At 38.1% G+C, this 118,326-nt stretch overlaps 9 protein-coding genes and 1 long non-coding RNA gene across 16 annotated transcripts; 5 read left to right on the plus strand and 5 right to left on the minus strand.

Moving 5' to 3' along the window:
- The first annotated feature begins 1,256 nt into the window (after positions 1 to 1,256).
- On the plus strand, positions 1,257 to 17,531 carry mttp (microsomal triglyceride transfer protein). 2 transcript variants are annotated; one of them, XM_032564205.1, is made up of 18 exons: positions 1,257 to 1,995; positions 3,001 to 3,200; positions 3,305 to 3,448; positions 6,789 to 6,896; positions 6,999 to 7,115; positions 7,208 to 7,347; positions 7,540 to 7,690; positions 9,081 to 9,238; positions 9,388 to 9,556; positions 10,249 to 10,356; positions 10,492 to 10,704; positions 10,798 to 11,009; positions 11,124 to 11,221; positions 12,217 to 12,338; positions 12,431 to 12,658; positions 13,872 to 13,996; positions 15,988 to 16,158; positions 16,247 to 17,531. In XM_032564205.1, the coding sequence occupies exons 1-18, from the start codon at positions 1,935 to 1,937 to the stop codon at positions 16,392 to 16,394; spliced, it is 2,673 nt and encodes an 890-aa protein (XP_032420096.1). In that variant the 5' UTR covers positions 1,257 to 1,934; the 3' UTR covers positions 16,395 to 17,531. The 2 variants fall into 2 exon arrangements, with proteins under 2 accessions (XP_032420096.1, XP_032420097.1); XM_032564206.1 differs by having other exon boundaries at positions 1,261 to 1,996; positions 3,008 to 3,200.
- A 1,919-nt stretch (positions 17,532 to 19,450) lies between these two features.
- On the minus strand, positions 19,451 to 34,352 carry LOC116720197 (uncharacterized protein C4orf54). 2 transcript variants are annotated; one of them, XR_004339348.1, is made up of 3 exons: positions 30,318 to 34,352; positions 23,614 to 24,555; positions 19,451 to 23,430 (listed from the first exon to the last, which is right to left on the minus strand). XR_004339348.1 is itself a non-coding variant. In XM_032563327.1 (2 exons), exon 1 carries the CDS (start codon positions 34,287 to 34,289, stop codon positions 30,342 to 30,344), a length of 3,948 nt encoding a protein of 1,315 aa, XP_032419218.1. In that variant the 5' UTR covers positions 34,290 to 34,352; the 3' UTR covers positions 19,451 to 24,555; positions 30,318 to 30,341. The 2 variants fall into 2 exon arrangements, 1 of the variants encoding a protein (XP_032419218.1); XM_032563327.1 differs by having other exon boundaries at positions 19,451 to 24,555.
- A 147-nt stretch (positions 34,353 to 34,499) lies between these two features.
- Positions 34,500 to 54,762, plus strand: LOC116720198 (leucine-rich repeat LGI family member 2-like). 2 transcript variants are annotated; one of them, XM_032563329.1, is made up of 9 exons: positions 34,500 to 34,626; positions 48,031 to 48,151; positions 48,306 to 48,377; positions 48,528 to 48,599; positions 49,954 to 50,025; positions 50,116 to 50,187; positions 50,790 to 50,959; positions 52,228 to 52,392; positions 52,792 to 54,762. In XM_032563329.1, the coding sequence occupies exons 3-9, from the start codon at positions 48,346 to 48,348 to the stop codon at positions 53,625 to 53,627; spliced, it is 1,419 nt and encodes a 472-aa protein (XP_032419220.1). In that variant the 5' UTR covers positions 34,500 to 34,626; positions 48,031 to 48,151; positions 48,306 to 48,345; the 3' UTR covers positions 53,628 to 54,762. The 2 variants fall into 2 exon arrangements, with proteins under 2 accessions (XP_032419220.1, XP_032419219.1); XM_032563328.1 differs by lacking the exon at positions 34,500 to 34,626 and having other exon boundaries at positions 47,753 to 48,151.
- A 999-nt stretch (positions 54,763 to 55,761) lies between these two features.
- On the plus strand, positions 55,762 to 63,242 carry LOC116720399 (coiled-coil domain-containing protein 149-like). Of its 3 annotated transcripts, none has more exons than XM_032563650.1 (13): positions 55,762 to 55,956; positions 56,943 to 57,104; positions 57,197 to 57,235; positions 57,516 to 57,623; positions 57,755 to 57,871; positions 58,280 to 58,452; positions 58,609 to 58,681; positions 58,805 to 58,889; positions 58,995 to 59,142; positions 59,282 to 59,358; positions 59,467 to 59,502; positions 61,240 to 61,314; positions 61,415 to 63,242. In XM_032563650.1, the coding sequence occupies exons 1-13, from the start codon at positions 55,906 to 55,908 to the stop codon at positions 61,921 to 61,923; spliced, it is 1,653 nt and encodes a 550-aa protein (XP_032419541.1). In that variant the 5' UTR covers positions 55,762 to 55,905; the 3' UTR covers positions 61,924 to 63,242. The 3 variants fall into 3 exon arrangements, with proteins under 3 accessions (XP_032419541.1, XP_032419542.1, XP_032419543.1); XM_032563652.1 differs by lacking the exon at positions 55,762 to 55,956 and adding an exon at positions 56,012 to 56,032; XM_032563651.1 differs by lacking the exon at positions 59,467 to 59,502.
- Positions 63,243 to 63,494: 252 nt separating this feature from the next.
- On the minus strand, positions 63,495 to 65,599 carry LOC116720401 (extracellular superoxide dismutase [Cu-Zn]). Its single transcript, XM_032563653.1, has 2 exons — positions 65,464 to 65,599; positions 63,495 to 64,413 (listed from the first exon to the last, which is right to left on the minus strand). Exons 1-2 carry the CDS (start codon positions 65,475 to 65,477, stop codon positions 63,780 to 63,782), a joined length of 648 nt encoding a protein of 215 aa, XP_032419544.1. The 5' UTR covers positions 65,478 to 65,599; the 3' UTR covers positions 63,495 to 63,779.
- A 4,720-nt stretch (positions 65,600 to 70,319) lies between these two features.
- LOC116719907 (pre-mRNA-splicing factor ATP-dependent RNA helicase DHX15) lies at positions 70,320 to 81,036 on the plus strand. Its single transcript, XM_032562715.1, has 14 exons — positions 70,320 to 70,484; positions 72,930 to 73,272; positions 73,425 to 73,618; positions 73,735 to 73,894; positions 75,140 to 75,358; positions 75,445 to 75,612; positions 75,699 to 75,785; positions 76,101 to 76,250; positions 76,391 to 76,499; positions 76,585 to 76,776; positions 78,308 to 78,430; positions 80,002 to 80,192; positions 80,315 to 80,484; positions 80,594 to 81,036. The coding sequence occupies exons 1-14, from the start codon at positions 70,420 to 70,422 to the stop codon at positions 80,709 to 80,711; spliced, it is 2,289 nt and encodes a 762-aa protein (XP_032418606.1). The 5' UTR covers positions 70,320 to 70,419; the 3' UTR covers positions 80,712 to 81,036.
- A 295-nt stretch (positions 81,037 to 81,331) lies between these two features.
- Positions 81,332 to 98,456, minus strand: LOC116720851 (uncharacterized). The gene is made up of 26 exons (XM_032564310.1): positions 98,071 to 98,456; positions 97,896 to 97,999; positions 97,224 to 97,378; positions 96,131 to 96,299; positions 95,849 to 95,972; positions 95,671 to 95,780; positions 94,870 to 95,084; positions 94,593 to 94,701; positions 94,233 to 94,439; positions 94,117 to 94,155; positions 93,016 to 93,041; positions 92,141 to 92,334; positions 91,340 to 91,984; positions 90,429 to 90,547; positions 89,911 to 90,113; positions 88,803 to 89,199; positions 87,873 to 87,953; positions 84,271 to 84,670; positions 84,053 to 84,156; positions 83,750 to 83,904; positions 83,451 to 83,619; positions 83,053 to 83,176; positions 82,845 to 82,954; positions 82,522 to 82,736; positions 82,317 to 82,425; positions 81,332 to 81,743 (listed from the first exon to the last, which is right to left on the minus strand). The coding sequence occupies exons 1-26, from the start codon at positions 98,449 to 98,451 to the stop codon at positions 81,530 to 81,532; spliced, it is 4,878 nt and encodes a 1,625-aa protein (XP_032420201.1). The 5' UTR covers positions 98,452 to 98,456; the 3' UTR covers positions 81,332 to 81,529.
- Positions 98,457 to 99,896: 1,440 nt separating this feature from the next.
- On the minus strand, positions 99,897 to 103,810 carry LOC116719908 (solute carrier family 22 member 7-like). Its single transcript, XM_032562716.1, has 10 exons — positions 103,390 to 103,810; positions 103,172 to 103,275; positions 102,719 to 102,873; positions 102,451 to 102,619; positions 102,249 to 102,372; positions 101,947 to 102,056; positions 101,069 to 101,283; positions 100,876 to 100,984; positions 100,579 to 100,785; positions 99,897 to 100,351 (listed from the first exon to the last, which is right to left on the minus strand). The coding sequence occupies exons 1-10, from the start codon at positions 103,765 to 103,767 to the stop codon at positions 100,318 to 100,320; spliced, it is 1,605 nt and encodes a 534-aa protein (XP_032418607.1). The 5' UTR covers positions 103,768 to 103,810; the 3' UTR covers positions 99,897 to 100,317.
- Positions 103,811 to 108,251: 4,441 nt separating this feature from the next.
- LOC116720746 (uncharacterized) lies at positions 108,252 to 109,635 on the minus strand. 2 transcript variants are annotated; one of them, XR_004339456.1, is made up of 2 exons: positions 109,418 to 109,635; positions 108,252 to 109,290 (listed from the first exon to the last, which is right to left on the minus strand). It is a non-coding gene; the product is annotated as an uncharacterized LOC116720746 (long non-coding RNA). The 2 variants fall into 2 exon arrangements; XR_004339455.1 differs by having other exon boundaries at positions 109,387 to 109,635.
- synpo2b (synaptopodin 2b) lies at positions 109,069 to 114,565 on the plus strand. The gene is made up of 2 exons (XM_032564149.1): positions 109,069 to 109,726; positions 111,343 to 114,565. Exons 1-2 carry the CDS (start codon positions 109,069 to 109,071, stop codon positions 113,685 to 113,687), a joined length of 3,003 nt encoding a protein of 1,000 aa, XP_032420040.1. The 3' UTR covers positions 113,688 to 114,565.
- The last annotated feature ends 3,761 nt before the right edge of the window (positions 114,566 to 118,326 follow it).

Consider the following 118,326-nt stretch of genomic DNA (forward strand, 5'->3'; position numbering starts at 1 on the left):
CGCTCTTGGTAATATCTGTACACACATATGTTGGTGTTTTGTTGCTTCTGAAATGGAGCATTCATCAGATTGACCAGAGCTACAGAGGTATGAAAGGTTTGCTCCCCATGGGTGAAAAACTACTAGCTACTACTAGCTAAACATGTAAGGCACGACCTCTCTGTTTATGTTTTTTTGGCACTTCTCTGAGAATTACAAGTTATTGTAAAATATTTGCTGGAGGAACTTGGTGAAGTTCATTGGTGGTTTTCAGAGATGTTCTTTTGACAGAAACTGCTATATGGACCTATAGCATATGAAAATGAACTACAATGGCTGGTTGCAACAAGCAAACCTCACTGATTATATTATATTGTGTTTGTTTTTAATCAGGCTTATTTCAGAGTTCAGCTTAATCCACATCAGGGCTCCCCAAATCCAGGCTTCGGGGACCAGTGTCCCGTACCTTTTAGATGTGTCTCTGGTCCAACACGCCTGAATCAAATGGCGGATTTAGTTCCTCAGAACGCTTCATGATCTCCAGAGTCCTGCTGAGTATTTGACTTAGGCGTGTTGAAGCAGAGACACATTTAAAACTTGCAGGACAATGGCCCTCAGGCCTGGACTTGAAGACCCCTGACCTAGAGGAACTGTAAACTCAGGACAGAGAAAGATAACAGAACAACAGGCAAACACTGACATCTGCTGGCTGACCAGTGTAATTCAAACTGTCTTATTTCTTGGCGTGAATTCAGAATAGTTAAAAAATATTCAGTCATTGAATATGTGTGCCTATTTAAAATAATATCCAATAAATTAGGCAATTTATTTCAGTAACTCAATTCACAAGTCAAACAGATTATATAGATTACATTTTAATTTTAATAAACAGATCAGAATCTGTTCAGCAAAAATGTTTCTTAAGGCAAATAAACTTGAGACAGTTTTCTCGAGGCATGTTTCAGAGAGAACAATACATTCCTTCATCTCAATTCGTTTTGACTGCTGCAATTTTTGTTGGTGTCAGTCATGCGTCCCTTTCGCATAGCTTCCCAATTTTTTATCAAAAGGCAACACAATAAAGAGACGTGGATTATTCATACAAAAACGTTATTTATTTCTGCCATAAAAAAATAGTCACACAGTAAAATATAATCTGTATATAAAATATAAATTACAAAACACATCTAATGAACAATTGACACATTTCGCATTACCCCTTTGACTGCATGGCATCTCAATCTTGGTCAACAAAAACGCAGATCAACACATAATTCATACGTATGATTCAAAGTGCTTGAGACTCAACGCAAATATTGCAGAAGGCAAAACAGGTCAACCCAAAGACTTGACACCTCTATAGTGGGAACGCTGTAATTCGAGCTGGTTTCTCTGGCAGGACTTCCCACTTCCTGCAAACGTAACATGACAAAGTGCCGACTGTTCATCTCCGGGGGAAATTAGGTGAAAGGTGTCTGGCATGAAGACTTTTGCATATCAGCTCCTGGTAACTACAACCATCATAAATTACATTTTAATAACTTTACACAATCTTAGTTCAGCTTTCGAAAATGTGTTCCGCGCTTTAAAGCCGCAAAAATGGTTTGTGATCTCACTCTTATGACAATGCGAATCAATCCGATTAAGCTAAGTGATTGGACTGATTAATCGATCACATGACCTCGCTGTATTAAAATAAATCACCCACCTGGCTGCATGCGCATCTATAGACAGCAGCAGTTCCTGTCAAATCTGTGCTGCCCTGGTTAATGATTTGCGGGTTATCTCGTACTTAGTACTTGAGCGTGGAGTTTGGAGTCTGCCCTCCCCTCAGATAAAGCAGGACACAAGAGCCTCGGGCTCGCTTTGCGTTTTCTTTTTGGCCTTTTCATTGGTGCCACTTCAGCGGCTTTTGGGGTTTGGATCACCTGGCTGCAGGGAGAGGAGGACGCACAATGTTGGTTCTGGCTGTTTTGTTGCTTTGCGCAGCCACTTCTGTCACAGCTTCTACCAAAGGTGAGTGAATTGGTTCTTGAGATGCTTAGACGCCAGCAGTCCTTTAGATGACAGCTGACTGAAGGCAACTGGTTCACCTGGAGCCTGCAAAACTATTGGTTTGTAGTTGTAATCTTAAAACTTGGACACTTTGCTCAGAACTTGGAAGCTGTTGTTGGACTTTCTGAGCAGTTTTAAGATTTTCAGTCTGGATTTGGGAAAGAAGAAGAAGAATGAATGAATCGATGCAGGCTGGGACTTTCCATCACATTCATAGTCAGAAATCATCTTTCAGAAACAGTCAGAAGGGAAAAAGTCAGATGATAACCTCGTTGACAGTTTACTTTTTAAGTCCCTGAAATATTTAAGGCAGTTTGATGCAACAAATTGACCCTGAATTTCATTTGGTGAAAGTTTAGCACAGACAGCCGGTGATGAAATCAGAAAGTGACACGTCAGTGTGTATTCCCTCATGGCCGAATGACACATCTATCAGAGGGTTTGCCATTAATGTAGCAAGCAGAAGATTACTGAAACACACCCAGTTCAATGATTGAATCAGCTCAACACCATGTCCACTATTCACTAAGAAGAATAAGTAGAGATGAGACGATACAAGTCAAAAGTCTTGTAGGAATTGAAATATAATGGGGAAAGTCCATTGATGTCTTTTTATGGCTGCTTAAAAGTTTTTTTTGTTGTTGTTCAGAAAAAAAAAATCTATTGACAACGATTCTTAGTTTTTCTTGCATACTAAGGTTTGCAAAGAAGATTGTTTCAAACCCAGCAACAAAAATATTTGGCACTATTTTGCACTAGTAAGCAAAACTGTTTCAGCTTAATGGGCTATGAAAAATATTTTAAGACAATTCTGATTACAAAACATCTTTAATAAATGACTAAACTGCTTTCAGTTACTTACACTTTATGGTAATTTTACATTGACAATGATAAGTTAGATGAGCGTTTCATTGTAGCGCCTTGTCATCTTGACTTTGCTTCAAGTTGCATTTCCTATTTTACCAGGTGCTGCTGCTGCTGCTGCTGCTGGACCCCGGCTGAACAATAACCAGCTGTACAAATTCAGCTACACCACTGAGCTCCTGCTGGACAAGGCTCAGGGGTCAAAGGAGGGCAGTGCCGGCTACAGAATCTCAAGCGATGTGAACATTAACCTTGTATGGAGAGATCCGAGCAACAAGGATGACCAGCTGATTCAGCTGGCTGTATGTAGGCCCAAAAAATTACTTTTCCAGTTCTCTAAATAAGGTTCTCCTTTAGAATAAAAGTACATTTGATAATTTCCTTAAGAGGTTACTCTCTTCAACAGATCTCAAATGTGAGGATTGAGCCCGTGACTGAGAGGTCAGAGAAAAACAACATCCTTCATGGAGCCACGGCCGAAAGCATCTTGGGGAAAACCAAACTAGCAGCTCTAACAAAACCTTTCCTGGTGCATCTGAAAAATGGGAAGGTGAGAACTTCAACACTACCACTCATTTTTAACATCTGTAGCTACAGCGTCTGCAATTTCTTGCAATGATATTAAGTGGAGTGTCCAGAATAGCTTTTGACCCCAGATATAACACACCGTTTACTATAGCCAGAGAGCAATTCTTGAAAAGGCTATCTGTAGTATACAAGTACTGATATGCAGGCATGTGCAGGAGTGGAGGAAAGCCAGGCAGATGTCTGCAGCGCATTCTAATTTTTTTTTTCTATTTGCATAGTGTTAAAGTGATGATGCTGGCAGGGGAAATACCAGAAATGTGTGTGTGTTTATCAAAGGTCAGCTGATTCAGAAGGTCAATGTCTAAATTTATGAATGAGTCAGGGTAAAATAAATGGTTGTAGGTTGGTGGAAGAATATCTTAGTGAGGTAAACTATTAATGTGAATGATGTCAGTGTCTTTGATAACCTGTTGAGTCCAGATATAAAGGAGACCTCAAATGAAATTTACCTTAATAGAGATCTTAATGGTGTTAGTAGTAGATTTAGTAGTTTAAAAAAAAGAGTTATTTATTGTTTCCATTCCAGGTGTTTAGTAGTGCTGAAAAGGTTTGAGAATTTTTTGAGTCTTGAATAAACTATATTTAAAATGATAAAATGATTAATAAAAAAACACTCACAATATTTTATTTTAGACTTTCATTCTTGAGTATTCAATGATACTATTGTGATAAGAGAGTATGTCAGACTATGTTTATGAGAGAATAGTTGTAAATGACAACAGAGGACATTTTAAGCTGCTTCTAGCATCTTATATTAGCAGGTAGTGCTGCTAGAACAACATTCTGCTGTTGACCTACATCAGTGAAATAATGTAGGCGTTTACATTTACTGATATTTCCAAAAGGATGCCAACATTTCCAAATCCAACATGTTGCATGATAGACAAAGGTTGCTTTTCTGAAGCTTTTTTGTCATTTTACCATCTTTCTCTCCCACATCCTGATTTAATGTGATATGTTTAAAGAACTCTTCTCCTTTAAGCGGCTCCTTACATATTTATGCTTCCAATCTAAAACTGCACTTTCTTTTTTTGTTATCTGTTTTTTGGATCTGCATACATTTTCCTTAAAATACTCTAAAGGTTGGCTGCCATGTTTAAAAACTAATCCACTTTTTCTTCTCTCATTTTTAAGCATGCATATTAATGGAAATGGTTGTATTTTTTTTCTAAACAGTTTATTTAGGATGTGTAATTTACTTTGTTGCATTTTCTTCTCATCTCTCAACTTTGTGTTCACGACAAAACCAAAGTTGGATTCTTCAAAGTACAGTAACATGGTTTAAAATAATGAAGAAAGGAAATTGGCATATTCATTATTGAAAGACTTATCAGAAAATGTCACTTATGTCCACAATAAACTGCTGTATAGCTTGGAAATTTAATTACTAAATGGCTTATAATTTATTGTCAGACAGTTTTCTTCCAAGTAACAATTTGTTCTTTCGTAGCTTAAAGCAGACTTTGAAAATATTTAGATTGACTTTATCCTATAAGAAGCACCTTACTGTAATATAAATTTTATTCTAGGATAAATAAATCCATCCTCTCTACTCAGAAATGTTTCCAAGACATTTTCTTCCTGTCTTTTCTACAGTGCAGACAGAATAAAATTAATTTTAAGGTTTCCAATAAAGAAGAAACATTTTTGTTTGTCAAACGGGTAGACGAGTTTCCACTGGTGTTGTCAGATTATTTATACCAGCCAGAAAGGGGGAGGAATAACACACAGTAGCAGCAGATGGCCTATTTATGGAAGTCCTATCTGATATTATGGCTGAGTACCACAAATAAATATTATACTGTAAAGGAAACATTGTAGGATGATGTAATTGGCTCCGTTCTACATTCATGACCTGGAAACTGTGTGTCATTGAGCTAAACTGAACCCCTGTTTGGAGAAGTTTGGCAGGTAACGTTTTGGTGGCCTGTATAATCTCTAAAGGGATTTGTGCAGCCATTTTGATTTTCAAAAATGTTTAATTCCAGTGAAATCTTCCATTGTACTAGATTAAACATGTTTTATCTCGGCAGTTAATGGTTGGGTTTTGGTTGACATGGCAATAATAGATTGCTTTATTTCTGTTTTAATACAGCAAAATAAAAGTAATTTTCTCTTTTCTTATATGAAAGCATAGCTCTTAAAGAAAAGCTTTACATAGAACTTAGTCAATATTTATATTTTTGCCCATTTCTAATTGGTACAAAATGCACCAAATATTTAACTATATTTAATACTTAAGGTACTCGGTCTCATCGTTTGTTTTTAGATAACTTCCAAAAAAAATTGAATGGTAAAATGCCACACATGGAAAATCCATTCTTGGTACATAAAAGCTAGTTTTTAAAGTGAAAGAAAATGGTAGAAAATAGATCCAGATGCATCCACTTATGGGAAAAAACCAGCAACGAACAAAAGTTTTACGTATGCACTATACCAAAATGTCTCTCCTTTGACTGATCATCAACATATTCCAGTCCTTGGAGATCTAATCTATAGAAAAAGTGAAATTCCACTTGTCTAACTTTTAACATATGAATTTCAACAAATTACCGCATGATTATTCCTAATTTCATATATTCAACACAGCAGTAACATTTTAGTCATTTTTGTGAGAATGTCGGGCACAACATTTCCAGTTTAATCCATTGTTTTATTTTCAACATTTAAAAAAAATTCTGACATTTACTAAATCATCATTAGCCTCATTCACAGTGTTGATAGCTGGCAATAAAAAGTTGGCAGTCAGGTCTATATGTATGTAAATTTGACTAACTCTCAGCACAATTTCAGTGAAATGTCACAAAGCTCACACAAAACTACTTTACTCCATATGCTGAAGAAATGTCTGATGTATTTCAATTCTGACTCTTTAGCATTATCAAGCCACATATCTTGTTACCATCAGAGGTTCAATAGTAAAGTATCACACTAATAATTGCCTTAAACAATCCTTAAATATTATTGTTAGGGGCATCAGAAGGTCAACAATTTACTTCTAACTAAGTAGCTATTAAAAACTCATTCAGTAACTATAGGTGCTAATGCTGTAATAGTCTGAGTGTGGTTTTGATCTGGACTCCAGAGAGTAACATAAAATGTAAATAGTGTCAGATATCATAACTATGCACATATGTTTGTGAACACAAATGTACCATAGGAAACTGACACCCTGGATGCCTTTGTGAAGGCTGCTTTGCTCAGTAGCTAATTTATCTACAGGTCAAAGTTTTGCTGCATATCATTTCAAAGCATATTTTTTCTTTTGACGTGTTGCTTTCTTTCTTACACATCCCATGCAGATAAAGGCATTCTATTCCTACTGGTCAGAACCTGCAACCATCAAGAATTTAAAAAGAGGCATCAGCAGCTTGTTGCAGTTTCAGATCCATACCGGGAAAGTTGTTGAGGTAAAGAGCATTGCAATATTTACTCACCAGAAGTGATTGTATAATTTTTTTTTTTCAATGCTTGCAAATTGGTAAACAAACTCAAACCATGTCGTACAACAGAATGATGTTTCCGGAAGGTGCACAGTTCAGTATCAAGCAACACAAGTTCAAGTTACAAGAACCAAAATCCTGGAGACGTGTAAGACTTCAGAGTCCGGATTTACCACACATAGTACGGTCAGTCAGCTTTCAGAACAACTCGTCATCTTATAGAAGAAGTGATCAGTTGTAAAGTTCTAAAATGTCATTTAATATCTTCTCCCATCCAGGTATTGGGTGTAAATAGGAAGTCCAGTTCTGTTACAGTGTTTAAACTTGAAGATGGTTTCATCCGGTCAGCAGAGGCTGAAGAAACTCACTTTCTGGCTGTTAATGCTCACCGACCCACTGCTGCTAAAATCCTATCCAGGTAATAGGGTAATATAAGGTTATCTACAAAAAGTTGAATGTAATTGTATTGTTTTTTTTTACCCATATAAAAAAATGGGTAAACACATTTTTATATGTTTTATAACCTAAACATATAAAGATGTTTAGGTTTGTTATAACTAGCTCTGTGACTGGAAACTCTACAGTATATGTCCACATTATTGTTTCCTAGACAATCCCTGGTGCTGCTGGGTAAAGAGGCCGGACCATTTGAGGCAGCTGGAAAGGACGTTGCTGGAGTCGTCAAGTCAGTAGATGAAAAACTGGCAGCTGTTGGTGTTGTTCCTGAGAAACTAAAAACCCAATGCAAAGGCTGTCCTTCAGTAAGTACAAATTATTCTTCACACACTATATCTTCACTCTGTACTCATACACAAAGATGGGTTGGTTTTGAAATTACTGTATGGTGGTAGAGATTTGTTTCATCCACATAAGAAAACTTAGAAATTTCCTGAAAGGGTAAATATGATAAATGGTAAATGGACTGAACTGAGCTTTGCAAATGAACAAATATCACATTTTAGAGCCAGAAAAACCTCCTAAAAGTCAAGAAAGTATTCAAAGTAAAAATAAATCACAATCGACCTTTACAATGATTTTTCGAAACAGGCAAGCAATTTTAAAATTCAAGATTTTGAAACGCCTCATAAATTGAAAGGTACTCCCAGATATGGGTAGCGTGTCATTTGAAGCTGCAGAGAGGATGACTATCCATTTTAACATAAATCATGTCAAACTGATGTGCGTTTACTGGCAACACATGGAGCACAACACATTCCTATGCAGAGAATCTTGCTAGGTAGGAAAAGATAAGTTGGGTGATATTTGAGAAAGTGAAGCCAGTGGACATTTTCTAACCCATCAAAGCTAGTCTCTTTGTTAACAGCAACTATTTTTTTCTTAGACTCCAAGCCAAATGAAAGATAGATTGTATTTTGACTTCCTTTCCAACCCACAGAATTAGATTTTTATAACAAGATTCCTGCAGTGCTTTTAAATCCTAATAATTAAAACATGAACTGATTACATGGACTTTCAGCTGCTTTCATTCACTGTTTTTACTTTATAACATGGCCGCATGTTTGGTTAGTTTAACAATGACAGCTGGTTGGAAAATGGTTAGTTCAAACACCCATGTTACTGGCAGGTTATAGTCATGAGAGAGTGCTTTTAAATCTCTGTGTAAGGTGCCAGTTTGCTGTGTCTCCCTGCTGCTCTTAGACAACATTTCTATTGACTTTGTCTTTGAACTCGTACTCGATCTGCAGACATTGCTATCACTACGTTGTAATCTACATTGACTTCCATATGTTCCTATCATGTTTTTTTTTTCTCACACATTTATCAACTTTCAGCATTGAAACAAAATGGAGCATAATTGAAAATGAAGAGTTATGCAAATGATACATGTATCCACTTTAAGTAGTTTCCCAAATGGCTTTTTGTATCTCCACGGTACTCCCAATAAGCAGCTAAACATCAAATTTTTTTCAATTCACTGATTATAAAAAGCAACAGTACAGGATTATAATTCATCCAGTTATTATTGTCTTTTTACACATTCTCTGACAAGTTGGACAAGTGTTTATGACAAAATAAATTTTTTTAACACACCGTAACTAATCGGACTCAGTGTATTTTTGTACTTGAAACACTGACTGAAGATGATATGTCCTCTAATCCTTTTCTGCCCCCTGTGTTCCCCACACTTAGCTCTTCGAACATTGGCAGGCGGCGCAAAAGCAGCTGGAGCCAGCGAGCCTGTCCAAAGCCATGGCTCCTCGCAGCTTCCTGGGCTTCATTCAGAGCATTAGGAAGGCGTCCAAGGACGAGATTCTCAAAGTTCTGAAAAGCGCCAGCAAGACAACCCTGTAAACCAGATCCTACCTTTTATATATAGAGATTTTATGACTCTGCTTCTCACTTAACCTGAAAATGTTACATTCTAAGAATCTGTGAGTGCAACTATCCTACCAAAGTGTTAACATTTGTTGCTTTAATTACTTTCTGCTTCTGTCAGACCTCAGGTGGTAGACGCAGTGACTTCTTCTCAAACCCCTGCATCTCTGGATGCCATGCTTGAGTTTCTTAATTTCACCGACGCAAAGGGTTCCGTTCTGCAGGAGCGTTTTCTCTATGCATGTGGCTTTGCCTCCCATCCCAATGAGAGAATGCTCCAGGCTCTGCTGGTAGGTGTAGTGCAGAGCAGAGCTTTGACATGTGCTCACAACAGACAGAGGATTTTGTTTAGTTTTACACATTTTAGACAAACCTCAAACTGTTTTCTGTAATCACTTGGCAGGTCCTTTACCTGAACGTGGCTTATGGAAATGGTACACATGTAACATGTATGAGTACAAACAGTGCTTTTCCAAAAATGTTCACAGTTGTTAAAATTTCCTCCATTTTGTTTTGTTACAGCCACACACAAATAAAATGCATTTTTATTTATTTTCATTTTTGTTGATGCTCTAAAGCAAAATGGAAAAGTTTACATGATTTTAAAAATCATTTATTTAAAAAAAAGTGAAAAAGCAACATGTTGGCAGGTTTGCTATGATGCCATACATTTTTGGATGATTATTTTAATGCCACTGAATGTGATGTTCATAGTTTGGGACACTGTTCTTTAAACTTCTGAATAGAAATACATCTCACATTTTTCAGACTTTTACTGGTAAACAAATTGAAAATCATGTATCCTATTTCTTTCATGTTACAAATATACGCTTATTCATAATTTATAACACTATTTCCCAAGCAAAATTTATTGAATTTTCTGGTTGACAAAATGTGAAAAAATGGAAGGGGAGTGACAAAATTTCTGCAGTACTGTAAGTGCATTACTTTTCAAGAAACTGTAAAAATTTTCTCTTTGCAGAACATTGCTAAGGGAAAGATCTGCAGCACGGAAATCAAAGAATCTGTGGTGATCATCATGGGAGCTCTGGTCCACAAGCTGTGTCTGAAAGGAAGCTGTAATTTATCGGTGAGCTTCCAGGAAAATCTTTTAAAAAAAGCTAAAGTTACCAGAATTTTATACCTTAATGCACACTTCTGTATGGTACCAGAATTTGTGTTCTCCTGAGAATTGGTTTTGAGATTGAATATTTTTCCATTTCAGACAGTGGTGCAGGTGAAGAAGATGATTTTAGAAGGTCCTGAAAGCACGCAGGTTGAGTCCGAGGTCCAGATGTACCTTCTGGCACTGAAGAACTCTCTGCTTCCTGAGGCCATTCCCATCCTCACAAAGATTGCAGAGTCGGAGGTGGGATCTTACAGCACCATTGCCCTTACAGCCCTGGAGAGATATGACGTCAGCCTCATCACCCCAGAGGTAAACCACAGCAAACATTACAGCTCGTTTAATGGGTTTTACTCCCATGTACATGTAGACTGACTGACCTCAAACTTTTCTCCCACTTTCCAGGTCAAACAGACTGTGAACAGGATTTACCACCAGAACAGGCGAATCTATGAGAAGAACGTAAGAGCTGCTGCTGCTGACGTCATCCTCAGTAGCAACCCTTCATACATCGAGGTGAAAAATCTGCTTCTGTCCATCGGAAACCTGCCGCATGAAATGAACAAGTACATGCTGTCGAAGATCCAAGACATCCTTCGCTTTCAAATGCCAGCCAGGTTTGTTATACAGGAAGCTCAGACTGACAGAGCAGTCAGTCCAACAAACCTAAACATAGACTCATATGTAGAACATAATAAGATAACATTAATTTATTCCTTGCATTTCTGCAGCAAAATTATACGACAAGCTTTGGAGGACATGATTTCCCATAACTATGATCGCTTTGCTAAAGTTGGGTCATCGTCTGCATTCTCAGGATTCATGGCCCGTAAGTAACAGAAACATATTTTTTTCTATCCTGAAAATGCTTTGTATTGCTAAAGGTTTCATAATCCTTGAATGTCTTTCAGTTTTAGTCAAACTTAAATGTATTTTACCAGGAATTTTATGTGACAGACAAACACAAAGTTGAACATAACAGCTGCAACTTTGGACTGCCTCTACCAGCCTTAAGTATGTAGGGACTGAACCTTCTACCCATTCCTCTTTGCAAAATAGCTCAAGCTCAGTCAGATTTGATGGAAAGTGTCTGTCCATATCAGTTTTCACATATTTCAACAGATTTTTAATGAACTTAGGCCTATATTGAATATCTTTATTCGTATTATACACCGTTCCATTGTAGCTCTGACATTCTCTTCCTGTATTGTGAAGGTGGACTTTATTTTTGAGTGTCAGATTGCAGGTTGATTTAAATGCTGCAATTTCTGATTTTTACCTGTCAAAACTTTTCAACTTTGTCTCTTGTACCACTTTTAATTAATTATGACTTTGTCTTGGTGTGTCATATAAATTCCCGATTAAATACAATGAGAGTTGGGGCGTGCCGTGGTGGTGTAGGGGTTAGTGCGACCCACATTTGGAGGCCTCAAGTCCTTGACGCGGCTGTCGCGGGTTCGACTCCCGGACCCGGCGACGTTTGCCGCATGTCTTCCCCCCTCTCCTTCCCCCTTTCCTGTCAGCCTACTTCATGAAAAGGGACTCTAGAGCCCACAAAAAGACCCCCTGGAGGGGTTAAAAAAAAAAATACCATGAGAGTTTTGGGTTTACTGTGGCAAGATGTGAAAAAAGTTCAAAAGTTATGGCTACTTATGCCAGGCACCTGTGATACTATTTCTACAGGCTGCAACTTGGTGAAAATAGGCATGGAAAATCAAAGCTGTTAAAATGATCACTGAATTGAAACATTTTACAGAAGCATTTTATATTGGTCTTGAATAAATAACAAAAAGACTGAAATAAAACAACCCACTGTTTCCACAGAATCTCCTGATGTGACCTCGACGTACAGTTTGGACATCCTGTACTCAGGCTCTGGTATCCTCAGAAGAAGCAACATGAATATTTATGGTGCCAGTCAAGGTTCAATGCTACATGGACTGCAGGTGCACACACAAGGACACACAAGTTTTTATTATTATTACTTTGTCGAAAAAATCTGGCTTATTCTAATCTGATATTTCTTGTTGTCTTTCAGGTGGCGATTGAGGCTCAGGGTTTAGAGTCTCTAATCGCTGCCACTCCCGATGAGGGAGAGGAAGACCTGGAGTCGTTTGCTGGTATGTCAGCTCTGCTGTTCGATGTTCAGCTGCGACCCGTCACGTTCTTCAAGGGTTACAGTGACCTCATGTCCAAAATGTTCTCCATGACCGGGGAGCCAATGAACGTGGTGAAAGGACTCATCCTGCTCACGGATCACTCTGAGGTACACGGCTTAACACAGAGAGCTTTTGCATTTTTTAAAGTGGAATCCTATTTAAAGCTCTTATGGAAAACAGAACAATATTGTGTGTAGAGGTCCAGCTTTTTTGTTTTCCTTTTTTAATAGCTCCAACCACAATGGAGCTAAACTCAACTTAATAAGCACGTTAGCGGATGCTGAGCAGAAAAGGCGCTCGTAAACCATGTTTAACATGTGCGCCATATGGTGTCTATTAATTTACAGATATGGCGCATATATATCAAGCTTCTCTCACCAGAGCTTTGGTATGTCTGTGTCAAGCCCCCAATAGCTTTAGCCTTAAAGAGAACAGTGCCTGAAGTGCTGGATGCCATCACTTAAACAGGTTGATGAAGCCATAATTGTCCTATTTTTGAAAAGGGAGCTGTCCATTTTGACTTCTGTGCCCTTTCTGTTATAATAAATAAAATGCTGTCTAAGGAAATGTCAATCACTCAGTTAAATACTGCTGATTTGATTCTCAGCAAATTCACTGATGCCGCTAATTAAATTGTGGAAAAAGGCTTAAAATAAGATCAGCTATATTAAGAATTTCACACTAAAAGAGAAAAAAAATCTTTAATTTGGTATTTTCAGTGTTGTAAATCTCACTTCAACAAATAAATTGATGCAGATGACAAGTATTGTATAACCCCCTTTTGTCAAAAGGGACTAACTTTTTATTTTTGTTATTTTTACTTTTCAAAAATAGGACAATAATACCTTCATCAACCTGTTATATCATTTTATTTTATTTAATTAATTTATTTATTTACTTTTTAAATTTTTTTTTACAAACATTTTGGTTTTATTTAAATAAAAAATATTTGGGATGCTATTGCTGGCTATAAACAATAAAAAAACAGTAATTTCTTAACATGAGATCCCCCGTCACTGAATAATTGTCCACAAATTTAAAGTTAGATTTCTTTTTTGAGTTTGAGTCTACAGTTTCAGCAATACAGCATTGTCATTCTAGGTTGTTTATCACCAAATATATGACTAATCTAATATATGTAACTTAAATTCAGCAGAGAAATATTGCAATGTTTGCTATGAATTTTGTCTTTGTAGAATTTTATTATGGAAATAATAAAAAAATGCACAAATTTAACAATGAAACATTCTTCCTTACTCAGACAGCCCTAATCTCAAAACTTCACTCTTGTGCATTTTGTTTCGATTTGTCATCCTGCAGGTCATCCAGCTTCAGTCAGGTCTGAAGGCGAATGCAGAGTTTCAAGGAGGCTTAGCCATTGACATTTCCGGAGGGATGGAGATAAGCCTGTGGTACAGAGAGTCAAAAACCAGCGTCAATAACAGGTACCGGTCAAAAACGCTGATATAAACAACTTGCGTCATCAGAGAATATGCTCTCTGCATCTGGGTCCTGGCCAAAGTTCAGTCACGTAAATTTATGGATTAACTCACCAAGTCAAAGAAGTGCTATATGTGCCGTATGACTTAATGCACACGCAGGTCAAAGGCCTGGTTGACATTTACACAATTCTTAGAAAACAATCTTGGTGCCTTGAAAGGAAGATAATTTTAGAGGTTCCTGCCATGTCACTCAGTTTGACAGGATTTCTGTTGATGCTAGGTTTATCTGAACTTTAGCAGGTCTATAAGTACCGTCTGATTCATCCGTTCCATCGGCTCTCTGGCTGTGCTCCAGGATTGCGCTTCACGCCCGGACCCTTTGTCGTGTGCCGGCGACGTCGGGTTGTGTCTGAGTCTCTATTTTAAAAGCATTACAGTCAACACACGACAGTAGCTGCTGAATATGGAGCACGTCATCACTTCTGAATCAGATGGCTCGTGGCATCAGGTGATGAAACGGGGCTTAAAAGGAACGCAAGAGAATTTAAACCTTTAAATATGGTTTTATGGCTGAGCTAACTCATGCTGTCGTGTCACTTTAAGTCAAGTTTAGGTTACACGGTAAATTAAGAAAGACAACTATTTTAATGTTTTAAATTATTGGATTCAGTACACTTCGGAGGATCGCCACTTAGACTAGATGTTATTGTGCTTTTTTTTTTATTTTTATAAATCTCACCTTTTCTTTACAACTGGACTGATCCATGTCTTCAGGATTAGTTGTGTGCATGCAAATGGCAGAGGCAGGTGAATGGCCAAGCATAGCTGCACCTCTCCACTGCTGATAATAGACTGGATGCCATGGATATGTATAGGGCAACACCAAACCACAATAGCCTTGCCAGCTTGCCTGGCTGGTCTCCCCGGGCAAAGTTAGAAAAGTTTTTTTTTTTCTTTTTTGTTTCTTAATTTGAAACACAAGGTAAATAAAATATCTGGGACAGGTAATACTATGTTGAAAAACTATTTTATTGTTCTGTTTTTTAATCAGGAAATGATTTAGCACAGAGAACAATAGAGGTAATGGGGTTTGGGATTTTGGTTAAACCAGTTAAAAATCTGTCTAAAGCTGTGAAGACTCGAGATGTTTCCTTACATCAAAGTGCACAAACATTTTAGACCTTACTGGCACACATGTACGTTCATTCCTATTTGTGTCAGGTCATCTGTATCAGATTGATCATCTCAGGAGTCTACAGTTTTTCACAGCCTAATGGGCGGCAATATTCAAAGTATTTTTTATAGCTTTCTCAGCAGTTATTGTTACTAAAGTTAGGAGTTGACACTTGAAAAATGTTTTTAACCAATGAAAAATAGTAGAATGTGTCATTTGCTCTGGTAGTAGCTGATATTAGAAATTATTTGTCTCAATTATTTGTGTTTAAATACAAAGGAGCGCTTTATCTGATAGATATTTTACAACACAATGCACACTACTTATTTAATAAGATGCAAACAATCAAATGTACTCATTCAGAATTTATGCTGGGAGTTTTCACCACATTCTGCATGTGAGCCGTATTGAATGCAAAACTGGCAGCTGTTCAGCAAGCTTTGACTTTTTCATTAAAGGCTAGATCATTTTGGGAGGCTTTTCTCTCCCCTTCATAAATGAAATTATGATTTGAAAGTTTCCTTTAGCATTTACTGGGATTATCTTTGTGTGTTATTAAAGCTTGTTTGATATGAGACAAATGTAACACAAATAAATCTGGAAAGTACACCTATTCATGATGCTGTGCAGCTGATCTCCATGTGCATAGAAATGATCATGTTTGATGTTTAATCCAACAGTTTTTCAAATAATACCTTTCTTTGGTGTAACTCCAACATGCAACCCTGACTTTAAGGAGCTTATGAACTGAGCTGTTTGCTATTGAACGCTCACTTTTCTTGATCTCATTAACCTTGCTTTTGCTTGGTTCTCTCCCCAGAGGAGCCTTAGTGGTCACTGGCAACGTAACGGTGGACATGGACTTTTTGAGGGCTGGTGTGGAGGTCAGCTTTGACACAGAAGCCTCTCTGGACTTCATCACCACAGTCCAGTTCTCTGAATATCCCTTCCTGGTGTGCATGCAGATGGACAAGGCTACCTTCCCTGTCAGGTAGACTCTATCCCAAATAGTCTGGCTTTCCTTTAGCTAATTCAAGCTTTAACTTTTTGTTTGTGTTTTCTTTTTTCTGTTTTTTTAGTGAATACTTTTCCAGGTATGAGAGCCTGTCATCAGGGAAGAGTATTATGTCACGAAAGGCTAAAAAGCAGCTTGTGCCTGGCTCTGAGTTCCCTCTCCATCAGGAGAACTCCAACATGTGCAAAAGGGTTTTTGAGTCCAGCTGGTAGAGAAGACATCCGGATGTGTCGACTACCAAAGGATTTACTGGATTCGCAGACGGTTGTCACATGCTTACACTGAAAAAGCAGGTCTTGATTTCTCAGGCAATGAAAGATCATCAAGAGTGGAAAAAAAGAGAAATGGTTAATGTTTTTAGTAACGTTTACATTCCTGTGAGTATTTAAGGGGTGCTGGTCATTTTGCTGCTTCATCATTTCATGTTCTTACATTTTTGGCCATATTCTGTCTATCTTTCTTATTTGAATATGTAAATAGTCGTCTTGCCACAGAATATTTTGTTCCGACTATACCTCAAATCGCTCTGGGATGTTTAATGCCTACTTTCACATTTTGAGAATTTAAAGTTATCTTTATATAATTTACTCATTGTCTTCTATTTAAAAATGTGGTTATGTGATGCTTAAAAGAATGATGATGCTTATAATTATTTGGTTTGATCATGTCTCGTAGTTGTAGAATCTCTGAGATCAGAACTACAATAAATGGAAGAAGTTGTAAAATAATACACAATTAAATCAAATATGAGATTAGAGCATATTTAGTATCATTTATCTCCATAAATGCTGAACTAGAATGATAAACTGACATGAAATTATTCTGTGCTAAATGACTACAAATTTAGTACTAAATAATTTCTTCACAGGTAAACAGAAGAAGGGTGTTAAAGTGTTGCTAAAAAAAGAGGACATGAATTGGCGAAGGGGCAAAAATGACCCAGTTATATTTAAATCATTTTGATTTAATGTTTTTGTCAGAAATTGGGAGCTCTCACATTTTGTGTTTTTGGATTACTTTGAAAATGATATTTATGATGGGCACATATAATAAACTATGTGAGGCTACAGTGAAGAAGAAGTTGTAAATACTGATGAAGCTGGAAAAAGTGCATAAGCTTTCAAGACCAGAAAACTCTTTCCTGACTACGATATTGTATTTTTTAAATAAATTTGCTGAATGAGACTGGACATGTGAGATTAACAGAGTAATGTTGTTTTTAATTGTATTTGTCATAATCGAGTTGTTTATAACTCTGACAGGCAAAATAAATATCAGAACATTGTTTTCTGTATTTGTACTTGCAAGAGTAATAATGTAAGTTGAATATTAAAATATGAGCCAATCAACACTTCTATTGACTGAAAATGATTAAAACAGTTTATAATTTTAATGTGATAGAATAAACACATTAGACAAAATCCTTTAAATCCAGTATCCACCCCTCTAAATTTGTAAACAGAGACCATGTCTGTATAATCTGGTCTCTGCATGAATTTAGTTGTGTGAAGACCTCAGAGGATTATTAGAGAACATCAGTGAATAAACTGCATCACTGAGATCAAGTAAAGTAGCAAACAGATCAGATAGCATTCTACAATTTACCAACAATTCATCAAAAGAACCCCCCACTTGATGACTTTGTGTTTCTGTGTTTAATATGATGTAAAGCACTTTGAAATGCCTTGCTGCTGAAATGTGCTATACAAATAAAATTTTATTGAAAACAGACCGGAACAGCCTTGCTTGTAGAGGAAACGGGAGCCATGTAGAGGAAGAATCTCTAGCTACAAGAGACTTGGCCATGGCCACAACTGAATGGTTATAGATTAAAGCATATTTATGTGTACGGCCCAGCGAAGTCAAGACCTAAGTCGATTATAACTTATGGCAAGACTTGAAAATTGATGTTATTCTTTCAATTTGAGGGAGCTTGATGAATTTAGCTGAGAAGGGCCAAACATAATCCAAACAATTTGCAGATGGTGAGGTGAGGTGAGGTGAGGTGTGGGGGCCAGTGCCGGCCACATCTTCAGATTTTCAGGACCAAAATGAGTTGGGGACAATATTTTTTGCTTTCAGTTTTGGCAGTATGAAGATTCAATAATTGTTTAATTCTGATCACAGATTTAACTTTGCATGTGCAGAAATAATTTGAAATAATTCATACACATAGATTTTTACATAGACAACGTTAATGATGGTAGTGTTTTCCTTCTGTCTGTTGAATAAAAACTATTTCAGCATGTAAATGTTATCAATTCATCTGACAGATAATAAATATGTTAAAATCCATGTACTTTGGTTCTTGGACTGTTTCAAGGAAACATATCTCAGACAATTTTAGCAAAAGTCTGCAAAGAGAAGACATACTTTGACGGCTTAAACATGACACTCCCTCACTGATCCAGGTAAGGCCATAAATCTTGAGTCTTCCCGTGTCACAACTGTGACATCAGAGCCCCTGCTGGCATCCAAAAGCAACAACTGGGCCCTAATGTAGATTCTTTAGAAAGCACAGGGAGCAGCTGGGGGCAAGCGGGTGTCTGCCAGTCTCACTGCATCCACGGCAACCAAGTAAACACAGCAGCAAACTGTCAGGTTAAACTTAAGCACCACCGGGTGATGTTTCACTGTCACCAGAAAGCTAACCTCGCACGCACGGCACATGCCAAACGTGTTCTTCTGCTGGCATAAATCTACTTGATTGCCTCTCACCTATGTTATTCTGAAGTTATTTGATCTTATTTTGTGCATTTGTGTTCAAATGTGTTCTTAGTTTTCTTGCCTGAATGATGCCCTGCCCGACCTCCACCCACGGCCTGTTAACATTAGCATAACACTTTACTATTTTTCTAAAAGATTTGGCACAATAAATAAAATTAATTGCAAGTACAATTTATTACAACAAAACATTAATGAAATAAACACATAATATCCTACTTTTGTGGCTTACAATATGAATATGTAAGAATTCCTTTTGTACAACCAGAGGAAAAGTTAAAGTTAAATGAGTAAGTCAGGCACAGTTAGGTTTAAAGCAATTAGACAGGCTTACTTGTTTTTATAAAAGTTATCTTTTTTTTTTAGCTTACACTAGGATTTGAAGAGATCAAGTAAAAGTGAAAATAATAGATTCTGATAAAGAAAAGTTAAACATCGATGGAGCCGGATGTTCAGTTTACTAAAAACAGAAGTTCTTTTTAAGATTGCTCTAAATTACCACCCTGACTAACAAGTGGTAACAAAGGAAAGAAAACAGTTTCAGTGTCTTGCATTTTAACATTTATTGCAAACAAATGTAGATGTATCAGTCTACATTTCATCCAACCATCACACTCATTCTTTTCAGTACAGTGAATGGTACAGTAAATGCAAAATTTGCATTCAATTTCCCCTTTCAAAGTAGTCCCTTTACTTTGCATCCTGACCTTTACCTTCGTCACAGGCACAGACGGCAGTTTTAAATCACTGATGGCATCAATTCAACAGAATAGAGTTCAGTCATGTGCGACTTATTTTTAAACCTTCTCTATGCACATATCTCAGACCATCTCACCTTAACACTTTCCTCGTCCGCTATACAAAACACTGATAGTGTCATTTTCCCATGTTTAATCCTGAAATCCCGTCAGATATCATGACATGGCACATGAATAGTACAGAACACCACCGTCACCATTTATGATTCATGATTCATATGCTGTTTAACTCAGCTATGACACCAATTTCAGACAGATTATCCTCTCTGTATGCCTCATTTTTGAAAGCAAAAAATAAGAAATGCTCCTGCGTTGATGTGTCATTCACACACAATGCCATGATCCTGAAGTTCTCCTTGACAAAGTTTCAAAACATACAGAGCCTTGCAAATGTATTCATCCTATTTTATCTTTTCATCACATCACAACCACATCCTTGAAAGGTTTATTAGGATTTTATTTGATAGATTAATGCAAAGGAACACATAATTGTGAGGTCTGAGGAAAATTAAACATTATTTTCAAACAATAGGAGAGGGCTAAAAGAGGTTATTCAACCAAAACATCCTCATTTGTCCTGCTATTCCTAAGTAAAATTGTTGCTATATTTAATGTTAGTAATGTTAGCCTTAATGTTGTGCAAAATGCTGTGTGATGAAGAACCAACATCATCATGAACACACAATCCTCAACATGACACATGGTGGTGGCAGCATCATGCTGTGGGAGTGCTGTTCTTTCACAACAGGGAAGATGGATAGAGCTAAAGACAGGTCAGTTTGGGAAGAAAGCCTGTCGAAGGCTGCAAAAGACCTGAGACGGGTCAAAGGTTCACCAATAAAAATATTTATTTGTAAAAAAAAAAAAAAGTATTATTATTATTTTGGAGCATTTAATTCCCTTTCACAGTTATGGACATCTTATTATTGATCTATCACATAAAATTCCAACAAAATATTTTGGCCAAAGGTATCAATACTTTTGGAAGGTACTGTATAACATAACCTGCATCTTATTCTTTATATAAAGAATAAAAATGGTAAATAAAAATGTCTCAATAGTGCTTTTGTCACCCACGGTTACAGCCCTTTACATTTAGTGCTGTCATTGTTGGTGACCGCCCAAGTGCAATATTTAGAAAATAGAAAGAAATAAAATTTACATTTCAAATTTAACATGTTCCAGTAAAATAAGCTTAAAAGTTCTTAAAAATTAGAGAAATGCAATTTTTTTCAGTCATCCAACACTGGAAACGCTTTGTCAAGTTTTCAGGTGATCTGTGTTTATTTTCTTACAGGTTGTTTAGGTCTCAGTAGCTTGATTTAAACTGTCCCCAACAGCTTCCGGCTACAATGCACCTCAAATTGCATCAAACATTGCACTGTCAATTAGGCTCTTGAGAGAAAACCCTTCAGAAAAGTTAACAAAATGTGTTCAAAACCTGGACTAATCTTAGTAAAATAAACTTTTAGGGCACGAGATGGGGAAATGATATGTATTTTAAATGGAGGTAAGTAGACTGACCAGCAGCTCCAAATACCTTTTAGTTTGTGCTTAGTTTCGCAACATTCTGCAAATAGCAAATCTACAGTTGGTATTATGCTCAGAGGGATGCTGGTTCATGTTAGCACAAAGACCAATGAGGCCCTGCTGCATGTTCAGTGGGAAACAGGACAGAAAATGTATTAAAAAGAATCAAAATATTATTGTTTAAATATAGAAAAAGACAGGATCAAGGGAGGGAAAAAAAAAACTTAATTCATTTTGGATAGTAATTCTAATTACAGTTTTGCACCAAACAGCTCGCTCTAAAGTGTCTTTAAAACCTGGTATTACAGTGTGTGCTAATCGTAAAGACACGCTTCACACATGTACACTCTGTGTGATCCTGTTTGCAGGGAAGTAACGCAACTCCTCGTTGTGCTCACAGAATGCTCGAATGCCACGCATAGCTCACGACCACAAACACGGACACATTCAGACGCAAGCACACACGCTCCCATCTCATTACACAAAAGTGTAAACTGAACCAAGACAAATAGAGGAAGTTATCCTGTAAATGTCTCAGTTGGCTCCGACTCATTAGGCCCAACACTACTTATAGTGACCTGAGCTCAGTGCTAAATCTGAGTCGTAGCTCTGTTTTCATCTGAGCAACATGCATAGTGTTACTCATCTCACCTCACTAGTAAAAACAAGAGGTGTGCATTAAGGAAATAATATTATTATTAATCATAATAAAACACTTCATTTATACATCATGCTGGTGGGCATTAAGACGCATTTGACTGGATGCGACAAGGAGTTGATGTCAGCAAAAAAGCTGACTGATGCCAAAAAGTTACTGTGGAAGGGTTTAGTGATAGCACACAAAGGAAAACCAGATTCTTTTGATATGACTGTTATTTACTTGAAAATAAATGTAACGATTTTACATTTATGTCTGGTCCATACGTAATGGACCATATGGCCCATTGCATATGGAGTGCCAGTGTGGTGCCAGACACACTGCAGCGGAAGGTCTGGAGTGATTCAGCATTCAGTAAATGGTCCCTTTCCTCAGATAAGTGTGAAAAATCACAAGTATTTATATCCTTTTTAAATGGAAAACTACACTGTTGAAAGTAGTTTAGAGGACTTTTACCCAGCAGTAATCCACACGATCTCATCTTTTATTAAGACAACTCTAACAAGTCCATATCCATTTAGACTTTGCAGTCATTACTTTTTGGGGATTCAAAGTTCATTTTACACTTTGGCATACTGATACTGTATTAGCATGCGCTAATACGAACTTTTCCCCCCTCTGCTGGTCCAGGTAGGCTAGCATGACTCTCTCCATTTAGCAACATTTCCCATTTTTTCCTGGAGGACCTTGAGACATTCCAGTGCAGGACAGGGTATGCAACTCCTTCAGGGTATTCTGGGCCCATCCTCTGATCTTTTATTTCTACTTGGATGTGTCAGGAATGCCTCCACAGGAATCTGAACAAGAGCCCGATAGATATTATTGATAGGTCAGAATTATATTTATCTATATATGTGTGCCAACAGAGAGAGATGATTTGCTTAAAGCTACTCAGCTCAATAAAATAACTTACCATGTCTGCATTAAGCCATTGTGTCACATAAAAAAGTAATAATTGTTGCACATATATACAATTATATCTATGCTCAGTCAACATCAGCCTAAAGAAACAAACTCTAACACCAGCCTCTCTTAATCTTGAAAGACCAGAGTTTTATTTTGAAGGATGATTAAGCTGAGTTTCTTTCAAAAATATCAAATTTATCCTTAATTTATTATCTTTATGAGATTAAACTGGTGCCTAGGCTTATAGTCATCATTCATTAGGTAAAGCTCAAATCACAGAAATGTGTTATGCCAAACCTATTCATAATCAGGTTTCTAGTCTTCACACTAGAAACATTTGTTTATTTAGCATCACAAGCCAAAAAGAACTTATTTCTCAGCATTTAATCTACTTAGCTACTCAGCAAACTTTGACCACATAGATATTAGAACAGAAGTGGCAGTCTTAGTTGGTGAGAAACCTCAAAATGTTCAAGTCTTGGTACTTCAACAATTGTATTTTTGCCAAACAAATGGAAAATACAGTACTAAAATGCTTCCAAACTTGTCAAAACCACCAACAAATGAAGTAAAGATGCTGCACTTGGTCAACTGCTCTGGATATTTTCTACTTATTGGTCAAAGCTAGAAAATACAAACATATGGGTGGGATATAAGGTCTGGTATGCCACCCTACCCAACATTAGAGTTGTCATTGGCTTTCCAATAGTTAATTTTCCACCACACCACTATGATATACCGCCAAAGGCTGCTGGTGCATTTTCCAAACATCCCAGCATTCACATTAAATGCACATCGTAGCAATCTACTGATTTTAGTTATTCCAAAGATAATTAGAATGTTGATAATAAATACCTAACCCTATATCTTTTATTTAAGCCACATTCAAATGGACAATCTGTACTTCATTTAGAATATCCTTGACAACAAATACACAAATTATTTTTTTTTCTAGGTCACTATCAATACATTAAGGCAACAAGGTGATAACATGTGATCGCTCCAGGATGTCAGTAACATCAGACAGCAGGATACCCCAGAAAGAATGTTTACAATTTCTGATTGACTCTGTTTCCCTTGTGACCTTCAATAACGGATCGACCAGGAAGAGAAACATTTAACTTCCAGTTTGCTACAATTTCTCTGCTGAAATCAGAAATGTTTTTTTTTAAATATGTATTTAGCAAACTGTCAATAAAATAGTGATGAGAGCACAAGCTAACAAACAAATGTGTCTCGACAATAAATTTGGTTTGTATTAAGTTATACCTTTGTAATACCTCTATTAAAAGCCATGGCATTATGGCCTAGATAGCTAATATTTATTGTCATCAAGCAGACTCAGTCAGGCGACACCAGACTACAATGTTCTAGAAACAAACATTCTGACTTTAATGATGCTACTTTTATTTTTTTATGTACATAAATTTTACTCATGTGAGTAAATTGTGTTTTATCAAATAAACACAGTCTAACTTTAAATACATATTACCATAAACGTATTAATAAAACAGATTGGCCGTAAATAACACTTTATTGTGACTGTTTCCTTTTGAATAGACTGCAGGGCACACATGGCATTTAAATACAGACCAATCTACACAGCACCTGAATGGAAAGTATCTCTACGATTCATATCTATAAAGTGCTACAATGCATACAGAAAAAACCCCAAAAACAAACAGCAGAACAGAGAGAGACAGGTGAAGGGCTGATGGTGGAAGTTGTCCAGAAAGCGGGTCACAGGATGAAAACTCCACTTACAGTGAATGAAGGCGGATTCCTCAGCGGAGTTATCTGAAAAGGAAAGAAAAGAAAGAATTAATGAGTTTAGATGCCAAAATACAGTTTTCCTAAATTGTTCATTGTATTGATATTCAAGTGCCTTCCAAAGCTATTCACAGCTCTTGACCTGTGAATACTTCTTTACGTATTTTTGCATCAAAACCACAAGTTTTAATGAGTTTTATTGGGATTATTGTGATACAGCAATCCTGCAAGTAGTTCATAATTATTAGGTGAATCATTTTTTAATTATATAAATAATGAATGAATATATAAAACAAATAAATATATAGAATGTCCTGTTGACATGAATGTACTCCAGATGTTACATTTTTCATACAAATTAGTCCACCAATAACTAGCAACAAAATGTTATGGGTAAACATTCAAATGATACAGGGCATTAAATAGTTAACATGTTTATAGAATTTTATTTACTTTGTAGATAAAGACTTTTCTTGGTAATGGTAACTTCAAGACATCTATATAAATTAGTGAATTCATTGTTCAGGTGTAATTTTGATCCATTCTTCCACATAAATTCTTTAAATCTTGAAGATTTCGGGCGATATTTCTTTCCTCTTTCAATAGAATTTAAATTTCTTACAAGTGAAGTGATTAATTGGGCCATTTAAGCAGCTTTTAGGTTTGTTGTGCAGAACTATTATGCAAATATGGTGTGTACGCTGACACCCAAAACGCTTAGCTTTGACCTCATCTGACCAATGACCAGACCATATTCTCCCAGAGTTTCACTGGTTTGTTCAAATCTTCTGTAACTTTAAACAATCTTCATCATATTCTGTCTTCAGCAGGGGAGTCTTCTGCAGTGAGTTGACAGAACTCAAACACAGCATTGAAATAACCTCCAACTATGAAGCACAGAGCTAAAAGTAAATTTGATGTGACACTTTGGTGCATCAGGATCAAACCACCAATATAGAATTCACCATGAATTGTACTATCAGAGATTGCTTGAGGAAAATGGGAGATCACCTCTGATATTAAATGTAAACCTGCAAAAGGACAGTGATTCAAAACAAACCCCCACATCCACAAAAGATTGGCTGAGATCTAGATCTTGATTTCATTGAGATGCGAGTTGAAATGGATTGTTTGTGGAAGAAACCCTTAAATATCTCCCAGCTGAAAGTGAAGAACTAGAAAAGCATTCTTTGGACTGATGTCAGAGACTGGTAGATGAAGAAGCAACTCACTGAAGTTATTTAAATTAAATGATATAAGATTAATTATTAGGAGGGAGGGTGTTCTGATTTTCACTTAGAATACACATTTTTCTTAATATCTCCTGCTTGATTAGTCAAACAAGTTAAAGTAGGAGATAATTAAGAAGACATTAGATAAAGTCATATAAACAGAAGACGTTTGTATTTTTTTACATTTCTCCTTCCAGCTCACAGTTATCCTTGCCTGTGTTGGTCTATCACATAAGCCCCACTAAAACACAAATTGAAGTCTGTGCTTCTAATGTAACAAAACAGAAAAAAGAAAAGCTGTACGATATTGTAGTTAGCCTTTTGGCTCACTAAATTTAACCAATCATGGTTATGTTGAAACTAATTGATTAGTTTACCCAGAGGGAATGAAGGTCAGCAGTGATTTCTAACTCCTTCTCCGCATTTAGTAATAGGCAGTGGTGTAGGAGGGGGGCTGGCACGGTGTAAGGAGAGGGGGGGGGCTATAAAAAGTTGACCCTCTCGCAGTCCAACAGACTCGCTCCCAAGCCAGAGCTGCAGCAGCATCTGATCTCTCCAAGCAGCTGTCCTCTCCCTGCATCAGCACAACAAATACTTTGCATTGCCTGACCTTTTCCTCCTGCATCACTATTCCAGTCATGCCCCAGTAGCCCCTCCCGAATCCCCCCCAACCCAACTGCATGTGAGACCAGAGCCAGCTCCACACATCTCATGTAGCCCTCACACCACTACTCAACCCCATACTAGGCCTCTGGCTGCCATGCTCTCTGCTGACATGTATCCCCCACACTCATGCAGTTGTGTTCTTGCTCTGACACATTAGCTGCAAGAGACCTCTAGAAAGGTGTGAGTGTGTACATCTGAGAAAGAATTACAAATTTAAATGGTTCAGAGGATAATCTTGACAATGGCTCATTGTTTAGTTTTAAGGTCCAATTGAAATAAAGTCAAACCGCTATTATAGATCTAAAAGTTTTGAAGGTACTTACTCACACAGTTAAATAACTCAATGATAGACTTGGTTATATTTCAGCTCAAGATACTGTCTTGACATCACAGTGGTGAGAATAGCAGCAATAATGATGAAACCCACAAAAGACAGGAGGTCAATCATATGGGACAATAATCAGGTCCCATAAAGGAATGAAGTCCACATTGTGGATTTTAGGAAGCTGAGAATGTATCTACTCTTGATTAATGACCAGAGGTGGAAAGGGCAGCTTTGTCTTGGATTTAAAGACTTCACCAGGATTTTTGAACCCCTCCTGCCTGGTAAAGGGAACTCATTGGAAACTTTTTCTTTTTGAAGGGGTTAGTGTGAACTGTTCTGTTGTGGGTACACTGAACTGGTGGGAAGGTTTTAGGAGCTATACTCTATATCCTGTATCACTTTGGACCAGGCTCACTCTGATTACTTCTTGTTTTATCCCCTTTTGTCAGGGAAAATGTACTGAATACCTTAATTAACAGGATGAGTAACAGCTTCTTTCTGAGGGATTTGACCACCAGCCCAGAACACACATAAATGCAGACACATGTACAACACAGATAAGGGGCATAACATATGATATTGATAACCTATTTTTAATTTATCTACAGTCTTATTTTATTAGTAGTAACTACTTTATTTATTTTAACAACAAAAAAAAGTTATGTTACATCATGTGACTAACTTTGTTGTTTTCCTTTATGTTGTCCTGTTCCTTTACTTTAGGGAAACTAAGTTGTTGTTTTTGTATCAATCACAGTGATGTACAGTTGGGCAATTGATCATAAAACATACAAAACTGTCTTACGGGACCAAAACAGTTGTATGGCGGTGGATATGGTCCACATCTGCCTTCTTGCACCTGGGAATTGTACCCAAGTATGAACGAGATTTGTGGAGGTCCAAAATTCTCTTCCTGGTATCTAGATTGATTTCTTTAGATTTTTTTTTCCATTATGGCATTTAAGGAAGCAGTATGTTGTGGTGTTGCCATAAATTGCATCCCCAGTTATGCCTCCAATGAACTCAGATGTAATATATCAACTTATCAGGAGCTTATAAAGCCATGACATCATCATCTTATCTTAGCATAGTCATCTAAATGAATCTAAACTTATGACTCTAAACTAAAACGCTTTCTAAAAATCTCATAATTTGGCATGTAGAAGAGAAAAATACTTTTGGTAATCCAAAAAGACATGAAGCTTTAACTGTGGATATCTGATCATTAAAAACTAAGGCTCTGTCTTCCAGATTCGTACAGTAGCAAGAGTGCCTGGGACATACAGAGAAAATAGTTGTTGAAATTTAACATCTATTATGTGTAAACCAGTACAGAAGAATAGGTTTGAGCTGCTTCCTATCATTGCCTCATTTTGCTTTTCTAATAAAATGACTCTGTCTAACATAATGCTTCACTTCAGGCTCTAGTAAACCTTCCTAAGGGATGAACAGAATAGTGATCTGTAATGCTATATAGGAAATTAAAAACCTTAATGGCTGATTAAGAATAACTTAATGTTAAGGCGTCACTAACTGGAATAGTTTCCAGCGACACCCTGAGAATAAACGGTGTAAACAAACTCGCCTCACACTATTAAAATAGTCCGACGATGTGTAATGCAGAAAAAAAGAAAGGGCTCATGGATGAAAATCCAATCTCTCAGGGGAGTCAAGTTACCTGTCATGAAGCTTCTGCAAGTCTATTAACACTGTCAGAGTGCTGCTAAAGTGCTACAGTAGGTTATATTGCTGCTTGGAGAAAACGTGGAAAACTCTAACAACAGCACAATAAGCAAAAGTAAAGAGAAAATGTCCTGCCAGGATTTGCCATTTTCTCCTCTTAACTGTGATCTCAATGCTTATTGGTAATATTGCCTCGATATTCAGATTTTTTGCTTGTGCTGAAGTTGAAATTCCAGTGTATTTTGCGCCTTTTGGTTTTTTAAAAAATATGTTTTGAGCCTTTATTTGTATTATTTAGTTTTGCCTTGAGATATTAATGCTTTGCAGTTATTACAATTTTGTCATGATTTGTTGTTCATTTTTATTGCCCTATAGATTAATTCATACTTTTTATTGCAACCTGTGGGAATAATAAAGTACTTTTGAACTGAATTTAAGTTAAATGAAGAAAATTTCTGTACATATCACAAACTGAAAACTTTGCACAACCAATTTTGCTAACAAGACAATACAAATTTTCAGTAACCTTTTTGGGCTTTTCATATTTTCTTTACAATCATTCTCATTGTGCAAGACGGCAAGATGACCTTGGGTCTTCCAATCATTTTTATTGCATTGCTATTCACATTTACACACTTATCTATTTCCCCACACGTTTCCCTGCCTTTCCAATTTATAAAATGATCAAGAGAACTGTGTCAGGTCATATTGATATACCAGAGAGACAGGAAGTCACAGATTACTAAATAAACGTTTTTTTCACAACCTGATAAGCAAGTATTTATTGTAATAAAACTGTTAGGAATCCCAATTTCTTAATGTGGTTTTATTAATTTGTATTCAAATTATAGGGTGGATGTTGACCAAATGTTTAACTGTGAGAATATGTTATTGGAATAAAGTATTAATTTTTATTTTAATCTGTTGCATGTTTAATCTGTGGACTATGATCACCAGCAAGCTAAACAGGTTCAGTAAAGACAGTTTTATGTGTGTTTGAAATAAAAATGTTTACAGAACTGTGTCTATGTTGAGTATGTTTCTCTCACAGGTAAGTTGTTTCTAAAATGAAAACATGGAACTGTTCAGCGCAGAGCTTCTTTGTGATACCCCAACGCTGCTCTGACTGGTCAGATCCACAGTTAATAGGTAAATATGAGTGCCACGATGCAGCATAAAATATCTTGATTTAACTGGATCTCTGTCTCGGCCCAGTCTTTATCCTCCGGTTCCAGTGCATCAGTGGCAAATCTTTCCAGTATCAGTTTCCACATTTGTACTTTAGAGCTGATCTTCAAAGCTCAACTGTTTTGTCCCCACCAGGACAAAGAGCCATGCAGCACTGGGCTTTCTCCTCTGCTGCTCCATTCCTGTTCAATTCCCATTCTGACAAATGGAGGACCTCACAAACATGGGGAAGCTTCTAAAAAAAAAGACTAAAAATCTTCCAATATAAAATACATTTGAACTTTTATATTCTCTTTGTGTGTGTTATTTTTCTTTTTCTTTTGCTTTTACTACCTGCACGCTGGAGGGTTTTTTGTGTTATGAAGTCTGCAAACGGTTTTTACTTTTTAGCATTTAAAGATTATTTTACAAAGTGTTTTTACATAGAAATAAATTATTATTATTATTAAAAAAAACTGAATCAAGTTTATTGCAATTCAAACATGTCGCTTATATTACTATCCTCCTCCTTGACTCTATGGTTTGTTTGGCTTTTTTCCCCATCTGTCTGCAGGAGGATCTACAGTATGTGACACATGACAGATTTATGAAAGCTTTTCCATCTAACACCTGGTCTGTTAATACTTTGACATTTAGACTAAAATCCTTACTCAGATCTGGATTAGTTTGATTAATTTATGTTCATGTTAACTCACATATTTGAAGAGAAGTCCTCTTGGTCACCGATGCTCAACCACAAAGCTCATAGTTTTCCCATCAAACGAGGGTGGAGCGATGATTCTTGGACCCTGCTGTGTTGTGATGCTAATAAGTGCCTTTTTGTCAGAGCTTCCAGGCCCTCCTTTAGTGGACACATATCCCAAACTCAGCGGCAGATGAAGCGGCCCCTGCTGAGCCTCTGCCGTCGCGCTGTAGTAAGCCTTCTCTGTACCTGGGCTCATCTGATTACTTTTGATGCTTTCTCCTGCTGCATCCTCTGAGTGACAGGGGGACTGTGGCATTACCGCCTGGGCTGCCAACGTAGGAGAGATGAAGCCCGGGTAGACCAAGTAGGTGGGGGCGAGAGCTAGGGGGGGTAATGAAAAAGGTACGGGTGTGACGGACGCGATGGGTGAGTGAGGCATGGGGACATCCACGTACTGGCCTGTCTCTGGATCGAAAAGTCTCTTGGTGGTGGCCAGTATGGGCGTGTCCACCAGGTAATAATGTCCAGTTGTGGGGTCCAGGAGCATCTTGCGCTGGGTTTGAGGGACTATTTCTCCTCCAGACGGGGTTGGGGACATATTGATGGAGGGGGAGAAGCGTAACACTTGCTGCTGATTTTGAGGACTTGTCGCTGCTGTTGGAAGGTGGTAGATAGTTGCAGGTGGACAGTCCGTGGTTACATTTGACCTGTTTTGCTCTGGCACCTTGCTATCACCTGAATTTGTTTTGGTAAAACTTGAATCCCCCTTCTGATTGAGCAGCTTGGTTTCATTCGTGCAGCCAATCCCTGGCATGGTTAGGTAGTTCTCAGAGTCCAGGAAACCCTTTGTAGTGGTGGGATCTGTGAAACTGGATTTGGCCTTATCCTTACCCACCATTTTTACAGATGCTGGTTTAATCGTCGACGTTTTGGAGCTTCTCACTACCGAGGATGCTTGCAAAGCAGAATCTTGTGCATTTATGCTGCTGTGTTCCTTATTGGCAAAATGCAGGACACTTTTGTTGGTGAAGGTTTTACTTTGTGGTGATTGTGTTTTAAAAGCGTCATGGTTGTATGGAACATGAATGATATTCAGAGATCTTCTATCTCCTTGGCTTTTCTGAATTTCTTTGCCGTTTGTGAGAGACTGAGGTGTCCTGCCACTGTTTTTCACCTCCTGCTCATCTGCAGCTCCCTGATCCTGCATGGTGAGGAGAGGCAGCACGTGGCTGTCTGCGACAGGGTGAGAGGCTTGGGTTTTACGCTTCCATTCATTCCTGTCAAAAACATAAAGCTGCTCCATGGTTTTAACTGCAGCCTTGAGCTTTTCTAGGGCATCCTGTTTTGGCATTGTGGGGTCATTTCTCCTTTCATTTGTCTCCCCAGTGAACTTATCCTGCCTCTGTTTTTCCAGTTTGGCCTCAAGATTTTGATGCGTCTCAAGTTGATCGGGATTTCCTTGTCTTGGCGTAACAGTGGCAACTCTACAGGAGGTGTCAGGCCTGGTGTCTACCTCCACTTGTGCCCGTGTTGTGTCGTCTGAATCTGGTTTAATGTTTGTATTAACAGAGTTGCATTTGATCACAATGGGGGATGGTTTTTCTGGATCCACTTTAGTTTTCTCCTCGGCCACTGTGGAACATCTACGGTCACTTCTGTTCAAAGAGACAAAACGATACGAGCTTTTCACTAACTTACGCACATCCCTGACGTGATATATTGGTGTCTGAAATTTGCACTTTGTGTCCCTGATGTCTCTGACGGTGAAACTCGGAGCCTTGTCTCCTGAGGATAAAATGTGACACCTGCCATTGTCCGCTGCCCTGTATTTGTTGATGTTGCTACTGATTTTGGGTGTTAGGAGATTTGCAATATTCAGAGTGCAGCCTTTGTTTTCTTTCACGTTTCTCAGGCAGATTTTGATCTCAGGTGCTTTCCCCACCCTCTCATGTTTTTCTTTACTTTCTGCATTTTTATCATCCAACTTTTGCAGGTCTTTCTCGCATGTCTTTGCACCTGTGGCGGGTGTGCTGGGGGTTAAACCCTCTGCCAGGTTTCCGTCTTTTGAAAGAAGCTGGCAGTTTGGAACAAACAGAAGCTTCGTCAGAACGCTGCTGGAGTCCAGTCTTTCTTTTGCTGAGTCTGTCTCCTTCCCAGACTGTGGCTCCTGTGGTGTATCCTGATGCTCTCCTGAACAATCGGCAGCCTTTCTGTCACCCTTTGTCTCCTCTGCGGGCCCACAGGAGCTGGCTCTGGATCTGTGATCTTCAGGGGAGTTCATAGAGTTTCTTAATTCTGAGGTTTGCCCATGCAAGCCTCTGCTCTCACTCCTCTCCTTCACGCCCTCCAGATCTCTAAAGTGAATACAGGGAGAGCCTGAGGGGTAAGTGTCTGAGATTTCTCCCCTCTCCATTTTGCGTTCCTGTTCAAATTGCATTTTTTTGGAAATGACATTTTTCAGCAGACTCGAGGCAAAAATAGCCCTCTTGTGTGTGTCCCCCGAGGTATCTGTGTGATGATACTGCATCTCACACCCCGATCTGGCCAACATTTCATTGGGTCGATCCTTTTGGAAGCACTTGGAGCCCTGGGGAGTTCTGGATTCAACATTACAGTGAAAATTTAGTGTAACCCCTTGCTGTGCTGACTGTTCCTTCATTTGGAGCGCTCTGCCTGAAGATGTCTGCTGTGAAGTAATTCTCTTGTTCAGGGCGCAGATTCTTGTCTGTTGATCTTTCATGCCAGTTTTGCATCTGTTGTTCCTCTTACTATCCTGCACTGTCTTATTCATTTCCAGTGGGAAAGTACTGGAGGTATTGTGTGAAATGTTTCCATAATTCCAGTCCACATAAGCTGACCACTTATTCAGGCCATATTCTGACATGGATGACTCACTGGAAGTGCTGAGATTGATGGCATCAAAGTATGGACATGCCAAGCTTCGGAAAGACTTGGCGGTTAGGTTACGCACCTCTTTATCAGCGTCGTCCAGCTCACTGATAGAGCTGGACGCTCCGCTGGAATACTCATTAATATCTTTCCGTCTCAGTTTGGTTGCAAGGTGCTGACGGCCCGGAGCCGGGATGAAATATTGACTCCTATCGCACGGGGGCCCCGCTCTGGCGCCAGGGTTCACAAAAGAGAAATGGCTCCCATCTCCAAGGTGTTTGGCGCACCACTGCGCGCTATTGTCAAACACGCCTGCGGGGTCGTTCACCGCCCTGGAGGAGGTTTTAATCGACAGGTGGATCTTCCCCGCAGACGGGTCACCGCCACTCTGGGTTCTGCACAGGCTCTCATCCGAACTGGCGCACAGATCACTCTCCTCCTGCTCGGTGCTGACAGCCGCCCCGCTAAGATTAGACTGCGCCTTCGGCTGGCTCCGGCCGCGCTCCACGATCAGGGTGCCCTCCCGGGTGTCGTCGCTCTCGAAAGAGGCGTAATCCACAAAGGCGTAGACCAGGTTGCCGTCCTCAAATTCCCAGCGGGTCCCGCGGCCCAGGTCGTAGTCCACGTCGTGGTCGAGCTCAGTGAGCTGGATCTCGTGCGTGGTGATGTAGTGGGACTCGGACAGCTCGGGGTCGCTCTTGCCGTTCAGACACATGTCGGTGTAGCGCAGCTCGTCGCTGTCGCTGCACTCGCTGGAGTCCAACTCAGCCTGCTTCTCGCTCTCTGAGTCCGGGTCTGCGGTGGGGAGTTTGGTCAGGGTTTCCAGCAGGGACTCGGCCGAGGCGGTTTTGCTCTCTTCCTGCTTCGAGCTGTCCGCTTTGATCACAGACAGCTGGTTCCCCTCTCCGGTGAAAGTCACTTTCACCGTCTTCAGCCCGTCGGGTCTCCTGTCCAGATCCACATAATTAGACTCCTCGCAGTTTGTCTCCGTGTGCTGGTCCTCGCTGTCCTCCTTTTTAATATGTTTAAGCAGCTTGTTGCTGTGAAGTCCGGTGTCATCTCGGTAAGTGAGAGTTTTCTCCGCTGCTTCCATTTAGTCCGGACTTACCGTCAGGTGGTCCTCGTTTACGATGTTACTCCGACACTGGACGGAAAACTCTGCAGGCAGGAGCATGGGGGCAGCCGGGAGGGTGTGTGTGTGTGTGGGTGTGTGTGGGTGTGTGTGTGTGTGGGGGGGTGTGTGTGTGTGTGTGTGTGTGGGTGTGTAGGCGTGAGTGGCTGAGAGACAGGATGGAGGGGTGTGTGTTGGGGGGAGTCCCACAGAAATTCCCACGACTCTGTCAGACGTCTTTTTTTGTAACTCTAAAACAAACCTCCAAAGTTTTCAGCACCTCTCCTAGAAGAACAGCTCCTCCTCAGAGGGAATGAAAGTAAGAGTTTTCATCTTAGCTGCGACATTATGAGAAGTAGATTACTCTGAGTCTTTATTAGTTGTTAGACATTCTCTGCTTTATCCTTTTTTAGTTTTTATTTGTTTGGTTTTTGCTTTGTTATTTTGGCATGAGAGGGAAAAAATCGCCCGTTTCTTACTGCAGCTTTTGTAAAAGTCTTGGCTGTTTTCAAATAAAACCAGTAACGCTTTCTGTTTAAAGGAGGCAAATTTTCTTAAAACGTTTCCAGCAACAGGACGTTTTCTGCACATCTGGTCGGTTCCAGCTGGTGGCCACATTTTCTTTCACCCCACAGACCGTAGCAGCATCTCTACTGCATGGTGCCATGACCTCAGATCGGCCAGTCTGATGCATTCTTAGATAGATACAAGCAGCCTGTCCCAATCTTATAAAGCAAAGAAAGAAAGGAAGAAAGAGGACAACATGCCAACGAGAAAGGAAAAAGACAGGGCTGAAAATTTAGAGAGAAAATTAAGAAAAAAATGCAGGATGAATTTTTCTTCATAACACTGTATGCTGTTATTGCTTCAGACTTTTATTAAACTCGAATAAAGACGGTTAATAAATATCACACATAAGCTTGATATAAGATGAGCAAAAAATGGTGACGTTTATTCCCAAAATAATATGTAATTTGATATAAAGTGAAAAGAAAAAAAATGAAGCACTCAGCTGCTTTGATTTATCTCTATCCACAGCAGCACATATTGGTATTTATAACATAAGACACAGCAACGCCCAGCCGATCAACGTTCACTTGCCGAAACAGCTGCTTACAAAGAATTCTCCTTCAGATTATCTTGGACGGACAGACAGACAGACAGACAGACAGACAGACTCATTCTTATGCAGATGTTATTGTCCCAAACATTTTTAGTAGTGAAGCTCTCTCCCTCCTTAACATGACTGAATTGGGATGCCCTGCATATCAGGGATCCAGTTGTCAGACGTCTGTCTACACTGTAAAAAAAGTCAGTAAATTTACGGTAAAAAACTGTAAAAAACCAACAGTTTTTGACCGTCGTATCCAAAAACATTGCATTACCGTAGAAATTACATGGAACTACCGTAAGTCGAAACTGCAAAGAAAGTCAGTAAATTTACGGTAAAAAATTGTAAAATGCCAGCAGTTACTGACCAGAATATTCACAGCATTATACTGCCGTAGAAAATACATGGCATTATCATAACTGAATAAACATATATCCTAAATAATTGTGACAGTCACGAATGTAGAAAATACAGAAATATAGTGTAAAAATATAAGTAATTGTAAAGTTCTTAAAAAATTGTAATATTGCCAGCAGTTAATTACCCTAAACTTAACAGTAGCAATCAGCCAAAATTACAAATTTTGCTGATGTTTAGATCTACAATGTAAAAGCGTAAACAAGACTGCAAAATAATTTTTTACAAAGAACAGAATGCTGGTGTGATATTTTGGTTTCTTTTTTAATAATGCCTTTAATACACCAAACTGAAATCTCAGCAGTAGACCAGGCATCGATCTGGCGATCCACCGATTGCAAAGCAAACTCCTACAGCCAACGCCACCATCATTTATGAGAGCATTTGATCATTAACATTAAGAGAACTGTATGTTAGCCCCTCTTGCTTGAATGAAGCTGAAGTTGGTTTCCAATTGCTGCTTCCAATTTGGGAAATGGCTAAAGGGCAATTCCACCTAATTTTTCACTGCAATCAGCATCTTTAATTTACTCTAGCTAAAAAACTACAACACCTAGACTCTTCAAATCTGGACTAGATTATTCTCAACTCATATCAGAATATTTAGAACCAAGTGTGGGATTTGTAAAACCTTTATCTGATTTGTGAAACTTCAATAAAGAACAATTCTAGTGTTATCCAAAATCATACAAGTTGTAAAGTCACCCATCATTGAAGTTTCACAAATCCCACACTTGGTTTTAAATATTGTGCTATTAGTAGAGAATAGTCTAGAGCAGGGGTCCCCAAACTTTTTCCTGCGAGGGCCACATAGCTGTTCCTTTCTCTGCTCGGGGGCCGGTCTTAGTTTTTGGAGAAAGATACCTTAGAAACTTATTGTCGGCGGGGGGGGGGGGGGGGGGGCTGTTCTGTCTTTGAAACTGTCGACGGGGGGGGGGGGGGGGGGGGGGGGGGGGTTGCTGACTACGACACATTCGCGGTCGCTTTTAGATAGATTTTTACCCAGAATGGAAATGGAAAAAACCGTGAGTGAAACGGTGACTGGGACTGACTAGTATATATTTGAGGGAAAGTTAGTTTAACATCTGCTCAAGAGCCCCCTGGTGGTTGAAGAGAAATCCACAAACCAGAAAATACAATATATGAAAAAATACACTGAATGCTCTCTGGTATGAGGAGGCGGGCCAGATCCGGCATTGCCAGACCAAATGACGCAGGCCGTAGTTTGGGGACCCCTGGTCTAGAGAGTTTTTCATTTTGTTATTGTGATAAATAGTAGGGTTTACAGTAAATGGAGACTGTTATTTGTCATGTAAACAAATAATTATCTAGTTTGCATTGCTGCTTGATCCTTCAGCATCAGCAGCAAGATTCTTTTAACTCTGTTCCTGTAGTGGTGTCCTGAACTCAACACAGTAAAGTCACTGTGCTAACTAAGGTTGCTAACTAGGGTGCTGAGAGCCCAGTAGGCCTGGTCCTTGTCAAGATGCTGCTACTGTCTTTGAAATCAAATTTCTGCTATTTTTGCACGTTCAGGAGGAGAAGGGCAACACATCACAGGTGAGTCCCTTTCACGGTTTCAACTGAAGTTAGCTAACTTTAACCAACTGACAAAGAAATGTGTAGTTTCTGAGCCATGCTGTTTATGTACATGCACTGCAGCTAGATATTTTTACTATATGGAACATTTAATCTTCACAGATGCAACACTTCCATTAATGTTTCTGTAGGAACGGCTGCATAGATTATATTTCTGGTCTACTTCAGACTACATGTGCTTAAAGTTATTGTTAATGGCAGAAGCAACTTTTTCCAAGTTTGGTTCAATAATTAATTTGAATTACTTTGAGTGTGAAATGTTCATGCATGCAAGTTAAATCTCTGAAGAACATGTTAGCTTTTGTTTCAATATTTTGGTAATACTTAGAAGTATAAAGCTTGGCATCAGAGATATTATTTAATATTTTCCTTTGACCTCTTGACTCTCACACCCAAAATACTTGCACTAAAGTCACTGGGTCCATGACAGTTGAAGGATTTGAAGATAAGAGAATTTAAATATTAATATTTTACAGCTTTTCTCAGTTTGGGTGCATCTCTCAGAACAGAATTGAAATTCTTAAAACTACCTGTTCAATCTTCAAATTACTGTGTCACTTCTGCACATCAAAACAATTAGTTTTGCAAGTTTTGCTTTTGTACATCATGTAGCTGGTTATGTACACTTCTATGCTTTTATAATTGTAATTTGCTTTTATCGTCTTGATCAAAATATGTTAACCCTCCTGTTGTCCTCGGGTCAAAATGACCCGCCACTGTGTTAAACCCCCCCCCCCCCCCAAAAAATCCCCTAAATGTAATTTTTTTAACTTGAGATTTTAAGACTTTTCCTAGATTGGCCCAGACAATAGAAAAAGTTCAGTGTTGCTTTTATTCTCATTTCCATGTAAGCTGTACAAAAAAAGGTACAAAGATGGTCTTCAGGTCAAAATGACCCGTGAGGCAAATGGAGTTGAAATCAAGGTCACAGAGTTATTTACAAACCATAAAATGTTACAAAGTTTTAGTTGTGTCTCAGATCAATCAGTAGCAGAAGTGAGCAGAGAGTGGAAGGCCAATTTTCCGAGCCACAATGCCAGTCAAACTCTTTCACACCTACTCAAGACTGATGCGATTTGATGACCGTGAATCAAGACCAGCAAGACGTATGACAGACAAACTTGCAGCCATAAGAGAGGTATGGGACAAGTGGGTGGAGCGGTTGCCCTACCTCTACAATCCAGAGCCTGATGTAACAGTGGATGAGCAACTGGTTCCATTTAGAGGTAATCTGTTTTCATATTTGTAATAAAAGTGATTTTCACTATTGATTTCTTTGACTGTTTTCTGTGACACTGATACTAATCACTGATGCTAATGTCTTTTGTCCAAAGGTTGTTGTCCTTTCCGGCAGTATATGCCCAGCAAGCCAGCAAAATATGGGATCAAGTCATGGGTGGCTTCTGAATCAAGCTATGCTTGGAAAATGCAAGTCTATACTGGGAAGTCAACCAGTGGATGCCCAGAGAAGAACCAGGGGTTGCGAGTTGTGCTTGATGTGACAGAGGGACTGAGGGGTCACAATGTGACATGTGACAATTTCTTCAACTCTTATGAACTCGGACAGCAGCTCCTGAAGAGGAAGATCACCATGGTTGGTACAGTTCAAAAGAACAAGCCTGAGCTCCCACCTGCACTGCTTGGGTCAAAGGAGAGAGAGGTCTTCTCCTCAAAGTTTGCCTTCACACCCACCACCACTCTAGTTTCCTACCTCCCAAAGAAAAACAAGAATGTAGTTCTTCTGAGCACACTGCACAAAGACGGCGACATTAGTGACCGTGAGGACAGGAAGCCAATCATCATCCTGGAATAAAACCGAAACAAAGGAGGTGTGGACAACCTAGATAAGGTGATTGGAGCATATAGCTGCAGAAGAATGACTGCCCGCTGGCCCCTGGTCATCTTCCACAACATCATTGATGTGTCCTCCTACAATGCCTTTGTGATTTGGATAGAGATCAACCCAACCTGGATGTCTCATAAGCACAACAAGAAGAGGGTGTTCCTGGAGCAGCTAGGAAAGGCACTTGTAACTCCACTCATTGAAAGAAGGAAGCATGTCCCCCCACACAGAAGCCTCAGCAGCAGTTGTGAAAGCTATTCAGAGTGCAGCAGCTCCTGATCAACCTGAGGATCCATCTACCACAGCCACTTCCTCAGCTAAGCCAAGTAAGAGGAAGAGATGTCAGTTCTGCCCTCAGACTGTAAAACACATACTGTGTGCTGCAGGTGTAAGAAATATATCTGCAAAGGCTGTGCACTTGCATACTGCCCTACATGTGCCAATTAGTTGAATGGGTTATGTTATTTTTCATATTTTTGTATTGTACATCCTCTTGTTCACTGGAGAAAAGTAAAAGAAAATTAGTCACTGTGATGAATAAAAATGCATTCGAAACTCATTTTGCACATTTTTTTTCTTAAGCTATAGAAATTCAAGTGGAGAGGGAAAAGTCAAGTATTCACACATTTTGTGGTGAGTGACAATATACAAGATAGAATTTGGTGTTTAAAATTCAATTAAGCTGCTTATATTGGGGGTTTATTGAAGACGGGTCATTTTGACCCGGAGGATAAAGGGTGTATACAGAAAATGAGGACAACAGGACAACAACGTGTCTGTGTTGAATTCTCAACTTCCAAAATAGCATCAGTTCATTGTGTAAGTCTTAACATGCATAAGTCTTAAAGTTGTCATAATGTGAATCATATATTAATTAATTTATATTCTATTATTTTCTAAATCTGTCCTGAATTGGTAAATTGCTCCCAAGTGAGTCCTGAGTTTCTCTAACAGGTCAGTGTATGAACCATTAGCTCAACCAACGATCAACCAGTTTTCTGAAACAGATTGGAGGTGCATCTTGTGAACCATCAGTTGGCAACATTATGCTCTATATAGTCAGAACACAACACAATGTTACATGTCTGAGAACTGATGAACAAGTATCTGGGCAGAGTGAACAGCCAGAGAGAAGAAGAGGAGTGAGGCTGAGGAGGAAATAGTTGGGAGGAAAGCAGAAGAAGAGTCAGAAGAGGCTGAGGACATCTGCCAGTTTCCATCAGTCCAACATCAGGACATGGCTGAGACCCACAACATGATGCTGATGGAGGTCCTCCCACCCTACTGTTCATTCCTTAACCCCACTGAGGAAAAAAGATTCCTCAGTGGAGTTAAGGAACAAAGTGACTATGGAAATTAAAATGTAATGTAATTTCTACAGCACTGTACAGTTTTCCTTGAGGAGATTGTCCTGTGGCTCCTTTTCTACTTTTTTTGTTCTCTGCATTTCTGTCTTTTTCTTTCTGAATCACCATGGCATGGTCCATGAATAAATTATAGCAAAAGCGTAAATCAGTGTTTCTCAATCCTGGTCTTCAGCGTCACCCTGTCCTGCAGGTTTAGGTATTTCCCTTCTGCCACACACCTGAATTGTATCTCTGGATGATTAACAAGCTTCTGCAGTACTTGATTGTCATCCAATCATTTGAATCAGCTGTTCTGGAGTAGAGGCACATCTAAAACATGCAGAGCAGGGGGGCGTTGAGGACCAGGGTTGAGAAACACTGGCGTAAATGATCCTTTTGTAGTCTCTTCTCATGACTAATCGATTTGACTGTCTTATCTGTACATAGAGAGACTATAACTTATTATTTTGAGTCACTGATATGTTAACAGACAGGATTTTAAGAGCTGAACTAAGGATTTTGAAAGCAAACAAATGCTATTTTTCCTGTTTCTACAAATTGTTTTGAGAAATGCGCTTACTGTTTTGTAAATGCCAACAATGACTCGAGAAATGCACCAAAAGTGACTGAGAAAAACTAACCTAGCATAAATTGTCTCAGCTGTATCAATTTGTTTGCCTGTATGAAAAGTGTTCACATTTACAGCTTTGTTTCTGCTAGCTTGCAGGAAATGTAACTTACATAAATGGTTGAAGACAACCTATTGGCCTTCATGAGACTCAGATAAATGGTGAGTATCTATTTCATAAATTGCCTAAAACAGTTATATTTGTTTTTAGTTTGTGTATTTTGTCTGGTTGCAGACCAGAGGATCACACCTGTTGACAACAAACAAAGGTTTAACTACTGAATTTTCAGTCAGAAATGATCACACCACCTGGTTGAAGTACCTGTGTCCATATGCAAGTCAACAAAGGTGAAACAAACATTTAAGCGAATAAGATGTTCATGTAGTGCATCTTTCTAACTTTTTCTTTTTGTTTTCCAGCAGAGAGGAAACACCCGATTGACAACATGCGAGTCTCAATTTCAACCTGTGACTGGGAAGACTACAACCATCCTGAGCAACGTCTGATCTCAGCGACTTGTGACTCTCAACCCAGAACAAGAATCCTTTTATCACCATTTTGTCTTCTACAATATGTTATCTCTTATGTGGACACATACTGTTTGTTTTGTTTTTGTTTTCCAGATCTCAGTAATACCGTGAGGAAACTGGACATAAAATAGAATCAGTTCTTTTTTTAACTTGACTTTTTAAATAGAAATTGTTTCTTTAAGTGGATTACTCGTAATCTGTATTTTTGTTTAATTAGAAATTATTTTCTTTATAACTTTCTGTATAGAAATGCTTGACAAGTTACACTTCCTTGGTTGTTGTACTATAATTTGTATGGTAAAATTCTGGTAGGAACAGAGACCAGTAATTTACCATAAGTTTTTTTTGGGGGGGAGGGTTTACAATAAAATGTCAATATATCATACAGTCTGGATGTGTTTTTCACTCATGTAGATATTATGCCTCAGTCAGCATGACCGTATTTACTACGGCAAAACCACATTTTATTTTTTTTAAAATATTTTAGGAAGTACGGTATTTTACCGTATTTTAAAAATACGGTAGAATCCTGCATTTACAACATACGGTAAAAAACTGGCAGCTGTGGTTGCCAGAATTTTACCGTATATTAAAAATACGGTAAAATCCTGCATTTACAACATACGGTGAAAAACTGGCAGCTGTGGTTGCCAGAATTTTACCGTATTTCAAAAATACGGTGAAATCCTGCATTTAGCAAATACGGTAAAAAACTGGCAGCTGTGGTTGCCAGAATTTTACCGTATTTTAGAAATACGGTAAAAAACTGGCAGCTGTGGTTGCCAGAATTTTACCGTATTTCAAAAATACGGTGAAATCCTGCATTTAGCAAATACGGTAAAAAACTGGCAGCTGTGGTTGCCAGAATTTTACCGTATTTTAGAAATACGGTAAAAAACTGGCAGCTTTGGTTGCCAGAATTTTACCGTATTTTAGAAATACGGTAAAAAAATGGCAGTTTTGGTTGCCAGACTTTTACCGTATAAAGACGGTAAACTTCTGGCAACTCAGCTGCCAGTTTTTTACCGTAAAATGAGGCCGTTTTTTTTTACAGTGTAGGTTTTGAAGACACAAGTGTTGTTCCTGGACAGGGCCCCAGATTTGTGGTATGCAGTGGGGAGGGAGTAGGCCAACAGTTGCTGCATGTGGAGGGCACACCGACAGCAGTATCAAGGACAGAGGCCACCGGTATAAAGCTTCTGACACCCTCAAATCCCACATTTAGTCTCATTGTCGGTAACATGAAGAAGGTGTTATGGTGCAGCTATGGAGGCAGCAGTAGAAACCTTAAAAAGGAAACCCCCCCCACTGCTTTTGAGCAACGCCACAAGCACACTGTTTGAAGTTTGCAGAACTTAGCCCGAGTATTTCATTTACATGGCCGTTCGAGCCTCTGCAGCCTGTCGTGTTATAAAATGTAACCCGTCACATTCACTCAACAGCTGTAGTTATTTACAGATTAATATTTTACATAAAAGCAAATCTAAGACATCTGATCAGCTAATAAAACTGTCCTTAACCTTTTTAACATGTGACCCCTCATAAAATGCTGCTGTGTCAGGTTTAATATAAAAAGACTGTGGGAGTGTCTGTGACTTCTAATTATAAAATTATTTTGTAATCTCTGAGTGCACGCTAAATTAACCCTTACATGTTTTTTTATATCCTTATAGAAGCAGAATTACTGGGGGATTTGTGGTCTTAACTGTAATGTTTTCGTGAGGTTTTCCTTATGTTAGAGGCATCACAACATGTAAACAGGTTGAAGTGGCTTACACAAAGCTGACAAACTTAGGCTGCTATTTAAAATGGGGGCACAGCTCATGCAAGCAAGTTGAGATCAGATTCTTACTGTGGCCACATTAAAACAGCAGGTGCTAAATCATGACTGCCATTAATCAAAATAAGGAACTGAGTGTATGAGGAGTGCCCTGCTCAGCCCTCAGCCCCCACTGGCTCTCACAAATATTCATACAGAAGTAGGAACATCGACATTCAGCCTATAGGAGACAGTTTAACGAGCAAAAGCTGCAGAATTGGCAGTAGGAATCAGGAAGTGTTGCTCAGATGACATGTTTCCTTTGCAAAATAGCTGAAGCCCAGTCAGATTGGATGGATTCTTGTCTGTGAACAGAAATTTTGAAGTCGAAATTTTGAAGCCTCTATTTAACTCAGCACATCTCATCAGATGATGAGCTTCTCTGTCCCTGCTGAAAATAAGCAGTCCCCAGCACGATGCTGCCGATTCTTTTTTCTGGGCTTTTACCTTGTTCATGGTTTAGGACAGGGCGCTAAAGGTGTACTTTGTTAGGTGTTGCTGACTACACACAGATCACCTGCCTCTACATGCTTTCCACCAACATAAATTAATTGCAAAAATGTAAACAGAATTTCCTTTCTTCTTGCCATTGTATCACAAAAGCCAGATCAGTCCATGATTTGGAGTTGGTACCAAATCATGGACTGATCAGTGCTCTGTGAGAAGTTTTAAACTTTGGATATTGTTTTATAAGACTTTACAAGACTTTGTATCAAGAATAACTTTTTTTTTAAAACTATTTTGACAGATTTCTGTACATAATAGGCTTATTATTTATTTTATTTATTTTTTATTTTTAAAATACAGAAATAATATCACCAGTATTATATACATATAAGTAAAATTCTTAGTCAAATGTGTTGAACTGTAATAGTTTAAATTATTATTTTAAAGCTGAAGTAGCTTTAAAATAAAGAGTCTGTATTAGAAATACGTAATTAAAACACTTTCTTAAATCAGCAGGGTCCAAAGTCCCTGCTGATTAAGTCCAAAGAAGTGAAGTAAAAATTGGCAGAATATTTTTGTCTAAAAGATACTGAAGGAAAATCAGAAGACTGTCATTATGTTATGGTGTTAAGAAACTAACAGAAATGTGAGAGTTGTTCTTTTTATAAAATGATTCAATAGTTCTCAACACAAACTGTAGCATCGAACACAGCATGCTAGCATGACATGTAAAAGTCTCTTGTAGCGCGCATCAGCATCAGTGACTTTCTGGCCCTGGTCGCTGAGCTGTCTGTACCTCCTAATTGGGAAATAGAGAAGACAGAGTGTGCTAACACCTGCTGCTAAGTAGTCCAGGTTACGCACATGCACATAATCCTTCAAGGTTTTATGGAGCGAAGGGTGAAAGGCTAATTCTAGAACAAAAACAACTTCCTAGATTGTCACCATCCAGTGATGAGAGTTTACTTATCGAAGGTGGTTGTGCAGCTCATCTAGTTCTAAGCTCTTTAGGAGACATCAGGTTCATCAGTATGGACATGGGCGGTTCTAGACAGGGGCAAACAGTGGGCCAGTCCCCCTGAAGAGCTGGTCATGGCCACCTTTGTAATGCCCTGTACTTATTGATCGATTGACATTCACAGAAGGATGTTTGAACTCTGTTAGTAGATTAACCTCCACATTTATTGGGACTTATGGTAAAGATGAGGAAAAGGCAAGCATTTTTACACAGCAGTATTATCTCACTCTGCAAAATTTGCTGCAGTTTTATAACAGCATTGAGCATTATAGGATATGTTTCCTCCTTACTGTGCAGGGTGCCAAGATAAACTCTAGTCCTCCTCTGCCCTCATTTAAGACAGCTCCAGTTATTTTAATCTTCTCCAGAATTTTTCTGACAATAGATATGAGGAGAGGAGCTTTTTTTCCTTGATGCCATTTTCTCTCTTATGAAGATCTTGATGTGAATTCCTATGTATGTGGATGATACTGTAACATGTAATTAACATCTCCCAGGGATAAAATATAACATTTTAAGACTGTTGAAAAGCAAAACCTTTATCTATAAAGTGTAAATTATGAAAGACAAAACACTTCAACGATAATCTGAACTATTGCAGATTAGAGATCACAACGGACAAAATGCCACTGGAATTTTCCAAGAAGAAGAACACGCAGATTTGCAGATTCGCAGATTCGCAGATTCTTGCCATTTCATGAGAAATTCCCTAGAAAATAGACTTGCCTCAAACATACATATGATCATTTAAACACACCTTTACTGACAGTTCTTGAGAAACATGCAAGTGAAGCAGCTTTTGCTGAGCATCATCTGGTTTCAGCTCGCATGTTGCCTGTAAGTGTCTAGGGATCCTAAAACAGCAATGCAAGAGGCAGAGTTGTCATGAATCATGCCAGCTACTGCAGATATGTTTGGTTGCTCCCAGTTATTTGGTTTCACTCATATTCACAGGCTGATGGAGCTCCTGCAAAGGTTAGCACCTTGTTATGGCTTAATGGGACATTGGATATCTTTATTGTTCTGTGAATTATTCATTTTAAGAACAATGCACAGATGGTGAACATTTTGCAGAATTTTTTGGGTGCAATACACATCCGATATTTTGGATGCATTTTATGTATTCTGTACTTCATTTTGTGTGACAAGTCAGTAAAGCAAAAACAATAAGAAACAAAGACAGAAAGGTGTCTTTGTTTAAATTTTGCTTCTAACTTAAATGATTTTTGATAAAATATTATTGAATTGTATGCAGTGGTACTTAATACTAAGTCATACATTTTAACAATCCTGGTAAAAGAACTCAAAATACTGAGTCATGGAGAATAGGTGACTTCAAGATGACACTCTTCCCTAACTTAACCTTCCCTAACCTAACTCCAGTAACTTCTCTAGCTTTGGAAATGTCTTTAACACCCTTACCATCTGCATTGCTATGTGTGGTGAAAAATAAAGTCATTCAAACTTGCTTGTCTCTGTTCCAGTCGGTTTAAACATTCTCATTTTTGCTCTGTCCATACATATAGGTGTGTATAGAGAAGCTACTTGTCATATCATGGCATAAAAATATCAGCGCACCTCTGCTTACTTGAATAGGAATAGGTTTTCTTATCTTTCCTATTTTGAAGAGTGTTTATGATAGATGACTACGTGTCATCTCATACTCATAATCTAGGGAACATTTCATTATGGATTACTAACTAAAATTAATCAATAAAGTACAAAAATCACAAGTCTGCATTTAACAAAAAAATTAAATATCTACAATACAATAAATACTATATTTGCAAAAGATAAAACCACAACGACAGTGATTGGTTTTTTGTTGTTGTTGTTGTATTTGTTTTTTCTAAGACAAGTTGCTTCTTCTCATTTCTCTATTAAAAGCTTCCCTCTAGTGGTGTTCTCATGTACCTGCACTCATAGCTCCACTGCAGCACTTGACTTTTTCTGTCTTTTGAAACAATGCAAGGACCAAAACTGAGATAATTAAAAATAAAATTCCTTTTATTTGTACGGTATTGTTGTATAACATCATACGATGTTTCTCTACTTAAAATGGATAAGTATAGTTTTAGTTTCAGTTTTAATGTTAAACTACATTCAGAATGGAGAGATTTTCATGATTTGATCTAAAACTCTATGGGTTCCTCTTTGCAGCTCACATTTACATGCAAGATGATTTTTAAAAATCATCTTTTCAAACTTTACAAAATGACACGTCAAAAGTTTGTTTGGATTGAAATTTTATCTTCACTGCCAGCTCAGAAATTTGTGGAGTAAAAGTAAAATTCTAGAAACCAGAAAGAAAAATTATAAACATGATACTACTGATGCATGGTTAAAATAAAATCTGACTCATAAATACTAAATAAGATACAGGTCTTAAATAAATACATGAATCAAATTAGGTTTAACTACTGGAATACTCAAATATATAATATATTATAATACATGGTACTGAAACCCTACAAATATTCTGAACTTTTTTTTTTTTTTTTTAGAAATACGCTCTTGCAGCTTAAATTATATATATATATATATATATATATATATATATATATATATATATATATATATATATATATATATATATATATATATATATATATATATATATATATATATATATATATATATATATATATATATATATATATAAATTTTTTTTTTTTTTTTTTTTTTATAAATTATCTTATAAGCAGTTTCCCCTGAAAGCAAATATAATTACTCATGCATTGATTGTTATTTTTTGCCAAAGCTCAGCAGCCTTCCTGTTCGCAGCTGCGGCCGTAACAGTCTGTGTCAGGGCTTTTCTCTGCGCTGCTGCTGCATACTGATGTCGCGCATCAGCGGCTAAACCTGATCACCGTCTCTTCAGTCTTTTATTCCCAGCTTGAAGGAGCAAAATGGCACATGCTGCGCGTTGGTCAGCGGTTGTTTTTGTGTTGTTGTGTTTTTTAGGAGCAGCGGAATCCAGAAGGAACGTTAAATGTCCTTCAGGATGCACCTGCTCCAAGGAGACTCTCATTTGCGTCGGGGCTTCCCAGATCCCCCGGACCATCCCGACGGAGATCAACTCACTGTAAGTAAACAACCGGGGAAAATAGTTTCAGTCAAAACGAAATAGCCCGTGAAGGTAATAAGATCAATTGTGCTTAATGTGGGGAATAAATATGTCTTGGCTCTGGTTTAGTTTGTGTTTGGTGTTAAGATGTCCTCTCTGTGCTTCTTCATAGAAGCGTAGTTAATGGATCCGTTGCGGAAATCACAGAGGGGATGTTTGCTCTCATGCCTTCTCTTCAGTTGCTGTAAGTGCCATGAAACGCAGAGGATTAGTGATTATGTTTAACTTAGTAGCTTTCCTGTGTTTAGTTGTCCTACTAATGACTGAGGTATGCACAAAGAATATAAACTTTCAAAGACAAGAGGTTTCTGCTTTATTTGTGCATCTTTTGCAGGCTTCTCAACTCTAATTCTTTGACCGCAATCAAAGACGATGCCTTCTCTGGTCTGTCTCATCTAGAGTATTTGTGAGTATTTCAGACATTTATTTCACTGTATGTTTTCATAATTTTGCATCTTTCACTTAGTTTATCAGTAACATTGGAATTCAATATTTCTCTAAATCTGACACAATAAAACACATGTCAATTTATTTTCTTAGCAGTTAACAAATTAGACTAAAGAAATTAGTTTAAAATGGCTAAAACAAATGGTATATGGTTTTTAAACATAATATTGTGTGCATTACTAATTATTCCTGTTTACTCCCTTTCCCTATGAATAAAATCAAGTGCCTTTAAAAGTCACCTAAGTAATAAGCAGTCAAGCCATGTGTGGTAATCTCAGAATGAATATGGTTGTTTTCTTCAGCGATTTGTTAGAGAACATTAGCAAAGAACATAAGCGTTGGGTTACAAAACAATACCCCAAGCTTTAATTATGTCATTTGAAAATTGAAAGAGTATGTTTTGCTTTGTACAGAAAGTCTGGGCTCTCCACTGTTGAGAATACTTCCTGGAGGTGTGGACTCTGTTAAGGTTTTAAATGTTATCTGATTGCTAACGTTTGTCCGTGACATACAGTACAGACCAAAAGTTTGGACACACAGTTGTGTCCAAACTTTTGGTCTGTACTGTATAATGCGCCAGTTTGAGGCTATGAATCTTTTTTTTTTATTATTTTTTTTATACCCCTCCAGGGGGTCTTTTGTGGGCTCTAGTGTCCCTTATGTGATAGTAGGCTGACAGAAAACAGGGAAGGAGAGGGGGGAAGACATGCGGCAAATGTCATCGGGTCGGGGAGTCGAACCCGCGACGGCCGCGCCGAGGACTCAAGGCCTCCAAATACGGGTCGCGCTAACCCCTACGCCACCATGGCACGCCCCGAGGCTATGAATCTTACCGGAAATTGCCGGCTCTATATACAAACATCCTTTACTGCAAAGAGAGAAATGCCAATCCAAAGAAATCGGCTGTTAATGTTAATTCACAAATCTTTAGAGATCGCTGAAATCTGTAGAAATATTCAAAAGCTATTTTTCAAACAAGCAACATTTTATTTCTAGACAAGCAAAGGTGGTAGAGACATACCCCTAAAGACTCACACCTGTTGTTGCAGTGAAATGGTGTTATACCAAGTATTGATTTACAGGGGCTGAATAATAAGGAATGTCAGAATTTTAATAAAGTATTTGTATTTTTTTCACTTCTCAGCTATGCACTATTTTGTGTTGGTTGAACATAAAAATTCAAGTAAAATGCATAGAAGATTGTTGTATGACAAAAATAGCTAAAGGGGTATGCACTATGTGCTTTAATTATTAAATCATATCCCATGAATTACCATTTATGTCTCACCTGGTCTTTTGTGACTAAATCACAGATTCATTGAACGAAACAAGATCGACACAATCACCAAAAATGCCTTCAGAGGTCTGCGAACCCTGACCCATCTGTAAGTCCTACGCACCTGTCTCTGAAAATCACAGAAAATACTGAACAGGCACAAAAAGGCATTTATTGTCCATCTGTGTGTTTGGTGCAGCTCCCTGGCAAATAACAAGATACGGTTTCTGCCAAGAGATCTGTTCTTCGACTTGGATTCGTTGCTAGAGCTGTGAGTAAGCAGTTGTGGTATCAGCAGTGTGTGTATATATAGCTGAGAGAGTCAGAGACAGAAAGCAGTCATCTACTTTTTCCATAATGTGTTTCAAAGTGAAGCTGATCGTGCTGTTCTGCTTTAAGTCCCTCAAGACTGAAGTAGCACGAAGTCTTGAGTCATCCCTTATTTTTTAATATCCAAGAAGCATGATTTTATTTTTTTGCAAACTTATGTAGTCGTGTTTTTTGGATGGGATTTCTGAGGATCTTTGAAAGTCTTTCCTTTCATTTATTTGAATTATTCTAAAATAGTGATTCCATAGAAACTGAATGATGAGTAATATATCTGTCAAGTCCACTGTTCAGTCTTGGCTAATGTTTTTTTTTTCTGTCCTATGGCACAATAACATTGTGATACTAATTATCTGATGGTAATTTATTTTTTTGTTGTTTTGCTATTGGACCTGTAATATTGCCAAAATGTCTGAGTCATTGCGGTGCAAAGATTGTAGAACACACATGTACACATCTATTACTCAAACATGTATTCTGTCTGTAAGGCTCTGAGCATCAGGGTCATATCTGCCATAAATCCTCACTGTTCCCTGTTTCCAACAGGGATCTGCGAGGCAACTCCTTCCAGTGCACTTGTGAGAACAAATGGCTGATGATGTGGCTGAAAAACACAAACGCCTCCGTATCAGATGTCTTTTGCGCAGGCCCCAGTGACATGAAGGGCAAGCGGCTCAATGACCTCCCTATTCCACCGGGCGAATGCATTTCTACAGGTAAAATAATGGCACTTTTCAGAGAAAGACAGCAGCAAAAGGGTAGCGGTCAGCAAAGAAATCAATAAAAAAAAAAATCAATTAAGTGGTTTAATTATTCAACAGGACATGACAGGATATGGATGAACACATAAAAGCAAGAAACTCAAGGTCAGCGCACATTTCCTTCAAACAGCCTCTGACAAAATAAGATTTAAGGCGGATACCATGATGTTGAGCTGCCCAGTGTCTGCCACAACAAAACATTTCCAAATCCTGACACTTTCACCTTCATGCTTCAAAGATAATACATGAGTCTTTTCCCTGGAATGTTTTTGTTTTATGCTCCCAGCTATGGTGTTCAAATGATTCACTGATGTGTCCTAAAAACATTATTTTCCGGAAGCCAGACTCGTACTAGCATTTTGTAGTTTTACGTTTTACAGAAAATTCTTCTGTTTATGCTGTTCAGTTTGTTTGCTTGAAATTTTATTATTCTTAAAAATCCAAAAGCGCATATGTTTAGAGTTACACTCAAACATACACATAGCCTGTGGGTGACTTCATTTTTTCAAGACTGTAAATCATAAGGAATTTTGAATATGTATGGCACATTTTGAAAACTCATATTTCTTTTCTGTACACCTTATGGGGGAAGTACATTTAGTTTTTGTCATTTTAAACATACTGTTTTACTTTGCAATGAACAAGCAACGTTTTTATAGACAATTTTAAGGCAAAGTTATTAAACATTATATGTTTTGAGGTACGATAACCAAAGATGGTGGCGCTATGAACTATTACCAGCTATTTTAAACATAGTACTTTGCCATATTGTTAAAGTTATGTGTAGGTATAGTGTTAATCCAAAAAGAGATTTTTTTAATTACAGAAGGTATACACTGAACATGGTATGCAGCAACAAAAACACAACTGATCCAGATAATTGCTAAAAGAGTTTTTATAAATAATGAATGATGCACTTGAATGTACCCCTCCCATAAAGTATGTGCGGGAAATTCTTTGCTAGAGAATATCCTGAAATAACTTATACTATGTATAGGATAAAATCTAAAGCCATAAGAACAATTAAAAGCAGGTTTCTGTCTTTTTACTATACTATTGTAAGCATTTATGCTATCAGTGTGTCAGAAGTACATCTATGGCTCTTATTGCTGAATTTGATAGCTGTAGTCCTCCAAAGATGCAGATTGCCACTACTTGACTTGCTGTTTAAACAGTTCTTTGATTCAGAAACTCTTGTTTTTGTCTCTCTTTTTTTTTGCCAGATTTTGTGCGTCATCAGTCTATTCCTATTCAGTCCATGTCGGCAGACATTTTTTCATTTAAAGAGGACATCTTTGTGGCCTTGGCTGTCCCTAACTCCAACAGCTGTGTGATCATGGAGTGGGATCATATCGAAATGAATTTCAGAAAATTTGACAACATTACAGGTATGCTATGGGCTATGGCACCAGAAAACTACAGTGGTTTGATGCCATTTTGTACGAAAATATTACCATTGTCCTGTGTAATCAAAAGCTTGACCCTTTGAGTTAAATGAGATCTCTGGGTCAGTTTCATCAAGGCTGCTCAATTCAGTTCTAAAAAGTTTGTCCACACCAAATGACAAGCGTTCCCAACAACAGAGGACCGTTCTAAAGAATGCACCATGAAGGTCATTGAGAGCTTTGTTTTTTTTTTACTATGTCACACTATATAATTGTTCATTTGCTGAAATGATATCTGGGAGTTTGCACAAACTTACATTTGCCTTAAGGTTGTGCATGGCTAAACAACATGTTACACTTGGAGTGGTATTTAAAACTGACAACCTTTTTTTCTCTTTACAGGTAAATCTGTTGTTGGATGTAAGTCCTTTCTGATAGAAAACCACGTCCTGATTATAATCACTCAGCTCTTTGGAGGCTCCCACATTTACAAGTTTGATGAGCAGCAAAACAAGTTTACCAAGTTCCAAACCATTGAGGTCTTCAACATCTCAAAGCCGAATGACATGGAGGTCTTTCAGATGGATGGGAACTGGTATTTTCTGATTGTGGACAGTTCCAAGGCTGGCATGTCTACACTCTACAAGTGGACTGACCTACCAGACCGCAACGAGACCGGTTTCTATTCCTACCAGTTCCTTCATGAATGGTTTCGTGATACAGACGCTGAGATTGTTGAGGTGGATGGGAAGTTCTATCTAGTTTTGGCAAGCCGCTCCCAGTCACCTGTCATCTACCTGTGGAACAAAAGCACCCTTAAGTTCATCCTTCACAGTGACATCCCAAATGTTGACGATGTAGTGGCAGTCAAAGCATTTCGAGTGGAGGGGGAACTGTACTTGGCCCTGGCTTGCTACATCGGTGACTCCAAAGTCATTAAGTGGGTCAATAAGCAGTTTACTGAGGTGCAGGCACTTCCCTCTAGAGGAGCAATGATCCTCCAACCTTTTACCTTTGCAGACAGACATTATTTAGCTCTCGGCAGTGATTACTCTTTCACGCAGATACACCTGTGGGACACTGAGACAAAAACATTTCATAAGTTTAAGGATATTTATGTGCAGTCACCCCGTTCGTTCACTGTTGTGACCACTGATCGCAGAAGTTTCATCTTCTCCTCCAGCCTGAAGGGAAAATCCATGGTCTTTGAACATGTGTTTGTAGACCTGAGTTTGTAAAAGACCAAGGAAGAGCCTCTTAAACTGAAATGGTGTGAACACTTACAAAAGAGTTTTACATGCTGTATAACCTTACTTATGCAATCAGATTTATGGGTTTGTTCACCATGAAAACTGTCAGGATGGTTCTGCAAATCAGACAAAACTCAAGAAATTTTGGCATAATGGACTACTAAAACTTAAAAAGCAACAGCAATCTTGGAAATTAAGTTGCATGAAGATAATGTTATGGCAAAGCAGATTCTTATTCTGTGTCGGCTTTTATAATAATCCTAGCAAACAAAATAGAGCTGAGCCAGAGAGTGTCAGTTCTGGCAAATAGCCTTTTGAAACAATGACTTGGCCAATCCATTCAGGATTATGTAGACAACATATTATTTGTGTAGCCCATGATTCGTTATGGGATCAAAATTCAGCAAATCCATCAGCCAAAATACACAAATAACAAGACATTCGAGCTGATTATAGTCCATTACTCATCAGGAAAGAGAGTTCAGATACTGTTTATGTTCAGGTAACTTCAGATTTTCCTCTAACTCCACTGATATGACAGAATGTGAGGATTGTTTTCTTGATCAATAATAAACTGAATGCAGTAGATAACTCGCACGAGCTTAAGTTTATAATCATAACAAGCTTTTGCAACCCAGTGCCTGATTGACAGCAAGAAATATATATGTTTTGTTGTTATCTATGCAAAGAATATACATAAAAATGAAACGTTGAGGGCTGCTGCAACTTCAGAAATTGTGAAGAGGAAATTTTCATTATTCCACTAATGTGTGACCAATTTCTTTGCTGAATGGAGAATTATTTCTATAATTTTCACCTGCTGCACAGATCTGACCACACAAATCATGCTATGGTGTAGGACTGACTGTCTGACAGATGAAAGCTATATAATGTTAACCCCTATAAGCAATATGTTTTTATATTATTGTCCAGATCTTTGTCTAGGTAACAAAAAAATCAATATTTTCCTTCCCACAGCAACTTTATCTGAATCTGTGGTTATGTTTATATGTTTTCCTTTTTACTAACCCTAAAGCAGTCAATAGAAACTTTAACATACCTACCACTAGGTTAGTGTAAAAATGAATTGAGGAACTGCATTAAAGATTGTTTGACCAAACTAGATGGAATAAAATGTGTTTTATTGTGTCTTCTATTTATATCCACAAATGTACTAAGTACTCAGGACAGAGAGACAGTGTATTTACAAACCAGTTTAACTCTATCACAGTTTTAGAATAATTTAGAGAAACATTGAAAATTTACATAAATATATAAAACTACATCCCTCATATAGTTTTTATCCCTAAAACAATATTAGAGATGAACTGGCTTTTAAGAAAAAAGATAAATGTACATTTTGTTGCTAAATTGTTGCTTCATTATGCCCTGATTTATGGAGTGTGGAAAGTGCCAAATGACACTTGTGAAATAATTATTTAATTGTGTCATCAATTTATTGAAACAATTCACTCTCCATAAATTCTGGATCTTTTGATCAAACTTTAAATAATATACGTTTATTCATAATTTGTTTATTAAAAATGTACAATAAAGCTTTTTGAAATACACTTTTCTTTATTTTGTCAACAAAAGAAAAAAAAATATATGACTAGAACTTTTTAAGTATTTTGCATGCATTAAAAGTCATTTTGTAATCTAGAAGGTGAAAATTACTTTATACTTTTTGTGCTTAAGTAAATTTCAAAAATTGTACATTTTTACTTTTACTTTAGTAAAACAGTTTAACCTACGGAAGCCCGTTTCCGCAACTCTGTAAAAAAAAAATATCACATTATAATGAGATAGTATCTCAAAGTAATGAGATACTATCTCGAAATGAGATTATTTATTTATTTATTTATTTTTACCAGAGTGGCAGAAACTGGCTTCCATATTAGCCTGTAACTTTGCTTTTAGTAGAATATTTTTTCATACTTGAGTAGAGAATTTGAGTACTTTTGACATCTCTGTTAATGTTTTACGCCCCATTGTCAAAACATTATGCCTAAATATTATTTGAAAAGTAACGCAACAGCTTGACTCAGCCAGAGTCAGCTATAATGGCGCAGCTTAATTTAACAGCGCTCGTGAATGCACCATGACGCAAAAGTGACGTTGAGGTCTTAGCGGAAGTGATGCAGTTCACGTCCTCCATCAGCTAATCCAATTTGATAATGCGAGATGTCTGAACTGTGCCGAACTGACGCAGTGATGCGAAGCTGAAACGCAGGCGGATTTTTGGTCAACTGAATCGGAAGGTGAGATGGATCCGTCCAGGAGGAGTGAAAGCGACTGGCAGGGGCTGCTTAATGAGGTGAGGCTGAGGAGAGAGCATGGAAATGTCCACTAATGCATCCCATTAGGATGGAATAAATGTCCAGCAACACACAGTAAGGTCACTTTATTTAAACTAAAACTAACAGTATTCATGTCACGGGCAGCTATAAAGTCTAATTCAGGTTAACATGATGTGTAAAAATCTCTGTCGCTGTAGTCTCTGTAAAGCTATTTTAGTTTGAGGAAATGCATGTTTATTTCTTCGTGGCTTCATTGACGAGTACAGTGGCAGCACACGAGTACAAGTATTTCCAGCTTGACTTCAATATTTTGTCACGTTACAAACTTATTGGGAAACATAAGGTAACACTATTTGTTTAGTGGAAGAGGAATGATTCATTGTGTTCATTTTTTTTTGAAGAAGTAGTGCTGAAGTGTAGTCAGTGCCTTTGAATCAATGTTTTGCAGAACCACTTTGTGCTGCAATTTGCAGCTGTAAATCTTTAAAGGTATGTCTTTACCAGCTAGAAAATTACATTTTTCTCTATCATTCTCTTTAGTCAGATAAGCAATTTCAAATTACTCCACACACAGTGCCCTGGATTAGTTACAGCTCCTTCAATCTCACCATCATCTTTGAACAGTTTTGCTGTCTGTGCTTAATAAAAGCAACCCCACAGTCTGATGCTGCCACTAACATGTTTCACTGGAGATGGTGTGTTCAGGGGGATTTGCAGTGTTAGCTTTCTTGATGTTTAATGCATCAAGGTCATGACTTGGTAGGTTTGGAGTTGTGCTATATTCTTTCCATTTTTTCATTATTGAACAGTGCACTGCAAGATTTATTTTTTGATTGCGATGTTGTTTTATAACCTAACTTCTCTAAAACTTTCTCTTTGATCTGCCTGTGTTCTTTAGGGTTAGGGCTCTAATAAATGTTTACTTCATGGATTCAGAGATTGTAACTTTCAGGATGCTTAGTTACTGAAAACTAATGTCACGCTGCGTCTTCTTTCTGTGCAGTTCCTGGTTTGTAAGCGTAAGCTGGACAGTAAAAAGGAAGCTCTTCTGATACTGTCTAAGGAGTTGGATACCTGTCAGCAGGAGAGGGATCAGTACAAACTGATGGCCAACCAGCTCCGGGAGCGACACCAAGGGCTCAAAAAGCAGTACAGAGAACTCATTGTAAGCTGAAGTTTAAAAGATTTATTATAAGAGAGAACAACAGAGGATAGAATCAGTGTTTACATTCTATTCTTTACTTTTACAACTAACAGGATGGGGATCTCTCTCTGCCACCTGACAAAAGGAACCAAGTGAGTAATTTCATCCTGATTATATTGTTTGCACGGTGCTCAAACCTTGCTTTAAGTTTCCGGTGACACCACAGACATTCAGCAGAATAATCTGCACACGCAGCATGCGTCTTCACTGACATAGTGGCTGTTTAAGGACCAGATGAGACAGTTTTGATGACAGAGTAGACGCTGACTCAGGCCCTCTCTGAGCGAGCAGCTGTGTTTTCTTATATATAATAATAATACAGAAATCCCAGCTCTTGTTTACATGTTATCATTTGTGCTTTTCGTCACTCAGGTGAATTTAGCTCAGCTGCTGAGGGACTCCAGAGAACGAAGCAGTCAGCTTTCTGAGGAGATTAAAGAGCTCAAACAGCGACTGCTGGAAGCTCAGGGTGACAACAAGGTACGACTTTCATCGCATCAATATGCAGCTTTTACCAAACTGTGAGGGATTAACTCAGAGTTGATTGGAGAAAAACAATGACTCTAACCACAACATAAAATCTTTAGAGCTCTTTTGCTGTCTTCCTGCAGCTTCTGCGGATGACCATCACCAAGCAGAGGCTGGGGGATGAGGAGGTCGGAGCTCGACATTTTCCAGCACACGAGAGAGAAGATCTTGTGAAACAGCTGGAGCAAGCGAGGGAACAGGTGACTGCTTGGTTTAGACTCCTAGCAGGACATTCTCCAACAGCTTTGCCATAATTTAATCAGCCCGCACGTTTTTATAGTTTATGCTGGTTTAGCTAATTTAAAGGCAGCGAGGCTGTACCATTTTAATGACTGAATGTTGGCAGTGTCCTTACCACGACAGAATTGAATGTATGTTTTCTGCTTCGCTTGTAAGCGAAAGTAGTTTTAGGAAACTGTTCTGCTATAATCTGTTTTTGAGCTCCCACGAACTGTATCTGCTTAAAATTAAAGTCAGGTTGTTTTATACTTTATTTATGGTTGTACTTTTACTTTTTATTTTATTAACTAAATATTTATTCAGTCTTTTTTTTTTACGTTATTGTTTATTATTACAGCATATTTTATCATTGAATCTTATTCATGCAGAACGAGGTGCTGGTGCACAGCGTAAAGTCGCTGACGGACGAGCTCCAGGATGTGCGAGCCGAGCGGGACGTGTTCCAGCAGAAGGCTCACCGGCTCAACGTTGAAATGAACCACATCATGGGGAACGATGAGAGCCGATTCCTGGATATAGACGCCCTGTGCATGGAGAACAGGTGGGGCGATTTTTAAAAACCATTTTAATGGACTTCATGCATAACTCCTTATTATCAGTACTTTATTGGTTCAGTTAGAAATATGCTCTCTTTTTTTTCTTGGCTAACTCAATATTACTGAGGCTTTCCTTATGGAAGATTTTTACATTTTTACAGGTACTTGCATGAGCGACTCAGTCAACTTCAAGAAGAGGTAAACCTGCTTAAAGGAAACTTGGCGAAATACAAGGTAGCTACAATTACTTTATTTTTTCTTTTCTATTATTGCTCTTCTTTTACATTCTGTTATAACACAACTTTTTTTACATTTAATTTATTCAGTCCAAACTTTATTCTTGATGATGAATTTCAGAGTGCTCTGGAGAGCAGGAAGAACTCTAAAATGAGCGGCAAACCCAACAGCAGCGCTCTGACTGGAGTTCTTTCTGCTAAACAAGGTCAGAAATCTCACATAAACAGATTTGTTTCTAAATCTTGATTAGCCTTGTCTCATGATGAATGGCCTTCGCTGTGAACTGTAACCGGTGGGGTGGGGATTGCAGTGAAGGAGCTCTTGCTATCTGAGGAAAACGGCTGCAGTTTGCCAGTGACTCCTCAGTCTATCTCAGACCTCAAGTCTCTGGCAACGGCTCTGCTGGAAACCATCCACGAGAAGAACATGGTCATCCAGCACCAACGCCAAATCAACAAGTACTGAAATCATTGCTCTTTTTCACGTCCCATTGTTTATTTAAATTTGTGGATCTGACATTAGCACAAATGTTTTTGTTTTTTTTTGTCTGTGAACTTGATGATTGTGTTTTGGTTTTTTTTCATCCATTGTGATTAGGATTCTTGGAAACCGAGTGGCAGAGCTGGAGAAAAAACTCAAAACTCTTGAGATTTCTGGATTGTGGAGTCTTCCAGGTGGATACACACATCTTGGTTTAGATAACTCAGACATTTATGTCACTAACCAGTAAAGTGAACAATAATTTCCTCTCCTCGTGCTCTTTTTCTCTTTGCTGCCTGGAGGCCTGACTTATAATGTATCTCTTGGAGTATTTGGAAGTATGCTCTTCTAATAGCAACACATTTTATTTCACCCAAGTTTAAATTGAATGTTTCTTGCATTACTTCTTATGTCTGCAAGCATTTACTCAGGGTGTAGCAGTACATGTGTATTTGTAAAACAGCAGTGGTACAAATTTCGTTTTGTGCATTAAATCAAATTAGGAATTGTAAACAAGCTCGTTCCAAGCAGGAATATGTTTTCATTTATTTATGTTTAGTACAACAACAGGAAATAGTTAATGAATCTTCTTTCCGGGACTATGAACATGAAGACAACAATAACAAAACTTAATCTTACCTTGTCGACTTTAACTCAGTGTGATAGGCTAAACGAAGAGTTGATTTACATATTTCTGTCCCACTTAATTGACTGCAATTTGCTCATTTTTTTTAACTTGTGTTGAATCTACTTGACTGTTGTTGTGTTCTATTTCAGCTTATTATTACATTTCTTTCTTTCTTGTTTTTCCAGAACTTTTGTTCAAGTGAGGTTGTTTTATGGGCTCCAAAGATACACTAAACATATTTACATGAAAATTTGCTGAGAAATTTAAAGATGGAAACGTAAATGGCCTATTTACACAGTTGATCAACAACAGCAAAAAAAACAACAAACAGTTGATATGGGGGTTAGTTACCAGATCAACTTTAAACTTTCTAAAGTTCTGTGCTTTCCGCACCAAAGCATTGTAAACATACAGCTGTTGATGTTGGAAGGAGCATAAAGATTTTAAATTATCAGCATTTTGTGTTTCTGGTGATGTACAGCAGAAAATGAGCAGTGGACGTATGGAAAGCCAGAAGGGTCACAACCTTTGTTTTTTATCACCTGGAGCAAATCTAATAAATTCCGTTAAATGCACTAAAAGTCGAGGTTTTCCCCTTGGTGATTAAATATTTCTAAGCCATTTTTTATGCATTTATCTTTATTTGGCAAAAGAAATAAGTCATCTTACTTGAAGTAACACTTATTATATAGTTATAGGTCTTAATCCAACTTTTTAGCAAAGTCGGTTACCTTTTAGTCTGCTCTCATAATAAGTGGATTAAATCAAATGTTCAACATTATTGTTTTTGCTGTTGAATCAAACCTACATTGAACTGTGATTTACAACCAAGTTACTTGATACATGTACTGTTACAGCCCTATTATTGACTCTTGCTTCTCTAATTTAACATGTTTTAATTTGTTTGCTAGTAGGGGAGCACCGATTTATCGGCCAGCCAATTTATTGGTGCCAATTTCCTTAATTTTGGGAGATCGGTGATCGGCCGATTTTTACATGTGAAGCCGATCTTATCCACCGATGCCATCAACCTCCGCAAAGGTCTAAAAATCAACCACTGTGCTTTTCTTTTCTCCCATGAGAGAGGTTTGACTGACAAACCAGCCGACCAGGTCATGTTTGCAAGTTTACAGTTAACAATAGTCACCCCATTATTGCCAATTCAGAAACTTTCTTGATATATTGAGCAACATTTCGGACAAAAATATGGTATCAGCCAAAATCGGAATCGGTAAGTTAGGCTTTTTAAAAGATCGGTAATTGGCGATCGGCCAGAAAACTGCATTCGGTGCACCCCTATTTGCTAGACATTGTTTTCATGATACAGCCTTTATAGCTATTTTGGAATTACACCAAAACTGCAGCTACTAATATAGACTTACGAATAATGCTACGTAAACTCAAATATTATAAAAAACTAACGTTACATAATATTTTGTGGTAATAGGAGGAAAAGATGCTATCATCTTGAACACACATTTACCTGAACAAGTCGAATCACTTGATCCTCCCCAACAGGAAGGTAAATATTTAATTGATGCACTTATCAGCTTTAATTGCCTGTAATTAAACTGTGCCACAGAAATATTACCATTTTTTTGTTTGTTTGGTTGTTTCTGAAGGTGTCAGTGTTTCTGCAAGCGTCAAAAACCAAGTCTGTGCAACTCCAGCTGGGTCAGATTCTCAAGAAGATGCACAAACATCTACCAGCCTGGAAACATCTCATCTCAACCTTTCAGAGCAGCTGCCAGAGGAAGAACCAGCAAGCCCTGAAGCAGAAGCAGCAAACAACGAAGACTGTCGTAAACACGACAGATCACAGACGACAACTTGCACTGCTCTATTATTGAGTGACTGCGGTCCTGAAGTGGCCTGTCTGTGTGAACCCCACCCACCATCTAGTCTCAGTCAACGGTCAGAGAGATCTGAACCAATCACAGGAGGAGACGATGAGTCAGAAGAATGCAACAGGGGGGTAGAAATGGTCCAAATAGAGTCTGACGTGAACAATGAAATCAATAACATTGATAGGCAGCAGAGGGACATCCAGTCAGATCAGGAGGCACATGTGTGTGACAGTGATGATGCACACAGTCTTCCGGGAGATGCTCTCTTGTCTCGTAGCATTTAGGAAAAGATCCTGTGGATCAAAATCAGGTTTCTTAACTTGGTCAGCTGTTCTTACTTTGGTGAGATCTCTGGTGTGTCTCTTATCCCCACCTTTTGCACATCCTAATCGCAGGACTGCCGAGCCATACATCTGTGTGTGATTACTGAGCATCCTGTTTTAAACCGCTGCTATAACAGCGCCTACTGCTGGCTGTAGGGATTTTATTCCCATCTATGAAAAAAACATTACATAAACATGGAAAAACGATTTATAGTAAGACAAAGCACAGAGTGGATTGTGCTCAAAGTTTTAAGCTACAAAACAGTTGCTCTGAAACTAGTTCACAGTGAAGGAAAGTGCATGTGGTAATATAAAACCCACTGTTTTTAATCATGTCTATAATTTTGTGTTAGGAGCACATATCCTATAGATGTTGTCGTCTCTGAAACTATTGAAATAGAGACAGTGCTGACCAACTTTGTTGGCACCCTTTTTAAAGACATCTTAAAATAAATTCACCTTTTATTTCTGTAATATAATCTCTAAAATACATTTATTGTGTAGGAAAATTAAAGCAATTTTAAGTTTTTTTTAACTGAATCACTGGTAGCCTAATGTTAGCACTCATGTTGTCAATACATTGCACAACTGCCTTTTTCTAAAATGGCACACAGTCTTATACATCTTTTCACAAGGTTGGAGTACAGTGAGACGGTTGTTTGACAATTTGTCTTTGCACAATTTTTTCAGATCTTCCACCCCTTATTTAGCTCACCCAGCTGGTTTTCGATATGTTTGTGGACTGCCATGTCCATAGCAGAAGACAACATTTCTGTGTTGATTTGAGCATGCTTCAGATCATCTTTCTAGCAAAGAGCTGTGTTGAATGTTATTCCAATGGGTTCTTATTGTTATGTACTCGTAGCAAAGTTTCCACGGCTTTAAAAAAAGAACCAGGTCCACAGCATCACAGATCCATCACTGTGTGAGGTGAGTTTCCACCTCTCCATTCTTTCAAACTAAACCCACCTGGATTGTTTTCTACCTAAAAGCTCAAGCTTATTCTCAAGCTCTTGCATGTAATTGTAATGGAGACTTGGTAACACTCAAATGCCATTTTATTTTTTTTCTCCCCACCATTGACTTGTTAAATACAAGTATGTTAATTAGTGAATTAATGCACTTTTTAATTTACACTTATCAGTGTGGCTTTTTAATCCATTACCATGGGTCCCTATAAATTTACATCTTTATGTAAGCATTACTTGACCCTGTGCTGTTACATAATTTTGCTCATTTTACAGAAGCACCTTATTGCACAATAAAAACGTCATAACTAATGCCTCCCATCATAATTTATCATAAAGAAAAGATTTGATTTATTCGTTAATTTGTGAGAATAGCATTTAACATGAAAAGCACAATGTGCATACATATGTGATAAGCTGCCGTGGAGGACAGACTAAATACTGTTTCATGAATCTTTGGATTGTTTTCTTAAACATCTGATAAATGTCTGTAAATCTGTTTAAAACAAAAAAATGCATACACACAAGGCCCAGATGACATTTTGTAACAGACTCAATACTCGGTTTTTATATTGATTGGAATGTCTTTTTAATATGTTACAAAATATGATAGTTGCTATCCAATACATATTATCCAGATAATTAGAGTAAATTTCAGAGGAGTAGTAAAGTGATTAAAGTTCAAGTTAAGGTCAGCAAAAGTTCACATATAAATTGTACTATTTATGGCATATTTGGCTTAAAATTGAATTCTTAGTAAACCATGAATTTATCTTCCGTGAGCGGATACTCCCAACTACTTAAAACTTGGATAAATTCTGTGTTAAACAACACTCCTGTATTGTGAGCCTAGTTCCTCCTGACCTGCCTTGCCAAACGCTCATGTTGCATATTCCAGGGGCTGGAGGAGGACATCCCGATAACGCAGCAGGCAAGCCTGCGGCCTGCGTTCCCATGGAGCAGGCTCCCGATGTCTCCGCCGAGCCCCAAGTCGTCTCTCTTCTCATGGATCACCACCGCTCTTCCGAGCGCAGACAGGTTTCCAAACAGGGTGGCCTCTGATTCAATCAGCTCTTTGATTTGTCCTTCCTGTGAGATGAAGTTACCAAAGTCTCCTGGGTGTTTAGGATGGTTCACATCAAACGGGTTGTAGTGACCACCGGTTGAGTCGCATCCCCGGCTCAGGTCTCCGTACTGATGGATGTGCACGGCTCTGGGTTCTGGAGCATCCTCTGTTGGGAAGCCATTGAGCCGAAGGAGGACTTGAAGCTTTCCCTCAGACTGCTCTTGTTTAAACAGCACCTGCCCGTATACCTTGGGAAGCCCCTCAGGAAGTGAAGTGCTGGGTCTCACTTTGCAGGCTGCATACAGAGTGCCATTGTATTGAGAGACCTCTGGAGGAAGGAGAGTATCGCTGTTTGCTGAGATGCATTGACAACTGGCCAGCAGTACCAGCAGAGCAGTTTGCAGTCCACTCGATGACCTGGAACATAACAGGATTAGAAGACCAACTCAGAAGAATGGATTACAAAAACCATGGAATAAACAAACAGCAACTTGAACAACAGATCTTTTTAGAAAATAGCTTCTCCTTGCATAGCGCTTAACAGGTCATTCACACACACATCCACACGCTGATAGTGGCAAGCCACTGTTGCTCTGGGGCGGTTTGACTTGCACTGGGGCCACTGGGCCCTCTGATCACCATATAAGTTGTGTTTAACAGTTTAAACAGTCTTGTGAGAAGAGACTTGCATCACTGACACTGACGAGGTTTTAGTTTAGTCATGTTACACAAACCAAGATGTTTTCAAAAGTAAAAGCATATGCAAATGTTTGCTAGCAGGTATTTTAGGTCTTTTTAGAAACCTAAAAAAAACAACTTGTATTTTAATCTGTTAAATTCTAAAAGCACATGGTTTGTAGAGAAGGGGTAACAAAGTCCAGTCCATGGTATCCTATTAATGATTACATTATTTAAGTTGTGTTGAAGAAGAGACACAAATTACAAAGAAGTAAGCAAAAAAAACAAAACAAAAAAACTGATTTTCGAATATAGTTATTAAAAATTTGTTTTATTTACATGTCCAAACATGGAACCTGTAAGTCAACAAAGATGTCTTTTTTACTTAAACTTGGAAATTACAAGTGAAAATCTTCAACAAGAAGATTGAGTTGTTCTACAAAAAAAGAAAAAAAGAGAGCTTGTCTTGAAGCCTTTCCCTGCTTAAACAAATGTGATTATAATTGATGGCTGATTAAGCTCTTACTGAAGTGCGGTTATCTGAATCTGGCCTGTGAAAACATGCTGTGTGATGTTTGTCTCAAAAATGTTGTTTTCAGCTCTTCATTTTTATGCTGCTGGCCAACAACTTTTTAACATTTTGGAAACTAGTTACGTAAGCTCCCAATGTTGGCATGGTTGCACATTTTCGATTATTTAAAAGACTAAAAGAAATGGGTTTCTAATCAGGCAAATCTGAAGTAGTTATGCAGTAAGCAAAAATATGCACTTGTAGGATCGCACACTTACCTGTAAATGCGCATGGTCAGCAATAAAAACAAGACTTCAAGCTTCAATGTCTTTTTACGCTGTTGAACGGCAATATAGTGGTTCTCTGAAAAAGACACGATGCCACTGTTTCCTAACAGTCCGTGCGCGTCAGTGGGCGTTTACATGCCGAGGGTGGAGCGCCTTTCCCCCATTCTCTTTCTTATTGGTTAGGGGCATGAGCGTTTCTGTCTGTCACGCATGTTTTCTTAGAGGAAAAATATATATAATTACAGGTGTCTTCAATCTCTGCCGACTCAAAACACGATTTATTTAATTACCATAGATTATTGCTTTTGCGCAAGCAACTTGGTGTGTGTCAACAAAAAATGCTTCAAAACAAGAAAGTGTAAAAAAATAAATAAATAAATAAATAAAAAATTGGAAGGAACCAATAATGTCTGCAAGCAATTGCAAGCTGTTAGAGCGCTGTTAACCCATACAGTATGTACTGGATTACAATACAAGATTTTTCATGTGCGTAGTGTTTTAGTAAGAAAGCATGTTTTTATCGCAGGACGTATTGATGCTATTTAAGAGCCCATGACAATAGTCAGGTGACGCTTTTCCAAAAATGATTATGAGTTAGTATGATCATCGTTTTGACAGTTTGCCTGTCTGTTAAGGAGTTTCAAACTTTTAAAATTCCATCATTCTGTTGCTGGAAAAATCATTTATTTTTGGTCAACATTCAAGACCGCTATCAATCTTCCCAGGACTGAACTTCTGCAGTTTACTGTTTAGAGAAGATGCAAGAGCTCCATCTGAGACTGTACAGCAGAGGCCTTCAAATCCAGGCCTCCAGGGTCAGTGTCTTGCAACTCTTAGACGTCTCTCCAGAACCAGAATCAAACATGAAGAAACAGCATTTCTGTTTTTCTGCTCCTCTGATCCAGAGCAAACTTCCTGAAAATTGCAAAACAGCTGAGATACCATTTGTGTCTCTAAACTTGCTTTCAAAATTGACTTAGCAGATTACACCTTGTTGGGAATTAATTTTAAATCTTAGGTTAATGCAAACAGCAATGCTCATTAGAATTACATTTAATGCATGAAGCAAAAGCATAAAACACACAAAGTTAATAGTTGAGAATTTTTATTTTTAAGTGAAAAATGCTTCTTGGTTCATCTCAGTCAGAGCCATCAACGGTAGATGGTCACAACGATGCGTATCTTGAACAGCTGAGAAAGTCTTTCCTGCACCAAGTTTGTGAATCTTTTGAAGCAGCTATGAATGGACCTAGCATTTGTCGGATGAGCATCGGGTTGTGAGGACAACCTTTCAGTAACTGTCTCTGCCCAACCCTCTGCAGAGGAGCTGGTAGGTTCTTTAAGACTCTCGGTGGCTGACTCTGACGAACGTTTCTGCTTCATCTCCCTCCACTGACGCAGGCAAGACTTCAGGTAGACCTCTAAACAACACCTGTATACTCTCTTTTCGAAACTAGAAATGGGATGATTAAAAATGAGTCACAGACATGAAAATGTGAATGAATACCAACGTTTCAGAAAACTGGGTGAAAAAGTCATAGAACATACCTATCAGAGAAATGCTTAAAGCTCAGTTCTGATAAAGCTCTTCTGGGTTGGTTGGGTGGAATAATTTGACGAAGTGTCTCCAGGGGATTAAGGAACAAATCTGAGTAACTTGACGCCTCAGTGATGGACCTCATGGCCTTGAAAGAAATGTGTTCAGGACCTGAAAAATTAGGAGAAAAAAAAAACTTTGTCAGTTCTGCTCTGATGTTCATGGCTTTATGATTTATTCTGTAATATTCCTAATGTTTGTATTATTAGGTGATCCTCCTTTCAAAGTAGATTCCAGACTCACCTTCCTGATCCTCATCTTGCTTGTTCTGTAATCGCTGATCAATTCCTGCACTTTTAGCAGAGATCCTATTAGATGGTGGCATACTTTCTGTACCAGTATCTCCAGAAATGTAGCGTTTCTCTGCACCAACAGCTGGATCAGCATTGCTTTGCTGTTTGTTTTCTTTGAAGGATGGATCCATGTCAAAGAAGAAAACATTTTTCTTAAATCTGTAAAACTGACTGTAGCTGCCAGAAGTATCAGCATTTCCTTTTATAGTTTCCACAGATCCCACGTGATGTTCCAAGGGACCTGGTGAATTGTTCTCCATGACGGTTTTCCCTGCTTGGTGGCAGTTCACTGTTTGGAATGAGCCTGTGAATGAAGACAGATACTTTTAAATGGATAAAACTTATTTCTGTTTTCACAGCCAACCCAAATGTCTTCAACAGAGCGGAATGTTTGACAAGACGTCGGCTTGACACATCAAAATAACAGCTAGATTCAGCTTGACTTACTCTTTTTTGCTTTTTCTTTCATATTTTTAAAGGTTTCACCTGGTTTCATCTCACATAAATCTTTTCCACTGGGCTCAATGGCAGTTTTTATGCTGTTTTTTGCTTTTTTTTCTGTATCAAAACAATTCTTCTCAACATCAGAAAAACTAGGTAGCATATTTGGGGAGGAAGCTGACACAACGTTATAGTCAAACTTTTGATTTTGGTCCAAAATATTGGACCACATTGAGCTGTGTTCAAGAGAAGTATGAACAGATTTTGTGTTAGTTTGTTCTGCCTCAACACCCAGCTCTTGCTCTGCCTCCTGACCGTCCTTTTCTGCTGATTTAATGTGCTTTCTACTTTTTGGTTTATGAAATATCCTTCTACTAAATTTTCCTTTCTTCTCAGCAGATTTGGGCTCAGATTCATGTGGAGGTTCGCTCACTGTCTGTTGGTGTTGGTGAACAACTCGCTGGCTTTTAAAAAGCCTTTTAAATGCTGCTCCTTCTTTTGGCTGGTAATGGGAAGCCTTTGTTCTTGCAAAGTCTCCAGCTCCATCTTGATGATCTTTAGTCTTTGAGCTAGAGGTTGATGGCAACAGCTCATCCAAGTCAGCAGCAAACTGTTTAGGTTGTCCCGAACCTAATATGGACATGTGTGCAGGGTCAGAAGCTGCAGTTGTGTGAGGAGACAGAAAGGAAACAGCTTTGCTGCTTCTCTTAGTGGGAGGCCCCACTCTTTTGCTCTATGGAAAGAAAGAAAAATACTTCAGTGTAATTAAGTACGTAAAAATACTTCCTGTAGTAATTCAGATTATAGCAAAAATGTTTTATCTATCTTAGCACACATTTGCAAACATGAAATAAAACATTTGAGATTTTAAGACACTTTAGGTGTCTTTTGTTCTCCACAAATCAGAAAACTGCAAAATAGATGAAACACTGACTTAATTTAATTCAAGGCTAAAAACCGCCTGTTTAGAGTTGCTTTTGAACCATAATGGCAACATATTTGATATGTATTGATCATTTTGATCATGTCACTCAACAAAATGTAATGTTTGTTTCGCATTTCCCAACTGGTGACTACATGATGTTTTTATAAAAATAAAAACATAAAATGTTTGGATAAAACATTTATCCAAATATACAGTTCGGATGACTTCATATTTTTGTTTGTTTATATGTATGTTTGCTTTTTCGTTGGTTGGTTTGTTTGTTTGTTTGTTTGTTTGTTTGCTTGCTTGTTTGTTTGTTTGTTTGTTTGTTTGTTTGTTTGTTTGTTTGTTTGTTTGTTTGTTTGTTTGTTTCAACCTGATTTCAATTTACATCTTTTGGGTGACCTCACAAGCTTAATGTTAACAGTTCATTTGGGTGAGAACACATGCCTGTGTTTATTTTAGCTAAAGGGTGCCACACAACTGAGCCATAAAATAAATCCAGATTTTTGTAAATTTTGTACAGCAAATTATAGATGATTTTAAGGTCAAAGTGATGGTGACTTTACTAAGTTTTAAATTAGATATATGCTTTTTTTCATCAGCAATCATTTTCGATAAATGCCTTTTACATTTATCTAAAATGTACAAAATACTGAGAAATTATGCTGAGAGGCAGAAAATAAAAACATGACCTATAAAAACCAGCAATATACAAGTACAACTGACCATTCAGTCATCCATCAATATATATATATATATATATATATATATATATGTTTTACCTTTCTGAAGGGAAACATCACAAGATTCTTGTTCTTGCTCTGTTTGTAAGACAGTTGTGATCAGTTTCAAACTTCTTCAAACTCTGTTGGATGTGGATTTTCTGCTCTCCTGAGTGAAAATGAGGACGGAAGAATTCTGCATCACTGAAAAATTCTCTCCTTACTCTTGAAATTATAATGTCACAGATGAGTGATGTCACGACTGATTATGACATCTAGAAGAACTAGATTAAATCTAGAACTAGATTGATTCACTAAATGCTTTGCAAGCATTTATATATATATATATATATATATATATATATATATATACAGTATATATAATGTTCATGCATGTCCATATATATATATATATATATATATGGACATTTTTTACCCTGAATTTCTGTTTCACTGTTATTTAGTTTGTATCAGTTCTGTTTTAAAGTACTAGCTAAAGTACTAGCTGTCAGGAAAAAATGAAGAAAAATTAGAAAAATAATTGAAAAATAAAACATTTATAATCTTAATTGTGTATATATAACAGATAAAATCTCATCGGCATTTAATTAATAAGTTCTCCGGCTTCAATGTGCAAAAATTAGTGAGATTTGAATATCTGTAAGGTAATGTTATAAATGATTTGAGTCAGCCATTGCATTATCTGACATAATTTTATATCTTTCTGAAATTGTTTTATTTAAAATGTGGCCATTTAAAAACAAACTGTACTCCACTATTGGTGACTTCAGAAATGGAGACATGTGAGATAAATCATGCAGTGGGATCCAAACCAGCAGGTGGCGGTGTTACAATCTGTAAAACAAATGTGGAAAGACACAGCGCAGGAATCAGGAAACTGGTAGTTGCATTTGGCGCAGCACTGTTGTGTTGGCGGTATAGATAAACTACATTTTCCTAACCAATATGTCCAAAAGACACCGTTTGGACTTGGGCGATGAATACTCCTCCAGTAAGAAACGGTCTGACGGGTAGGTGAAGCTGCACAGCGTGTTTATCCCCCTGGAACAATGAGGCTACGAGCTAGACGTTAGCCGGTGCTAGTTCAGTAAGCTAAGTACCAGCCAAAAAGCCGAAACAAAAATAACCTCTGCTGTTAGCGATGCAGCTTATTTTGATTTGCTTCCTCTCCTCGGCACATGAGCGCTCCTCTGATACAGGACTACAAGTGCTTGTTATTGCTTTAGAGATATCTGAGAGCCAATGGAGGTGAACTTATCTTGAGAAACGAATTATCAACGTTCTCTGCACGTGCGGGGCTAACGGTATTAGCCACATGCTAACAGCTCATTCAGGACATCTTCAAAGTTGCGCAATTGGGATAGCCTTAGCTGCATTGTCAGAGATTGTGGCTTAATGTAACGAAATTGATGCATATTTTAAAATATTAAGTATTATGTAATCTTTGAAGTTAGTAAGTTATGTAGTGTTGCTTTAACGCGATAAGTGTTTCCAGTGTTCAGTGCCATTCGCGCGTCTGTAGTAAGACATCAGGGCTATTTGAGTATCACTTCCCTAGGTACACAGTTTTTTATTCTCACTCAACACTTTTATTAACTACCTTCCAGTTCTAGTTGAGAAGAAAATTCAATCCTTTGTTGTTACGTGTCTTATTTGTATTCAGTTTTATTCAGTTGCGTTTTATTGTCTTTATTATTGTTAATTTTTTGCAGATTAGGTTAAGATCGATTTTATGCGTAGTGATTGACTATTGTTTTGAAAGTATAGAAATGTTCTTTGACTGTATCTTCACAATTTAAAATAGTGCCATAATAGGATTCTGTTTTGGGCTGCACTGCCTTAAAACAAGAAGCGTAATGGTATCAATTTTAAGTGTATGTTTGACATAGAAGTTAAAATTCCAGTTTGGAGAAAAAACCAGAACGGCCCTGCTGGAATTACTTGTAAATGCAGGAATACATTATTAGCTTGCATTGGCCCATTCCTTCTAGGTTTTCATTTTTATATCAGTAGCCACAGCAACGTCAATGCTGTCCACTTCAGTTTCTACAAGGGTTCTTGAAATGTTGGCCATTGCACTTCCTTTGCAGTGGTAACTGAAGCAAAGATCAATGCTAATCTTTTTGACTGCATATGCCTATTAGCGCTCCAATATTCATATTCACCCCTGTATTTCCCACTAAAAGTTACAACTATGGTTGTAAAAACTGTAAATAGCAATTTCTTAGTAACTGTTAGACCAGTGGCCTATGCTATCACTTCAACACTTGTATGGGAGTTTCAGTAACTTGAATCTGAATAACCTTTTACCCAGGTCTGTCTTTATTGTAACTTTATTCTCTTTAGTCTGGCAACCTAACCTTCTCTAGAGCAGGTTAAATGTCCATATGTATCAAAAAGATTGCCCTGGAGCGATTGGTTCTTTTGCAGTGTAAAGAAACCGCAATATGATGGCATGCAGAATGAGCATCTTCTCTCTCTTTTCAATTATTCTTTTTTTTTTTTTGCACAAAAATACAAAATCGCTATTTAAATTTTTAATACACTTGTATGTTTCTTATAATCTGCTGTTTTTTCATGACATTATGGTTTTCTTATATTTGATGTTGCAGTGAAATTTCTATTTTATTTTTAATACTTATTTATGTGGATCTTGGGGCTCTCCCTTTGCCTACGGCTGAGCTGCTGATACACTTGAATCTCCTCAATAAGGACCAATAAATGATTATTCTGTTCCTAAAGTTTACTTTGCACAAGTTCAAAACAGACATAAACCCACTAAAAATTTTCTAACTAATAAATTCAACAATTGCAGAAGTTGTGGAATTGGCAAAATACAATATTGACATAAAGATAATCTCCTGAAATCAAGCTGAATTTAAAAGTGAAAATTTATTGTTCTTTAGGTTTTGCTATCATTTTAACATGTTATGAACCAGTGCTCATAATTGAACAGAAATTGTGCAGTGGTAATTGAGGCTGTTTGTGGTGTTATGATGTCCTTGTTTAATTAGCTTATCAGGAATGTTTTTGTTGAGTCAGTGAAAGTTGTGATCTCATTTTCTCTTTATGTGGTTATGGGTCAGAAATATCATCTTTGAAATCTTCTGATCTAGTATTATTTCTCAGTTTAAAATGAGTCTCCTTTGGATAGATTCTTGTTTCATTAAGAGGTTTGGGCGTTACTGAATGCAGTACTTAAATGCTCATCTGTCACATGAGCTTGATTTTGTAAAATAATAAATATTCATGCTTTATACATCTGTTATTCAGGAGGGCTTTATATATTGATGTGTTGTTAGCGCATTGTATTTCTATTGTGGAAGATTTTAAATATTTTCACAGAAAACCGTAAACTGCTTTTTCTCATACTTTGTTTTTTAGAAATTTGTATTGATAGTACTTGATTGTATCATGACATTGCTGCTGATGAAGCACTATTTTTACTCTCAAAGGAGAGACAGAGACCGCGACAGAGACCGTGAGGACCGTTCCAGAGACAGGGATCGAGACAGAGATCGCGACAGGGACAGAGACCGGGACAGGGACACCAAGTTGTCGGCCGCTCCCTCTAACAGCATGCCGTTGATGTCGAGCATACCCCCTGTCAAGCAGATGAACATGCACCAGCAGATTAACCCATTCACCAATCTGCCACACACGCCGCGCTACTACGAGATCCTGAAGAAAAGGCTACAGCTTCCGGTGTGGGAGTACAAAGAAAGCTTCAGCGACATCATTACACGCCATCAGAGCTTTGTCCTTGTTGGAGAGACTGGCTCTGGAAAAACAACACAGGTATGATATTCATACAGATCCAGCCTAATCCAGTTTAAGAAACAGCTGGGAAAATCTAGAAATTAAGAGTCAAATGGAAGATTTGAAAGAATCCTTTATGAAATAATAATATTCAAAGTTTTCTAAATTGTTGCCTTTATTTCAATCTTCAGATTCCTCAGTGGTGTGTGGACATGGTGAGGGCCTTGCCTGGTCCTAAGCGGGCCGTAGCTTGTACTCAGCCGAGGAGAGTGGCTGCCATGAGTGTGGCTCAAAGGGTTGCAGACGAAATGGATGTCATGCTTGGACAGGAAGTTGGCTACTCCATCAGATTTGAGGACTGCAGCTCTGCCAAGACTATATTAAAGTAAGGGCTGCTTTTCTGAAGAGGGTTTTTTAGTTCAAGGATGATGTTCCACAGCAATCAGAATTGATCTTGCACCAGAAATGTGCAGTTCATTAAAACATTGTTATTTTCTGCAGATACATGACAGATGGTATGTTATTGAGAGAGGCTATGAATGATCCTCTGCTGGAGCGATATGGTGTGATCATTCTGGATGAGGCCCACGAGCGAACTCTGGCCACAGACATCCTGATGGGCGTGTTAAAGGAAGTGGTTCGTCAAAGACAAGATCTGAAGGTGGGTTTTCGTACTATATATACTTTAATGTTATTTTTATTATTATTGTTTTTCAGTAACAATAACACCATTGTTTAAGATATCTAAGATTTGTAATGGAAATCTTAACGTTGGTTTTGATAATGTTTTGACATTCCAATAAGATTTTAGCTAATTCTGAAGTCTTGTTCAGAATTTATAGCTTCCAAAATGGTTTTTCCTAATATTTGTGTCATGAACAAAAAAAATCACTGTTTATATTGTGATGTCACACCACTGAATGCAGAGAGTGGACATCAATATAAGTTTTACTGCCATTTTAGAAAAGGCAGAATTAAGCCTATAGCAATATGCAATTATAATCAATTATTTGCATGATAAATTAAAATGAGCAAAACATTTCCATTCTGATTAATATTTTTTGAAGGGCAAATTTGTTTACAGAGCCATCATAATCATTTTTATATGGTTTTGCTTGTAAGTGGTTTTCATTTCTATTTTATGTTTTATTTTGGATATTTAAAATATCAGTTACACTGTGAAGTGTTCTCTGCAAAATTAAAGTTTGTTTGATCTTTGAGTGAGCAAACTTACATCTCAATTAGCATAGTTAGCATTACATTCCAAGCATAACTTAAATTTCATATCTTTCTTCAGTTCTAAATATTAGTATTATTTTGGTATATTTAAATTGATTTTTTTATAATAATAATCTTCGTGTAATCAAGTGTGTCCAATTGAGATCAATAGATCTCTTTTGCAAGAGAGACCTGGTCAGGAGGCAGAAATAAAAAAACAGCGTTACAACATTATTAATAATAATAATGTTAAGGTCGGCCTATTTTTTGTTTTGTTTTAGAGAGGGTGAGTAATATGATGCATTTTATTTGAGTTTTCAAACAACTTGCTAATTGCTAATCAGGACCTGTCGAGATAAAAATCCTCCTGTTCTGGTCACCAGTTTTCTTTGGAGCATTCATAGTTTATTGAAACATCAACATAAAATAATTATTGTGTTACAAAGTCAACAAATGCAGACTTTCTTCACAAAGTTGTTCTATAAATTGCTGACTACTTTTTTTTATGTGTGAGAAAAGTAGCAGCAAAGGCACCAGCTTGTCAATGTGAAACAGGCCCTTCATCAGTGGTTCCTACAAGATATTCATCTAATGTTCTGTTGACATTAAAGACTCTGAGCTCACATGGCTTCATAATTAGAAGCATAATTTTTAAATAAGAACAGTGATCATATTGTTCTCTGCACAGGTAATTGTGATGAGTGCCACCCTAGATGCAGGAAAGTTCCAAGTGTACTTCGACAGCTGCCCTCTGCTGACCATTCCTGGACGCACACATCCTGTAGAGATCTTCTACACCCCTGAACCGGAGCGGGACTACCTGGAGGCAGCTATTCGTACCGTCATTCAGATTCACATGTGTGAAGAGGATGAAGGTGACGTCCTTCTGTTCCTCACAGGTCAAGAGGTAATGCTTGCAATACTTTCAAGTACGTTATTGAACAGCGTTGTTTGTCCTGAATGAGGAAGACAAATCATTGTCCTTTCTTTCAGGAAATTGATGAAGCCTGTAAGAGAATCAAACGAGAAGTTGACGACCTTGGCCCTGACGTCGGAGACATCAAAATCATTCCACTGTATTCCACGTTGCCCCCGCAGCAGCAGCAGAGGATCTTTGAGCCACCTCCTCCAAGAAAGCCAAACGGCGCTATAGGGAGAAAGGTTTGCTGGCAAAAATGGATGATTCTAAATGCCCCCCACTGTTTACATTCTTGAATGAATATTTAAACTGTTTCTTTCCCCTTCAGGTTGTTGTGTCAACAAATATCGCTGAGACGTCGCTAACAATTGATGGTGTTGTGTTTGTCATTGACCCCGGATTTGCCAAACAGAAGGTGAGTTAAAAGGAACCCTGTTTATTCTATATACAGTACCTTGTAAAAGTGGTCAAACAGGACCAAAATTGCATTTTTTGACCAACATGCATAGACAGACCATGTCCACCTTGTAACATGGACGTAGTGGTATCATGCTGTGGGGTGGTTTTTCTCAGCTTAGCATTGTGAATTGCTTAATTTGGTATTATTCAATATTTATTTCTGAAATATTTTTTCTAAGTCTACTGGTGTTGGTTTAGTTTATCCGTTTTTTGTCCCACTGTACATGCAGCTTTAAACATGTGTGTTACATACTTTATAATATGTGTCTAGGTGTATAATCCCCGCATCAGAGTTGAGTCTCTGCTAGTCACAGCCATCAGTAAAGCTTCGGCACAGCAGAGGGCAGGAAGAGCTGGCAGAACACGCCCAGGGAAATGTTTTCGCCTCTATACAGAGAAGGCCTACAAAACAGAAATGCAGGTGAGTCGCTGCGGAAGTGGGAAGTTGGTTCACGCCCTTCCTTCTTTCCCGGTCTTTTTGATATTGTAGTTTTTCTTGTTTTTCTTTTTAGTATCAAAAATGGACAAGACAAACTTATCATTAAATTTATGCTTTTCCAGGATAATACATATCCAGAGATTCTTCGGTCCAATTTGGGATCTGTTGTGCTGCAGTTGAAGAAGTTGGGCATTGATGACCTTGTCCATTTTGACTTCATGGACCCTCCAGGTGAGTAATGGTTGATTCCGAAGAAAAGTCATGTTGACCAGTTGACTTGCGGATCCTGATCACCCTTCACTCCCCACCAATGCAGCTCCTGAAACGCTAATGAGGGCTCTTGAGCTGCTCAATTATCTGGCCGCTCTCAACGATGATGGTGACCTGACTGAACTTGGCTCCATGATGGCAGAATTCCCGCTGGATCCTCAGCTGGCCAAGATGGTCATAGCAAGCTGCGAGTTTAACTGCTCCAATGAGATCCTCTCCATCACTGCCATGCTGTCAGGTAATGCCCAGGACTGGGCTGACACCTTCTAGCCTTTAAAAGGCCAAGCTTCTTAAGGAAAACACTCGTTTGAAATAACCAGCCATGTTATTTCTTCGCATTATCCTAATAGGTTTGACTCCAATCTTTAACTTTATACCAGTTAAAGACTGGTCGATGATTATTATAAAATGATTGTGACGAGGTACGGGGCAATCGGTATTTCAGAGTACACCAAGGTTTTAATAAGTTTGTTCAAAACCTCAAATGTTTCTGACATCCAATGCTAAAGTTGAAATCCTTTATGAATGTAATTTCAGAGAAAGTGAGTGACATAGAACTCACTACTGCTAAAATATTTCTGGTCCTGAAGATTATTGGCTACTGTGACGTCGAAGCTAAACGAAAATAATAGAAGATAAAGTAATTCATTCAACTCCCCAACCTGCCAAAACAATGAGCTTACAACATGACATGATGGTGAAATAATAAATAACACATGGTCCAGATGGGCTAATAAAAAATCATGCAGTGGAAATTATTATTGGTAAGAAATGAAAGCCATTATGATACATTTCCATTTTCTCCCAATCTTCTTCTTTTCATCTTTGCTTCCAACAATCTTTGGGACTTTTAGCATCTTAGGCAAAGTAATCTGAGTCAGACATGTGCAGTTACTACAGTTGGCTCATCCAACACCTTGAATATATTCTTGGCATACACAGTGTTCAGTTTTTATTTTTAATATTTTAGCAAACACTTGTTGACTTTCAAACAGTCCTTCACGGTGTTGTACAAAGTTGTTTTAAGATGGTGATATATTTTTTTTTAATGTTTTGCAGCCTTATTGTTCACCTTATTTTTTAAAACAGCATCTAAGGCCTGCTTATGCTTATTTATAACATTATAAGGTGAAGTTGCTTTGAAAAGTCATAATTACTAGTTTATTAAAACATTGAACATCATCAAATTTACATGACTTAAATACACTACTGCTGTTAAAATTAAAGTATATGCTTGAGTACCTATGCAACTTTTTAAGTGAAAGTGTTGCATGTGGTCTTTAAATTGTAGGTTTTGTTTACCTACTTGAAGCCTTTTTGTAAACAGCCTGTGGATAGGGCAGGCACCACTTATGCTATTTCAGATTTTGCTTAATGCTTATGAATTATTCCGAAGTATATAATTAGATATATTACTGTTTGTCAATGTCGTGTAGTTAAAGAGAAGACGTTACATGTTTAAAAGTAAAACCTATCAATCCTGCATAAATCAAACCTTGCTGGTGTTTCTAACACTTTATAGTTGTGTGAAAACTCTTGTTTTACAGATGTGGTTAAATGACCCCCCCACTCTCTACGAGCTTATAGCCATTACTGTTGGAAATGACCTTGAGAAAAGCCTGCAGATCCCCCTTTGATAGAGTGTGGTCCTGCCCTGTCCCAACGCAGTGTCAAGTGCCCTAGCATCATAGGCTTTGCTCCATTTTTCTGTGAATGTTTGACTCATCCCTATGGGCGGCTTTGTTGGGGCCCATACCAACCTTGTTTAGTCCCACAGTGTTTTGTCCGTCCCACGGAGGCTAAGAAGGCAGCGGACGAGTCCAAGATGAGATTTGCTCACATTGATGGAGACCACTTGACGCTGCTCAATGTCTACCACGCCTTCAAACAAAGTGAGTGTCAAGCCTTTAGTTCCACTTTTAGTTAGCATGCTTTTCTTTCTTCTTGTTCTTTGTAAGTGATGGCCAGAAAATACAGAAGATGCAGGAAACCTTTCAGGCCCATTTGATGATAGAAGACTCGGATCAAAGCATGTTAGAAAACATTTGGATATTAACAAAAATGTCAATTTGCTTTTTAAAATCATCTTCTAAAAACGGTAGATGTAAAATCTTGATGGAGTTGTTGCTGTTTATTTAGTCCTAATTTCTCAGCTTCAATTGTAGATAAGATGAACAGTAAGAATCTTAAGTCTAACTTTTGGCTTTTATCAACCGCATGGTTTTATGATAACATTACACTTGAGTTAAGAATATTAGATTTTAATGTACCTACCTGGGTTACATTAAAGATTTTTCCCCTCTACCTCTTACCCCGCTATGAATATCAGTCTTAGCTTTCACTGTTGACTTCACTCCCAATGCAGTTGTTAAACTGGACTTGGAGCCTATGTTACAGTTCTGTAAAAGCTACAACAAACCTTTTTGTTTTAACATATTTTATTGAGCAATTTCCATGGTTCCAAACTGATTTTATATATATATATATATATATATATATATATATATATATATATATATATATATATATATATATATATATAAAAATGCACCTGGATCACTTCATCTATTGACATTCAAAACACAAAATTTGTCTCCCTCTTGTGGTAGTTATGAGAACACTTGAAGCATCTTGTAATTGATTTTGTTAAATGTACAATTGCCATTGATTTGCCATTGATTCCATCATGTAAACCAAATTATTTAGAGATAGAAGTCTTAAAAAAACATTATTAAAGGGCCTAATGCGGCTGCAGTCTGAAATATTTAGATATGATGCTGTTTTTGAGAGTTTTTCCCTGTGACAGTTGGTAGGTCATATATTGATAAATCAGTTTTTGGGGGTTTTTTTAATCTCGCAATCCTTTAATTTTCTGTTGGATTGAAACTACTTTCTCTGGAGCATAATTTCTTATGATTGAAAGTGGTTACATTTAGCTGTTAAATAAAATGAAAGTCTACACACCAGAGTTTGTATGCGAGTTAAACTCCTGAGATCAAACATCATTTTCCAAAAGTGGAATCAACAAGTCAGAGCTGGAAGAAAACTATAAATCTAAAACCTCTATCAGTGCAAATCCAGTTTTGTCTGTTCTGTGGTAGCATTAAATGTTTAAGGTAGTTGGGGAATTTTCATCATTATTATTCTTTCACTATGGCAGTCAACAGAGCAAGAATGACAGTATGGTAGCCTCAGTTGGACAACTGTTGTAACTAACAAATGATCTACTTCCACTAGTTTCTAACATGCATAACTCAGAGTTGATCCAAACAGGACACACGTCTCATGGAAACAAGGAACTAAACCATTCATATTCTTTTTATGAAGTTTCCCATTTCCAATTTATTCGTAAAAGTACCACATTACAGCTTGACTATAAAACAATGCTGCTGTTCAGGTTCATTTAAAGCTTAAAAGTCTTGAAAAGTAGTTATCTTGACTCAAATCCTTCTTTTTCTTCCAGACCATGAAGCTAATCAGTGGTGTTATGACAACTTTGTCAACTACCGCTCGCTGATGTCTGCTGACAATGTACGTCAGCAGCTGTCCAGGATTATGGACCGCTTCAGTCTGCCTCGGCGTAGCACAGAGTTTACCAGCAGAGATTACTACATCAATATCCGACGAGCGCTCTGCACCGGCTTCTTCATGCAGGTGAGCTATTAGTGTAAAAACCTTCATCAGAGATGTTGATGCATACAATTTTTGGTCTTTTATTGCTTTTTTTTTTTTTTTTTTAAAGATTGTAATATTAATAATACTTGTTCTCCTTTCAGGTGGCTCATTTGGAGCGCACAGGCCATTACCTCACAGTGAAAGACAACCAGGTGGTCCAGCTGCACCCATCCACAGTCCTGGACCACAAACCTGAGTGGGTGCTCTACAATGAATTTGTTCTCACCACCAAGAACTACATCCGCACTTGCACAGACATCAAACCAGAGTGGTATGTGCACTGATAGGTTTATCATGAATTCCTGCAGGTTAACTGCAATGAATGAGTTTAAATTGTCATCTCACTGACGGGATTGTTCATGTTTTCCTCTTTGTTGCAGGTTGGTGAAGATTGCACCACAGTACTATGACATGAGTAACTTTCCACAATGTGAAGCTAAAAGACAGCTGGAGCGAATTATTGCCAAACTAGAGAGCAAAGAGTACACCCAGTACTGAATATAGTCGAAGTATCCTGGAAAACAACCTGCATACTGTAGTTTTAGATCTTTCTGTATCATTGTACTTTAATGTTCAAACATTGGCTTTTTGATTTTTAGTATTTGTTTGCTTATTTTTGTTTTCCCATCAATGTCGGTTCTGTAAGTAGGTGTAATGACATGAAATATCAGCAGCAGTTGTTAGATCCAGCTTAATATGATTTTCAAAAGAAATTATCTGGAGCAGGTCTTATAGATGTGGTTGAATTTAATTCAGGAGCCTTTGGAGCCATAACAAAGATCTGTGCTTGCTTTGTTTCTTAAATAAACAAGCTTTGACTTTATTTTTGTGGATACATTTTTTTTGCTGGATTGGTGTGACAAAAATTATTTGATGGGGAGTTTTTTTGTTGCTTCAAGTTTGAACTATGTCTTGGCTTTGTTACGTAAAAATTAAATGACATGTTAATTTTTCTTGTTTTTTTTCTTATTTTCTATTTACTATTTTCAGTTTGCCATATAAATATGCTAATTTTGGCATATTTGCACTGTATTCAATTGACAGTTTTAAAGTAATCCCTGACAGTGACAACATAAAGCTTTGCCATGAGAAGACATACATGAAACATGAAACTAAAAAACAGTGGTGAACTGAGACTCAAGATCCTTTATTGGTTGGCATTATTTGCATTACCAAGCAAAACCTACTTTTAATCTTAAAATGTCAACTTTTCAAAATAAAACATCACCATTCAATTGCAGACAAATTTGCACAAATCAGGCTGTCAATATTCAGTTTGCATTTTCCATGAAAATATTTGCGCTTTCTGATTAGTGTTAAACTGCGTTTCTTTCAATGTCTTCAATAGTCTCTGGCAGACACCTGTTACGTGTCTCTGCCATAGTCCTTGCCACCAGTCCTCCCAGTAAAGCTGTTGAGCACAAGACCACCTGCGGAAGTTCCTTCCAAACCTCATCTAGTAACAGGATCAGAGGAGACACAGCAACGCCAAACCGACCCATAAATGAGTTGTAGCCCATTCCATTTTGCCTGCAACAGAGATGGAAGTACAGCTCTTAGAAGGAGACACCTTATATTCTCAAGAGATTACTTCTGCAGGAACAAATGGTTCAAGTCCCCTTTATTTATTAAGATATATAAAAATCATCAAAGCTACTAGTTCCTCTACTATCTAAAAGCTTTTTTTGTGAATCTAGCCATAAAGAAATGAAGTGCCACTTGTTGGGATAAAATAAAAAAAAATACAATTTGATTGTGTGAATGGATCTTCAAAGTCAATGCTCTTTATGCAGTCTGAATGCTTGCATGCTAACGTATTAGCAGAAATAACCAGATAAATACAGCAGATTTGAGTTTCCCTGCCTTGTCAGCACCAAAATGAGCTTCATTTGTGCAGTTGGAGCATCTGCATGGTTTGCCATAAGATTAAGTAACTCAGCATACATGCATTTTAAATTTATAATATCAGGAAAGTGCCCAAGGTCAAAGGGGGAACAGTTCATTGTTTTAAATCATGTATTTTCACATGCATTGAAAATCAGACAGCTACATTACTATGTGATGAAGTTATCCATAAAGGTCAGAGATTGTCATTTCCATTACCTAACTACAGTTGGATACAGCTCTGAACTGTACAGCACAACCGTTCCAAAGGAAGCTGAAGAAAACCCCTTGCCAACAATGGCAACAACTGTTCTGGCCGCAGACATATCTGCGAAGAATGGGGTGTTAACTTTTTTTTTCTAGCTGTAATAGAAATTAATTGTTTACACAATGATGATAATTTTTGAAGCAGTTAGTCACCTACCTTTTGGCATGACAATGTTGATTCCAAGGCAGAGTGCAGACAACAACAAAGCTCCCACCTCAGTGCTGCGCCTGCCGATTTTATCCAGCAAATAGTAAACTGATAGTTTGGCTGGCAACTCAATTACAGCATAGGTAAATTGAGTAAGGTAAATATTCAAGCCAAAGCCCGTGATGTTGAAGCTGATGCCGTAAAATGTCGTAGCAATACAAAACCTGTGGGTACAGAAGTATTCAGATACAAAAAAATATATAATAAACATGTTATACTAATAAGTTATTTTGACCTGGCAATAATAAAGCAATAGCACAGGTTGCACAAACCATAAGATGCCAGTTTGCAGAGATAGTTTCCTCATCTTAGGTGTTCGAATCAAGTCGAGGTATGTATAAGTTCGTTCTCTTGCCCCCTTGTCTACAATTGTGGATAAGGTCTGAAAAAAATCAGAGGTAGATATTTTTAAAATGTCTGATCACTAAAATAGAAATGGTCTAAAATTAAGGCTAAGCTTTCAGTTCTACTGAATACAACCTCTGCTTTTAGTGTGTGAATGAAATCTTCTCTTTGATTTATCTTGGCACATTTCTTCAGGTATATCTGAGCCTGCTCCAGTTTTCCATTGGCAATGAGCCACCTCGCTGAGTCAGGCATCCACCTGAGTTTAGCAAAAAAAAAAGGTTTTTAATCTATATATTTGTATAGGAAATAAAACTTTGATCACCACCATCGCCCAAGTTGGAACAATTGTGTTAAACATTTTATGAACTGACATTTTTCATTAGCTTTTCTACATATCAGTACAAAGTTTAATACTATAAAGAAACGTTGACTTAACACACTTGACATCAAAACCTTGACTGAATTTTTGTAATTTATTTCCACTATGACAGAATACAAAGTGGTATTTATGGGAAACCATCAAGTCATACCTCCAAGTGATGATGGCCAAGATTAAAGGCGATGTAACACTTAGAGTGAGCCAACGCCAGTCAGTCACAAAGTAAGCAATTGCTGCAAATACTGTGTTGCCAAATGTCCAGGATAAACTATCAATGACTCCAACCAGTTTCCTGTGTTCAATGTCCACCCACTCCACACCTGCAAGGAAATATCTGATTTTTCAAGACGATCAAACTGAGTTAATTATATAAACACACATTCCTCATAACCATCCCTGAAGCTGCCCAGGTCTTTTCCAGTTAGCTCAGCATAATCACAGATTAATTACAGAGAGCGGATGAGACGATGACAATGCCAGTGATGCAGAACCCAGTGAAGAACCTCAACACTGCAAACATCACATATGTCGTGGAAAAGGCGCTTGCTATAGCAAACAGCATGCCAGATACATATGACACCAGGAGCATGATCCTGCGGCCAAACCTGTGGAGAGTAGTAGTGAAACAATTGAACAGCATGAAGCTACATATATATATGTAGTTTCATGCTGCATGCTACATATATATATATACATATATATATATATGTATACAACTCTTAGTTTAAAAACTCTATTACACAGCTGTAATACCTGTCACTTAGACTTCCAAAGGCTATGGCTCCAAACATTACTCCAACAAAGAAGATGGTGGCTGTTGCTTTGTTTTTACCTCTTCTGTCACACACAAGGTCCCACTTTATGTAACAAGAGTAGAAAGGCACGTTCCCTCCGAAAATTAGTCTTCTTTTAGTAAAATGTCCATTTTAATATCAAAATGTACATAAAGAAAGAAAAGTCAGCAGGATTACCTCTGAGGTTATTGTTGATCTGAAGGTTGTGTTGTCGTACACCCATCCATTCTGGCATGGCACAGTGGACGCATCAGTAACATCAGAAGAGTTGAGCAACAGGTGATACTGAGGCTTTGCAAACATCCTACAGGAGCTGGGACTCCCGTCTGTCTCAACTGGGATACTCACAGTAATTCTTTCTGCCTGAGATAAATTCAGAAAGTCATCTAGCGAGCTGAGGTCACAGTGATGAGCTGGTATTGCTGCGATAAAATTATTCAGCATGAAGTGGCAAGGAAGTGTGAAGCGACCCAGGAAGTTGATAGCAATAATCATTATCTGAAATTTTCCAAATCCATTAATATCAGCAAGAACATTCTCAAACTTCATTGTTGCGTCCTTCTGCAGTGCGATGGGTCTTCATGCAAGATCAGTAAAGCAAGATTAACTCCTCTATGTCCCATGCCTGTATATTGAGAAATCCACCAATCTTTTCAATTTCTGCCAATCATGTATGAACTTCGGCATTTAGTGAAACCCTGTAATCTAGTGAAACCAAGATTACAGGTGAAGGGAGTTAATATTTTACTTTACAAAGCTGCTGCCAACATTCTTTTAAGTAAGAATAGCATGCAGTTATCTTATGACTTATTTAGAAAGAAAATTGGATCACCACTTTTGCTGTTGATTTGTTCATGAGCTTTGTAGATCAGACAAAACACATAACAGTTTGTTTTTTTTAATCCGAAACTGAAGATTCTGGGAGAAATCACTAGGAGTAGGTTCAACTTTTCTCTTCAGAATTGCGCTAATGTTGCACAGATTCAACATTGCACAATGTGTTGGAATATTTTTTTTCTTACAGTTTTTGCACAATATTAACTTGATAGATTGGCACTTGTTGCTGATTTGTTGGCTCTGGCTCAGAGGCGTACTGTGAAATCTTCAAGTTCAAAAAACAAAAAAGTTGAAAAACCTTTCCAGAAGATGGGCGCACTGAGTCTCATAAAGGGATGGAGCAGCAACAAAACTCAAGTAGGCAGTGGTGTTTAAACAAGAGCAACAAATTGTGCTAAGAATCCATATACCATTACACCATCACTCTCTACTTCTGTCAAACTCTGACCACCAACTCTTGCAGTTGGAATCAATACTCGTTGGACTATAAATGTTTTTCCTATTTGTTTTTGTCTGGTTTTGTTAACCCTGTGTTTTGAAATGACAATATTTTCAAGATTAAACAAATCTGCTTTTTCTTTCCTGACCTTGCCATTAACTCTGACACTAATCTTCATTTGGTAAAAGTTTAGATGCTCAGAGAGTTACCCTTTGAAGCTGGGGTAAGTCCTCTGACTTACCCCTACAGTGTTGATACAAAGCAGGTCCCCAGCTTTGAAAAACACTGCAGAGCACCTATCAAAAATGTTATTTCACCTCATATTCATAAATGCCTCGGTATTTAGTGAACTTTTTATGTTTACATTTTTAGAGACATGCAGGTTTTTGATGGTTAAGTCAATACTTTTTCCTTTAAAGACTGATGAGAGATTGTAGTTGGAACTATCTTCCTCCTGTTTATCTCCATGCCCAAACTGGCGTCATGTTGTTTACTGGTTATTAAGGCAGGAAGCTGAGCTGTTGCACTGCCTATTTAAATCTATTTGAATATCAAAGTATAATTTTTCAGTTTTCAAATGTCAAATTTCCCATTATTATCCATGGTGTTTACAGTTGATGTCAGGCCTTTGAAAGTGAAAATGTTTAATGTTTTATGAGTGTATGACGTTTGATGAAGAAACTTTGAGTTTCTAAGTGTACAAATTTGTAGGAACTGTTTAAATAAGTTATTGCTTAAGTTTTAAACACCAATATGTCTTACTTGTCCTGATTAGACTTAATTTATTTTTTTAAATTGTTTTCTTTAATAGTTTTATCTCACATTTCTTTCATATTTTCTTTTATGAGAATTTGAATTTACCCTAAAATCACAACATATTTGAAAACATTGTTTGAGCACGAAATTAGGATATTAAACGCGCAATGCAGAATAATCAACTGTTAAATTTAGTCTTTAGTAAGATCTGCATAATGTGCCATTACAATGCACAATAATATTATTGCTGTTGCATGTTTAGTCTATTCACCTAAAAAGACATTCACATTTATGTCAGTGTAAGCTACACATAAAAAAAGACAAAGCAGCACTTTTGAGCAGTTAATTGTTTAAAAACACATTTCTTTATCTTGGTTGCAAATTCTATGTTTTCAGATTTGTACAAGATTGTGATGAGTCATGCTCATACAGCACATCACTAGATTTACAAGGAAATGTTGAATATTACCTGGCTTTACTGATTCATGTATAACAGAGCAGTTGTTGTTACATTAATACCTGTAATTTTTTAAGCTGCATCTCCAACAATCAACACAATCCAGTTTAAACATCACCAGGAGAGGCACTGGCTCAGGGCTCCACTTTCCCGTGTTGCAGGCAGCGTTTGATGCAGAGCCATCATCATATTACAGAGTCATATTAAAGCATGGGACATTAGATTAGTGCTTCAGCATCAGAACGTCTACAGCAGCAAAATATGGCTCATCTGAAAAATGGCTGCATGTGTCAAGTCCTGGGTGATCTGATTTTGTCTGGACAGGGCTATATGCATGTGACACAGTGATGACAAAATCTTTACAGGTGGTCTGGACACTTGTACTTGCATTATTTCGGCAGTCTGAACACACAGTGAAAGAGTCCACCGTCTAAAGAGACTATCTCCACCTATCAGTGTTACCTGGATGGCTGTAGGCTAAAAAAATGTAGGTGGTGTTGACAAAATCAGTGGTCCTCTCATCTATCTAAAACAGCTATACAGCCATTACGTAAAGACTTCTTCCTATCCCCTTTTAAAATTGTTACATACCCCCCCCCTTTTTATGAGGAGGGGAGTAACACGACAGCCACAATCATTTGACAGAGTCCAGGTGAATGTTGTAAAAAAGAGGGATTTATTGATACGAAAATCCCGGAAGGCTCACACAAACTGTGGGGGAGAAAGGGGCGGTTAGGGGGGTGCCAAATCATAGAAAATAATAAAACAAAACAGGGCCTAACTACCGTCTGAACTAAAGAAACAAAAAGAAAACAAAAACCCTGCTTATTTTATCTAACAAAAGTTTCCATCAAAACTTTACATGGGTGGCACCCACCTCCTTACCTAGTGTATCTAACAGAAAAAACACCTACGTGATGAAATGTACAGGGTACCCCAAACTTACCTCGCCCTCTAACTCCCACCACAAACCTTCACACAAAGAGCAACAAGACATGCGTCAGGTAACAAAGCCAGCCCGGCGCTCTCTCCAGCTGGGCTGCTTAAATAAGGCCTCCCTGCATGCTGATTGGCCCATAGTTGAAGAGGATCAATCAGAGGAGATTGACACCAGCTTTCCCTAGTACCTGTAAAGAAACAAAGGGGGAGGGGAAAAAGAAACAAACAGCCTGCCAGGCATGTAACACCCCCACCCTTATAAGTCCAAACATAAATGTTTGGAATACTCAAGGTAAGAGAAAACAAGTTCAAAAAGCACGTGACAAAGCATCTGCCAATACATTCTCAGACCCCTTTTTATGGCAGATCTTCAGGTTGTACTCCTGAATGATCAAAGCCCACCGCATGAGTCTTTGATTTTGATTGTACATCCTGGAAAGAAAGACAAGGGGGTTATGGTCCGTGAAGACAGTGATCGGTTCCACACTCAAGCCAAGGTAAGCTTCAAAATGCTGTAATGCCAAAAGTAGTGCAAGCGCTTCCTTCTCAATGGTAGAATATCTACCTTGATGAAGATTAAACTTCCTTGAGAAGTAGCTTACAGGATGTTCTATGCCGTCTTTATCATCCTGCAAAAGGACAGCTCCTACCCCAACAGCACTGGCATCTATGTCCAGTTTAAATGGCAAACTAAAATTTGGGGCGGAAAGAACAGGAGAACACGAGAGCAATCCTTTTAGATGTTCAAAAGCATGCTGACATTCATCAGACCAAGTAAAAGGTGTAGAAGGGCTGGTCAAAGTTGTTAAAGGAGCAGCTACCGTAGAAAAGTTTTTACAAAAGCGACGGTAGAATCCTGCCATCCCCAGGAATCGACGGAGCTCCCTCCTGCTCGAAGGAATAGGAAAGTCAGAAATCACTTTGACTTTCGCATCCACCGGACACACTTTTCCTCCCCCAACCTGTTGGCCCAGATAGACAATGGTACCTTTACCAAACTCGCACTTTGAAAGATTGAGCGTCAGCGAGGCAGCTGAAAGACGTTTGAAAACCTCAAGCAAAACAGAAAGATGGGTAGACCAGTCATTTGAATATATCACAATGTCATCTAGATATACCCGGCAGTTTGGCACATCTCCCAGTACTTTATTGACAAGCCGTTGAAATGTAGCCGGTGCGTTACATAGCCCAAAGGGCATCACTGTGTACTGAAGAAAACAGTCTGGTGTAACAAAAGCTGAGATATCCGAGGCCTGCTTGGTTAGCGGTACTTGCCAATACCCTTTCAGCATGTCAAGTTTAGTGACAAATTTTGCTGGTCCGATTTCATCAATACAGTCTTCAATGAGGGGTAACGGGTGTGCATCAAGGATGGTGACAGCATTCACCTTACGAAAGTCTGTGCAGAACCTTGGACTCCCATCAGCCTTCATGTCTAATAGACATGGAGAACTCCATGGGCTGCAACTCTGAATGGCGAGTCCATTTTTAACAAGGTATTCTACTTCCTTTTTCATGATCTCCCTCTTTGTGGCATTGACACGGTATGCTCTCTGCTTTATAGGTGCAGGATTGGAAAGAACAATGTCATGAGACACCACATGAGTCCTGGTAGGAACATCCCCAAACAGACATTGGAAGTCTGATATGAGTTTTGTGATGTCCTCCACTTGGTCACCTGCTAAATGTGACAAATAGTCAGGCAGTTTAGCCAGTATTTCACTATTACTAAGCCTTGCAACTTGTGGAGGATCTTTGCGTGTTACCATATCCTCCTCAGCTGACTTTGACACACAGGTTACATGGGAAATAGCTTCAACCCGATTCTGGGTTGGTTGGGTGGTCTCTCTTGAATGATATGGTTTTATCATATTGACATGACAGAGCCTGGTCTTGCGGCGGCGATCAGGAGTTTGAATAATGTAGTTTGTTTCACTGAGTTTCTTTTCTACCACATATGGTCCAGAGAACTTTGTTTCTAGAGAAGAGCCAGGGACAGGCAGCAAGATCAAAACCTTTTCACCAGGGTTGAACTCACGAGTGACTGCTTTCTGATCATAACGTTGTTTCATTTTGACCTGCTTTGAAGCCAAGGCTTTCTGCGCAAGTGCGCAAGCTGCCTGAAGGCGCTCTCTCATCTTTGAAACATACTCTGGAATACTTTTTACAGAGTGAGAGGGTGAGATTAGTTGGTCTTTAAGGACATTTAAAGGTCCCCTAACCTCATGTCCAAACACAAGTCCAGCGGGGCTACACCCTAAAGTGTCCTGCACTGTTCCACGCACGGCAAACAATAGAAATGGGATACCATCATCCCAGTCTTTCTCAGTATCCATACAGTATTTTCTCAGCATCGCTTTTAATGTCTGGTGAAACCTTTCAAGTGCACCTTGGCTTTCAGGGTGGTAAGAGCTTGAGGTGACATGCTCTACACCCAACTGTTTTAGTGCCTGGGCAAAGGTTCTAGACTTAAAGTTTGTGCCCTGGTCCGTTTGGACAACTTTGGGAAGACCAAACACTGAGAAAAACTTTACCAGAGCTTTGGTAATCATGGGAGCTGTGATCCTCCGCAGGGGCACGGCCTCAGGAAACCTGGTGGAAGCACACATTATAGTCAAGATGTACTGGTTTCCATTTCTAGACTTTGGCAAAGGCCCCACACAATCTACAATCACCCTTCCAAATGGATCATCCACAACTAGAATTGGGGACAAAGGAGCAGGAGGTATAACCTGGTTTGGCTTGCCTGCAACTTGGCAAACATGGCAAGTACGACAATAAAGCGAAACATCAGATTTGAGACCTGGCCAAAAGAAGTGTTTGAGAACTTTGTTATAAGTTTTATTTATACCCAGATGCCCCGACAGTGGGTGATCGTGTGCCAATGCGAGCACCTGCATGCGGTACCTTGTTGGCACAACCACCTGATATATGGTACTCCAGTCTTCCAAGTTTTCACCAGCCCAGCGTCGCAACAGGAGACCATCATCAACCATATATGCCACCTTCTTCCCCTGGGCTTCCTCCTGGGTAAGAACAGAAGAATGACATTTTAACAAAGTCATGTCCTGCTTCTGAGCAGCGATGAATTCCTCCCTGGAAGCTGGTAATTCCATCATCTCCGGACCTGGAAGAGGAAATACATTTTTAGATTTGTTGAGTTCCGTCTCTGATCCGGCCGATTGAGTCTGCTCTGTAGCAAGAAAAGAGTCAGACAAATCAAGACTGTATTTCTTGGACTGGGCCCGCGTAACCACACAAGCAGGAAAAATGTCAGGCATTGGTTCAAAGACCACACTTGTATCAGGTGTGTCCAACACCTCAGGCACAGGCAATACCTTTCCACCTGCCAAGTCATTTCCTAGAATGAGATCAATCCCCTTTATGGGCAAGGTGGGAAGAACAGCAACCCTGCAAAAACCACTCACAAGAGATGAGTTAAGGTGGATATTATGCAGTGGTGCAGATACAAAGGTCATTCCAATACCTTGAACAACCACTCTGGACTGACAAGATGTCATGATAGGTAAGGACAAAATACCCTCCCTAATGATTGTCTGGGAACCACCTGTGTCCCTCAGGATTTTGACTTGTCGGCCATCCTTTGGATCCCCTGTTAAAGAAACAAGACCCTGGGTAATAAAAGGTATGAAACAGGGATCTAGTTCATTCCCATCTTTAGCAGTTTGGTTGCTGGAGTGCGACACATTTTTAAGCAACCCAACACCTTTTGTCTGTGTTGCCAAAGCCTTGCTCTTTAATGAAAGGCAGTCAGCAATGACATGGCCTTTTTTATGACAGTAAAAACACTCCCTTACCTCTCGTGGAGAAAGGGATTGCTGCTTAGCCTTAGCGTCTGACTGAGTGGGGTCAGGTTTTTGTTGACGAATGTTCAAAACTTTATCTGCACGAGGTACAGACACAAATACATTCTTGTGGGTCAACATGAACTCATCAGCGACAATGGCTGCTTTAGACAAAGAGGCCACCTTTTGCTCATTCAAGAAAACCACCAGTCTCTCCGGCAATGTGTTCTTGAAGTCTTCCAACAGAATTAGTTGGCGGAGGGATTCAAAGTCACTTTTAACCTCACTTGCAGCACACCATTTATCAAAAAGTAGTCCCTTCTCACGTGCAAACTCCACATAGGTCTGGCCACTAGACCTCTTATGGTTCCTGAATTTTTGCCTGTAAGCTTCAGGTACAAGTTCATAAGCACGTAAGATTGACTTTTTCAGTACCTCATACTTCATGCCCTCCTCGGCTGACAGTGACGAAACAACCTCCTGCGCTTTACCTATGAGCTTGCACTGCAATAGAACAGCCCACACCTCCTTTGGCCACTCCAGTGCCACAGCAATCCTCTCAAATGCATTGAAGTAAGAGTCCACTTCTGACTCCCTAAACACAGGCACCAAAGTAATATTCTTGCTGACATCAAACTTGTTTTTGTCCGACACCACCTGTGGAGAATCAGAGTACACAGATGAACGAGGAGGCGCGTTGCCACATGAAAGTCTCAAAGCTTCTACCTCCAGCTGTTTAAGCTTAATCTCTTTTTCAGCTTCAATTTCCAACTTGCGCATTTCAAGTTTGAAATCAAACTCAGCTTTTCTTACCAACTCCCTCTCCTGTGCCTCCAGCTGTAGGCGGGCCAGCCGAACCTTGAGTCTGACATTACCACTGGAGCCACTGAGCTCTGGTGACACTGGATCGAACCGTGGTAAAGTCGCAGGGGGCGCCTGTGGCTCTGGCGACCCCCTTGATGGCGTTGCCATTACAGCAACACCTTCATCTTTTGAAGGAGGGAGTTCTAAATCAACAGAAGGAACATCACAAACATCTACATCCATTTTACTTGGGTCCACCAGGACTTTAATCTCAACCAGTTTTTGAACAACAATGTTCTTAATTTCAGCTTTTGAAAAGTGTTTTTTCACTGAAATATCAAAATGCTCAGCCAGACATAACAAGTCGTCCTTACGACACAATTCCAGCTGTACATGGCTAGGAGCCTGTACAAAATCCTCTAAGCTGAAGCTCATTTCTAAACAGACACAAGGATCTCTCAAATTATTATGGATGTCTACAGCTCAGGGAAAAGAGATATCCCGGACGAGCCCCCACTTGTTACATACCCCCCCCCCTTTTTATGAGGAGGGGAGTAACACGACAGCCACAATCATTTGACAGAGTCCAGGTGAATGTTGTAAAAAAGAGGGATTTATTGATACGAAAATCCCGGAAGGCTCACACAAACTGTGGGGGAGAAAGGGGCGGTTAGGGGGGTGCCAAATCATAGAAAATAATAAAACAAAACAGGGCCTAACTACCGTCTGAACTAAAGAAACAAAAAGAAAACAAAAACCCTGCTTATTTTATCTAACAAAAGTTTCCATCAAAACTTTACATGGGTGGCACCCACCTCCTTACCTAGCGTATCTAACAGAAAAAACACCTACGTGATGAAATGTACAGGGTACCCCAAACTTACCTCGCCCTCTAACTCCCACCACAAACCTTCACACAAAGAGCAACAAGACATGCGTCAGGTAACAAAGCCAGCCCGGCGCTCTCTCCAGCTGGGCTGCTTAAATAAGGCCTCCCTGCATGCTGATTGGCCCATAGTTGAAGAGGATCAATCAGAGGAGATTGACACCAGCTTTCCCTAGTACCTGTAAAGAAACAAAGGGGGAGGGGAAAAAGAAACAAACAGCCTGCCAGGCATGTAACAAAATGCTTACTCATTGAAATTCTCCCTGGTATAAAAAAGAGATTTTCTCATTAATTGGAATTGTAACATCAGAGGATCAGGTTGCTGTAACTTTCTCTGTGATATGTAGGTAATTTATCTATTGATGATAAAATTACTAATTCAGAGGACATAATCACTTTGTATGATTGGGTAGTTGCTTGATCAAGTCCTGTCTGTTAAACTACACAGGTAAGCCTGAAATTCGTAGCTGAAATAACTGCACAAAAATGTGACTCCGATAAACTTCTGCCTTTATATTAAAAAGTTTATGTAATTAATTGCATCTGATGTTACAAAAACAACAGCAGACCTGGTAATTGCTCTGATGACAGCCCACTGTGTGACACGGATACATATTCATTTTCATGTAAAGCAGTAGTTGACATCCGATCACTGAGGACAGATTGTAATGCAAGAAATTGTTGTTGGCACAATCTGATCAGATTTGAACAAGCCCCTATAAACAAAAGGCTGACATGCCTGGACACATTCCTGATGGGACTAATTATTTTCCCACAAGGAGGGTGCAGCAGTCTCAATGTTGTCAGTGAATAAGTTTAAGAGGATATAGTCACAATACTAATGTACACCACTTAATGTGTAATTTTATTTTAAAGTTATAGATTCTTCAAGGATATACATGACAATTACTTAGTTTTAGCATCGGACTGAGACATACTTAACTGTCTCTAATCAGTGTCAGACACAAATAAGTTCTGCTCAAGAATCAAAGCATTTCATGAAACAACAGAGTAGTGTTAGCATAGCAGATTAACATTGTAGACAATTCTTCTCCAGTGGAAATTGACCATTTTGTTTTTCATGCCCAAAAGCAGTCACGGAGCCGCTTTCTCATCAGATGTCGGAATTGATCGTCTTCTGCAAAGCAAAATATGTTCTCATAAAGCTTTCGTTTGTAGGTTTTGCTAAAAACAGACAATTTTATTGTATTTTACCTTGTCTGTTCAATGTCTTCGATGGTCTCCGGGAGACGGACGTTTAGTGTCTCAGGAAGAAAAGAAGCTGACACAGATGCAACGCAAGCCACCAAGGTAAAAATTATATTTGGTAGGTAAGACCAGATGTCCTCAAGAATCATCACCAGGGGTGATAGAGACACACCAGTGCGAGCAGTGAAAGAGCTGAAACCAAGTCCGTTTTGCCTGTACAACCCAACAGAGAATAATTTTAAGTCCTTATTTTAAGATGTTTTTCTTGTTATTATTGTTTTCATGAGAATAACACACTTGCAAATCTGTTTTCCTGGATGCTAAAATGTGTTTGACTACACAAAAAGAGGTGAAATGTCTTCAGACCTCAAGACAGTCGGATAAAGCTCTGTTGTGTACAGGAACACAGTTGTAAAAGCTGCTTCTGCAAACATCTTGCCTGAAGCTCCAAAAACTGTCCTTGCTGCCCACAAATCTGAAAGAAAAAAATTACTTTCATTAGGTGTTTCAACTTTGACAATTCGTGATTTCATGGTTTTTAGTACTTGTTGCTTCAAGTCATTGACAATTCAACTGTTTGCCATGTGTAAATGCTACTGCAAGCTTTCTTGTTGTAAGAAACACACTTAGATTTTTGATTTACCCTGAGGGACGAAAATGTTGCAGAACAAACACAGCCCTGTGAGAGCAAGTGTTCCGGCTTGAGTCAATCTTCGGCCTAATTTGTTCAAAAAGAAAACGATGAAGATTTTCGCTGGGACTTCGGTGATGCCATAGATGAATTGCGTGAGATAAATGTCCACTCCAAACCCAGGAACATTTAAGCTGATTCCATAATAGACGCAGGCCACTCCAAACCTACAGGTTAAAAAAACACAGCAAGAGATTTGTTTAGTAAAAAAAATAAATAAAATAAACTGTCGTATGAATGCTGGTTTCTGATTGGCTAGTTTGTGTCATTTGTTGCATTTCTGCAGCTGAAACTGCTTCCTGTGGAACAATAAAATAGAGTCCAAGCTCTATTTGTGTATATGTATTTAGTTTAAACCCAAGTCAAATTAGGAATCCATATCAAGACCACAAAACTGATTTTGACAGATGAAACTAAGGGTGATTAGACTGGAGCTATTTTGAAAGAAGAACAGAGAAATACTCTACAGCCTCAAGATGTATAAAGCAAATAGAAACATTATCCAAAAGTCATGCAGTTGTTTTTGCAGCCTAAGATGGTACTACATAAGACTGTTCTTACGGGGCTGAATACTAGAGTAGAACGCTTTTTTAAAATTTTTATTATTTTAAACATATTGGAATATATTTTTACTTATACTTTTATTCATATTTATGGGTTAGTTTGTGCAGGTTTACTAAATCATAATTAAATTCTATTTTGCTGGACCCTGTAATATTACAATTTGAAAAGTAATAAACAATATTTATATACCAAACAATGCCAGTTAGTAGAGCAAGTCGTCTCATTCTGGGAGTCTTCACAAGATCCATATAGGAGTATTTTCTATTTTCATCCTCAACAAGTATCACTTTGGAGAGAATCTGGATAATTAAAAGAGAAATTTAAACAAAAAGCTATTTACATAAAGAGAATGTGGAAATTGTTGTACCTCAGGCTTTAGGTCAGCCATGAACTCCTCTCTGCGGTTGAATTTTGCACACTTAGTCAGGTAAAAATGAGCACTATTCACTTTTCCATTACTTATCAACCATCTGGCAGACTCTGGGAGCCACCTGCACAAGAAGAAAGGTTGGCAGCATGACACAAACATACAAGATTTTCTAAAGACTTTCTAAAAGATTTCTAATGTCCAAAATTGTATTTGCTTCTGCAATCAGGTCTGAATGTTTACTTTATTTTTACTGTTTAAATCTGACCAGTTTCTGCTTACCACCAAGTGATAATAGCCAGCAGCAGTGGGCTGGTCACAGTGGCAGTCAGGTATCTCCAGTCATTCACAAAGTAGGCCACACCGGGCAACAGAATCGTTGAAAAACTCCAGTCCAAACTCATTAAGACTCCCACCGAGGTACGATGCTTGATTCCGACCCATTCTACACCTGTCAGAAAACAACATTAAAGGTATTAAAAGAGAATATAACATAAAATCAATAGAATAAAATAAAGATTCATTCAAGCTTAATATTTTATTGACTGTGAATTAGTATCTTATTTCACAGTCAAGATTTTATGTATAAATAAAAACCTTTTTGTTGTAAGTGTTCAAATTTAGCTTAGAGCACCATAAACCAAGACAATAATGGAAAAACATTAAATCAGCTTTACAGCATATTAGTAAAAGTTTTGGGTCACCTATCTTTATTCACATAACATCTAATGGCATTCTGTTTTAAGTACAAAAACTTTAGTATGGAATTGGCCCACTATTTGCAGCTAGAGTAGCAAAGTTTAGTTTTGTTTGTGCAGAGTGTTTATTAGTTTTCCAAAAGAGCATTTGTGAGATCAGACGCTGATGTTGGACAACAAGGCCTGGCTGAAAGCCTACTTTCTAATTCACCCCAGGGCTGTTCTGTTGGGTTGAGGTCAGGACTTCATGTTGGTCAGTCAAGTTTTTTCACTCATTCACCATTTTATAGTGCTTGCTTTTTGCACTCAAAAAGTTTGAAATAAAGAGCTGTCCCCAAACTTTGGAAACCATGGTCTTGAACTGGAAAAATGTAGAATGCCCTCTTCAGGTTTGGTACAAAGTCCTAAACCAGCTGGATGAGTTTGAGTATCTTTAGGTCTTGTTGACAAATTAGGAAAAAATGGGGCAGGAGATCAATAGTCTGACATCTGAAGTATTGTGAAGAGAAAGTGAAGCCAAAAGGCAAAGCTCTCTGTTTTCTGGTCGATCTACATTCCTATCTTCAACTGTGGTCATGAGTTTTGGGATGTGAGCAAAAGAACAAGATTGCAAGTGGTCATCAGTACAAACCTCTTATACAGAACCAACATTTTTTATGTGTTGACAGACAACTTACATAGAACAATGGAGACTATACTGACTCCAGAAATCCCAAATCCGGTGAAAAATCTCATGGCAGCAAACATGGCAAAATTATAAGAGAAAGCACTTGCAAAACCAAAGATGGTGGTCATTATGTAGGACACCAGAAGTGTTCTTTTCCGTCCAAACCTGTGAAAATGAATATAATTATTGAATAAATAAGACTATTTAAAATGCAAAAAAATAGACTGCAACCTATTATAAATGATTGCAGTCACAACTTATTGCATATAAATGTATACAGAGCAAAATTGAGATCCAGAGGACGAACAACCATGCATGCACATTCTCACTCCTAAAGGCAATTTAAAGAGACTAATTAACTCAACGGCCTTATTATCTTAATGTAGGACACCAGCAAAGGGCCCAAAAGGAACCTACACATGCATAGGCAGAACATACGATAAAAAAAACATTATTTTTTAATTATTTCTGTTTATGCAAGTGTTTGTAAGTGATCAAACGAAGACATTTGATACTATATGCCAGCACTGATGTTTATATAAATAAACATAAGCTCTTCTACTTTAGCAATATCATTTAGTGCTTCTAATTTTTCGTTCAGGAAAATTTTGAATTTTCCTGAAAGTTTTAAATACATAAAATATAAACCAACTGATTGGAAACATGTGAGGAATATCCACACCTGTCACTAAGATAGCCAAAAGCTGCTGCTCCAACCATAACCCCCATGAAGAAGATGGTGGCTGTAGCTCTGTTCACACTTCTCTTATCACAAACCAGGTCCCACTAAAATGAAACACAGATAACAGGGATAAGGGATAAATGTAATAACGGAAAAATGTACAGGCAAAACTTACCTCAGTGGCGAGAGTCGATTTAAAGATGCTGTTGTCATAAACCCAACCGTTCTGGCATGGAATCGTAGGTAGATCTGTGGTGTTGGTAGAGTTATACAGCAGGTGGTACTGAGGCTCTGCAAACATCTGACAGAAGCTCGGGCTCCCATCACTCTGTAAAGGAATGCTAGCAACGAGCTTGTCTTCAAGAGATAAACTCCTGAATCTTTCTCCATCATCTAACGAACTGATGTTGCAGTGGTGAGAAGGAATCACCGTGATGAAGTTATTAAGCAGGAAGTGAAATGGCAGAGTCACACGAGGAATGACCAGCAAGAGAAGTGTCCTTATCTGAAATCTGCCAAAGCCATTAACCTCTGCAAGTACATTCTCAAACTTCATCTTGCTGACAGATGATGTAGTGCTGGAGAGTGCAGGAAAGCACCACACACGATGCAGGGAACTCAAAAACACATCTTTTTTTCTCTGTTACAGAACTCTGGTTAATGGACATACATCTCTGCTCACTAAACCTCATCATGTAACTTTTTTTCAATAAATAACTTTTTCTGTCAGACAGTGCTTGTAGTGTACCTTAGTTTGATTAACCCACACCTGTAAGCAAAACCATCAGCTTCATTGCCGTTCATTGTTGTACTTGAGTAAATGATCTAGGACCACTGTTCTGTGAAACCAAAGGACTCGACTGTTAGTGTCTCTGGATCCTTTAGGTGTTAGTTATAGAAATATCGGGCAGAAGATATCAACTATAATTTTGCAGAAACAATGTTTAGAATCACTATCATGAAGATTTGATAGTATCATGTAATGTGGTGTAGTGAGTTTATCACACCTTCTCCTGGAGTTTATGTTAAAAGGAAATTGACACTAAAGTCTTGGAAAAAATAAGCAAATTATTTTTTTTTTTAAAGTTTATGTTCTGTTGCCATACTGTGGCAAACAAAGCAGAACAATATGTACCAATGTTTACATTTGCTTTAGAATTTGCAGTTGTCTAGGACAATGAGTAAATCAGATGAGTAAATCTACAACTTTCAAACATGCACTGAGTTACTTAGAGTTTCCTCATGGATTGTGTAGAAAAGCACAGTGAGAAAATAGTCCTTGGGTTGCAGACGTTGCAATTCATTATTATCACTAACAAGACAATAATGGGTCTGTTATTGAAATCTAATCCTCCTTTCATACTAATGCATATCTTCCATTTCTTTTAATAAAAATTGAAAACAAAGCATCGTTTTGCTGGAATTTGTCATTTATTGCTGTTTTACTTTCAGGTGTCTCTTGAACTAAAATTGCAATTAACTCTTTGCTGATTTCCAAAGAGCTCTAATGACTTAACTTCTAATTCAGGTCAATGAATATTATGAAGATTATGTTATATGCACTGATGTGATTGAATGTTTTACATTTTAAAGCCTTAAACTGTCATTCACACTTGTCATTTTTAAAGTTAAGTAATTTTTCAAATGTTATTTTAAAGTTAAAATTAAAAGTCACATATGCAAATGATTTTTAATAAGCTGACAACAGAATTTGTGGATTTATTAATTGCCACACATTCGTCATCACAATTAAAAGTTACCACACCATGGGCATAATTAAAACAGGACACTAAATAAGGTGTCCTGATTTACGCATATTTATGTATATTATTGAGCAGGTAAAAATAAACCAACAAGAAAACACATTTTGAGATTAAGCATTTATTGGTGTAAAAAAATACATTTTATTTATATACTTTTCAAAACACACTGACTTCACAGAGCAAGCAGAAGAGACCGATACAGTTAAAATTATTAAATTAAAGCACAAAACATCACAAAGAGACAAAATGACATTACAATAATTGTTTTATTATAAAATGATTTTACACTGGGACTTGAAGATAATTCATGGAATAGTATTACAGATGACTTGTGGAGGAGAGTAAGCACTAGATGTCCGACATCTGAAAGGTTTAGCTTGCGTTGACATTTGGAACTGGAAACATATGAAGGCTTTTGATGTGAATAAACTTATGTGTCAGAGGAACAATATTTAGACCAGTTTAGTGGTGTGCAAGTGATGCATGTAGAAGTTAATCGCCCCAGTAGAATTTCATGGAATATGGTGTCAAAGTCCAAAGTCAGATTCCAGGAAGATGAGAATAGTAAATAGTCAAGAATAATGTTTTCTTTTATTGATTTCTTGTTTCAAAATTAGTTTTGTTGTTAAAAATATTCTGTTACTGGTCAATTCTCCTTTTTACTGAATTACCATCTTCCGTGTTGACTTGTTCCTGCAATACAAATAAAACTCACTTATTTCTTCATACATAGATCCTTCAAAAAAAAGAGCAAAAGCATCCAAAGGCATTAAAAAATGTGTTGTGTTTATGAAATGCTCTATTTTGCTATTTTGCTAGTACCTTTGTACTGAGAGGCTTTGTAAATAACTAAACCTTTACTGTATATTTGATATTGGATTACACATAATGTTCCCTTGAAACTTCTCTTTCTTTTTTACCTGGGTTTCTCAATGTCTTCAATGAACTCTGGCAGCTGGGTGTTTAATGTTTCAGACAGGAGTGAAGCAACCAAACCAGAGCTAACTGCCACAGCACAGTAAGTGGCGGCGGGGAGGAACTGCCACACGTCTTCCAACAGCATAATGAGCGGGGAGATGGAAACGCCCAGCCGTGCCACAAACGAGGTGTAGCCTAGACCATTCTGCCTGAAAAAGGACAAAAAGGTTATTGGGAACTTTCCGATCCCAACAAAACCAAACATCCTTAATAAACATAACTATATATGTTCGACTGACCGGACTACTGTAGGATAAAGTTCAATTGTGTAAAGGAATATTATAGTGAATGAAGCCTCTGACATGGATTTTCCCAGGACGGCCACAATGGTCCGAATAATCCACTTATCTGGGGAGAAGTCCACAATGATTAGATGTGCTTAGGGATATATTTCTAACCAAATGTGACCTTTTTAAATAAAAAAAAAATTACCTTTTGAAACAAAAATATTGATGAATAGACAGAATCCCACAGACAGCAGAGCTGCCATCTGACTACACTTTCGACCAATTTTCTCCAAGGAGAAATAGACGCCAATCTTCATCGGCATTTCCATTGAAGCGAAGATGAATTGTGTGAGAAACAGATTTAGGCCAAACCCTGTAATGTTTAGACTTATTCCATAATAAGTAAATGCCACTCCATACCTAGAACACACACAAAAAATAACTTTAAGCACTTTTTTTCCTCCTATTCTCACTTCTTTCTTTATAAGTGGAATTGAAAGCTAAGGCAATCAGAAACTTTATGAATAAGTAGTTAAACCCAAATTTGTCTCCTTTGTTTTCTTTGAGTTTTCTGAAACTTATCAAAAAAGACATTAATATCAAGCTAGCTGATCTGAAACATAACATTAATATTTTGGAGTTATTTTCTACAGAAACTAATTATATTGTAGCCTGACAACATTTTGCAATATACCAGCAGTGCTGTTACTGGCTGTTAGCAGCTGGCAAACCTGTAGTTAGCAACACAGTTGATGTGGTTTGGATTGATCAGCCTATTCTTAGAGTGTCTGCTGACACGCTAATATGAAAATTATACTGATATGACATGACTCAGTATTTTCACATCAAATGCTTTATTTTGCTAAATGTCAGTGTAAAATTATCCAATAAAATATTTATTTACTTTACGTGTTTTAACAGTTTCCAGAAAGACCAATAATTGTGAAAACGCTGCACCTTAAAAGGGAAGTATTTCCCTTCATATTTTCTTCTTCTGCGGCACCATGTTAACAATTGCCACACAAATATACAAAGTTGCCACTTTAAAAAGTACTGATCCACTCACTTTAAAATAATACATACCATACAATCCCTGAGCATATCGCAAGTTTTCTTATATTTGGGGTCCTGAACAGATCAACAACAGTGTACTTCTTATCTCCAGTATCAACTTCTGCAGATTCCAGTAATGTCTTTGACAAAAACAGAAAAATAGAGCGAAATCAGAGAACTCAAATGAAGACATTTTAAAATTATCTAAGACTCTCAGTACAGAAAATTATTTGTTTCGCTTTGTCATTTTTCTTTCATTGCACTGTTACGCATTATGTGGCTGCAAAATAAAAGACTTCAAGGGATCTGAATACTGTGGCAAGGCACAATACCTTTGGTGTGATGGTAGCAATACACTTGGACCTGTTGTTTGTCTCAGCGCATTTTGCAATGTAATGATGCGCAGCTTCTGCATTTTTCTTTGCCAAAAGCCACCTAGCAGACTCTGGGAGCCAACTGCAATGACAGATTAAAGACTTCGTTATTTGATCAACAGAATTAGCTTCTTTCAGTAATAAGATTTAACTTCATTACCGCCAAGCGAAGATGGATAAAATCAGTGGCGAAGTAACAACCACAAGGAGCATCCTCCAGTCCCTCACAAAGAAAGCAATCCCTGTCAAAAGCAAGTTCCCCAGGGTCCAGTCCAGACTTATGATTACACTTGAGAAAGTCCTGCGCTCAATGCTGCACCATTCAACATCTGCGGTAACAATGGCATGGATGAAAAGTTAGATCAGAAAATGAAAATGCACGTAACATAAACGACGGAGAAGAAGTACAGTAGAAATGTCTCTCTTACTTAAAGCAATGGAGATAATGCTTATCCCTGCAAGGGACATTCCTGTGAAGAATCTCATAATGGTGAACATTACATATGATGTGGAGAATGCGCTCAGTACTGCAAACGTCAAGGAGGATAAATAAGACACCAGCAGCAGTCGCCGTCGGCCAAACCTGGTCATCACGGACATCAGCATAGAATTACAAGATGTTCAGAAGGTAAAAAAATGTAATGACTTAAAACCCCACAGTGTTGCCTTATTTTACAACAAACTTTTGTAACTGAACTAAAGCTCCCATAATTCTCTCATTCAACTTAACTTCTTTACTTACTTACCAGTGTTATTTTGTAGAATTACATACATCTTAGTGAATATACTTCAGCAAATATGAAGCTTTTATTTTAACTTTTTACACAGACACATTGACTCATCAGGACTATATTATACAGTATTTTTATTTAAATCCTTACCTGTCACTTAGAAACCCAAAAAGAGGGGCGCCAATCATAACACCGATAAAGAAAATTGTAGCTGTTGCTTTGTTCATCCCTTTTCTGCTGCAGACAAGATCCCACTGCAAAGGACAATTTGGTCAGTTTAAAATAATAATAAAAAATTCAACTTCAGGTTTTATGTAGATAGAATATGTCTACATGTTTTATCTAATAGCTTTTTCTACAACACTTACCTCAGTTACCAAGGTAGATTTAAAGGTGCTGTTGTCATAGACCCATCCACTCTGACACTCAACAAAGGATACCTCCTCACTGCCGTTGCCTGATAGATACTCATATTGGGGCTTTGCAAACATCTGACATGAGCTGAGAGTCCCATCTTGCTCTGTTGGAATGGAAACCAACAGCTTCTGGTAGGGAGTCAAATTTCCAAAGATGCCTCCATCTTCCAGGGTGCTGATGTTGCAGTGGTGAGGGGGCACAGCGCCCATAAAGTTGTTTAGCAGAAAATGGCACGGCAGAGTGATTCGAGAAAGCATCTGAATCAAGAACAACTTGACTTGAAATTTTCCAAATCCATTAATTTCAGAAAGTACATTGTCAAATTTCATTTTGCTGCTGATCGGAAGTCAATGAGGAGTGACATACAGTGAAAGTGAAGCAAAGTGAGAAGACACAGAGTGAAAAGACACATTTAAGAGCGCCTTGTTAATCATTACAGATGTCTGGTTTAGACATTTTGTTGCAGCCAAAATAAAGAAGTTATTTTGTACCAAACATAAACTCCTTTTAAAAATCTTTTTCAAACCAGAAAATGTTAAGCTTTTGTGATTAAAGCATCTTGACAGGCGTGCAGCAAAACAGTTTCATTATGTAGCTTAAATTGAATATATTAAAAAGCACACCGTATATCTGTATGACAGACAGATGCTTTCCAGTAAGATGTCTTGAAGACAAAAGTGCAGCTGGTTACAGGCAAATATTTCACAGAAGACACTGTTAAACTTAGACAATTTTAGTCCACATCGTGTTCCATTAAGAATCTGTGTGGGGAATTTAAATGTGAGGACAGCGAGTCGTCTAGACAAAAACTTAAAAAAGTAAGGTCTCAATAACTGTGTTAAAACTTTTTCGTAGTTATTCTCTGATTTATCACAGATAAAGAGAAAATATGCCTTCCTTTAACAATCTGAACAAGATGTTACAGAGCGTTCTTGTCTGGACATCCGAGAAATTTATACATGTATTCAAATTTGAAGCACATGCGACCTCTTCTGGTTGATAAAACAATTACAGATAGGGTCACATAAAGAAATCTTGTTGAACAAAAAAAATGGGGTATTTTGGTTTGTTTTTGTGTTTAGCATGATTTAGGTGGTTCTCTTGTGTTGTGATTTTATTAGCTATGCATTACTAAAATGTGAAACAAATGTTCTTGCATCGTCTCAAATCTGTAAACTTGTTGCTTGCACAACAGCCACATACTTTGTTGTTCATTATAGCGATTTTATTTGATGGACCAAAAGAGAGAAATGTATAATTGTGAAGCAGAAAGGAAATGATTGACGGTTTGAAAGTCTTTTTCTAAATAAGAAGCGATGTTCCTTTGTAACCAGACCCGCATGGCAGTACTTTCTTGGAACCATCTGTCATGATGTGCGGTTGTAGGGTGGTGAGGAAAACGCGTAGGACCCAGGTTGGAATGATGAACTAATATTTAATGGTGAAAAAGGCACAAATAATCCAAAAGTCCAGGCAGCATAGATGAGCAGAAAACTAAGGCTCAAAACAGGCAGCGACTGGTAACATCAAAAGCGACACGACAGAACTGACAGACTGGTACGACAAGGACCCGACAAAAGACACAGAGACACAGGTGGTATTAAATACACAAAGGGTAATCACGGAACGAAACACACCTGGGAACAATCAAGGGGCAGACAGGACAACACGGAGACTCAAGACACAGAAACCCAAAAATAAACACACAGAAAAACTCAAATCAACAGAAAAAACCCAATCCTGACATCTGCTGCAATAGGTGTAAATTATCTACAGCTACAGAGTCAGCTTTCTTCATTTTCAGACAGATATTTATGTTATTGTTCTTCACAGAGTAGCTAAATCAAAATTTAAAGTTTCAAAATTCAAAGTTATTGATTGGATTTAGGTCTAGCCTTTGACTGGACCATTCAAATAAATGTGCAGGGTTTCATTAAACCATTCACCCAATCTGGAGAATTGCCATGACTTGGTAGCTATTCAGTTGTGCCATGCTAATTCTATTTTCAGATGATGAATATATTGTAAAATATTCAAAACTCGTGATTTTTTTTATAACCTAATCCTGCTTCAAACTTAATCACAGTTTTATTCCTGACCTGTTGTGTTCCTTGTCTTAATGATGCTTTTTATTCACAAAAGTTCTCTGATTCCTTCACATAACAGCTGCATTTACACTGAGATGAAAGTGCACATTAAACTGGATTTTATTTACTAATTAAGTGTCTGCTGACTGGAATTGCACTTGATATTATTTAGGGTTATTGAAGCAAGGGCATTGGAAACTAATTCTTTTCAGAGTTTTACTTAAAAAAATGTAACCGCATATTATTTGACCTCCATATCACAATTATGTACTGCGTTATATCGGGCAGAGACACAAAATTTCCTTAAAATACATTGTTGCTTGATTGAAATGTGACAAAACCCGAAAAGCTCCAGGGGTATGAATATTTTTGCAAATAAGCTCAAGAATTGATGAGGTATGAGATATAAAATGTTAATATTTTTACTTCCACGTTACTTTAGAAAGGAAAAAAATCAAATCAGACGGACATTTCAGATGGCTAGGAATATCTCCATGTCTCATGACACCTGACTGCTGCCGTTGTGTGATGCTACTGTCTGGGATTGGGAGTGGGAGGTGAAGGCAGGGGCACCTTTTCTCCCCCCTGCTTAAATACTGCTGCATACATGAGTGACCAAGGCTACACTGTAATATGTTGCTGTACAGCAGAAGGTCTGTGATGCTGGATGGCAACTGAAGGTTCACCATTTGGTCAATCGTTTCATTGCATCAAGAATAATAGCCGTAAGTACTAAGTCCAAATACGGATTTTGATGTTGTCTGATTTGTTGTTGTTTACTTGAAAATTAAGCTTGACTTTAATATACATTAATTAGTGTGAATTACATATTTTTGAGTTGCCTAAGTGCCTGTAGTAATCAGTATTGTGTCATGTTTTGTGATATTTAATACTTTTTAACTGAAAGACTGAAGATTTTTTTAATGTAATTTCCTGGCAATTTAAACTTCTTAAAAGATGTCGAAATATACTTAATGAAACTGCAAAATGAATATTTTAGCTGTTTTAAGGCCTGCCGTGTGGTAGATTACTTCAAAACATGTTTTTGTTTCTCAGCAGAATGTGCGCTTAATGTTGGGTAACATGGAAACATTGACTCTTCTTTAGCTCAGTCTTATGGGTCACCTTCCCTAAGCCCCCCGACCAAGAGTCGTCTCATTCACCAGAGATACTGACTCCCTGTTTCCATGACAGCAGTTCAACCTGCTGGTGTTTTAGCCATACTAGGAGAAAGAAAGTCTTGTAGCACCAGAGCTGGATCTAATGTTGGCCAAGAGTTTAAATGAAGTGGAACCAAGTGTGAAGAGAAGCTTGGAGGGGACAGTTTTCCTTTGAAACTTGGCCAGGGTTCAAAAAAGGCTTAGCTTTATGTACTGCCAGAGACAGCATATTTACTGTAAGTATGGAACAAGTCAACTTTTCTAGATGTATTTCTAATGGTGCAATTGACATGGAACTAAAAAGTCTATAAATTACATGTAATACAATGAAATAGCTCAATAGGAACATCCTGAAAGTGATTACTGAACTTAATGTAAAAGTAGAAAAAACTTTTTTGTCGTGAAAATGTCTCATGTATAGAGAAAAGAGGCCCATGAATCTTCTTCAGACAGGATGTTTATGTCCAAATAGTTAAACTTTTGTTTTAAAGGTTCCCCTTAAAAGTTGGAATATACTTTTTCTTTAAGATTGAGGTCTTGTGCACCGAAAATGCATAGAAGCTTTGATGGTTTAGTTTTGTTTTTTGTCTAAACCTTTCTGTGAGCGGTTCTCAGCTTTTCTGCTACTGTTCTCTATTCTTTTGACCCTTCTGTCAGAAATCTTGCAAAGATCATCTGGTTGTGGCTGGTTTTGAAATGATGGTTTTTCCATTTCTGGATTGTTGCTGTAATGTTGCTTGCTGGAAAACTGCAAGATGTTTAAAAATATGCTTGGAATTAATGCCATCAACATTCTTTGCAACAATAAGGTTGCAACATTACTAAAAGAATACCTTTCAGGACTTAACTTGTTTATATTGTTGTCACGGATGCACCTTTCTGAATGCTGACAAATTATTGCTTTTCTTAGCTTTTTATGCTAAGAAAAGCATAAAAAGCTTTGCACTTTCTTTTAGTCATGTATTCAATACATAGTCCGTGTTTCACTCCACCTTTTCTATAGGTTCATTCATTTTGATTTCTTTATATATATTGAATACATTGGTGTCAATGTCAAGCACCCTCTTAGAAATATAATTGGACCGTTTTAAGGTTTTGGAAATCTTTTTCTTTGTTGCATGTAGCTTTTCTTTAAAACAACAAGTATGTTTGATTGCACAAAAACATGGAAATTCTTCTTTCTTTTATTTATTTATTTATTTATTTTTACATTTTTAAAAGGCCTTAAACACTTTCCTGCAAGTAGCAAACATATTCTTGTGAGAAAATTGTGCTCCTTGTATCATTATATGATTGCCAAATTGTTATTGGGAGAGGGTAACAATTTTTTATCGATTTAATATCGAATATACCTGATGGCACTAAATAAGCGTTTGTGTTGGATTACGACGGTGTAACAATCTGATGAGCCAAAAGACGAACAAAATGTAGTGCTATAGCACCCCCTTCTGGTCGATTCTATTTTTGTGGGTAAAAACAGTTTGAACAGTTTAAACATATCCCTCCGAAGACTAGATTGCACCTTTCACTGTTCAAATTTCAGGTAGCAATTTCAGGCACATATCATTACATTTGCATTCCTTTATTTTTTAATAAATGTGTTGGATGTTTGGCAGTGGTTTAAGACTATATTTTGCAATCAACAGTTAAAATGTATTAATTTGCAAATCAGGGAAAAATGTATTAATTTGCAAATCAGGGATTGAGTTGAGTAAAAGAGGATCTATATAATGCAGAAAAGTCACAGAGTCTCTACCACATCTTAAATGGGCATGCTGACAGCTGCAGCAGTACAGAGGCTAGTTGCAGAGATAAATGGGAACAGTGGGGGGAAAAACCTTGCTGTGTAAACAAGAGTTGGGGAAACAGCCACCCAATTGTTTTGCTTATACTCTTGGACATGAATGCTGCTTTCTCTCTCCTGGTATTACATACCATTCCATTTACAGCCCTGACGAAACTGCCAGACCAAAGTTGCCCTTTCCAATTTGGGTCTGGAATAACTTGAGGAATTACATTTTTGTATGTTATGTTAAAAGAGCAACATAATTCTCCCCTGGTGAAAACTGAATATGTAAATGATTTCTGTTTATCTACATTCTACTAGAATAATCCTGCTGTTGAATAATCCTTCTGCAAGACGTTATATATTTTTTTATTGTTTATCATTTGATATAGTTTCTAAGTTACTTTGGGATTTTGGACTTTGCTATGAATTACATACATCTCCCCTCCATGATGCTGCCACAATTTGCACTGTTCAAAGTTATATTTATAAATAATAATCCACACTTCATGTGAAAAGGTTATCTGATGTTAACTTAGACATATCTTTGTCTTGATGAAGGAAAAAGACATTGGACATAGTGAACCAGCACAAGAAATGGAACCACAAGCTGAAGACCCTGCACACGGTCCTCTCTGGTCAGGTTCAGAAGGTTCCCAGGAACTTTGTCCCTCTGAGCATTTGGCCGAGTTCTATAATGAAGATGATGATAGTGAATCAGAGGACCACTCAGTCTCAAATACTCATATCCTCTCATCCCAGTCTCCAGAGTGTCTTCAGTTGCAACACAGGGAATCTGAAGATGGTCCAGAATCTCTCCTGGAACAGAGTGAGCAGGAAGAGTCAGTTTTCTATCAAGAAAATTGTGATTTTTATTTTTCTGAATCAAGAGAATCTATGACAGAATCTCCTTACATTGAAGCTTCACAAACATCAGTGACCTCACCCCCAGAGTGCCCAGATTCCAAGTCGTGGCAACATTCCTGCTCTTCCTCCTCCTCTCTTGGCTGTGCTGCTGATATGACCAAGGTCCTGACCCTGAGCTCAGAACGGCCCCTGGGGGCCAGTGATGGTCATGGCCCAAGTACTGAGAACAGGAGCGTTGAATCTTCAGAGGAAGGAGGGAGCAGCGAAGCACCTCCTGCTTCTGTCTTCTTTGGAATTTCTGACGAGGGTGCTGAGCAGGCAGAGACGAGAAACTTGGGGTCTGACAGAGATCTCTGCAGACCGGACAGGCAAAGGGCAAGGTACACACGTAAGTATCTATTTTTCTATCCTGCCAATTTAATTTCAACCATTTTTCTAGCCATCCACATTGCAAAGCATGGATTGAAATCGCCTTTCGACATTGAAATGAATGTTTGTGATTAATAAAAAAAGATGACATGCTGTTTTATGTTTGCTTCGAGTGCAGTAGATCAATTTAAAATAACATCTGACAAAACAAATTTGCACTTTTTTCTGTCTGCATTTATTATAAATGTGCAAAACGATTTTGTTTTGCCGATAACTTGAAAGTAGCACAATGGGTGTAGCTATTTTCATGCTCTTACATGGGATCTATTTCAGGTGGGCTTAGTGGGGGAGGATTCCCACAGCTTTATTAGTCTGAGCAGGACAAGAATAAAATTTGACCATATGATGAGGCTGGCAGAAGCAAATTTGATGGACACCAACATGTGTTACCCAGCCACCCGATCCCTTTTCCAGTCATAATACTTGACGGCAATGGAAAGTAAGCCCCTCACTTTCTTTGCCTTTGGATCCCTCATGGGTTAGCTGTAAGTAAATATGATGCTTTTATTAGTGTGCTTGCTGCAGCAAAGAAAGATGAAATGAATTAGTTTTGTAATGCTCAATTTAAATGTTAATACCACAAAAAATGTCTGCAATTGAGCAGAAACCCATCAAATCCTGTTAATTTCAATGTTTTGACTGACTCAATAAATTCCAAGATGATGTCTTTTTTTGCCAAAAGTATTTTGTACAACAATTAGGCATAACATTATGACAACTGACAAATACATTTAGAAACACTTACTATATAGAAATTATGGTCACTGTTGATGGGTGGAATATTTTTATTATGTTTAATAAATCTCTTCAAAAAAGAGATTTTTTGAATGGGAAAGCATAATGATTTGAGCAAGTTTAAGATCTGTAGTGGTCAGTATCTATCTAACCTAGTCTAAGGATGCAGCAGTGGTGAACCATCCATCCATCCATCCATCCATTTTCTGTTCACCCTTGTCCCGAATGGGGTCGGGAGGGTTGCTGGTGCCTATCTCCAGCTACGTTCCGGGCGAGAGGCGGGGTACACCCTGGACAGGTCGCCAGTCTGTCGCAGGGCAACACAGAGACAGACAGGACAAACAACCATGCACACACACACTCACACCTAGGGAGAATTTAGAGAAACCAATTGACCTGACAGTCATGTTTTTGGACTGTGGGAGAAAGCCGGAGTACCCGGAGAGAACCCACGCATGCACAGGGAGAACATGCAAACTCCATGCAGAAAGACCCCGGCCGGGAATCGAACCCAGGACCTTCTTGCTGCAAGGCAACAGTGCTACCAACTGCGCCACTGTGCAGCCAACAAAACCAAATCATTCATATCCATATGATTCACAAAGGTTGCTCCATGAGCTTCAACCTACCAGATGTGCTATTGTATCTTGAATAAAGAAACACTGGCTATGATAGAAGGATGTCATAATTCATAGCTTGTTGCCACATAACCTCGAACCAGTGAGAGTGTCAATGATGGTCATAATGGTTTTGCTGACTGATCTGTATATTTGTACATTTTGATTTTCTCATTGTCTTCCTTTCTCTCTCTTTTGGTCCCATTCCTGCTCTTCATCTCAGGGCTCAGTCACAAAGAGAGCCAATCAGAGAGACACGTGAAGGAGACCAAGTCTAAATGCAAGCGAATTGCCCAACTCCTGGCCAATGCACCCAACCCCCAAAACAAGGGAGCGTTGCTCTTTAAAAAGCGCCGCCAGAGGGTAAAGAAGTACACTCTTGTGAGCTACGGAACTGGAGTTCACGCCTTTGACAGCTCAGGTCAAATAGAGGGCGAAACTGACAAAGTTAGATCTGCTGGTTACAGCTTCCTGGGTTCGAGTGATTCTGATTTTGAGGAGCAGTATTTTCAGCGTCACCAGTACCATAATCCAGCTCTGGACTGGGGAAGTGGTGAAGACATGGATGTGCTACCAGAGACAAAGGGGAAGGGACTTTTGATGTTTGAACAGCGTCGCAAAAGAATCGATGAACTTGTGTCAGAGCAAGAAGATGAGAGGAGTGAAGGCTTTTCTGAGGATGTTTTGAAAGAAACACAACGTGCAAGAATTTATGAAAGTAAAGAAATGTACATGCATGCTGAGGAGACCAATGTGAAGAAGCATATGGATTACCATGCAGATGTTCAAGAGGTGAACCACCTCTCCACTGTGCCAAAACCCATGGTGTCAAACAGAACTGCCAAACCCTTTTTGGGATTTCAAGCTAGTTCAACACTTGAACCTGTCACTATGTCTGGTGGGGTCAGTCCAGCCATGAAGAAGCATGAACTAGCATTCAAAGTCCATGTACCGATTAACTCTAACCCCAAGGTTTGGTCTCCAACTGGAGACATTATTGCCTCAAGAGATGAACGAATATCCGTGCCTGCCATCAAGACTGGCATATTACCAGAGTCAAAGCGGAAAACTGCAAATAAGCATCCATCAGTGCCTGCAAAAGAATCTGAACTTTATAGCCAAAGCAAAGGTGAAAGGAAGTCTTATATTGAGTCAGAGGAAGACTTTTTCAGTTTGGGTGCTGAGGCTTGTAATTTTATGCAACCCAAACCAATAAAACTTAAAAATCCTCCCCCGGTTGCCCCCAAACCCACCATTAACCCAGCATGTCCACCCTGGAACCCCTCTAGCGAACCCTGTGTTCCTTCAAGGAGTCCGGTGTCCCATCCCTCTCACAGCCCCATCGGTCTTCATGGTCAGCATTATTTACAGCAGCAAGATTGGACTCAACCTCAACAGATGGCTGGCCACTGGGCATCAGATCAAACAGAGGCATCACTTCAAACACCTGCCAATGCCCGGGTTCCGGTCAACTCTTCTCCGCTCCGTCTTCAGCCAACCGCAAATAGCTGGAGTCAACAGCCGTCACTATCCCCTGTGAGTAAGCAGGCCCACAATCCTACTTATAGCCCACTTTCACACTCAAAGAATAAGTCAGACAGTTCTCCAAACTTGGTTGCTCCTTTCCTACCACAGGCAGAGAAGTCATACCTTCAGGCACCAAAACCTTTAGAGGTTTTTCCAAAGCTCAGAGTCCCAGACAGGAGTGTTAAACAGGCTGCTGATGGGACAACTATGTCAGGGAAAGGAGCAAAATTATTTGCTAAAAGGCAGTCTCGCATGGAGAAGTTTGTCATTGATGGTGAAACAGTGCAAGCGAACAAAACAAGATCCCCCTCCCCAACCTCATCTCTCCCTAACTCTTGGAGATATTCATCCAATATTCGTGCCCCACCCCCCCTGTCATATAATCCTCTTCTGTCTCCTTTCTACCCTCCATCAGCAGCCAAGCAGCCCCCTTCCACAAGCCCCAAACCCAAGCCCAAGTCCAAAGAGAAACCTAAGTCATCCCCCAAGCAACTCAACGCCTTAGATATCATGAAACATCAGCCATACCAATTGGACTCATCTCTGTTCACATATGATTCAGCCTCTGAGGCTAAAAGCCCCAGTCCTAAACCAACTCCTGTGTCAAAATTTGAAGCTACCAAAAGCCTTAAGCAAAGAGCCGACTCTTCCTATTCTCCTTATAATCCCTCTGAGCCTGCTGGCCAAACCAAGGCAGAGGCTCCTGCTAAGGCTCCTAAATCGGTAAGTGTCCCAAATTTCTCCACTCAAAGCACAAGATCAGCTGAACAGCTTTCAACAGACAAGCATTTGGAGGAAAAGCTTGCTGTCATGAGTGCTGCCCCACACACAAGCAGCAAGCAAGCACAAGGCTCCCGACCTGCAAGCACGACTTCTCAGCACTCGTCTTCTGTTAGCGACACCATTGCTTCAGCTTTCTCTCCTGCATCTCTCATTGCTAGAGGCGTGCGTCAAATGGCTCCACGGCCAAAATTCTCTGCTAAGAAGCCGGCAGCGACCGGAAAACAGTGGAAACCTGTTGCTATGCTTTCCTCTGTATAACACTGTACATGGTCATGCTCTGGCGTAGCTGGAGACGACAGTCACATTAGTACATCTGCATCTGGGTGGCTTCACAAATGTCTTAAGAGGATTAACTAAGTAGATCTCATGAAAAGTTATTAAAATAACATATGTAGCAATTATTAATTAAATAAATAAATTTTCATTTAGTTTGATAAATGTAGCACCATTTGGGAGGTCATCTCAGGGCACTTCTCATACAGAGAAACACAACAGTTCCTAAGAAAAAAAAAGACACATTACCATCCAAAAACGTGGAATGTGGTTGAAGACATGACATCAGAAGATAAATTAATGTTAAATGGTCCTCAGGATGTGCTTTTATATGCAATAATATCTGCAGAGTCTTCTTCCAGTCCCTTTAGTTTGTATTTTTAAGAGGTAAGGTACAATGTTTGCATATATAGCAGCAAATATTAATGAACCTCCTGGTCAAATCAAATCATCTTCAATATTTCTTTCACTTGAAAGCTATCTGGATAACAATGACTGGCCCATCCAGCCACTTTGAAAGAGTATTTTTAATCCCTTATTATGTTTGGGGTCAAATCTGTGACTGCATTTCAATTTCTGCACACAATTTATACTTTTTTTCAGTCTCATTCCAGACTCTGATTATATTGCAACTGATAAAAGACTCTATCATGTGGTCATTAACAAAAAAAAAAAATTAAATGAAGGTTATATTCTTGAAAGCTGATAAATTACAAATACTTTAATGCTAGAAAATTTATTAATGTTAGTAATTCAGAATGAAATCTAAACAAATCTGTCCTGTTTGTATTTCTGTCTTTCTGACATACTGTTTCTTGAACTTCTTGTAGCACTGTGATGCTATTAAATTTTTTTCTCTCCTACTTGTTGTCTTTTATGTGTGCTGATAACTGCTTTGAGTGGCCAATGCTTCCTCCTGTCTCACTACTTCACTCTTGTGAGTTGAATGCCCACTTGTTTGTGTTTGTTTCACTCATTTAGCTAAACATTCTGCAAATTTAAAAAGCTTGGAACTGTAATTCTTGTCTATAAGCAAAATTTGTCTTAAAAATGTCTTAAAACCCAGTTTTAAGACATTTGAACTATGGAATTGTTTATATCAGAAATCTCAAGCAAAATGCTTATAAAATAAACTACTTGATACCTTAAACATTATTTTCAAATGGTTTCAGTTTAAGTTGCTTTTGTTTTACAACAAAAGCTGTAATTGCTGAATTCATTTTGACGCAGGTAAAAAAAAAGACTTCAAAGATGACCTGGCCTCTGAAGAATTAATATTGAACAATTCACTACATTTGATAATCCAATTTAAAATAATAGAAAATGAAATGCAGATTAAAAAAGATTTAGATTTTAAATTCCTATTTTGTTTAGTTTCTTAATAAATAATTTACCTCCCAATTGTTTTCTTTATAAGCATTTACAGGACACACAAATGCTGCAATAAAAAATAAAATAATAATAATATTATTAATAATTATTATAACTGTAATTTATAATAATAATGATATTTATTATTAATGGAAATAATAATTAATCATTAAAACAAAACAAAAATACATTATTACCGTTAATATTAGTGGCATTAATGCCACCAGGAGTAGCTGAATTCACAGTTGTATTATTGTAATGGCGGTAGTGGTGTAATCTAAAGTAATTATCTGAACTCAGAAACCAAACAGACGCCTAGTGTATTTTTTTAACAAAGACCTGTAATTTAGGGTTTTATATGACCAGGCATGTTTGGAAGTAATAACTCCTTAACCAAGATATTATGTTATGGCGTTCCAGATTTGAAAAATAATCACATTTTTAGGATAAGATGTATTTTCTTTTTCTAAAAATATTAAACTTAAAGCCTGAGAAGACTGTATTTATCATGGAAAACAATTTAGCTGTGAGGATGTGCAAGGAGATATTCTTCCTACAAACAGACACATAACAAATATTGTGTTTGGGTTGGATTTTCAAATGAAAGAGGATGACACTGGCAAAATAATAGTTCCAAACAGTGTAAAAATGTATAATTTTTTACATTCAACTGTTTGTCTTAAGGTCTTCAAAGAAACATGAGGTAAGTTGTATGATCTTCATATTTTTCTGCTATATGAACGTAGCAGAAACCAATTTTCATATTTTTAGTTGTGAGATCTTACAAATAGTTGTAAGATCCCAACTAATTAGTTGTTGTGGGATCTAGATCCTTATATGTTTTCAGGAATCTCAATGAGCCTCAAAAAGTCTCCAGAATAGTGTCATTAGATTGGCATTAGAAAATATATTTTAAACATGGACTGATTTTCAAAACACAATATAAAGGTTTTAAAGCCAGAACAAAACCCTACTGATGGAAAACCAGCAGTCCAGAGTTTAATTATAATTGACTGACTAAATGTGATATACAGAAAACAAATCTTGCATTCTCTTGATTTCCTACACCTGCATGTTCAAGTGTATCATTAAGGTTGAAATGCTGCTTTATTGAAATACCATTCACCTGTTTAGGCCAAAAGAAGCCCAGGGATGGCAGCAGAGTCTGCAGAACTGCGTCTGAATACTAAGCTCTTGATTCTGTTTTTAGGTTTTTGGGAGAAGCCGCTCCCTGAGCCTCCCACAGCGACTGAATTCACTGCCTTCACCTGGACTTCTGTCACCTCTGAGCACGCCTGGAGTCCAGCCAGTTTTTTCTCCCATACAGAGACAAACATCCTTTCACAGGAAACCTCTGTCACCATGGGAGGCAGCATCAAGGAGTCCAATCGGCTCCGTGGACGAGGCCTTCGTGTTCCAGAATCCGATGTCCTCCATTGCGTCTGGTATTATGGCAGCAGCACATCACAGATCGCTGCCTGAGCCTCCAGAGGAATGGAAGCGCCGGGTTTCTCTCGATTCTGCTGCTGTGAGAAAGGGTCACTACGAGCATCTGGCTCCATCTTTCCAAGCACTGTCCTTGAGCAGAAAAGAGAAACCAGCCTTCTACGGGCCCCCGTTCAGACCTGCCCAGCCCTTAAGACCTGTCAGTCTTGAATTCAAAGCGCAAAGTCCAAATAAGTTATCTCATTTTTATAACACAACACAAAGAAGTTAATATTACTGAGAAGTAGCAAGGGACGAAAGCCCATGTTAGATATTGTGTCAACTATTGTGGTTGTAATACAAAAAGGAGGTTAGAATAGTTTTGCAAGATGCCGTGAATCAAATTGTCCTTGATAAGAGTTTCTTTTCTTTACTCAGATTTCTTTTAAACCACTTTACATAAGCAGAACACCTCAGTGAAACAAAATATGTGAACAAGCAGCTAGTCTCTGTTGAGTGGATAAAGAGTAGAAACTGCATCTTTTTATTTAGAAAATAATTATTTGATTTATCAAAGAAAAGAAAATATCTAACAAACTAAAACCCAGTTTTTCAATGGTATGAAACCATTTTTAATTCAGAACTAAGCAAGTATGTTTTTTGGTTTGTTTTTGGGGGTGATTTATTTTGTGTGATTTTTGTTTGTACTTTGAGGGTGAATTCTTTGAGAAGAAGAGGAATAAGAAGGTATTTAAGTTTTGGTGACTTGGACAGCAGTGTTTTAGATGATGTATTCATTTTGTTTCACATATTCTTAGTTTTTGTCTGTATGGTGAGATTTTTTTCTTATCAATTACATTTATTACCATCAATTCCTGTGAAGAATAAACACATGTGGCTTTTTAAGGTATTGTCAGTTCCAGTGTAGCTATATAGGATCACTTTCCCTAAAATGTTTTAATCAAGTTTGCTGTGGACTGTGTTGTGATTTTACAATGCAATTTTATTTCAGATTATGTAAATATATCATATATATCATAATTCTCCACAAATGTGTCAGTAGCTCATCCCTGTCACTGCACCAAAACATACAGAGCTGTTTCCTCTCCACCAACGGCCACATACACACAGAGCATTGCATTTTTTCTCTATCCTGCAAGGTCTTTTTGCACATTTACACAATGTAATTCCAAATATATTTATGTGTGAAGAAGTGTTGGAGTCAGTGGTTAACTTAAGGAATTAACTTAGAAGAAATAGTTGTTTCAGACATAAATTTGTGTATTATCACATTCATCAGTACCCATACTGTGCTGTGTTTCACAAATAGATTTGTGGTTTTGAGCCTTTCCATGATGCAGCCATGTGATTCTTTCTGTAGTTTTCGTTGTTTTTTCTTTTGTCACTTTTAAGACCAATAAACAATATGAACACTGTACTTGTTGTCCACTTTTTAAAATGTATGGATATATTTTAACATGAAACTCATTCTGTCCTTGGATTGCGCTTCTTTTTATTTACCGATCACACATATTCAAGTTTTGGAAAATAACAGCCTAAAATGAATCTACATGTCTTTTGAAATAGACAGAGAACTGTAAATATAAAAAATTCAGAAGATGTGTAGGTCCATGATGCTATGCTCTTACACAAGGTTCCCTGGGTCTATGGAGGAGAAACGAATGGGATTGAAATGCCCAAATTGCACATATTCTCCTCTTTACTCCAAATCCAATTTGAGTGTTTGTTGCTAAAAAGCCTTATGAAAGTCTCATCTGGCCAACTATTGCAGGAGAAAATGAATCAAATTCCACTGAATACATGTGTT

Source organism: Xiphophorus hellerii, chromosome 5, assembly GCF_003331165.1.
Source record: "Xiphophorus hellerii strain 12219 chromosome 5, Xiphophorus_hellerii-4.1, whole genome shotgun sequence".
Taxonomy (NCBI): Eukaryota; Metazoa; Chordata; class Actinopteri; order Cyprinodontiformes; family Poeciliidae; genus Xiphophorus; species Xiphophorus hellerii.

Bases quoted from the DNA above. Each gene is read 5' to 3' on its own strand.
- LOC116720399 (XM_032563650.1), top strand. From the start codon at position 55,906: ATGGATCCGTCCAGGAGGAGTGAAAGCGACTGGCAGGGGCTGCTTAAT. The intron at 58,453-58,608 runs GTGGGGCGATTT...ACATTTTTACAG, and splicing joins GCCCTGTGCATGGAGAACAG to GTACTTGCATGAGCGACTCA. The intron at 58,682-58,804 runs GTAGCTACAATT...GATGAATTTCAG, and splicing joins GAAACTTGGCGAAATACAAG to AGTGCTCTGGAGAGCAGGAA.
- LOC116720197 (XM_032563327.1), bottom strand. From the start codon at position 34,289: ATGGAAGCAGCGGAGAAAACTCTCACTTACCGAGATGACACCGGACTT.
- synpo2b (XM_032564149.1), top strand. From the start codon at position 109,069: ATGGAACCACAAGCTGAAGACCCTGCACACGGTCCTCTCTGGTCAGGT. The intron at 109,727-111,342 runs GTAAGTATCTAT...TCTTCATCTCAG, and splicing joins GCAAAGGGCAAGGTACACAC to GGCTCAGTCACAAAGAGAGC.
- LOC116720851 (XM_032564310.1), bottom strand. From the start codon at position 98,451: ATGAAGTTTGAGAATGTACTTGCAGAGGTTAATGGCTTTGGCAGATTT. The intron at 94,156-94,232 runs GTAAAATACAAT...TTTGCTTTGCAG, and splicing joins GAAGACATTGAACAGACAAG to AAGACGATCAATTCCGACAT. The intron at 93,042-94,116 runs GTGACTGCTTTT...CTTTGTGTGAAG, and splicing joins TCTGATGAGAAAGCGGCTCC to GTTTGTGGTGGGAGTTAGAG.
- mttp (XM_032564205.1), top strand. From the start codon at position 1,935: ATGTTGGTTCTGGCTGTTTTGTTGCTTTGCGCAGCCACTTCTGTCACA. The intron at 3,449-6,788 runs GTGAGAACTTCA...CATCCCATGCAG, and splicing joins TGCATCTGAAAAATGGGAAG to ATAAAGGCATTCTATTCCTA. The intron at 9,239-9,387 runs GTAAACCAGATC...TGCTTCTGTCAG, and splicing joins AGCGCCAGCAAGACAACCCT to ACCTCAGGTGGTAGACGCAG.
- LOC116719908 (XM_032562716.1), bottom strand. From the start codon at position 103,767: ATGAAATTTGACAATGTACTTTCTGAAATTAATGGATTTGGAAAATTT. The intron at 102,373-102,450 runs GTAATGAAGTTA...CTGTCATTGCAG, and splicing joins TTATCCATCTTCGCTTGGCG to TTGGCTCCCAGAGTCTGCTA. The intron at 100,352-100,578 runs GTAAAAAAGAAA...TTTGTATTGCAG, and splicing joins GAAGACATTGAGAAACCCAG to GAACAAGTCAACACGGAAGA.
- LOC116720198 (XM_032563328.1), top strand. From the start codon at position 47,976: ATGGCACATGCTGCGCGTTGGTCAGCGGTTGTTTTTGTGTTGTTGTGT. The intron at 48,152-48,305 runs GTAAGTAAACAA...GCTTCTTCATAG, and splicing joins CCGACGGAGATCAACTCACT to AAGCGTAGTTAATGGATCCG. The intron at 52,393-52,791 runs GTATGCTATGGG...TTCTCTTTACAG, and splicing joins AAAATTTGACAACATTACAG to GTAAATCTGTTGTTGGATGT.
- LOC116719907 (XM_032562715.1), top strand. From the start codon at position 70,420: ATGTCCAAAAGACACCGTTTGGACTTGGGCGATGAATACTCCTCCAGT. The intron at 70,485-72,929 runs GTAGGTGAAGCT...TTACTCTCAAAG, and splicing joins AGTAAGAAACGGTCTGACGG to GAGAGACAGAGACCGCGACA. The intron at 73,619-73,734 runs GTAAGGGCTGCT...TATTTTCTGCAG, and splicing joins TCTGCCAAGACTATATTAAA to ATACATGACAGATGGTATGT.